The sequence below is a fragment of the Lissotriton helveticus genome, chromosome 7 (genome assembly GCF_964261635.1).
Source record: "Lissotriton helveticus chromosome 7, aLisHel1.1, whole genome shotgun sequence".
NCBI classification, from domain to species: Eukaryota; Metazoa; Chordata; class Amphibia; order Caudata; family Salamandridae; genus Lissotriton; species Lissotriton helveticus.
The window spans coordinates 1,670,112,454-1,670,256,632 of NC_136068.1; the positions used below are offsets into that span (position 1 = coordinate 1,670,112,454).

The 144,179-nt window shown below is 43.3% G+C and overlaps 1 protein-coding gene across 2 annotated transcripts; it reads left to right on the plus strand.

The window, feature by feature from the left end:
- Positions 1 to 12,614: 12,614 nt before the first annotated feature.
- LOC144767608 (uncharacterized) lies at positions 12,615 to 117,345 on the plus strand. Of its 2 annotated transcripts, none has more exons than XM_078651011.1 (7): positions 12,615 to 12,830; positions 71,372 to 71,488; positions 72,167 to 72,327; positions 82,265 to 82,478; positions 98,939 to 99,042; positions 111,727 to 111,864; positions 116,909 to 117,345. In XM_078651011.1, the coding sequence occupies exons 2-7, from the start codon at positions 71,378 to 71,380 to the stop codon at positions 116,997 to 116,999; spliced, it is 819 nt and encodes a 272-aa protein (XP_078507137.1). In that variant the 5' UTR covers positions 12,615 to 12,830; positions 71,372 to 71,377; the 3' UTR covers positions 117,000 to 117,345. The 2 variants fall into 2 exon arrangements, with proteins under 2 accessions (XP_078507137.1, XP_078507138.1); XM_078651012.1 differs by having other exon boundaries at positions 12,615 to 12,826.
- The last annotated feature ends 26,834 nt before the right edge of the window (positions 117,346 to 144,179 follow it).

Below are 144,179 nucleotides of genomic sequence, written 5' to 3' on the forward strand. Positions count from 1 at the left end.
GCATCATGGGAACAGGGCAGACCAAACTACCAAGCCAATTCTTCACCAGAAAGGAGACAAGCTACCGGGGACCGGTTTCTGGCATTTCAGCCTCTTCGGCCCGGCTTGCTTGAATCCTGATGGAGCAGTGAGAAAGGGACTCATGTCTGAGTATACCCTGCCACACCTATAGTGGCCAAAAACGATTCAGAAAAGGGGGTGGTGATGAACAGAGTGTCTGAATTAAGCAGACCACTCTTACCCAGTCCAAAGATCAGGGCTTGATCCATCACCGTTATTTATCTCACTGCCCCATCCCAGCTCAGAACCTGGCTATATGCAAATTAGTCTGTCCCTGGCCCAGTGCATCATGGGAACAGGGCAGACCAAACTACCAAGCCAATTCTTCACCAGAAAGGAGACAAGCTACCGGGGACCGGTTTCTGGCATTTCAGCCTCTTCGGCCCGGCTTGCTTGAATCCTGATGGAGCAGTGAGAAAGGGACTCATGTCTGAGTATACCCTGCCACACCTATAGTGGCCAAAAACGATTCAGAAAAGGGGGTGGTGATGAACAGAGTGTCTGAATTAAGCAGACCACTCTTACCCAGTCCAAAGATCAGGGCTTGATCCATCACCGTTATTTATCTCACTGCCCCATCCCAGCTCAGAACCTGGCTATATGCAAATTAGTCTGTCCCTGGCCCAGTGCATCATGGGAACAGGGCAGACCAAACTACCAAGCCAATTCTTCACCAGAAAGGAGACAAGCTACCGGGGACCGGTTTCTGGCATTTCAGCCTCTTCGGCCCGGCTTGCTTGAATCCTGATGGAGCAGTGAGAAAGGGACTCATGTCTGAGTATACCCTGCCACACCTATAGTGGCCAAAAACGATTCAGAAAAGGGGGTGGTGATGAACAGAGTGTCTGAATTAAGCAGACCACTCTTACCCAGTCCAAAGATCAGGGCTTGATCCATCACCGTTATTTATCTCACTGCCCCATCCCAGCTCAGAACCTGGCTATATGCAAATTAGTCTGTCCCTGGCCCAGTGCATCATGGGAACAGGGCAGACCAAACTACCAAGCCAATTCTTCACCAGAAAGGAGACAAGCTACCGGGGACCGGTTTCTGGCATTTCAGCCTCTTCGGCCCGGCTTGCTTGAATCCTGATGGAGCAGTGAGAAAGGGACTCATGTCTGAGTATACCCTGCCACACCTATAGTGGCCAAAAACGATTCAGAAAAGGGGGTGGTGATGAACAGAGTGTCTGAATTAAGCAGACCACTCTTACCCAGTCCAAAGATCAGGGCTTGATCCATCACCGTTATTTATCTCACTGCCCCATCCCAGCTCAGAACCTGGCTATATGCAAATTAGTCTGTCCCTGGCCCAGTGCATCATGGGAACAGGGCAGACCAAACTACCAAGCCAATTCTTCACCAGAAAGGAGACAAGCTACCGGGGACCGGTTTCTGGCATTTCAGCCTCTTCGGCCCGGCTTGCTTGAATCCTGATGGAGCAGTGAGAAAGGGACTCATGTCTGAGTATACCCTGCCACACCTATAGTGGCCAAAAACGATTCAGAAAAGGGGGTGGTGATGAACAGAGTGTCTGAATTAAGCAGACCACTCTTACCCAGTCCAAAGATCAGGGCTTGATCCATCACCGTTATTTATCTCACTGCCCCATCCCAGCTCAGAACCTGGCTATATGCAAATTAGTCTGTCCCTGGCCCAGTGCATCATGGGAACAGGGCAGACCAAACTACCAAGCCAATTCTTCACCAGAAAGGAGACAAGCTACCGGGGACCGGTTTCTGGCATTTCAGCCTCTTCGGCCCGGCTTGCTTGAATCCTGATGGAGCAGTGAGAAAGGGACTCATGTCTGAGTATACCCTGCCACACCTATAGTGGCCAAAAACGATTCAGAAAAGGGGGTGGTGATGAACAGAGTGTCTGAATTAAGCAGACCACTCTTACCCAGTCCAAAGATCAGGGCTTGATCCATCACCGTTATTTATCTCACTGCCCCATCCCAGCTCAGAACCTGGCTATATGCAAATTAGTCTGTCCCTGGCCCAGTGCATCATGGGAACAGGGCAGACCAAACTACCAAGCCAATTCTTCACCAGAAAGGAGACAAGCTACCGGGGACCGGTTTCTGGCATTTCAGCCTCTTCGGCCCGGCTTGCTTGAATCCTGATGGAGCAGTGAGAAAGGGACTCATGTCTGAGTATACCCTGCCACACCTATAGTGGCCAAAAACGATTCAGAAAAGGGGGTGGTGATGAACAGAGTGTCTGAATTAAGCAGACCACTCTTACCCAGTCCAAAGATCAGGGCTTGATCCATCACCGTTATTTATCTCACTGCCCCATCCCAGCTCAGAACCTGGCTATATGCAAATTAGTCTGTCCCTGGCCCAGTGCATCATGGGAACAGGGCAGACCAAACTACCAAGCCAATTCTTCACCAGAAAGGAGACAAGCTACCGGGGACCGGTTTCTGGCATTTCAGCCTCTTCGGCCCGGCTTGCTTGAATCCTGATGGAGCAGTGAGAAAGGGACTCATGTCTGAGTATACCCTGCCACACCTATAGTGGCCAAAAACGATTCAGAAAAGGGGGTGGTGATGAACAGAGTGTCTGAATTAAGCAGACCACTCTTACCCAGTCCAAAGATCAGGGCTTGATCCATCACCGTTATTTATCTCACTGCCCCATCCCAGCTCAGAACCTGGCTATATGCAAATTAGTCTGTCCCTGGCCCAGTGCATCATGGGAACAGGGCAGACCAAACTACCAAGCCAATTCTTCACCAGAAAGGAGACAAGCTACCGGGGACCGGTTTCTGGCATTTCAGCCTCTTCGGCCCGGCTTGCTTGAATCCTGATGGAGCAGTGAGAAAGGGACTCATGTCTGAGTATACCCTGCCACACCTATAGTGGCCAAAAACGATTCAGAAAAGGGGGTGGTGATGAACAGAGTGTCTGAATTAAGCAGACCACTCTTACCCAGTCCAAAGATCAGGGCTTGATCCATCACCGTTATTTATCTCACTGCCCCATCCCAGCTCAGAACCTGGCTATATGCAAATTAGTCTGTCCCTGGCCCAGTGCATCATGGGAACAGGGCAGACCAAACTACCAAGCCAATTCTTCACCAGAAAGGAGACAAGCTACCGGGGACCGGTTTCTGGCATTTCAGCCTCTTCGGCCCGGCTTGCTTGAATCCTGATGGAGCAGTGAGAAAGGGACTCATGTCTGAGTATACCCTGCCACACCTATAGTGGCCAAAAACGATTCAGAAAAGGGGGTGGTGATGAACAGAGTGTCTGAATTAAGCAGACCACTCTTACCCAGTCCAAATATCAGGGCTTGATCCATCACCGTTATTTATCTCACTGCCCCATCCCAGCTCAGAACCTGGCTATATGCAAATTAGTCTGTCCCTGGCCCAGTGCATCATGGGAACAGGGCAGACCAAACTACCAAGCCAATTCTTCACCAGAAAGGAGACAAGCTACCGGGGACCGGTTTCTGGCATTTCAGCCTCTTCGGCCCGGCTTGCTTGAATCCTGATGGAGCAGTGAGAAAGGGACTCATGTCTGAGTATACCCTGCCACACCTATAGTGGCCAAAAACGATTCAGAAAAGGGGGTGGTGATGAACAGAGTGTCTGAATTAAGCAGACCACTCTTACCCAGTCCAAAGATCAGGGCTTGATCCATCACCGTTATTTATCTCACTGCCCCATCCCAGCTCAGAACCTGGCTATATGCAAATTAGTCTGTCCCTGGCCCAGTGCATCATGGGAACAGGGCAGACCAAACTACCAAGCCAATTCTTCACCAGAAAGGAGACAAGCTACCGGGGACCGGTTTCTGGCATTTCAGCCTCTTCGGCCCGGCTTGCTTGAATCCTGATGGAGCAGTGAGAAAGGGACTCATGTCTGAGTATACCCTGCCACACCTATAGTGGCCAAAAACGATTCAGAAAAGGGGGTGGTGATGAACAGAGTGTCTGAATTAAGCAGACCACTCTTACCCAGTCCAAAGATCAGGGCTTGATCCATCACCGTTATTTATCTCACTGCCCCATCCCAGCTCAGAACCTGGCTATATGCAAATTAGTCTGTCCCTGGCCCAGTGCATCATGGGAACAGGGCAGACCAAACTACCAAGCCAATTCTTCACCAGAAAGGAGACAAGCTACCGGGGACCGGTTTCTGGCATTTCAGCCTCTTCGGCCCGGCTTGCTTGAATCCTGATGGAGCAGTGAGAAAGGGACTCATGTCTGAGTATACCCTGCCACACCTATAGTGGCCAAAAACGATTCAGAAAAGGGGGTGGTGATGAACTGATTGAGCTTGCAACTGAGATAGTATCATCACTACGCATTTTTTTCTCTTGCGGCTTACTGAGGTCATCAAAACCCTTGGCAAATGTAAAAATTTGCCCTTGTTTGTAATCACGTTCATCCCTTTTTATTTTGTTCAATTTTTTATCCTTAATTTGCATCTGGTGGCGATTAATCACCTCCTTTAAAATAACATAATTCTTTTCAGTTATTTCTTTCAGATTCATGTCCGCTATTTCCTTTTCAACCTCTGCAATTTGTAGTCTCAGTTTCTCTACTTTACGTTCTGAATTTTTAACTGAAATGTTCATCATGGTGAAGGAAGAGGCATAGAGATTCTCCTCCCAATCTTTTAACAAATCTGGGTCTAAGTCATCAAAAGGTGGGAAGATTAAAATTATTAATCCCCTTGGGATACGTCTTTGATCCAAGTAATTCTTTAATGTCATCCCGTCCCACCATTTTGAGAGTTCTGTCTTTCTCAATTTTTCTAACTTTAAAAATAAATTTTTCAAACCAACTTTTGCCGCTGGCTTATTGGCGGTTGATTGATCCTCACTCTCTTTATTCTGAAATACCTCAGCGGCCCACTTCTCCCTGTCATCTTCCATCATATTTCACAATCTCAAGTGCAATAGGCGCCCTTCAATTTAATATAACAACACAACACCATGCTGTAGAGTCACCTATTTGGAGCACTAAGCGAGATCAAAACTTCTAGTGTGTCTACTTAATCAAACTTATTTAGACACTCAACTTGGAGTAGTCCACCGCCTGGACCACTATAACAATAATACCAACACAAGTCCAAGGAGTATCTCAATTTTTTAGAACAACATATTATCCAACGTCATGTGTCGACAACAGTTCATATTCAAAGAAACTCTTGATAGCAGGTTTAGCTTCTTCTTTTTTTTATTTATTTTTTCTCTTTGCTTCAGTTTTTCCGAAATCAAAATTTTTCACAATTATGATGGCACATGTATTTCCATTCAGTCTTTCACAAACAGCCTACGCGTTTCGTCCTCACTGGGACATCATCAGGGCTGTAAAAAAACAAAAAAAGAAAATCTTTGACTATAAATTACTACAAGTATTATATTCTTGATTTCAAATACAAATAACTAGATTTCATGGGTCATTATAATGAAGTTTTCTTCATGCTGCCTATTTAACAATCTAAACAGATTATTGGGAAAACCTGCCTATATAACACACTAATCGGCAATACCACATTCCTATGAGAATATGTGACAGAACTCCTATTAATAAGCGGTGAAATTATAACTTTTTTAACATATCATACGTCTAAATTGCCTTGGTTTTACCCCAATTTGCTCTCATACTAGATTTGACACACACATGCACTCCTGATTTACTAAAATAAGTAACAATGCTCACCTAAATTATAGAAACAGAGAATCCTCCAAAAGGGCTCAATTTGCCCAGTGGATGCGAAACTGTGAGTCCTTGGCATTAATCGCTAGTGCTTTCTTAAGTTCAATGTTCTAAATAAAGAAAGAGGGAAATATATATGTCTGCCTCATAATTATATTGTGTCCAGAAAAGTAGAAAGTTCATATAGCCCCAATATAGCTATAATGTCTATTAAGAAAAAATACCCAATTGGTTTCAGGGCACAAAAACACGCAACTCCTACCATTTAGACATAAACCACTGTTGTTGATTCAGTCTCCTTTCAGTCACGTGACCGTCCTTATTTCCAAGTGAAGTTTCAATTTAAGTAATTCTAAAAAAAGGGAAAAGTAAAAAACACCTCTAACTATAAAGTGCTCTGGACTATTGTATAAAACCAAAAAGTCTTTTTAATTCCTATATTTCTAATCCCAGACAGTTCTAATATGTGCCTACCTCGATCTGAAAATGGTCAGCTTCACTCGCATCCGTCCGCTCTGCCGACTCTCCTGATAAACAGTCGACAATATGTTGCACCGGGCTAACTGAATTTAAGCCCGTTATTGACCAATAAGAGTCTGTGAAATACGCGCGAAAAAAGGCTCCTCTTAATTGAAAGGAACACGTTTCCTCAAAGGTCCGCATGCTATCACTTCCGTGAAAACTTTGCCTGTACCGGAAACTGCAGAAAAATATCCGGTTACAAAATTGTATTGAGTGATAGGCTCGTGAGTCCGATTATATTTGGCCAATCATGAAAGCCGGGTCGGCGCATTTTTCCCAGCGGAAACCGGCAGAGTATTTCCGGTTGCAACTTGAAGGTGATAGGCTTACTAGTCTTAATGTTGTGAGCCAATCAAAAACGCCTGATCCCCGCGTTCCCGTTACAGAATGATTTTTACAATGCGCTCACTTTCCTTTCTCAAATAATACTATGACGGGAATCAGCCTGGTCTAAACGGGTAGTGAGTGCTGCATAAGCAAAGTCAATTTCCAAACCTGATTCCGTTTGGTTTAAATATTAGAAGTATTGAGTTCATTATAGAACGGTGGCATTAATCGATAAATATCAAGCCAATGTTCCAAATTACAGTGCGCAAATGGCCATAAAAAGAAGACGGCCCCACAAGGCTCATGCCAAATTATGGCAAAACCATCCAAATTCTAGGTTCTCATTATGGTTTAAATATATCTATGTTCCTCTATAGGCAAGGCCAATACCCATGAGGTAATTAGTAACAATCTTCAGCACCCCAAGCATGGTTACAGCTATCTTATTTAAAGAATGGGGATGATATGGTGGCATACAGTCCCCATCATTATTTTCACTTATTCATAATGCATATGAATATATTCAAAAATGATTGCATATGTGTGATGTCTCCATATAAAGAACTCCAAGATAACTTGATGTATAACATCTGCTGCGGGGGAAGTCCTACAAAAAGTGGTGCAGTTCTGAATCACTGTTCAACCCCAGTTTCACCGTTCTGCAGCGACTTATCCACCTTGCTTCCTCTTTCCTGATGCATAGTTCCCAGTCTCCCCCTCTCACACCAGGTTCTATTTTTTGGAGACCATGAAACTTGAAATTTTTCTGTCTCTCATGACACGTTTTTATATGAACAAAAATGGGCGATTTGATATCTTCATTGATAATGGCTCTTCTGTGTTCCTGCATGCGAATCTTGAGGGCTCTTTTCGTGCTCCCTATATATATTTTTTCGCATGCACAGATAATAGCATATACAACTCCCGTTTGTCTGTTGATCTGACTTACTTTTTTGCAAGCGGTATCCAATTGCTCCTTAGAATAACCTCGACTTTTAAGCCTGTTCTTGAGCTTGTCAATTTCTGTTTTAAAATCTCCATCATCACTGCAATTTCTCCTGAGTCTAACCATTTCACCAAATGGTATCCCCTTGATAACTGATGCTGGATGTGAGCTGTCAGCCCTCAGAATGGAGTTCGTTGCTGTTTCTTTCCTATACAATTTACTTTAAATCGAATCTCCCACAACAAAGAGTTCCACGTCTAGGTACTCTATCCTCTCATGTTGGAAATTCATGGTCAGTGTCACATTAAACACATTATTGTTCAAGTAAGCTAAATATTCATTCATCTGGTTCTCAGTCCCCCTCCAAAGGATTAAAATGTTGTCTATAAAACAACCCCAGAAAAGTATATGATCGGTCCAATTAGCGGCTCTTCGGCTCCAGGCATGCTCCCTCTCGTACCACCCCATAAAAAGGTTGGCATAAGAGGGAGCAAACCTGGATCCCATCGCCGTGCCCCTGATCTGATGGAACCATTCATTCTGAAACAGAAAAAATTTATTGTTGAGAATGAGAGAGCTCATGGCCACGAGCATTTCTGAATACTCAATCAGAAATTGACAAGCTCAAGAACAGGCTTAAAAGTCGAGGTTATTCTAAGGAGCAATTGGATACCGCTTGCAAAAAAGTAAGTCAGATCAACAGACAAACTACACTAATACCCAAAATAAGAAAAAAGAAAGAGCTAAGGAGGCCAGTGGCATTTGTAACAACATACAACACTGATAAACATAATATTTTCAGGATTCTTAAAAAGAATTGGCACCTATTGATGGGTGTACCGGGCCTTCTGGGACAAATTGGACCTACACCAAAAATAGTATACAGACGTAGTCCGACCATCAGGAATTTAATCACAAGAAACTATGTTGAACCTACCAAACAAGGCAGACCAAACTGGATGCCTGTCACTCCAAATGGGTTTTTCACATGCGGGGGTTGTAATATGTGTCCTTGGGGTCTCAACAGGACCAAGGAATTTCAATATAGCAGTAACAGAACATATCAGATTAAACAGTTCATCAACTGCAATAGCACGGGAGTTGTATATGCTATTATCTGTGCATGCGAAAAAATATATATAGGGAGCACGAAAAGAGCCCTCAAGATTCGCATGCAGGAACACAGAAGGGCCATTATCAATGAAGATATCAAATCGCCCATTTTTGTTCATATAAAAACGTGTCATGAGAGACAGAAAAATTTCAAGTTTCATGGTCTCCAAAAAATAGAACCTAGTGTGAGAGGGGGAGACTGGGAACTATGCATCAGGAAAGAGGAAGCAAGGTGGATAAGTCGCTGCAGAACGGTGAAACTGGGGTTGAACAGTGATTCAGCACTGCACCACTTTTTGTAGGACTTCCCCCGCAGCAGATGTTATACATCAAGTTATCTTGGAGTTCTTTATATGGAAACATCACACATATGCAATCATTTTTGAATATATTCATATGCATTATGAATAAGTGAAAATAATGATGGGGACTGTATGCCACCATATCATCCCCATTCTTTAAATAAGATAGCAGTAACCATGCTTGGGGTGCTGAAGATTGCTACTAATTACCTCATGGGTATTGGCCTTGCCTGTAGAGGAACATAGATATATTTAAACCATACTGAGAACCTAGAATTTGGATGGTTTTGCCATAATTTGGCATGAGCCTTGTGGGGCCGTCTTCTTTTTATGGCCATTTGCGCACTGTAATTTGGAACATTGGCTTGATATTTATCGATTAATGCCACCGTTCTATAATGAACTCAATACTTCTAATATTTAAACCAAACGGAATCAGGTTTGGAAATTGACTTTGCTTATGCAGCACTCACTACCCGTTTAGACCAGGCTGATTCCCATCATAGTATTATTTGAGAAAGGAAAGTGAGCGCATTGTAAAAATCATTCTGTAACGGGAAAGCGGGGATCAGGCGTTTTTGATTGGCTCACAACATTAAGACTAGTAAGCCTATCACCTTCAAGTTGCAACCGGAAATACTCCGCCGGTTTCCGCTGGGAAAAATGCGCCGACCCGGCTTTCATGATTGGCCAAATATAATCGGACTCACGAGCCTATCACTCAATACAATTTTGTAACCGGATATTTTTCTGCAGTTTCCGGTACAGGCAAAGTTTTCACGGACGTGATAGCATGCGGACCTTTGAGGAAACGTGTTCCTTTCAATTAAGAGAAGCCTTTTTTCGCGCGAATTTCACAGACTCTTATTGGTCAATAACGGGCTTAAATTCAGTTAGCCCGGTGCAACATATTGTGGACTGTTTATCAGGAGAGTCGGCAGAGCGGGCGGATGCGAGTGAAGCTGACCATTTTCAGACCGAGGTAGGCACATATTAGAACTGTCTGGGATTAGAAATATAGGAATTAAAAAGACTTTTTGGTTTTATACAATAGTGCAGAGCACTTTATAGTTAGAGGTGTTTTTTACTTTTCCCTTTTTGTAGAATTACTTAAATTGAAACTTCACTTGGAAATAAGGACGATCACGTGAATGAAAGGAGACTGAATCAACAACAGTGGTTTATGTCTAAATGGTAGGAGTTACGTGTTTTTGTGCCCTGAAACCAATTGGGTATTTTTTCTTAATAGACATTATAGCTATATTGGGGCTATATGAACTTTCTACTTTTCTGGACACAATATAATTATGAGGCAGACATATATATTTCCCTCTTTCTTTATTTAGAACATTGAACTTAAGAAAGCACTAGCGATTAATGCCAAGGACTCACAGTTACGCCTCCACTGGGCAAATTGAGCCCTTTTGGAGGATTCTCCGTTTCTATACTTTAGGTGAGCATTGTTACTTATTTTAGTAAATCAGGAGTGCATGTGTGTGTCAAATCTAGGATGAGTGCAAATTGGGGTAAAACCAAGGCAATTTAGACGTATGATATGTTAAAAAAGTTATAATTTCACCGCTTATTAATAGGAGTTCTGTCACATATTCTCATAGGAATGTGGTATTGCGTATTAGTGTGTTATATAGGCAGGTTTTCCCAATAATCTGTTTAGATTGTTAAATAGGCAGCATGAAGAAAACTTCATTATAATGACCCATGAAATCTAGTTATTTGTATTTGAAATCAAGAATATAATACTTGTAGTAATTTATAGTCATAGATTTTCTTTTTTTGTTTTTTTACAGCCCTGATGATGTCCCAGTGAGGACGAAACGCGTAGGCTGTTTGTGAAACACTGTATGGAAATACATGTGCCATCATAATTGTGAAAATTTTTGATTTCTGAAAAACTGAAGCAAAGAGAAAAAATAAATAAAAAAAGAAGAAGCTAAACCTGCTATCAAGAGTTTCTTTGAATATGAACTGTTGTCGACACATGACGTTGGATAATATGTTGTTCTAAAAATGTGAGATACTCCTTGGACTTGTGTTGGTATTAAAGAAAATTGGACATTAGAGTACTGAATCAGAGGGGTCTGGTCAATACCCTCCTGCCTTTTCTCAGCGCTACCTCTGTCACTAAAGATCCTTGAGAAATGGTTAATCCATTCCTCTTCGCTAATGTTATATCACTGTCTAGACAAATCAGTTAGTTTGATTTACTCCTCTGATTTCTTAGAACAGTGGGACTTTCACTGCGTAGAATTTCTGCATTTGCTGCTTTCTTGGGGGTGCGGTCCTTGGAGATCAATTGCTTTAGCAGGCACTGTCTATGCATTACAAGCTCCATGGAGTCTTTACTGGTGATAAAATAGTGTGGCATGTTCACACCTGCTTTCAGTTTGCACAGTTGTTTCACTACATTTGCACAGATACTCATTCGATATTTTGAGAGCCATCATAGATTGAAATTCACATTGCGAATGCTCACTTTCTATAGCAGTTGCAGCTGCCACCTGGAAGCAGCAGGATTGAGCCGCTGGCCTGACTAGCCGGCTGCAGCCGCCACCGCCACTCCAGCATACTCTCCCTGGCTTCTTGGGAAAATCAGGAAGCACCAGGGCTCCAATGCCCTCCCAGCCAGTCACAATGCTGTAATGCAGCGTTGTGATTGGTATGACACAGCACTCAGCTTGGGGCTGGAGGAGTGGGCATGTTCTCCATTCAGGCTGTAATGCAGCCCATGGAGAACAGGGAAAGTGCACATGACTGCCCGAGAGGGCCGACCACAGTCATTACGCATTTAGGAGGGCTGTAAAACATCTCTCCTGCTTTGTAGCCCCGCCCCTTCACGCAACATGTCGCAGCAGGGGGACAAAATAAAATGAAAATAGCATTAGTCATTATCATTTTATTTCTTCCTTTCTTTTGCTGCTTCAAGTCAGCGGGGCGATGCTCCTCGCCTTAGCAGAGGAGCCGCGAATGCTATAGAATGGATCTTCGTGCATCATGCCACAATGTTGGTGCAGTGGGAGGACCAAATTTCAGAGCCGTATTTACTGCCTGAAAATCTCTACCATTGAGGTGAGAAAGACTGATATGTATTGCATGAGCACTAGTTCTAAACATTAATACACCTGTGCCACGTATCGATACAACTGTCAGATCTACATCGAATAAATGAAGCTGTTTAATTAGGAACCAATAGTGACTGAAAAACTTCTGCGATAATGCATGAAGGCAACATTCACTGAGAGAACAGGGCTTACTATCTGAGCACCTCAACATTCACACACCCTGACCGGTAAGAAGAGCAGAGCTCTCCTGCAAACGACAGAAACGTGTTCCCTCAATCACAACGTGGACTCGCACTTGAGAAACTCCACACCTGGATGACAGGAAGCCAGCATGATTTACAAGCCTTTCTTGCAGTATGGCTTTAGCACTTGGAAGGAAGCAGGCTCTTTGAGAATTGCTAGTGCTGTGACACAGTATTGCATCAGGATGTGCTCATTTGTCAATACCATCCAGGACCACTGATCAGAACACACATGCCGATTAATGATTCCACGGGGCTCAATCATTTGCACTTATTACATCAGCTAAAACTCAAGGCTCGAAACAGGGCGACCTCTCACAGCATGAATAAAAGGTGTGAGCTTTGCAATGGCGGAACAACAATATTTCCTGTTGCTCCTAGAATCCTTCAACTTTGTCAACGATTTGCAGTTCTTTCATCCCAGAAACTCCAACAAACTTTTTGGGCGCAAGTTAAATTACTTAGAATTGTTGCAAATTATATGAATCAACGTTTGCGCCTGAGCATCCTGTAGGAGTTCACAACAGAAGTGTTGGACACGCTTTCCCAAAAGCCAAAAGTAGGTATGTACAGTAACATGTGCTAATCTGAAATTAACTCTTTGCTTTCTTAAGCAGTATTTAGTAGAGGCTTCATCAATGTTTATCTAATTTACTTGAAAGGATATATGTTCCCATTGTGATATTTAACTCAATGCATGCCTAATTGGCATTGTGACACTACAAGGGAATGCACACCTCCCTGGGGCATTGTTATACTGCGCGCATGCTTAACTTGGCCTTTGTGGTCCAGGAATGGAAACTGGCACCAATTTTTGTAATATGGCATAACAGCGTTTGCATTGTGAGCTTCGGAGCCATGTAAGTGTGTGCGTAAATTGGACAGTGTGATTCTTTATGGGAATAGGTGCCCAACAGGAAAGGTAAGTTGAATCTAAAAACCTGGTACATTAACCAAGACCCGATAAATACGAACCACTCCTCTAGCTGGGAGCACAGGTACATTGAGCATCTTTCTAGTAGGGGGACCAATCCGCACGACCTCAATATTTTTGGAAATGCCCACGAATAGTTATGCATTCCTCCAGTACATATGTGAGTGTAGACACGGAGGAGGTCGGTATTTCACAGGTAACTATAACGACTGTTAGTGGGGCCAATCTGCAAACAACGCGGAACTCAGTTGGTTCATCCAGTTAGGAATTAGTCATTAATTAGCAGTGTGTCTCTCACATGAATTTCTGCCTTTTCATATAGTAAAAAACGTGTACTAAGGTTGGCATGAGAATAGAACTTTACTCAGAAAATATGCTTTTTGTGATTTCGGTGTAAATCTTTGAGAGACATCAGTGTTATGAAAACGTGTCGGATGGGTTTCAGAGTGTTAATTCTTTCATATATCTTGACAGTTGACTTTGAATGAAACATCCGAATTCAATGAGATGTGAGAGCTTTAGGAAGAGCTTGTTTTAATTTTTTTCTATCATTTTGAATTCATCAGTTTGGCGAAACTCCCGTATTCAGCATGGTGGAAACATTTTTGTTGGGTAATAGTGGGGGCAGAATGAGCATTGTTAGAGGAGGAAAGACAGTCGCCTTTTGTTGTGTGAAGAAAATGCTTTTCAGCACCTGAAAATCACATTTACAGAGATTTCGACTTCAGTGAATCGTTTCAAATATGTACATTTTATAATTAAGCTACAGCTCCTATTTAAAATACATTTTTTGATTTGCTTAAAACTTTAACAATGTTTGACAACTATGCAGGAAATCTGACAAGTACGTAGCATGTTGAAATTAGTGTTTTCTTGTCACATTCTGTGTACACACATTGAAAGGGTGACCAGGTTAAAGGAGAATCGAAACAATTTGATGTGCTAGTAGCTTTGCTGCTGTTTGACAGATCTGTATGAAGGTTAAGATTACAGAATTGAGCGTAACATACGAACAGGTCACCAATTGACAATGGATTTATTAAATGCCAACCTGTGAGTAAATCAGGCCATCTGGCCAGAGATGCCTCTGCAGGCTCACAGCCCAAGCACAAGTAGTTTGATGGGATGGGGCTAGGGTTATGCCTGGTCAGAGATGAGGAATCGTGACCAGAGCTTGCTGTGATCTCAGTAGAGCATAGGCTGATGTAGTTCCTTGCAATAGGTGAAGCTGTGAATCCATAGCCCACCATGCATGGTTGAAGGCTGTACGTATCTGCCCTTGTGGCACATGGTCTTGAGATGAGCATTGCCCTAAACCATTCTGCTAGATCCGGCTATAAATGGCCTGGTTGCATGGAGGCTGCTGAAGACCCTGAACCAGCCGCGGCCGGTGCAGGTAAGAGCGCTGAACTACCCTAAAGATGCACCACAAGCTGAAGAATGTATACGATGATATTACTGGCAGCGGGATGGCCTGCTGCACACGATGGCTGTATACAGGAGGCTTTAGGGCATATGGGTGGTGCAGGGCCTGCGTGCAGGCTAGACGCTGCACCTAGATCCTACCCACACAGCCACATTTCAAATGCTGTGGGTTTGGTGGAACAAGAGCTGGTGCAGGGCTGACCCTCTGGCCTAACCGCGGGCTGGGTATAGCCTAGCCTAGCCTAGCTGCCGGCCTTGGCACAGGAGCTGCAGCACGCGTCCCAACAGCCTGCACTGTGGGCTCCGTAATATCATCAGTTATGTCATTTGAAATCTCTTGAGTGATGTTATTGATGATGTTGTTTGGGATGTCAGGAGTGATTGCATATATTACGTCACAAGCAGTAAATGGCGTGACTGTGATTTATGTTTTCCATACATGGACAAAATGGGTGTGTATGTGACTTCCCTTGCACTTTGTATTTTAAGTACACGCAGACTTAATGGGCTAGGCTTAAAAAGTAATAGTGTGGTTACAAATGTATTCTATGAAGGTTATAACAAGGTTGTAAATATGAAGTAAAATAAAATGTAAAAAACATAAGGCTCAGATGTACTAAAGCCTATTGTAGGCGTGATTTGCAAAATCACAAAGTTGGCACCGGTAAATATTTTTTTCACTCTGGATGAACCCCTTCTGCTGTTCAAAAAAGCCTTTTCAGGTTTATTGCTTCTGATAGTGCATTAGTAATCCATCTAATCAATTCACTCCAGCGTACTGTTGACCCTTATTGCAATGTAGTTTGAAACACTGTGAACTAATCGTGCTGTTTTGCGCTCACATGCTTTTTGCACTCAATAAAGTACATGCCCTTACTTTTAAAAGGCCCCTGTAGTGTAGAGAAATACAGTTTTCCTAGCAATCAGGAACAATAAGCATATTAGAACATCCCCTTGTTTGATTAAGCCTAATGTGACAATAATTGACCAGACACTGTTCATATGTTGTCTGTTTCATTGCCAGTATCTTGTAGAAAAGATTTAATCGAAGATATTTTTTCTCAACTTCTTGGTCGTACTATATATATATATATATATATATATATATATATATATATATATTACCTACTGGCGGTCGCCAGTAGGTATATATAGTTAGGATTTTTTTGAATAGGGATTTCTGAAAATTCTATGTTGAATAACTTTGGCCTTGATGGACGGAATTGGCTGAAATTTTCAGGAAAATTGCACATTTTGTTTCTGAGCGTCCCCTGAAAGTTTGGGGGGGGGGGGGGGGTTTCGTCAAGCGGGGGCCGAGAAAAAAGGGGGGTCCCAAAACGTGTTTTTAACATTGAGTTTTCCATAGGGCGGTTGGACTCACCCGATGTGCCTTTGCTATGTCTCAAGATATATGCTCCAGTGGTTTTTACGAAAATTAACTTTGAAAAATATATATTGGGCTACATTGGGCTATATATATGTTAGAGCCCAAATGTAGCCCAATGTAGCCCAATGTAGCCCAAAGTAGCACAAAGATGGCCACCAGAGACAAAAAAAACAAATGTAGCCCAAATATCAGCCAGATGTAGCCCAACTATTGCCCAGTGACAGAATGTCCCAGAGTGTTCTAAAGAACAACTAGAGCGCTAACAGTCTTACTTATGACAAAAGTATGGCACACCTGAAGTCATCTTGATTGGAATAAAGTGGTAACACTTAAAACATTTAATTTGCAAAGGAACAAAATGAGGGGTTTCATTTTGCCATAGAAATGTTATATATATATATATATATATTCACTGAAAAAACCATAGGTTATAGACCATATATAGTTAGGAATTAGCATTTACTAAACCTTATTTTACTCACACAAAACCATTGAAATTCCATATATAGTTAGTTGCACTAACTATATATCGCGCACCCGCAATCCACTGCTGATGATGTCACATATTACATCATTCATGACATGGTCAGTGACATCACTGATGACATCACTGATGACATCTCAAATGACATCACTGATGACATCACTGATAACAACATCCAGTGATTTTTTGTTTCTATAAAGTTTAAATATGTCTTACATATTGAAGAATGAGTGGATGTGTAAGTGTCTGGACGAAGGATTTAGTAGGTGCATGACTGACTGTATGAGTGAGTGATTAAATGTGTCTCACTGACTGCATGGGTTAGTGACTAAACTGTCTTAATTTGTGCATCATTATGTCTGTTGTTCTGTAAACTGCTGCATGTGTTGATCAGTAGCTATATGAGTAACTATATGGGTTATTGATTGATTGCCCAAGTATTTGTATGGGAGACTGAGTGTGTGTGTGGCTAGCTGGGAGGTGTGTGACTCTGTGCAGATCAATCTGTACTTGTATCAATGATTGTATAAGAAGGTAAGTATGTGTTAGTATATGTTTGAAAATGTAAGGTGCTCTATGTTTAACTGTATAGACAAGAAAATGGAAGTGTCATTGATTCTTTACAGGACTGACTAGGTGTGTGAGTAACTCCATGGATGCGTGGCAGACTGTGAGTGTCTGTATAGGTGTATGAGTGCATATGATAGTGTTGTAAAGATGAGTGATTGTATGTATGAATGATTGTATGGGTGAATGAGTGAAGGTGTGTGTAGACGTAGCAATCAGTGAGTGCGTATGTAGTAACTAGTATTGGTGTGTCAATGGTTTCAAAAATTATACTCTCTTTTTAACACTGGGTGAAACAGAGGTTATATTAAAATGTGAGGAGATGCATTGTATTGTCACATGAATGATATCATCAGTGATGTGGTCATTGATGTCAAATGAGATGTCATCAGTGATGTCATCAGTGATGTCATTTGAGATGTCATCAGTGATGTCATCAGTGATGTCACTGACCATGTCATGAATGATGTAATATGTGACATCATCAGCAGTGGATTGCGGGTGCGCGATATATAGTTAGTGCAACTAACTATATATGGAATTTCAATGGTTTTGTGTGAGTAAAATAAGGTTTAGTAAATGCTAATTCCTAACTATATATGGTCTATAACCTATGGTTTTTTCAGTGAATTTTCAAGGTTTTGTAAATGCTAATTCCTAACTATATATGGTCTATAACCTATGGTTTTTTCAGTGAATTTCATTGGTTTTTTAACAGCTAATATCTGTAGCTGTAAAATTTATTCTTCTTTAAATCCAAAAATATATTTTATATGTTTATGAATAATTATTTTTTTAAATATTTTTTTTTCTTCGTTCCCGCTTCGCGAATCGGGAACCTTACAGTAAAAAAATGTTCAGAAAAATAAAAAAAAAAGTTATTTTCAGAACTACCTCCCCGTTATTAAAAAATTGGTACAATATTTGGAACTGTGCCAACCTCTATTTCTCTTAGTTCGCTTCCTAGTTCGCTCGCTGGTACGCGAACTGGAAGCGAACCAAAAACAGTAAGTATAAGGGAAGGAAACACACACTTATGTTAAAAGAAAGACAGCTATAGGGGAGTAAACTAGAGATACTATTACCCATAATCCACTACTGATGATGTCACATATTACATCATTCATGACATGCTCAGTGACATCATCAGCAGAGGATTGCGGGTTTTTTGGCAACATGCCTTATCGACGGTTTAATAACGCTGCCTTTTGCTTTATATAAGTTTTCAAATTGTATGAAATATATACCAATAGGTCTTTATGAACCTTTAGGTAGTGCTTTTGTTCATGAGGTCTGGTCGCTTCCATACACATACAGATGTTTCAAAGATGATCAAGAAGTTTATCTGAATGGAGAGGAATGCACTGAGACGCCAGATCATTCACTAATGTGTAGGCACATACAGTTACACGATTCATGCAACAAACACCGACCAAATATGGCTTGCGTGATGCAAGGCACGCCAGTTCCTGCTATCATCCCCACGTTCAAGTTGTTGGAAAATGGTAGTTATTTGATGCTCAATAATGAAGATTGTTCTGAGTTAATTAAAAGTATTCCTTTTATCGTAACAGTAAGTGAACGGGTTATTTGCTGCAGAAATGTTCTATTTCCTCCCACACATGAACATAGGGAGTTTTCAATCTGGCCACAAATACCAACCTTGGGACACGTTTCAACGGCATGACAAGAATAAGAGCTCTTTTGTCTCAGAGAGAGGTGGCCTTGAGTTCGGCCCGTGAAACTTTCGTACTTCACATAGCGAACACCCGTACACAGGTTTGCCTTTCAATTTCAGCAACATGTTTCCGACTATCTTTAACGCATCCTCCACAAAATCCCTGGCACACTTTTTTAAAGTTGTTACCAGTGGTCTCGTGACTTCATTTGAGAAAATCTTTGGAGTCATCCCTGCTCCCTTTCATTCCATTTTCTCCACTCTGGTTCGTGGATTGCATTTTTACTTGCATTACCAGCGGACGCTCTTGTGCTTTTTTACATTTTTAAATATGGATGTCCCTCCTATGCAACCTCCGACCCTGCAGCTGCTGACACTGTTCCGCAATCGCATGCTAGAATATTATGGCACAATGCCGTTGGCGATATTAAGCACGGCATATGGATTATCTTTTCGGTTCTCCTACTTCACCTGTGTCCAGCCTGTATTTCACTGCCTGACCTGTGATTTCGATTGGGCCATTGATTTGTGTCTCTGCAGACCGGTTTCTCCTGACGTCGACTTTAATCAGCTGATGACTCCTATCATTACTCACGAGTTGATTTGTCCTGGCGAAAGGATTATGGCTGTGGCATTGATGCATGGACTACTTGGTCCCTGGAATTTACTGGCGGCAGCACAGTCTTTCTTGGAACACAGCTTTCTTGAAAACCCACCGAGCTGTCCTCTGATGGTGATAGAGGATCCGGTGCTGGGAGAGCACGTATGTTCTTTTCCGCTTTTAAATTGGATGGCTGAACTGTTTTCGGATGAAGACGGTGACTTCCTGTTGGAGGCTGTTGCAGCTTATTTTGCATACACAGTTATGTCATAGACCTTTTTCATGTTTCATATGCTGAGTACTAGCATTTCATTGACAATTCATTGACTTAATTGTCAAGTTTTTATTATTTACCTTGCCTATTGGCTTAAGACTCGATAAAGTACTTGGCTGTTTTATTTTTCTTTAGCATTGAATTTTCCTAGTTTTTAATGCTTTACCTTGCGGACCGTCCACATATAAACTTGCAATCTGCTCTCATGAGATGGCACTTCTATTATCTTATTCAGTTCGTTTCCGGATCATGAGGAGGTGTCATCTAGGTCCTGGATATCTTTACACCGTGTTAAGTTAGCATGGGCTCATTACCGGTTTAAACGCCATTTTTCCTTTTTTGCAACTTCTGCACACGACATTTAGTTGTTGCTTTAGCTTTCCACCTAGTAGTTCATCGTGGTTTACATGAGAATAATATGTTATTGGTCTACTATCTGCTTTACTTGTTAAACTATATCTGTACAGCGAGTGCTAAAGTTTCAAGAACAACACGGTACAGAATTGTTATGAGGTCTGATCTCCACGACTTCATACTCATAACATAAGTGCAACTTCTGCCAATTCTGGGCATGAGGCGGGTTTTATATTGCTTTGCCGAACACACATACACAACAGTTGATGCGGTTCACATGAAGAGAGAGCTGGTGTATGCTGATGTGATTCCTTCAAATCTAAGACACTAAAGTATGGGCACGCCCTAAACCAACACAAAGAGACCTTCTTAGCAAATAATATAATATGTGTATTAGGGAGGGTGAGATATAAGCAGCCGCGGGCCGTGGAGGGAGTTACGGTGAGGCAGGGAGGCGGGGAGGGGGAGAAGCAGGGTGGAGCCCTCTCTACCTTGCCCCTCCCCCTCCCCGCCTCCCTGCCCCACCGTAACTCCCTCCACGGCCCGCGGCTGCTTATAAGTGTTGCTAACTCTTATTCATTTACAGCATGTTAACATACTGTCACCATTCGCTTTTTATGTACTAGTAACTATGCTGGTAATTTTGCTACTGATAATATGTGTACTTGTATTCTCCACCCTGCTTCTCCCCCTCCCCGCCTCCCTGCCTCACCGTAACTCCCTCCACGGCCCGCGGCTGCTTATAAGTGTTGCTAACTCTTATTCATTTACAGCATGTTAACATACTATCACCATTCACTTTTTATGTACTAGTAACTATGCTGGTAATTTTGCTACTGATAATATGTGTACTTTTATTATCTAAGGTACTACGCCTGAGAAGACGGCATTAGTAAATAAACATTTCAAATACACATGTGTTCTTCTTAACTCCATGTTCTGGTTTCTAAGAAATATATAACGACCGACTGTTCATGAGTTCCACGTATCCTGAGGTACTATAAGTTCATATTCTGGATTGTCTAAACATTGAGAGTTTGTTATATCCAATGTGACACTGTACCTAGCTTGCTAAATAGTTTTTGATTACTAACGTGAGTTTTGGGACACCCTAATTCGCCGAGGTTCCAATCCTCTGTCCACAGTTCTGTGTGAGAACAGAAACCCTGCGACAGGGGCACCCCCGACCCTTGCTGGACCTTCATCACACTTGCGATACAACTCCAGCAATGCGCCACCTTTACGGCACAGATACATCACGCATCTGTGCTGTTTTTGCCCCGTGATGCGCCGCATTGTAAATGCAGCACACCATAGGTGACGGAACAGCGGCACAGAATGACTAACACATCCCTGCTGATGCGCCAGTCATCATAAATCTATCCCTATGCTTCTTATCTTGTTAGAGATGAACCGCCATATGTATCATCAAAGTTATTTGCATTTCCTAAATAGCGAACTTTAAGGAATAAATAGCGATTCTTTACCATTCCTAGTTTGCGATGAGCTATTTGCTAATTAGCCGAATGTAGCCCAATGAAGCCCAATGTAGCCCAATGTAGCCCAAAGATGGCCGCCAGACACACAAAAAAACAAATGTAGCCCAAATATCAGCCAGATGTAGCCCAACTATAGCCCAGTGACAGAATGACCAATCAGCTTCGCAAACCTCCGTTACGCGAAGCGGAGCGCTGTTACAGATATATATCTTTTTTTGAACGTTAATTTCTCAAAATCCACTGGAGCACATATATTGAGACCTAGCAAAGGCACATCGGGCTACCAGTCCCTAATATTTTGCCAAGTTTCGTGCAAATCCATTCAGCCGTTCAATTATTATTTTTATTATTTTTTTTTTCCCCGCGGGGCCCTTTTAAAACCTCCACATCAAACCTAGGGGGTCAGCGAGGATCTACTATGCCCCCTTATAGTTATTTCCCCCTTTGTTTTGACCTCCTCTTGTCTCTCGATCCTACCGAGAGACAAGATGGCGGCCGCTACGGACTGTTTGGAATGTTGACAGACGCCGGAGAACCAATCAGCTTCGCTTCACAAAGCTCCGTTGCGCGAAAAGTCCGCGAACCAGAGCGCTAACCGGTCCGCTGTTACAGATATATATCTTTTTTTAAACGTTAATTTCTCAAAATCCACTGGAGCACATATATTGAGACCTACAAAAGGCACATCGGGCTACCAGTCCCTACAATTTTGCCAAGTTTCGTGCAAATCCATTCAGCCGTTCGGGCTAAAAGTGAGGCCAACCGCCCTATGGAAAACTCAATGTTAAAAACACGTTTTGGGACCCCCCTTTTTTCTCGGCCCCCACTGGACGAACCCCCCCCAAATTTTCAAGGGCTGCTCAGAAACAAAATGTGCCATTTTCCTGAAAATTTCAGCCAATTCCGTCCACAAACGCCAAAGTTATTAGACATAGAATTTTCAAAAAACCCATAGAGAAAAAATCCTAACTATATATACCTACTGGCGACCGCCAGTAGGTAATATATATATATATATATATATATATATATATATATATATATATATATATATTCACTGAAAACACGTTATAGTTAGGAAGTAGCATTTACAAAACCTATGAAATTCACTGAAAAAACCGTAGGTTTGACACCAGTTATAGTTAGCTGGAAATTTTACTGATATAAAACCAATGAAATTCCACGTTATAGTTAGTTGGACTCACTATAACTTGCGCGTGTAATGCACTGCTGATGACGTCACATATTACATCACTCATGACATCACTGATGACACCATCCAGTGAATGTGTATCTTTCTGAAAAATAAATATGTGTTATATATGTATATATTATTGAATATCTTAGTGAATACATATATTAGTGAGTAATGCTTAAATATTTAAATACATGCATTATTGTTTCACTTTGTGTATAAGTGGCTGCATGGGTTGATGAGTAGGTACATGTGTATGTATATAGGTGATTAGATGTTTTTCGTAGTATCAGTATGAGTGTTTGCATGCTTTGGTGGGAGTATTACTTAGTACATAGATGCAAGAATGACTGAGTCTCTGTTTGTATGTGTTTTGAAGACAGCATATGTGCAGGACTGTATGGGTGGATTCGTGTGCATATGTCTGTGTTAGTGAGTGAATGACTGTCTTATTAGTGTCTTTATCAGTAACTACATATGTTTTAATGTAGTATATGTGAATATTGATGTATATAAGTGACTATATGTGAGAGTGAGGGATTGTAAAAGTTCCTGTTTAAATTAGTATGTGTTTCTAGAAGTGATTTTTTAAGAGAGTAAGTATGTGTAAGTTTCCTTAGAAGTAAAGTGGTAGTGTGTGTATATTTGTTTATGCAAATAAATGTATGTTCAATAGTTTATTTGCATGTGTGAGTATGTGTGTGAATAACTTTTGGATGACTGTCGGTGTGTAACAGGATGTGTAGGTGTATCACTACATATGATTAGTGAATATATGTATGAGTGACTATATAGAACTGTTGGTGAATTAGTGCATGTGTATATACATGGTGGAATTATTGAATTGGTTGTTGTAACTGGTATGGGTATCTCCATTTTTTTGAACATTTTAGTTTCTATTTTTGAATATGCGTTTCAAGGGTTAGATTACAGTGAAAGGAGGTCTGTCACTGAGTCACAAGGATGGTGTCATCAGTGATGTCATGAGTGATGTAATATGTGACGTCATCAGCAGTGCATTACACGCGCAAGTTGTAGTGAGTCCAACTAACTATAACGTGGAATTTCATTGGTTTTATATCAGTAAAATTTCCAGCTAACTATAACTGGTGTCAAACCTATGGTTTTTTCAGTGAATTTCATAGGTTTTGTAAATGCTACTTCCTAACTATAACGTGTGTAAAACCTATGGTTTTTTCAGTGAATTTCATAGGTTTTTAAAATGCTAATTCAGAAATATCTCGTGTATACAACCTATACTTTTGTCAATAAAGTTCTGGCAATATTTTTTTCAGAAACAAGCCGTTTTCTTCACTGTTCAAGTTGCATAGAGACTCCTTGTAAAGCGATACAGAATTAGAAAGTCTGTACCTTGCCTTTTTTTCAACGCATTAAAATTTGCCTGTAAATAAAAATAGCCTTTCTAAACTTTCGTGCACGACCCGGTGTGCGCACTCTCGGCAACAGTTCTCAATAAAATGGATAGCGCATTTCCAGGCTTTCGTGCGCGACCGACTGCGCGCACCCGCCTATATATTTCGTGAAAACTTTGCAATCTGAACTTATTGAATTTCTTCATAGACCCATCAAAGAACTTATAATACGTCAAAGAGACTAAACCTAGGCTTCTTTTTTAATATTATGAAAATTTTCATTAAATGGAGCCGAATGTCTTTTTAAACTTTCGTGTGTGACCGAATGTACACACCTTGGTATTTTAAAAAAATATATAAAAGGTTTTATACTTTAACAATTGTATGCTTGAATCGAGCTCAGAAGATATATTAAATCCGGATATGTTTGGATTTACTCCTTTTCACGTTTTGAAACTTCGCTGAATTAGACCGCTACTTCCAAATGGCGTACGTGACCAGATACTATCACCGCGTACACGTCCTGAGACGCGCATGTGAAGTCATGTGACTTGAAAACAACACTTCCAATTGGTTCTTAGTAGTTTCTATTCTGCAATTTACACGGAGGACTCCACCCACTCCTCTCACTATCTTTTCTACTCTCAAAAGAGAACAACGTTCAACACCCTTCGGAAGACTTTGCTGAAATGGCTGCCGCCCCGCATTCATCTTCCGAATCTGAAGGAAATGAGCGACTACCTTTAAAAAGAAAAAAGGAATCTTTTATTTGGCAATTTTTCACTTATCCTGAAGAACAAAAGAAAGTGAATGCGTCAAAAGTTACCTGCACGATATGCAATTCGGTTCTCTCAAGAGGAAATCCAAGAAAAAAATATTCCTTTTCCATACATACCATGGTGCGGCATGTCAAACAAGTGCACCCTGTGGAATTTGCACAGGCATCGACAAGCGCCCTGGCCACGCTATTACCATCAGAGGTGGCCAGCACATCTTCTGGTGGACGACCTGTATCTCCATCGAGTGCTGTGATGGACTTGAGACCATATCTTGCAAAGGTGCACATGAAATGCAACGAGTGTGGAGAAATTCTTCTGTAAGGAGAGCAGAGCCTCATTCTTACTAAACTAAAAATTGAGAGTCATAAATGCCCCGAGAAAAGATACATTTCTTCATTTCATTTTGATCCTGTGTCACACATGAAAATGTTGTTGCAAGTTAAAAAAATCAAAAACTGCATGACACTGTTCCTGTCAAGGTAGCATAGCTGTCGGCCTAGGGGTGGAGGACCGTTGTGCAAATACCCCGGGGAGGACTCTGGATATGCTTGGTCCCTGAGATTCTTAGATGTCACTGCCTTCCACAAATGGCATAAGTCCTTGATGTTCGGTGCCATACTTGAGGATTTGACCTAAAGACACGTCCTGCGGTGCCCTGGTCCAAAATCAAACAACATAACACTTGTTTTAAAAAAAAAAAAAAAGTTATTTTCAGAACTAACTCATTGTACCAAAAACAGCTCCAGGAGCATATTATAAAGGGGGTTTATCTCCCCTTTTTTGGCTTTCGTTCGTGCGCGACCGTGTGCGCGCACCCGCCTATATATTTCGGGAAAACTTCGCGATTGCATCTTATTAAATTTCTTCATAGACCCATCAAAGAACTTATACTACGTCAAAGACAGTAAACCTAGGCTTCTTTTTTATTATTATGAAAATTTTCATTAAATAGAGCCGAATGTCTTTTTAAACTTTCGTGTGTGACCGAATGTACACACCTTAATATTTTAAAAAAATATATCAAAGGTTTTATACTTTAACAATTGTATGCTTGATTCCAGCTCAGAAGATATATTAAATCCGGATATATTTGGATTTACTCCTTTTCACGTTTTGAAACTTCGCTGAATTAGACCGCTACTTCCAAATGGCGTACGTGACCAGATACTATCACCGCGTACACGTCCTGAGACGCGCATGTGAAGTCATGTGACTTCACAACAACACTTCCAATTGGTTCTTAGTAGTTTCTATTCGGCAATTTACACGAAGCACTCCACCCACTTCTCTCACATCTCTACCCTGTTATCTGCAATTGTGAACATCAAAAGGAGCTGCGCTACGCCCCTGTAAGAGGCCTCACTCCCACTGCTGCAACGGCTTGGCAGTCCTCCAGATGCACAGGAACAGCCCCTCCGATCCATTGAAGTTCTCTGTCGTGAGAGGCCTCACTCCCACTGCTGCAATGGCTTGGCAGTCCTCCAGATGCACAGGAACAGCCCCTCCGATCCATTGAAGTTCTGTGTCGGTCTCAATACCACTTACGAAATGAAAATAAGCACTGAAGAATATTTATGCTGTAGCAGGAGGAGTACTACATGCTTGCAGAATGCATTCTATTACCTATAAAAAAGTGAAACACCCACGCTACAATCATATAGAATACTTCCTCTAAAGAAGCCTGAGAATAACTTTCGAACATCAGGTTAACCTTTTTTACTCTGTCATCATTGTTAAAGATAAGTATTTACAATACTATATTAAACAATGCCATGATTTTTCCTTTTTAATTTTAAAAATCTTGCAATCTTTCACAAACCCAATACTCATGGCTTCTTTTTCGTGACAAAAATCTTGCAATATTACATACCTACATAGAATAACAGAAAAAACATAAAACTACAAAGGCCAAACAGTCTACTAAACGCGGATTTGTAACCTATGGGGCAGATTCATGTTATCTACTTCATACCCAGATATGCACCAGTTAATGTGCACCACAGTATGGTAGTGCTCCGTTACCCATGGTGTGCCACATTTGAAATGTGGCGCACCATGGTACAAAAACACCATACATGCGTAACACATCTGTGCTCAAAAACTAATACATTGCTAGAGTTGCATCGCAACTGTGATGCAGCACCAGCAATGCTCACCAATGCACTATATTCACAATGCTACGTCAATACCTACGCCTGCTTCAAGCACATGCACAGTTTTGAAACAGCATGGGCCTGAAAGTCACTGAGTGAAATATCATACATTACAGTCAGCCACTTTCAAGACGCATTCCTTCAGAGGAACACTTACCGGTTATTAGAGGTAGATCGTCCGACTCCACCGGAGGAGACCCCTAATAAAAAAGACATATATAAAATGCGGACTAGCCACTGTATCGTGCTAGCAAACTTTAACTTAAAAATCGTTAGAAAAAACAAAAGGAATCGAGCAAAATTAGTAGGCCACTGATAGGATCTCTTTTTCACCTCGCTAAAATAGAAACATTAGGAACAACCCCTCATGAGAAATATGAAACTAGTGAGAGAAACCGAGCTCGACGCCATGATGGCTGCAAGATAGCTCGGCTCTGCCGCCCACCCCGCCCAAAATAACGACAAACCCTATACAAATATTATAAATAAATACAACACACCAGCAAAGTAACAGGGTAAAACGTTTTATTAAATAACTATTTACATGGCAGCCTGCTGCAACATGAAAACAACACTTCCAATTGGTTCTTACTAGTTTCTATTTTGGAATTTACACGCAGCACTCCACCCACTTCTCTCACTATCTTTTCTACTCTCAAGAGAGAACAACGTCCTACATTTTTCGGAAGACTTTGGTGAAATGGCTAATGTATCTCATTCATCTTCCGAATCTGAACAAAATGATCGACTACCTTTAAGAAGAAAAAAAGAATCTTTCATCTGGCAATTTTTCACTTATCCTGAAGATCAAAAGAAAGTAAATGCACCAAAAGTAACCTGCACGATATGTGACTCGTTTCTCTCAAGAGGAAATCCAACAAAAAAATATTCCTTTTCCATACATATCATGGTGCGGCATGTCAAACAAGAGCACCCTGTGCAATTTGCAGAGGGATTGACAAAAGCCCTGGCCACGCTATTACCATTAGAGGTGGCCAGCACATTTTTTGATCGACGACCTGTATCTCCATCGAGTGCAGAGATGGACTTGAGATATTTAACTTTATATGGTCTATAACCTATAGTTTTTTCAATGAATTTGCTCCGCCGCCCACCCCGCCCAAAAAAACGAGAAACCCTATGCAAATATTATAAAAATATACAACACACCAACAAAGTAACAGGGTAAAACGTTTAATTAAATAACTATTTACATGGCAGCCTGCTGCAACATCGATCCAAATGCATGTTTTTTTCAGTGAAATTCCTCCGCCGCCCACCCCTGCCAAAATAACGAGAAACCCTATGCAAATATTATAAATATATACAACACACCAACAAAGTAACAGGGTAAAACGTTTAATTAATTAACTATTTACATGGCAGCCTGCTGCAACATCGATCCAAATGCATGACACTGTTCCTGTCAAGGTAGCATAGCTGGCGGCCTAGGGGTGGAGGACCGTTGTGCAAATACCCCGGGAAAGACTCTGCATATGCTTGGTCCCTGAGATTCTTCGATGTCACTGCCTTCCATAAATGTCATAAGTCCTGGATGTTGGGTGCCATATTTCAGGGTTTCACCTAAAGACACGTCCTGCGGTGCCCTGGTCCAACCATCACATATACCTGCGCCAGGAGACGGCGTGGGGTGCACTGGAAGGGAGAGGCGGCGCGAACGAGCCTCCCCCACCTCCCCAGGTGGAGGTTTCTCAGCTACACCCCTAAAAACACGTCCTGCGGTGCCCTGGTCCAACCATCACATATACCTGCGCCAGGAGACGGCGTGGGGTGCACTGGAAGGGAGAGGCGGCGCGAACGAGCCTCCCCCACCTCCCCAGGTGGAGGTTTCTCAGCTACAGCCCTAAAGACACGTCCTGCGGTGCCCTGGTCCAACCATCACATATACCTGCGCCAGGAGACGGCGTGGGGTGCACTGGAAGGGAGAGGCGGCGCGAAGGAGCCTCCCCCACCTCCCCAGGTGGAGGTTTCTCAGCTGCACCCCAGCACTTCACTCGACATAGGCGGCCGGCTCCCAGGGTCCGGCGGAACTTTTAGCCTTTTGGTGACTCTTCCATTCTGGACCTTGTCCCACAATCCGTTTGACCTGAAGACACGTCCTGCGGTGCCCTTGTCCAACCATCACATATACCTGCGCCAGGAGACGGCGTGGGGTGCACTGGAAGGGAGAGGCGGCGCGAACGAGCCTCCCCCACCTCCCCAAGTGGAGGTTTCTCAGCTGCACCCCAGCGCTTCACTCGACAAGATGAGTTGCGCCCGCTCCTGCGGCACAGTGCCTCGCTCGGCCAGCTGAATTACACCTGCTCTTGCTATTACAGCGTCTCACCCGCCATCCGGCTGAATTGCATCCACTCTTCCGGTACAGCGACAGGCGGCTGCCACGGAGCTCAGGAAATAGCGGTCGGCTCCACAGACTTGGGCCTGGCCTGCAAGGATGGCTCTGGACAACCCTGGAACTCGGACGCTTGACTGCTACGGCATGGGCCCCATTCCCAAAAGCGTCCCCTCAGCCTTGAAGATACTACAAGAGTCACCGGGGCCCCCGACTCCCGCAGACTTCCGGTGGGCAGCTTATGCCATGATTGCTCGCAGAATGGCCACGACGTAGCCATGGGGTGCTCTCATGCTGATGCCAGCTTCAGTCTGAAACATCCAGAAACACTGTAGTATCGCGTTGTCGCGTAATGCGTCATATGACGCGCCGCGTTAGCGCATCCGGTGCGCGAAGCGCAGCTTCCCGGAACCGATCCGGGGCGCGGCGCGAAGCGCGTAACGTAAGCATTACAGGTCATGTGACTTGTTAATAAAACTTTTCATTGGTTCATTTAACTTTTGGTTTCCTAATGATGTAAGGCTAGGTCATGTGACCTAAAAGTAACACTTTTCATTGGTTTAGAACTAAACCACACCTCCTCAGGTGGTGGTTGAGCAAGAGGTGCCCCCCCTCCCCACCTTCATGTTGCCTGATTCGGCCAGCTCAATCGATCGAGCATGAGACTCTGTTGTGATCTGAAGAACAGCTGCCTGCGGTGCCTCACAGAACCGCTTAATGAAGGCCCCCGAGGGGCGGTGTGGTGGCGCGGACTGGGAGGGGCCGCTTATCTCCTACCCCGTCCCCAAGTCTCGCTTGGCCAGCTGAGTTCCGATCACTCTTGCGGCCTACGACATGGAGAGGCCGAGGCGTTGACTAGGCGGGACCTCCGGCCGCAACCACAGCGCCAACGATCGCTGCTGACGGAGGGGAGCCTTGCCGGTGAGAGCCACTGATCTGAAGAACCGCTGCCTGCGGTGCCCCCATGAGCCGCTAGACGGAGGCCCACGAGGGGTGGTGTGGTGTTGTGGCGCGGACTGACAAAGGTCGCTTGGCTCCTGCACCCTCCCCAAGTCTCGCTCGGCCAGCTGAGTTTCGCCCACTCTTGCGACCTACGACATGGAGAGGCCGGGGCGTTGACTAGGCGGAGCCTCCGGCCACAACCACAGCGCCAACGATCGCTGCTGATGGAGGGGAGCCTTGCCGGTGAGAGCCACTGATCTAAAGAACCGCTGCCTGCGATGCCTCCCTGAACAGCTTAACGGAGGCCCCCGAGGGACGGTGTGGTAGCGCGGACTGGGATGGGGCGCTTGGCTCCTGTGCCCTCCCCAAGTCTCGCTCGGCCAGCTGAGTTTCGCCCACTCTTGCGGCCTACGACATGGAGAGGCCGGGGCGTTATGGATCAGTATGAGCAAATTGATCTCAGTCTTGTTGCCCTGGTGTGGCCTGAGATCGCCCCCGACATAAGCGGCCAGCTCCCGGGGTCCGGCAGAACTTTTAGCCTTTTGATGACTCTTGTCTTCTGGACCTTGTCCCACAATCCGTTTGACCTGAACACACGTCCTGCGGTGCCCTCGCAATGCGGCCTGGTCCCTGAATGTGTGCAGGGGGACGGTATTGATTGGATCAAGATGGCGGCTTCACACAAAGCTGACTCAAGTGTTGCTGCTGATGCTATGCAGACAAAAACTGGTTTTCAGTTTGTACATTCTTCAGGCTTTTTCTTCATAAATGTAACAATATGAGACTCACTAGGAGAACGGCCGTTTATCTTTCTTTTCAAAATGCTGCCAACAATATTTTCTGAATGGAAGACACCATCTGAGATCGCCCCCGACATAGGTGGCCGGCCCCCGGGGTCCGGCGGGACTTTTAGCCTTTTGGTGACTCTTGTCTTCTGGACCTTGTCCCACAATCCGTTTGACCTGAAGACACGTCCTGCGGTGCCCTCGCAATGCGGCCTGGTCCCTGAATGTGTGCAGGGGGACGGTATTGATTGGATCAAGATGGCGGCTTCACACAAAGCTGACTCAAGTGTTGCTGCTGATGCTATGCAGACAAAAACTGGTTTTCAGTTTGTACATTCTTCAGGCTTTTTCTTCATAAATGTAACAATGTGAGACTCACTAGGAGAACGGCCGTTTATCTTTCCTTTCAAAATGCTGCCAACAATATTTTCTGAATGGAAGACACCATCTTGTAGCATAAAGGGCTGCGTCAAGAGTGGTATTGCCCAGAATGTCTTGTTTTCTAGTGCTCGTAATGACGAAGCCAGAACTGCCGAAAGGGATTCTGGTCCTGCCGCTACTTATTGGACACATTGAACTATACTCTGGTCCTGCCTGACCTCGACCAAAATGGCGCCAGTATGGGAGCGAATTGCAACTCCTTATGACGTTCTAGTTACTTAGCCTTGACGTTATGGGGGATGTATGCGGTCTTTATGCACATTGCGGGCGGGGAAGGGTACTGACTAGGAATACGGACAACCCTATTGATGTCGATTTTTCATTATTGTATTAATAAAGCTTCGAAATAATGTTACCCATGATACTCGCCCATGGTATGCGTATTGACGATTTTATTGTAACTGATCCTGTTATACTTTCAATTAAAAAATCAACCTTCACTGATCCTGCAACCGTTTGTCCCGTTTAGTTTTTTCAATTAAATGGCTCGCTTGTTACATACTCCTATACCCCTGGCTTTTGAAAGACACCATCTTGTAGAATAAAAGGCTGCGTCAAGGATGGTATTGCCCAGAATGTCTTGTTTTCTAGTGCTCGTAATAACGAAGCCAGAACTGCCTTGGTATATTCGAATATATGCCAAAGACAGAAATGGAATTAGTCCAATCAACATTGTGCACAAATTGAGAAAGCAAGGAGACATGTTAATAAATCTGTTTCTGCTTTCCTCAGAGATTATAGCATGGGTTCTATTTACCACAACAACTTGCGTTACCACATGCAAGACATCTATAGGACAGATGGTGTTCATTTCACGGATGAGGGAAACAGAATCTTCCTCTGCAACATCAGACTCTGCATCGGTACTTACTTATAAATGCAGAAAAAACTCAATTAACACAAGGGCTCTTTTCAGAGCCACCTTATATCAAAGCACTCAAACTTCTGATTTATCTCCATTTTCACACTCTTGTAAATAGGTGTGCGCGCCCGGGTGCGTGCACCCCGCAACTTTAAAAAAAATATATATATTTATATTTTCGCGTTTAAGGGCCTTACTGCACACCCTGAGAGAACCTATGCAGCAAAACAATCTCTACCTTCTCCCCTTTCCATGTTCCAACGCTTTGAAATGACAATATATTTACTCGCAGTGACAAAATGGTGGTCAACACTTCCTGATTTCCTTCGAATCGAACGTTAACAGACGTCACGCAGCAAAAAAAAATTCCGCTCGCGCGCAGCCGCTTGAGTACGCGCACCCGTCCGCGCTTACAGATATATAATTGACTTTAACTTTAATTTTCTCATCAACTACTGAACGGATTTACACCATTCCAAAAAAAGCGTAATCTGCGAGCCGGACTCTACAGTTTTGCCAAATTTCTTATAAATCCATTCAGCCGTTCGACCTGTAGCCGTGTCTAAACGTCCAATGGAAAATAACATGGAGAAAACACGTTTTGGGACCCCCTTTTATCTCAGCCCCCACTTCACCAATCCCCCCCAAACTTTCAGGGAAGGAGCGCAGCGGACCGAGCCATCTTCTTTGAGAAATTCGCAAAGATTCATCCACCAGGGCCAAAGTTAATCCAAATAGAATGTTTAGGATTTCCTATGGAAACTAGGTCCTAACTATAACTACCTACTGGCGACCGCCAGTAGGTAATATATATATATATATATTACCTACTGGCGGTCGCCAGTAGGTATATATAGTTAGGATTTTTTTGAATAGGGATTTCTGAAAATTCTATGTTGAATAACTTTGGCGTTGATGGACGGAATTGGCTGACATTTTCAGGAAAATGGCACATTTTGTTCCTGAGCGTCCCCTGAAAGTTTGGGGGGGTTTCGTCAAGCGGGGGCCGAGAAAAAAGGGTGGTCCCAAAATGTGTTTTTAACATTGAGTTTTCCATAGGGCGGTTGGACTTACTTTTAGCTCGAACGGCTGAATGGATTTCTATGAAACTTGGCAAAATTGTAGAGACAGTTTGCCCGATGTGCCTTTGCTAGGACTCAAGATATGTGCTCCAGTGGATTTTGAGAAATTAACGTTCAAAAAAATATATATATCTGTGACAGCGTCCCGGTTAGCGCCCCGGTTCGCGTACCAGACGCGTAACGGAACTTCGCGAGGAGAAGCGGATTGGCTCTCCGGTGACTCTCAACATTCTAAACAGTCCGGAGCGGCCGCCATCTTGTCTCTCGGTAGGATCGAGAGACAAGAGGTGGAAATAAACGAAGGGGGAAATGAATGAAAGGGGCAAGATAGACCCCTCCTGACCCCCTAGGATTAATGTGGGGGCTATTAAAGGGCCCCGCGGGGCAAAAAAATAAAATACATTTTTTTTTGATTTTTCGCGGTGGAAGCGCTACCCGGTACGCAAACTGGGTAGCTCACCGGTAGCGTAACGGGAGTCCGCCATCTTGTGTTTCGGACTCATTTAGTCACAAGATGGAGGATAAACAATGTAATGTAATGTAATGTAAATTGGAAATTTATTGAGCGCTCGTACGCCCGGAGGCTTCATGGCGCTATAGAAAATGAACCAAGCAGGCAGACAATAGAAGGAACTGTGCTATCAGTAGTGAGCTTGAGTGAAGAGCCAGGTTTTCAGAAAGTGTCTGAAACTGAGGATGTTATCGTTGAGTTTTATATGGAGGGGGAGAGAGTTCCAAAGACCTGCAGCAAGGTGGTCGAAACAACTGCCTCCAAGGCGTTTCCTTTTAAATGGGGGTACGATCAGAAGTGATTTATAGGTCGAACGGAGATGACGGGAAGGGCAGTATTTTTTGAATAGATCTCTGATGAATAAAGGGCCAGAGTCATTCAGAGACCTGAACAGTATGCACCCGGCCTTGAAGGCCACACGCTGCTCAACTGGCAACCAGTGAAGCTGTTTAAGGCCAGGTCTAATAGATTGCCTCCTAGGTATATTCAAAAGAAGCCTGGCGGCTTGGTTCTGAACAAGCTGGAGACGTTTGAGCTCTCCAATTTGTAGGCCAAGATAGAGACTGTTAGAAAAGTCAAGCCTGGACAGAACCAAGGAGATGACGATCTGTGCGAGGGCTGCTGAGAAAAAAAAACGAGCGATTTTTTTTATTTTCTTCAGTTGGAAGATACTGGAGGATACCACCGCTCCAACCTGTCTTTTTAGCGAGAGATCCTCGCTAATAAGGATACCTAGGCTCTTGACCACAGTTGATTTAGATGGGGGGACTCCCATGCTAATGGGCCAGAAGCTGGAGTTCCAACTAAGCGAGCTCTGTCCGGGCAAGACCAGCTCGGTCTTGCCCGGATTGAGCTTCAGATGACTGCAGCTCATCCAACTCAGTATGTGGGACATAGTTCTTTGGAATTCAACCACTGAGTCCTGGGTGTTAAGAGGAAAGATGAGCTGCAAGTCATCCGCATAGTTGAAGATGGTTACGTTTGCATTCCGGAGCGAGTGCAAGAGAGGGCGTAGGTAAACATTAAAGAGCAGGGGGGACAATGAGGAACCTTGTGGTACCCCGCAGGTGGTAGATAAGGTGGGAGCAGAGAAAGTTGGGAATGGGTATAAGGGGGCACGGGAGACATATCCTGACCCCCTAGGTTTTCTGAGGGTGGCTGAGGAGGCCCATATATGTAAAAAAAACACCTTTTTTTTTCAAATTTTCGCACGGTTAGCGCCCGGTCCGCGCACCGGGTAGCGTTCCGGAAAGCGTAACAAGGGGAAAACCAAGGGAAATAGTAAAATAATATTTTAGAGTGCTTTGAGGTAGGGTAGCTCTGAATAGAGCTGTTGTGTTGTGTGGGTGATGTAAGTACCAACATGTAGGTACCAATGAAGAGTCTAAAATTCAATGTACACCGTCTCCTCTGTAGATATTTTGTATGTTCTAATATGGGTTATATAAATGTAAATGTGTGGAAAAGCACTACATATATAGTTAGGAATTAGCATGTCATTTGAGATGCCATCAGTGATGTCATCAGTGATGTCACTGACCATGTCATGAATGATGTAATATGTGACATGATCAGCAGTGGATTGCGGGTGCGCGATATATAGTTAGTGCAACTAACTATATATGCGAATTTCAATGGTTTTGTGTGAGTAAAATAAGGTTTTGTAAATGCTAATTCCTAACTATATATGGTCTATAACCTATGGTTTTTTCAGTGAATTTTCAAGGTTTTGTAAATGCTAATTGCTAACTATATATGGTCTATAACCTATGGTTTTTTCAGTGATATATATATATATACGTCTGAAGGGGTTTCTCACTCAATCACACCAGAGAAAACACAAAAGACTCGCACTCCAGGGTCCCTGTGAAAATTGGTTTATTGGCGACCCGTTTCGACCAGGCGGTTTTGTTCGTTAGCCAGCCACATAAACCCACAATGAGCATTTTAAAGTGCACAAGTGAAAAAGTGAAAATAAACATAGGACCACATTTTGAAAAAACTACAAATGAGGTAGAGAAAAGACTCTGTTGTGCAACTGCTTCATAAACTTAGCTTGTTAATGCAGATACATTTCTTAATTATATAGGTAAATGCTAAATTCATGGCACAATGCAAATTAATTTAAGATCCGTCAAACTGTGTCGGTCAAAATTAAATAAAATAAACTAAATTTCGGCCAAGTGGCCTCGTTTAAAGACAAGGGAAGCAATAATTGTCAAGTTCACATGACAATGCACAATACATTTACAAAAATCATACATAGATATAGGCCGAGTGGCCTTGTTTCACCTCTCGAAGAGGACTGCCATGATATAAATTTGATTCTGAATATAGGTTCTCCTGGAGAAATTATACGCGTCCTGGCCAAGTGGCCAATTGTCCTCTAGTAGTGAAATTTCCATTGTTACAGCGATTTGGTATGACAATTCAAGTGTACAAGTTTCCAACTAATCAAGAATCATTTAAGTAAGCTTCATGAGTCATGGCAAGTGGTGCTATGTAATAAGGGGGTGAACCTGGTGAGTAGGGGATAAAGCTGATCTGCAAATATAGCTAGATAAAATCCACAGTGCTAAAATAAATCTTTTAGCGCCGTGATTAGTGCAAAAAAGTGAACCCTATGCTATCTATTGACAGTCTGTTCAGACCTACATCAAAGAATACAATTGTGGGTGTGATTGTGCAGTGAAAAAGTGGAGTAAGGGTTTATGAGCAAAAAAAGGGGAGGGAAAATATAACCGAAAGTGAGATGATGGCAGGTTCTGAGCGGAGCGCATACTGCCAAACGTGCAGAACTAGGCCGGATGTCCCGAGGTCGTTGAGTCAAAGCTTTACTGTGAAGTTCTTCGTTCCACAGCTATCACTTGAGAGAGCCCTCTCCAGTATGATAGTGTGGTATAGGAAGTAGACATCAGAAAAGCGGGGAGTAGAGGCAGGTAGAGGGTCGGGTGCAAAGGCTGGGCAGAATAGTTCCATGGCCATACATAAGGTTTTTAGCCGATATGCACATGTAACTCCTCATCCTCATTCATGCCAAAGGGGTTTCTTGAATCCAGACGGATGATGTACTGGGATTCCAGGACTCGTAGCTGCTTTAGTCTGTTATCCCCTCTTGGATTTGCAGGAACTCTGTCAATACCAAAGAACGAGAAATGATTAACATCACTGTCATGGAAACACATCCAGTGGCGTGCAGTAGCATAGATCATATCAGCATTCTTGATAGCCCTCATGTGTTCCAATATTCGTTTTTTGATTGGGAAGATGGTGCTCCCCACATAGAACTTGGCACACAGACACACAATCACATACACACAAAAATCAGTGTTGCAATTCATAAATTTCCCTATCTGTTCACTTTTGCCAGTAGGAAGGGGATATGATTTGACATTCTTGCTTGTACCACAGGCTTTGCACTTGCCACATTTGTAAAAGCCTTTCTGTTCTTTGAGCCAAGTCTTTTTCTTCTTAGGTGCCTCAAAATAGCTTTTTACTAGCATGTCTCTCAAGGATCGTGCTTTCCTGTAAGTGATCTGGGTTTGCCTGTTTACTGTTTTCCCTATGATAGGATCACTCTTGACAATGTGCCAGTGTCTCTTTAGTATCTCACGTACTCTGCCTGCTTCTACATTGAAGGTGGTTATTAACCCGACATTATTGGATTTAAGGTTCTCTGTGGTTCTTACTATCCTCTTTGTCAAGAGTGTATCTCTATTCCTGGCTTTGGCTTTCTCTCTCGCCACCAGCAGTACCTGGTCGGAATAGCCCCTACTCTTGAATCTTTTGGTCATATAGGTCTGTTCTTTCTCAAATGCTGTCTCTGAGCTACAATTGCGTTTTGCCCTCAGGAACTCCCCATATGGGATGCTATTCTTGAGACTGGTTGGATGGTGGTTTCTCGCATGTAGGACGCTGTTGCCTGAGGTGGGTTTCCTGTATAGGCTGGTTTGCACGACTCCCTCCTCCTCGTAGATATTTTTTCTCAACTTCCTGTGAGGCTTCACTCAAAGTGGTGGTTCCTGTTAGTTTTGGATATATATATATATATATATATATATATATATATATATTTATATATATATATATATATATATATATATATATTCACTGAAAAAACCATAGGTTATAGACCATATATAGTTAGGAATTAGCATTTACAAAACCTTGAAAATTCACTGAAAAAACCATAGGTTATAGACCATATATAGTTAGGAATTAGCATTTACAAAACCTTGAAAATTCACTGCAAAAACCATAGGTTAGAGACCATATATAGTTAGCTGGACATTTTATTGACATAAAACCAATGAAATTCCATATATAGTTAGTTGCACTAACTATATATCGCGCACCCGCAATCCACTGCTGATGATGTCACATATTACATCATTCATGACATGGTCAGTGACATCACTGATGACATCACTGATGACATCTCAAATGACATCACTGATGACTACATCCAGTGACTGTATAATTCTGTAAAGTTAAAATATGTCTTACATATTGAAGAATGAGTGGATGTATAAGTGTCTGGACGAAGGATTTAGTAGGTGCATGACTGAATGTATGAGTGAGTGATTAAATGTGTCTCACTGAGTGCATGGGTTAGTGACTAAACTGTCTTAATTTGTGCATCATTATGTCTGTTGTTCTGTAAACTGCTGCATGTGTTGATCAGTAGCTATATGAGTAACTATATGGGTTATTGATTGATTGCCCAAGTATTTGTATGGGAGACTGAGTGTGTGTGTGGCTAGCTGGGAGGTGTGTGACTCTGTGCAGATCAATCTGTACTTGTATCAATGATTGTATAAGAAAGTAAGTATGTGTTAGTACATGTTTGAAAATGTAAGGTGCTCTATGTTTAACTGTATAGACAAGAAAATGGAAGTCTCATTGATTCTTTACAGGACTGACTAGGTGTGTAAGTAACTCCATGGATGAGTGGCAGACTGTGAGTGTCTGTATAGGTGTATGAGTGCATATGATAGTGTTGTAAAGATGAGTGATTGTATGTATGAATGATTGTATGGGTGAATGAGTGAAGGTGTGTGTAGACGTAGCAATCAGTGAGTGCGTATGTAGTAACTAGTATTGGTGTGTCAATGGTTTCAAAAATTATACTCTTTTTAACACTGGGTGAAACAGAGGTTATATTAAAATGTGAGGAGATGCATTGTATTGTCACATGAATGATATCATCAGTGATGTGGTCATTGATGTCAAATGAGATGTCATCAGTGATGTCATCAGTGATGTCATTTGAGATGTCATCAGTGATGTCATCAGTGATGTAACTGACCATGTCATGAATGATGTAATATGTGACATCATCAGCAGTGGATTGCGGGTGCGCGATATATAGTTAGTGCAACTAACTATATATGGAATTTCATTGGTTTTATGTCAATAAAATGTCCAGCTAACTATATATGGTCTCTAACCTATGGTTTTTGCAGTGAATTTTCAAGGTTTTGTAAATGCTAATTCCTAACTATATATGGTCTATAACCTATGGTTTTTTCAGTGAATTTTCAAGGTTTTGTAAATGCTAATTCCTAACTATATATGGTCTATAACCTATGGTTTTTTCAGTGAATTTCAATGGTTTTTTAATAGCAAATATCATAAGCTGTCGAATGTCAAGTACGTGGTAAGTAAAAACATTTTCATGTTTATGCACACTGATCTGCTTTGAATGCTGCCCCCCACCCCTCATTTCTATTAGGAGTACTCTCTCTTTGCAGATAGTGAAGGGTAGTTAACGCAGCCCTTTGCCCCCTTTGTAATCCGTCGTGCCTGCTTCTCTCTCCATTTGATTGATTGTTCTCTTTCGTTCATTCTCTATTTACAAACAAGCACAGAGTCAAAATACTCTGTTTAGTCTTTGCAGATAGCGAAAAACCGTGTAAAAAAACAAAAGGAATCGAGCAAAATCAGTAGGCCACTAATGGGATCTCTTTTTGACCTCGCTAAAATAGAAACATTAGGAACAACCTGTTGAAAATAGCAATGCGTATGTACATAAGCGGCGTTCATTTGTGTTCACAGTACCCCTTGTTGATTGTTTGAATCGAGCATTGAATTGTTCGAAGTTGGTTCTCTTAAGGATCTTCTCTGCCTGCAAACGAGGAAGAATAGGATAATTCTCTCTCCCTTTGCAGATAGTGAAGGGTAGGTAACGCAAGCCTTTAACACGTCGTACCTATTTCATTCCTCATTGATTGATTGATTGTCCGAACATTGACTGTTTGGGAATTAGTTCTTTTTGGAGGTATTCCCTGTTTGCAAATAAACGTAGGAAAATCTTTGCAAGTAGTGAAAGGGTACGTAATGCGGACCTTTCTCCCCCGTTGTAATCTGTCATGCCTATCTACTCCCCACTGATTGATGCACCTGTTTCACCCGGACCATTTACTAGACATACGTCATCTGGCCCGACCAGAGAGCACCCCTAGTGAAAAGGACATATGCAATAATAACGAAGTGATCACTGTATCCTGTTAACAGAAACTTTAGCATGAAACAACCTGGAAAGAAAAGAATAGGAAATCGAAAATCAGTAGGCCACTGATGAACATGAACTTTTATTAAACAACGAACAAAGAAACGATAACATAACGTAATGATAAAACCTATTAATGTCCTAGAAACAAAAAACGTTAAAATATGCCAGTGGTGAGAGACCAGAAAAACAGTAAGAGAAACCAAATCACCCCTCGCTGTCCCACCGCCTGCCACGCCAAAAAAATCGATAGACTAGGGAAAATGCAAGTCAGTAGAACATCCGCCCCCACTCTGGAAACTTCCAAGGTGGGGCAGGGTTCCGGCTACGCCCAGCCGGGAGCAGCCCATATAAGGCAGGTCCTGCTGCCACGCCTCGGCCAGGAGATCCTAACGTAGGGTGTAGCCGGAGGAGAGGCCGAGACCAGCGGGACCCGGCCAGGGGATTGCCTTTACAACGCTGAACAGTTGCAGGGGGGGGGAATGTCTCCTCGACCCTCCCCTCTCTCTCCCAGTCCGGCCGCGGTGGCCCTTGAGAGTTGCAGGTAGTCCCGCCACATGCTCTTCTGGTCCGGCCACCAAGGGTCGGGGGGCAGAGGCCGACGGGATCCGGCTGCAGCCGATAAACCAAGAAACCCGTTCATGGGGCCAGAGCCAGGGGCGTCCGGCCGACATCTACCGGAAGCCCGGCCCGAAGACGGACGGGACACTTCTTCTTTCTTGTATAATTGCTGCAACAACCCTGGGGGGGGATGTCTTGCACATGCCTCCGACCCCCCCCCCCTCGTCCTCATCGCCTGGTCCGGCCATAACAAATCTCAAGCGAGACGCCGTGGGGTGCACTGGGAGGGAGAGACGGTGCGAACAGGCCTCTCCCGCCTCCCCAGTGGAGGCTTCCCAGCTGCACCCTCAGCGCTCCAGGCGCCCGGAAAAGAGTTCTTCCACTGTGGCCATGCTGCAACGTCTCGCCCGGCAGGGTGGAGCCCGTCTGCTCATTTGACCCCGCGATCGCCAGTAGCTACCGAACTCTCAAAATGGCGGTCGACCTGGCAAGAGCGGGCCCAGCATAAAGAAATGGCCCGGTCACTGGTTGACTCCACCACCGTAGTCCTCCACGACCTTGAAGATTCTAGAGGAGCCGCGGGAGTCTCCGACCCCCGATGGGGAATGACTGCCATGATCACCCGTGGAGTGACGAAACTGTATCCGCGGGACGTCGGCGCCAGCCTCACTTTGAATTACTAGAATCCTGCAGACCTCACTTCCGGTGAAAGCACAGTGTGACCCGGTAGGAAAAATTGTTGCACCCCCTCCCCTTTTTGACTGATAGTTCAAACCACCGATCCTTTCCTTTGCCCTTTTAACGGAACTTTGGACTGCCTCCCCCTCTTTTACATTTTCTAGAGAAAACAAAACATTAACCACTACATTAGCATAGCAGTTGACACCAGAACTGTTTTCAAATTGAAAACCAACAACATCTTCAACAGAATCCTTTTTGTTTCTGCTGTGACCCTGCTACAGCACAGGCATTGTCCCCAGCAGTAATTCTGCAATGCCGGTAAGAATAGCTGTGGTGCCTACTGGACTCACTCACCCCCGCGGCGCCCCACGCCGTTATTTGCTGGGCGGCAACTTGCTAGACATCACTTTCGTGCCATCTAGATTTCAGCGCGTTCTGCTGCCTTGGAACTATTCGCACAACAGACCGCTACTGACAAGAATATTTCATTATTGGTGCTGTCAATTTCAATAAATCTATTGGATAATTCAAAAGAAATTGCCACGGTCTCTTCGTTGTTTAAATGTTTTTACTGTTTTTGTTTTGTTGTATATATTTATATGTTATTAAAGTTTTATATTCCTACTACTTTGTTGGAGTGCTATATATTTTTAATGTGACACATAATTGTAAAAACTTTGATGTACAAAGAGTCATTCCTGGAATCTTCCGCTTCAGGCTCGGTCCCCTCCCCAATCACAATACAGGATAGTTTTCAGATAGTAGGAACACGTGTGGTGTGACGGATCTCATCGGGTGTGGGCCTTGATCTACTATAACTCCTTTGAAGAGGGGTGATTCTTTACAGCTGGGGCCATAAACTACATCTGCAGGGCTAGCTGATAGCCTGGACAATCGGACACAGAGGAAGAGGAGTGTCAGAGGGTGCGGTAGTGAATAGGGCGAAAGGGAGGTGTCGGGCGGGCACAGTGTGATTCTCAGGGAAGAGCAGCGCAGATGGGGGGAGGTTTATTGCCCATGCATAAGACAGAGAGCGGGGGTGACCAGTGCCTGGGGAAGATGTTTGCGAGGGTGAGGAGCCATGCTACGAATCAACAGCGTGCAGAGAGTGGGTCTGGTCAAGGCATCTAAAATGGCTGCCGTGCACGACAAAAGTGTGGCATTTCAAAAAAGGCAAGATGGCGCAGACAATGTTTTTCAACACTTCCTCATTTCCTTCGAATCGAACGTTAACAGACGTTGGGGCATATTACCAAAGTTAAGCGATATTTATCGCTAACGATGCTTACCAACGAATTTTTTACCGCTAAGCATCGTCAGAAATTATCGAAGATAAACCTTGCTATTATCAAGGTTTATCACAAATGCGATAATAAACGGCCGCAATGCATGAATATCGCTAAAAACTCAGCGATATTCATACATTACCGAGCTAATGCTCTTAGCCATGTTATCCACCTCCCATTGGATAACATGGCTAAGAACTGCTCAGGGCAGGTGTCAGTTTTTGGAGATATTCGCGCTTAGCGCGAATATCTCCAAAAGTTGGTAATAGGAGATAGATATCTTGCATGTTGTAATGCAAGTTATTGTGGTATATGGAACTCATACCATAATCTCTCAGGAAAGCAGAAACTGATCCTTTTGGGACCGCCTAAAAAGGCCTAGGGGGTGAGGAGTACTCTACTTTGCCCCCTTTTCACGTTCCGAACTATTTTATTTTACTCTCTTCTGTAATTACACAAAATAGCAGCGATAAGATGCATCGGAGACACACAGTGAGAGAAAGGAGGCCGGAGATGAAGAAGAGATGTCAAATACACATTGGAGATAATATAGTGGCAGAAGGGAAGTAAATATGAGTAAACTTACCATGTAACATAAAAATGTTGCACTCTATACTATAAGTGTCATTTTATACTACAATCACTTCACTACAACCTCATAAATTAAAAATAAAAATGAATAATGTCTCAAACAATTTTTGATTTCTAAATATAAATTTATTCTTCAGAATTTTCTAAATTTGAAAGAACTAGTAACATGTCCTCATCAGCAATGTCCTCATGAAAAGTCTGCAATAATGATTCTTGTAACTCTATGGTCTCCAAACACTCGATAAATTCGCCATCAAGAGATTGATCAAAAAAATCATTCAAGTCATCTCCTCCTTCTGACAATATTTCATTATTGGTGCTGTCAATTTCAATCAATGTAGTGGAATCATTCAAGTCATCTCCTCGTGACAATATTTCATTATTGGTGCTCTCAATTTCAATCAATGTAGTGGAATCATTCAAGTCATCTCCTCCTTGTGACAATATTTCATTATTGGTGCTGTCCATTTCAATCAATCTAATGGAATCATACAAGTCATCTCCTCCTTGTGACAATATTTCATTATTGCTGCTCTCAATTTCAATCAACGTAGTGGAATCATTCAAGTCATCTCCTTGTGACAATATTTCATTCTTGGTGCTGTCCATTTCAATCAATCTAATGGAATCATACAAGTCATGTCCTCCTTGTGACAATATTTCATTATTGGTGCTCTCAATTTCAATCAATGTAGTGGACAATTCAAAAGAAATTGCCACGGTCTCTTCATTGTGAGCCATTTTATTTTGAAATTGCTTGCTGTAAATTGCAGAAAAAAATAATCACTTTCATTTATCGTTTTTAGTAATACATAATATAAAACTAACTTTATCAAGTATTTAGTATAACAGAAGGACTGCAAATAAATAACAGAAAACATTTTTCAAATTATCTTCAAGTGTACAACATAGTTCCCCTTACAAATTAACAACTCACCTTTTTAAAAGTAGGAAAAGTGTTAGTACTGTGTAAATCAAACACCAGAAATTCACCACCAAAAATTCCTCACAAATGTACCTCAGACAGTAGTATCACAAAATGGCTGTGGTTTCCTCTCATTTGACATATATACATAACCAATTAACTTTCATCACACACAAATACAAAACCAAAGTAACATTTTAATTGGTTCTAAATTTCAACACTTTCAAATGTGTTTTCCCCATGCAATTTTCCATAGGACATTTACATACGTCTACAGCCTGAATGGCTGAACGGAATTACACCAAACTTGGCAAAATGGTACATCAAACCTAAGAGGTCAGGAAGGATCTACTATGCCCCCTTATGGTCATTTCCCCCTTCGCTTTGGCCTCCTCTTGTCTCTCAATCCTACCGAGAGACAAGATGGCGGCCGCTACGGACTGTTTGGAATGTTGACAGACGCCGGAGAACCAATCAGCTTCGCAAAGCTCCGTAACGCGAAAAGTACGCGAAGCGGAGCGCTGTTACAGATATATATCTTTTTTTGAACGTTAATTTCTCAAAATCCACTGGAGCACATATATTGAGACCTAGCAAAGGCACATCGGGCTACCAGTCCCTAATATTTTACCAAGTTTCGTGCAAATCCATTCAGCCGTTCGATTATTATTATTATTTTTTTTTTTTGCCCCGCGGGGCCCTTTTAAAACCTCCACATCAAACCTAGGGGGTCAGCGAGGATCTACTATTCCCCCTTATGGTCATTTGCCCCTTCGCTTTCGCCTCCTCTTGTCTCTCGATCCTACCGAGAGACAAGATGGCGGCCGCTACGGACTGTTTGGAATGTTGACAGACGCCGGAGAACCAATCAGCTTCGCTTCACAAAGCTCCGTTGCGCGAAAAGTACGCGTCCTGGGACACTGCCCGGTCCTCTGTTACAGATATATATCTTTTTTTAAACGTTAATTTCTCAAAATCCACTGGAGCACATATATTGAGACCTACAAAAGGCACATCGGGCTACCAGTCCCTACAATTTTGCCAAGTTTCGTGCAAATCCATTCAGCCGTTCGGGCTAAAAGTGAGGCCAACCGCCCTATGGAAAACTCAATGTTAAAAACACGTTTTGGGACCCCCCTTTTTTCTCGACCCCCCCTGGACGAAACCCCCCCCAATTTTTAGGGGCTGCTCAGAAACAAAATGTGCCATTTTCCTGAAAATTTCAGCCAATTCCGTCCACAAACGCCAAAGTTATTAGACATAGAATTTTCAAAAATCCCATAGAGAAAAAATCCTAACTATATATACCTACTGGCGACCGCCAGTAGGTAATGAACATATACATATATATATATATATGGTTCTCTATCTCCCAAACGTTGATGCAAAGCCAAATCTATGAACTTAAGGGTGGTCCCAGCAAAATGTCATGCAGTACAACGCAGTACCTCAAGACAACTTGCTGCACTGTATTGCGTGACAGGGAGAGAGCAGGAATGTGCCATTAATTTATTTATATATTTATATGGCACAACTAATACCCGAAGGCTTGTAGGCACTTGTAGACCAACATCCTGCTGCCAAAGATGAAAAGTGCTAAACGATTGAGAGAAAATAGAGATGTATTAAGGTTATGTCGTAAAGAGCCAGGTCTTAAGACTCTTCCTGAAAGAGAGCAAGCCAGTTGAATTTTTAAGTGTGAATGGTAGCTGATTCCACAATCTGGTAGTGATGTTTAAAAAGCTTTTACCTGCCCAGTTAAACAGTCTTACTTTGGGGACCTCCATCGACATGCGTAAAGAGGACGGCGGAATGCTGGTTGGTGTACACCAACGAAAGTGGTCAATCAGATACGCAGGGCCCTGGTTGTGCAATCCCCTAAAGACAATGCACAGTGCCTTAAAGTTGCTCATTTTTTCAACTGAAAGCCAGTGTAGGCAATTAAGGGCCAACTTTGCAGAAGAGTATTTTGGCAGTCTGAAAAGCAGACAGGTGGCCAAATTCTGTACAACTTGCAGTTTAATCAGGAGGACTTTATTAATTCCAATCGAAAGGCTGTTACAATAGTCCAGCCTTGATACGACTAAGGCTGAAACCACTGTTTTCTGCAGGGCCAGTGGTATGAAAGGGAAGATTTTCCTCAGGACCTTCAGAGACTAGTAGGCAGCTGAGGTAATTGCATTCACTTAGTGGGAAAAGGACAGGTTGGTGTCAAAGATGACACCCAGGTTTTTTGCCTTGACGACTGGTGAGGGGAGAGGTCCTAGGTCCATAGGCCACCAGTCGGATGACCAGAGAGAGACATCTCTGCCAAAAAGGAGTACCTGAGTTCAGCTTAAAGACAGTTCTCTGACATCCATCTACTCATATGACCCATACAGGCATGAAAGTTATGAATTGTTTTTCGAGAATCATCAGATATGGATACTATAATCTGGGTGTTGTCAGCGTAAGACACCATAGCAAATCCATAGGATTTGATAAGCCTGGCCAGGGGAACTACGTAGAGATTAAAAAGAGTCGGGCTTAAAGACCAACCCTGTGGGATCCCGCACGGAAGATTGAAGCTCAAAGAGCTAAAACCGTCCATTTCCACAAATTGTTACCGGTCCGAGACAAAAGAGTTGAACAATGACAAGGCGGCACCAGCAATGCCTATTTCTTGAAGGCGATGTAGTAGGAGGCCATGGTCCACCATATCGAACGCTGCCAATAGATCCAACAGAATCAATGCCGCCATGCCTCCCTTATCTACAGAGCTCCTGATTTCTTCAGACGCTGTTATCAGAGCGAGCTCTGTGCTATGTCCACTTCGGAATCCAAATTGTGATGGATCCAGAATATTATTGTTAAGGATAAAAGAAGTTAATTCTTGGTTAACGTATTTTTCAAGAATTTTTGCCGGTAGTGGCAGGCAGGCAATAGGACAATAGTTTCCTTGGTCTGCTTTGTCCACATTGTCTTTTTTTAATAGTTGAAAAATTCTGGTTTTTTCCATTTTTTAGGAAAAATGCCAGTTCTAAGAACAAGGTTAAACAACTCTGTAAGACGGCTGGCTATTGGCTCAATTGCAGAGAGAATGATCATAGGAGGACAGGGATCCAGTGGTGAGCCAGATTTGGTGACAGAAAGACATTTAATGACTTGCTCATGCGTTTTAGGTGGAAACTCAGAGAGATAAGCAGAGTCAGGGGTGCTGGAGTTCTAAGAAACATAGAAATCCAGACTTTCTGCATCATGAGTTGGAACCAGCATACATCTATTGTAGATACAGTGAACCTTAAGGCAGAAGGTGAAAGCCAAGGTGTCACAGAAGGCGGGATCCGGTGGTTTATTCTTTTGGACTTGCACTTGGCTGAGTTTTTGAACTGTGGCAAACAGTTCTTTAGAGTTATTCTTGGCATTTTCAATCTTTTCTGAAAAGTACTTAATTTTTGCGCTATTGATCGTTTGTTTGTACTGGGTTAATAACTCCCTATAGTGCTCTTTTTCTTTTCGATTATAATTAGGTCTCCAATGCCTTTCTTGCCTGTGGCACTGTCTTTTAAGAAGTCCTAGCTCTTCTGAGAACCAGGGTTTGGTAGGTGCTGTCCTGGTAATTTCCCATTTTGTTGAGGAACTGTGTCTAGAACTACCGAACTAATCCAATCATGGTTACCTAAAGCTGCTCTCTCTGGATCTAAGGATAGCAAAGGTCTGCTCAGCCTAAGTTGAGAATTAAACTAATTTTTGTCCATGTGGTGCCATTTGAAGTGCCTATGGCTTTTAGCCTCTATAATGCGGCTCAAATTCCTCCACAGTGCTGGGACATTCCATTCACGGGTGTGGCTCGGACGGACCCGGCCATCGTGGGCACAAGCCTACCGTGACGCATGACGTCCGGTGCCGCCATGAGAACGGAAGAGGTAAATGACGGTCTATTATCAGCCGTGGAAGGCATTGTGAGAGTTAGCACAACTGCTGCGTGGTCTGACCACAGTAGTTGGAGGGTACCTTTAAGTTTCAGAAGCAGAAAGTCAGAGAAAACAGCGTCACACAGATGTCTAACTCTATGACTAGTACCTTCAATCAGCTGTGCCAAGCCTACACTGGCTAGAATGTTCGTAAGGACAGTTGAATCCTTATCATATAATTTATCTAAGTGAAAGTTAATACGTGGTCCAGGGGGGTGGTAGATCAACTTTCCATTAAAATAATAAGTATGATTAATACCTAATTAAAATGAAAGCACTTCGCAACTCGTGCCAGTGGCAATCTCGTTAAAGGAGGCTTTCATGCGGTTCCTATAGACAATGGCAAACCCACCTCCTTTTTTGCCTTTGGGATATTTCCTGATTATGGAGAATCCTGGTGGAGTAGCTACCACCATGTCTGGGCCTGAAGACTCATATACCCAAGTTTCTACTACAAACACCATGTCTAGCTTCTGTTCTATGACAAAATCTGCAAATTCAAATTTATGTTTGACAAGCAAGCGTTCGTTAATAAGAGCGCACTGAAGCCTTGCCTGTGCCTTATGAGGGGTACTGATATGTGCAATTTTGAAGTTCATAAGCTGTAAATTACATTTGTGACAAATCTGTGTATCTGAATGATTCACACTTTTAAGGACAGGACCTGAGCAGGGCGGTATAGTGTTAGAAAGAGCCAGCAGCCTCTCTCAAGAGCACCTGTGCATGCTTCCTCAGAGAGTCTTTAACAAATCGAACAGCGTGGCTGGCTCTTAGCGCGGGCTGAGCGTGGACGGGCACAGACGGGTTGCCTTTGAAAACTTGCAAACCAATTTAGAGTACATTTAATAAATTATATGATTACAAAATGACAAAAATCCAATCAGTAAAACGGGAGGAATTAATTAAAAAAGTTTTTGTGAAAACTACCAAACAAATGTTCAATGTCCTAACTGTGGATATCTAGTTGTGCGAGATCTGGTCAAAGTAGAAAAATATGGCCAACCGCAAAGGGGAGCAGTTTGGATGCAAGAGGTGGATTGGGCCAGTAAGTGCTTATCTTCAGAGATAAAGTGTCTTCTAAGGTAAGGTTCATTAGGACAAGGCTGCAGGAGGTGTCCAAGGAGGGAGCGTCTTCATTGGATGGCCTTGGGTTGAACCCACTGTGAAGATTTTGACTTTTGGACTTTGCCACCGAAATGGAGGTCGAAAATGTCCAGAAGGATGAGGAACAGGGCTGTAGTCAAAGACAGTTCATTGAGGTTGGATAATTCTTTGGTGAAGGATTGCTAAAATGGATTTGCTGCACCATAGAAGAACTTAGTCAGGGAAGCTGCAAAGTCAATCCAGCCGGCGATGTACTTCGGGCCAATAGGAGAGCAGGTTAGTCCAAGTATCCTTCAGTTTCTCAGAGAAATTTTGGGCCAAAATTAGTCCTCAGTTTTGGCCACCTGGGCACATTTAGCACCACAACCAATGGTCCAGGAATGGTCGGACACCGCTTGGGAGTTCAGTACTCAGGCTGGGTCTAGGTGCGGGTTCAAGATTGTGGGATGTGGCTCAGAATAGGAGGCCAGAAAACTAGGCCACGGAGTTACTCTGGTAGTCATGGGTGCAGGGGAAGATACAGGGCACAACAGCAGTGCTGGTCTCTGGGGACTCAAGTCAGGCTCCAGGTAGCAAAGCATTTACACAGTCTGGCTGAGTGCACAGCAGGTCACAGCAGTAGGCAGTACTCCGATAATCCTTGCACAGTTCCAGTATTGAACTGAAGAGTGCATCTGAAGATCTTACTTTTATACCCTGGTACCCTTCTTCTTGAATTTGAGAGAAGCTTCTTTGAAGTGCATAGAATCTTCTGACTACCCTGCCCTGGCTCCAAGCTGGCTGTAGTGACAATGCAGGGTCATTAGGTCTTGTGTGAAGGCAGAGAAAAGGCTATTCATATGCAAGTGGGGCTGTGCTCAGATCTGCCCCATCCTTCTAGCAGATGGCCCGTTGTGGCACACCTAATCCCTCTACTGTATATATTCACTGGTTTCAGGGATATATAGTTAGAAATTAGCATTCAAAAAACCTTAGAAAGTCATTGAAAAAAACCATAGGTTTCAGGGACGTTATAGTTAGTTGGACATTTCACTCGTACAAAATATGTGAGAGTGATTGATTGTGCGAGTAGCTGTATGGATGAGTGTGTGCTTGTGTCAGTGATTGTAGAAGAGAGTAAGTATCTGTTAGTGTCTGTATGAACATGTGAGATGGTGTGTGTATAACTGTGTAGGGGAGTAAATGTGAGTGTGATTGATGCTAAGCATTACTGACTAGCTGTGTGAATAACTCTACGGGTGAGGGATGGTGTGTGAGTGTCTGTATGAGTACATATAACAGTAGCTGTATTGATGTGTGACTGCATTTATGAGTGACTGTATGGATGAGGGTGTAGATGTGTGTGTACAGCTATGAATCAGTGAGTGGGTATGTAGTAACTGGTATTGGTGTGTCTACGATTTAGAGAATTGGAATTATGCATGAATTAAAAAAATAGAAACAATCTATTATCATTGAATTAGAAGTACAAATTATACAAAAAAGGTTAGTTAGCAGACCGTGACGAGGTAAAAGGAAATCAGCCGATTTCCTTACCGCAGGCAAGTGACGTAAAAAGTGACTTTTGAGTGTGTGGAACTGTTAATAACAAAGTCACAATCAATTAACATCTCATACTCAACAATAAGATACAGATTGTAGTATAGAGTTAGAGACATGTGTCGACGACGTTTCGATCCCTATGAGATAGTGGCATCTCATCAGGGCAAGGCGATGAAACGAGTGCCTGGGAAATCTTCAATGAGCACGGTGAAGATGTAAAACTACAGATGAAGAAAACAAACCTCCCACATGATCCGCATAGACCGGTGTTGCTGTGACTAAGTGAAGTTCGTTTGACCGGCTACTAGGCATTGCGCCCCTCGCGGGTGCCGATCTCAACCCACGTGGGCACTAATCCACATCAACCCCGGCTGGGTTCCGACCAGCCCCATCGCTTCCCCTACCCTCACGCAGGCGTCATTTTCTGCCCTACTGAGTTCCCGGTTAGATATCCCGGACATAATATCCGCACCTCATACCTCCTAGGAACTGGACTCTGACAGATCGCGTTACTTAGCGCCACGAGGTCCCAGCTGCCTGCCCCCCGCTGGCCGTCTTCTTCATCCATGGTTGTACATCTTGTGTTTTTTTCAGTGAGTTTCGAAGGTTTTTTTAAATTATAATTTCTAACTATAACGTCCCTGAAACCTATAGGTTTTTCAGTGAATTTCTAAGGATTTTAAATGCTAATATCTAACTATGCCTACATAGGTAGGACATGTGCAGTAAGAGGAAGAAAGGTGCAGAAAGAAGCAAGAGATATGTAGAAAGAACCATCAGAGGTGCAGAAAGAGGCCTTGTTGCAAAGTCATCCTGTGCCCTAGGCATCCCACAGCTTTTTGCTGACTGGTACTGGATGAGTGTGTGGGTATTGCCTGGTTCATTGCATGAAAGCATTGGTAGTGCCTGAGTGATTGCATGAGTGCATGGGTAATGCTCGGGTACTTTTATAACTGCATGAGTAGTGCCTGGGTGATTGCATGAGTACAAAGGTTGTATGTGGTGATTTTTTAAATGCTCGGATATTGGTGGATTGTTTGCATGAAAGCGTGGGTATTGCCTGGTGATTTGAGGAATGCATGGGTAATGCCTGGGTGATTGCATGAGTGTGTGGGTATTGCCTGAGAGGTTGGAGAAGTGCATGAGTAGTGCCAGGGTGATTGAATGAGTGCATGGGTAGTGCCTGGATGATTGGAGGAGTAAAAGCATAGTGCATGGTGATTTATTAAGAGCATGCTAGTGACTGAGTGATTGCAGGAGTGCATGGGTTGTACATTGGTGATTGGAGCAGTGAATGGATAGTGTCTGGGTTATTCCATGAGTCAATGAGTACTGACTGCATGATTGGAAGAGTGCATGGGTAGTGCCTGGGTGATTTTGAAAATGCTTAGTTACTGCTTGGGTGATTGCATAAGTGCAGAGGTAATGTATGCGTGATTGGAAGACTGCATGGGTAATGCTTGATTGATTGTATTAGTTTATGAGTATAATGCCTGGATGATTGTATGAGTAGATGGTAGCACCTGGATGATTGTAAGAGTGCAAGATCGTGTATGGTGATTTTATAAGTCCGTCAATATTGGTGGAGTGTTTGGATAACTGTATGGCTAGTAGCTTGGTGATTAGAGGAGTGCATGGGTTGTGCACAGGTGAATAGAGCACTGTGTGGGTAGTCTCTGAGATATTATATCAGTGCATGAATAGTGCCTGGCTGATTGGAAGAGTGCTTTTGTAATGCCTGGGTGTTTTTGTAAGTGCATGGGTGATTGCATGAGTTCATGGGTAATAACTGGAAGATTGCATGAGTGCATAGGTAATGCATGGGTGATTGCATAAGTACATGACTAGTGCCCGGGTGATTGGAGGAGTGCATGTCTACTGGCTGGCTAATTCAAGGAGTGAATGAGTAGTGGCTGGGTGATTAGAAGAATACATGGGTAGTGCCTGGTTGATTGGAGCATTGCATGAGTAGTGCCTGAGTTATTGCATGAGTGGTAGATAGTGCTTGGGTGATTTTGTAACTGCATGGTTAATGTTTCAGTGAATACATGAGTATGGAGGTAATGTATAGAAGATTGGAAGAGTACATACGTAATGCTTGACTCATTGCATTAGTTCATGGGTAATGTCTGAATGATTGTATGAGTGCATGGATTGTGTCAAGGTGATTGCAAGAGTGGAAGGGTAGTCTGTGGTGATTTTAAAAGTGCTTGGATATTGGTGGAATGCTTGGATAAGTCTATGGTTACTAGCTGGTTGATTGCAGGAGTGCATGGGTAGTGCATTGGTTTTTGCACCAGTGCATAGGTAGTGCCTGCATGGTTGGATCAGTGGATGATTGGAAGAGTGCTTTTGCAATGCCTCATTAATTTTGCAAGTGCATGTGTAATTCTTGCGTGATTGCATGAGTTTGTAGGTAATACCTGGATGATTGCATGAGTGTATAAGTAGTGCCTGGGTGATTGCATGAATACTTCGGTGATTGTAGGAGAGCATGGGTACTGCCTAGGTGATATTATAAGTGCTTGGGTAGTGGCAGAGTGATTGCATGAGTGATTGGATAGTAACTGGGTGATTGGAGGATTGCATGGGTACTGCATGGGTGATTGCATGAGTGCATGGGTAATGTCTGGGTGATTGGAAGACTACATTGCTAATGATTGACTGATTGCATTCGTTTTTGGGTAATTCCTGGATTATTGTGCATGGTTAGTATCTGGGTGATTGCAGGAGTGCATGAGTACTGCCTGGGTCATTGGAGGAGTGCAAGGATAGTTCATGGTGATTTTATAACTGCATGAGTATTCACAGAGTGATTGGATAAGAGCATAGCTATTGATTAGTAGCTGAGCGCTAGTGCACGTGGTCTCTGCAACAGGTTCTCTTCACACTGAGCTGTCCTTCCATGTGGGCTTGTGTCTTAGCATCATTACACTTGCCGGTTTGTGTGTTGTGTGTTATAAAACAGAAACAGCATATTCCCTAACAAGTCTGTTACACAGCACATCTAAAGAACAAGTGCTAATGATTAAGTGCCCATGTGCTCACTGGAAGACCCCAGCGCAAATTAAGCAGTAGTTTACAGACTAAAATTGCCAAACTGATGAAGCAGCATGGTTACCTGCTCCTAAAAAATGAACGGCTGAGCGCTGAAACATGTGGTCTCTGCAGCAGGCTCTCTTCACACTGAGCTGTCCTTCCATGTGGGCTTGTACCTTAGCATCATTACACTTGCCGGTTTGTGTGTTGTGTGTTATAAAACAGAAACAGCATATTCCCTAACATGTCTGTTACACAGCACCCAAAAGAGCAGGTGCTAATGATCAAGTGCACATGTACGCACTGGTAGACCCCCGGCACAAATTAAGCAGTAATTTAAAATCAAAAATTGCCAAACTTCCCGCCCTGTCATAGCAAACGGGAATGTCTGGGAGTGGGCATCCTGGAACATTTCAGAAGCCGGCCCTGAGGGGTGGCAGTCCCCAGTGCCATCAAGGGCTCCTGGAAGCCCCCCTCCCAACGTTTCTAAAGCCCTGGGGAGGTGGTGATCCCCAGGGCCGGGGTACGTAACGGACTCCTGTCATTAAAGATAGAATACCCCAGGAGTTGGCAGTCCCCGGGGCTTGGGGGGCCTGCAAGGCCCACCCACCCTGAAGGATTTTAAGCCCCGGGGAGGTGGCAGTCCCCGGAGCTGAGGGGGGACCGCATTCTCTCCACGAATAAATTGGAACGCCGCGGGGACGTCCTCCTTTTTTAAATAAATGAAGGCCTGCCCCAGGGGGATGGGTGCTCCAGGCTGAAATAGGCTTGGGGAGGGGTCTGAATTAACCCCCTCGCTTTTAAATAAAAAAAATAGATAAAGGGCAGGTCCTGGGGAATGTGGTCCCAGAGCCAAAAATGGCTTAGGGAAGGGGGGTTACTTTATTTTATTTTTTAAAAGGAAAAGGCATTTGAGAAGTCATCAGTGATGTCACTGGGCATATCATCAGTGATTTAATATCTGAGGTCATAAGCAGTGCATTTCGGGAGCATGAGTTATAGTTACCTCAGGTAACTATAAAAGCTGAATATCTCTGGTTTTGCATGAGTAAAATCTGACCCTGACTATATTGTTCCTGTAACTTTTGTTTTTTTAGTGAATTTTTAAGGATTTTAATAAATTGTATTTGCTAACTATAACATCCCTGTAACGTTTGTTTTTTTCAGTGAACAAAAATAAATATTAATATATATATATTCCAACCACTTCAGACTTCACCATCAAAATCGGACACCGACACAGGAGTTGCTTTGCCATTCAGTCTTTTGGTTTATTTATATATATCGCATATATCGCAAAAGAATTATCTGACCTTGTGGCACTGTCCTGTATTCGACTAATCTTTGCTTGTGGCACTGTCTTGTTGTTGACTACACCCCTCTGCCTTATCCTTCTGGAGACTTTAGACCTCCATTTTGATTGCTAAGTCCAAACGTACAATTCTTCACCGTACAGTTGGTAGTTATAGTTAGGACCATGTTTCCATAGTAAAAGCATTTTTCTCTTGCCTACATTTTTGTCACAGCTTGACAAATCACCACAGAATTTTACAAAAATGGTGAGCCAGTGAATCTTGTTATGTATGGAACGTTTTGTTGTGATCCGTTAAACTGGGGCCAAGTAAAAGAGTGGTCAATAAAAGTGCATTTCTCATTTTAATTCCCATAAGAGCTTAAGCCATGCCTGCAGCCTGAAATACAGGACAGAATTCCACCAAATTTGGCGGGAAGGTGGATTTTGGTTTGCAGATTATGCTTTCAGTTATCTGGTTTAAAACCATTCAGTAGTTGTTGCAAACTGTAAGGAAATCCAAATTTGTATATCTGCGATCGTGGCCAAATTGCAAAGATTTCGTGTTCAATCGTGAATGCACACACAAACCAGAATGCCATGATTGACTGGCTGCAACTTGAGCAGACCCACCTGAGACTGATGCTCTCACTGAGACATGCACTCAGATTCTTATGAACCCACACACAGACCTACTCAGACACTTATACACCCAGTTATAGATCTACTCAGACAATCAAACACTTATTCAAAGAGCCACTCTGAGACTCATGTACTGACTCACAGACCCAGTCAGAGAGTCAGATACCCACTCACAGACCCAATAAGACACTGACACACCCACTCAAACCCCTTCTCAGATGCTCATACACCCATTCAAAGACCCACTCAGACGTTCACGCACAGCCACATTGGGCCAGTTAGAAACTCATGTACCCACTCAGTGAACTACTTGGAGACTCATACCCACTCACAGACCCACTCATTGACTCACACATCCACGCTTGATCAGAAAGGGCGCGCTGCTTACACTGCTGCGCTTAGAGAGATCGCGCTAAGTAGAAAATATCGTTTTGGCAAAAGGAAGCTTTTAAAATACCCGTTTTATATTTTATTTAAATTGTGTTAACTTTCCCCTGGTTTTAAATCAGACAACTCCACTCACTTGCACAATAAAAATTGTTGAAAGCACCGCATTTTGCGGGTCCTTTCCCACCCCTCTTTTCACCGGCGGCCATCTAAGGGGAACTACGGGGCGCTCTGCGGCGCCATCTTTGTTGCCGCGCTCGTGTCTGACTAACAGGTATTTAGGGCGGGCAAACCAAGGGCTCTGCCTTGATCAGAAAGGGCGCGCTACTTACACTGCTGCGCTTAGAGAGATCGCGCTAAGTAGAAAATATCGTTTTGGCAGGAGGAAGCTTTTAAAATACCCGTTTTATATTTTATTTAAATTGTGTTAACTTTCCCCTGGTTTTAAATCAGACAACTCCACTCACTTGCACAATAGAAATTGTTGAAAGCACCGCATTTTGCGGGTCCTTTCCCACCCCTCTTTTCACCGGCGGCCATCTAAGGGGAACTACGGGACGCTCGGCGGCGCCATCTTTGTTGCCGCGCTAGTGTCTGACTAACAGATACTTAAGACGACCATGCTGACGCGCAGCGTGAGCGCGCAGCGTGAGCACGCCGGAGTCACGCCAGAGTCCAGCCAGTCTGCGCCCGTCCATGCACGGACGGGCGCGGGGGCTCGGACATCTGGTCGGCGATGTGTCTATACCCCGGAAGAATTACATCAGTTAGACAGGGTGGGACAGTCCTTGGACCCAGCCATTATGGCTATGTTGGGCGATATGTCCATTTTAAGATCACCCACAGGCAGACCTGTATCTCATCCACGCTCTTTGAAGCTGGCCTGTCTAAATACACGGTCCTTGCACAGACACAATCTTGAGATTTTTACTTTGCTCCAAGATGAGGACATTGATGTTTTAACCCTCACCGAGACTTGGCTCGGGGACAACTCACTGCCTGATATAATAGCCGCCGCTCCAAGTGAGTATGATATACTATGGCATAATCGTGCGGACAACGCCAGAGGGGGGGAGTAGCGATTCTATTTAAGAAAACCTTGGTAGTAACCAAAATACTGGCAGAAACTGTTGATTTAGCCGATATGCTTGCAGTAAAGATTACGTTTGATAATCTATGTCTGGTGATCTGTACAGTTTATCGCCCGCCAAACTCCACCCCAGCTTTCAATGAATCATTTATGCCTATCATATCTGACACCTGTTCACGATATAAAAATGTAGTAGTCACTGGAGATTTTAATTTACATTGGGATAAGGAAATAAAGGAACCAGCAGCCCGCCTTTTGGAGACCACTATGTTCTCACTGGGCTTTAAACAGTTGGAAGAAACCCCTACACATATCAAAGGCCATATCCTTGATCTCATCTGGACTTTAGATCCCAAGGTAACCCATCTGAGGGTTTTACCTTGTATATGGTCAGACCACCACTTAATCTATTGTGATGTCCCTATTAATGCGATGCTGAGGCAACTACCATCTAAAATGAAGAAGTTCCGTCAATGGAAGAAAGTCGATTCACAAACTTTGACAACAACTCTTTCGGAACTTGTTCAATTAATTACCCCCAATACTGATGTAGATCAGAAGTACAGGGACATAGTGTGCAGTCTGACCAGAGCGATTGATCTGATTGCACCAGAGAAGCAACATAGAGTTAAAGCAACCGGAAAGGGAGCCCCGTGGTTCACACCAGCCTTGAGGGAGCACAAAAAGAAACTCCGCAATGCAGAAAGAAACTGGAGGAAGAAAAAAGATGAAGAAGCTCGAGATCAATATAAAAATGTGCTTAACATTTACAAGAAGCTCATTCTGGACACTAAAGCAAAATACTAGGAAAACCATATAAATCAGGCTGAAAATGTCCAGAAGGAAACCTTCAAAATATTAGCTGAATTGAGCAAAAAAAATGAAAATATAGAAACAACAATCAGTTGCGATACCTTCCAAAATTATTTTTGGGAGAAGGTTGATACCATCCTACGGGATATTAGGAATGGGACTGTGACTGGATTTACTATGCCACAGGCAGCTCAGACCCCTGTAGAAGTTCGTATCTCAAATTTTCCACAGATGGATGTGATGACGCTTGAGCAACTTATGAACAACATCAAATCCGGATCTCCAGCAGACCCCTGCCCCCCTAGTGTTCTTCGTTTAGCACGTCCTGTTCTAGAAGACCATATTCTTTCTCTTTTGAACAAGTCACTAGAAATAGGACAGCTACCAGCTAGCTTTAAGGAAGCCAGAGTGAAGCCTCTAATAAAGAAATCAGGAGCCGATCCCAAGACATTGAAGAATTATAGACCTATCTCCCAGATCCCATTTTTGGCAAAAGTCCTTGAACAACATGTGCTGAGATCCCTGGCCTCGTTCCTGGAGTCACACCATCTTCTCCATGAGCTTCAGGCGGGTTTCCGTGCACATCACAGCACCGAGTTGGTGATGCTCTCGGTGCTGGACGAGCTTAGAGGTATGGCTGACAGTAAGAAGCCGAGCGCCCTGATACTTTTAGATCTGTCAGCGGCGTTCGATACTGTCAGCCATGCCCTGCTCTTGGATAGGCTGGCCAATTTCGGGATTCGGGACATGGCATATCAGTGGTTGGAATCCTTCCTGTTAGGGAGAACACAGAGGATTCAGGTGGGGGACAAGGTATCGGTGGTGGGTAATCTGACGTCCCTCAGGGCTCTGCACTGTCCCCACTCCTATTCAACTTGTACCTACAACCATTGATCAATTCCCTGGCAAAGATGGGTTGTCGGGTATTCAACTATGCTGACGACACCCAGCTGTTGCTGAGTATAGATAATACAGTGCCGGCTCAGACCCATGCGCAAGATGTACTGAGATATACAGTCAGTTGGATGACCTCGAAACTTCTAAAGATTAATCCAGAAAAAACAGAGGTTTTAGTGGTCTCGTCCATATGCTCACCATGGAGTGACCTGTATTGGCCTCAAGAACTAGGTCCCACTCCTATACCAGCGGACAAAGTGAAAAGTTTGGGTATTAGGATTGACTGCGAACTGTCAATGGTCAGTCAGATTTCCTCTGTAGTAGGGACCTGTATTGGCCTAATCAGACAGCTACGCAAACTGGTGCCCCTTCTTTCTTGGTCCATGCTTCGCACAGTAGTTTCTGATACAATAATCTCGAGGCTGGACTACGGGAATGCGCTCTATCTGGGTCTGCCAAAAATCTTGACCAATAGACTGCAGGTGGTCCTAAATGACGCTGCACGGCTTATTTTCAGGCTCCCAAGAAGATCTCATACTTCCCCGCTGCTACAGAGCCTTCATTGGCTGCCTATTAGGCAAAGGTCTGATTTTAAAAACTTATGTATAGCCCATAAGGCAATCTATGGGCAAGCACCTGCCAAATTAAGCAACAGTTGGAGGTGTACAAACCTGAACGAAGACTTAGGTCCTCAGATGCACAGTTCCTCGCCTGTCTCCAGGTTCAGACTGGCTACAACTGGCGGGAGATCTTTCTCTGTTCTGATACCAAAAATTTGGAACAAACTTCCGGAGGCCCTCCGTAAAGAAGGCAATCTTCTCCGTTTTAGGAAAATCCTAAAATTAACTCTTTTCAGAGAGGCATGGAGCTCAGTCTAGCCTACTTTGGTATTGCCTCCATTCTGATAAACTAGTAGTTGTGCTTTCTCGGTCATAAGCGCCTTGAGACCTGCCGGTGAGTTGGCGCTATATAAGCTGGAAATAACAATAACAACAATAACTCACAGACCTACTCAGACACTGGTGCACCCACTTACAGATCCACTTAGACACTTATCCCCCTGGTCTCAGTGCCCCCACACACAGACTCAGTCAGACACCCATGAAATAAATAGCAATAGAAAACACCAACGTGTAATAAGAAAAGTAGAACCAAGCTCTTCAGAAAAATCCAAATATGATTGGTATATGCAAGTACAGAGAAATGGCTGGCGCCTTCCTATGAAGATAAATAAAACTGTCTTGTCCAATCAAATCTCTTTCTTACATAGTCACATGATCTTTGCAAATTCCGATGTCATTACACCTAACGGCGTCATCGCAAAAACATCAAAAATAATTTACAAGTGTCTTTCTTTGAAAATGATTACAGATAGAGAAGTTTAAACAGTTATTTGTAAAATACCTACTGTCAAACATTGTTTAAAATATGTGTATATATGTGGTTTACATTTTTTGAAAAACAAGCGTTCTTCACTAATTTTCAGCAAAAACAGAACATATGCATTGTAATAAAGCACAACACAGACACAGAGAAATACAAAAAGGTATGGTCTATTATGTGTAGTATATAATATGCAGTAGACCTGTGCACAATGACAGAATAGTAAGTTAACAGTACAAAAGAACATAGATGACTATACATACTCCACAAAACTGTAGACTGTTTTAAAAAAAACTGGTCTTTCAAACAGAATGTCATGCTCATTTTAGAAAAAATAAACCGCAACTAGAAACATTTAGAGGGATGCTATACTCATATAATAACATTACAAAACCTGTTCAAAATAAAGTTTACAGGGATATTACAGTTAAGAAAAAAAAATGCAAAAACCTTCGAAATTCACTGAAAAAAAACCAAAGGTTTTAGGGATGTTATAGTTAGGAAATAGAATTTAAAAAACTTAGAAATTCACTGAAAAAATACCCACTCACAGACACATTCATGCGCTCACTCACAGACCCACTCAATGACTCTTGCAAGCTCTCACAGACCCACTCATACACTTATCCACCCACTCACAGACCCAATCAGACACTCATGCACTCATTCACTGACCGACTCACACACCCATCTATCTATCTATACAGCAAGTCACACTCCCCCTCTCAAAGGTTACAGGTTACAGTTAGGATATAAAATAAAAACATTGTTGAAATCCCCTGAAAAAAACAAAGGTTATGGGTATGTTATAGCTAGGTATTGAACATTTTAAATATTTAGATATTCACTGAAAAAACAAGCTTTACAGCGAAAATATAGTTCGGAAATAAAAATTAAAAAACATAGAAATTTACTGGAAAAACAAAGGTTACATGTACTTTATAGTTAGGCTCAGATCCCCTGACACACCCACGAATCCACTGACACACCCACTCACAGACCAATACAGCCACTCACACACCCATTCAACCACTCACATACCCATTCATACATCCACACAGCTACTGATACAACCACTCACTCACCTATACAGCTAGTAACTGAGTTACTCACTCACCCATACAGCCACTCACACAGCAATTCACTCTTCCACAAAACCACTTACATACCCATTCACACATCAGTACAATCGCTTACATGACCACTCACTCATCTGTACAGTCACTGACATAAATCTCTTACTGTGCAAAACAGCCAATCGCACACCCAATCACTTACCCATACATCCATTTAAACAGCCACTCTCCTAACCATACAAGCACTTATATACCCAGTCACCCACCCATTGAACCATTCACACAGCCACTCAGTCACCTATACAGCCACCCATAACGCCACTCATCCACCAGTAGAACCACTTGCACAGCCACCACAGTTACTGATACAGCCACTCACACATGCACTCACCCACCTATGCAGCCACTCATAGTCACTCACTTATCCACACAGCTAGTCACACACACACACTCATCTACCAATACAGCCCCATACACCCACACTCACACACACAAATAGCCCCTCAGACACACACTCCCACACTGATACAGTCACAGTGCCACTCAGATGACATATATTAGAAACAGTAATACTCATTAGTAGAATAGAAAGAATAGTAACTTAACTTATGAAGACGCATAGTATATATATCTTTAAATCTGAGAAACGTTTACAAAACACATTCACTGGTGATGTCATCAGTGATTTAATTTGAGCTGTCATCAATTATGTCCTGAGTGATGTCACTGACCATGTCATGATAGATGTAATATATGAAGTCATAAGCAGTGCATTGCTGGGTTGTGAGTTATAGTTAAGGGTGAGCAGAGCTTGCAGAATTGCACTACACAGAATGCCACAGAGCTGCATAAAAACTGTGGAATTTAACAGAGTTCTGCAAGCGGGTGGAGTTGCTGCACTTGCACACCATAGCAAAAAAAGGCAAAACCATTGCGGCATGATGTGCATTGGAAACGCTTTGGCCAGCAAAGTTTGGGGCCCCAGGTAAGGCATGCCTGTCCTCCAAGAGTCCAGACTGCTCCCCGGACCCCCAACTGCCATTTATTCAAAGGGTCCAGCAGGTTCAACGCCCAGAGTGACCTGCCACAGAGCAGACCGAGTGGATAAACATCCCCATTGTGGCCCCTGCCGGCCATTACTGTCCTTGAACATGCCAGGCCAAGTGAGGCTTCTCCTCAGGGCTAGCTTCCCTTACTGTCCAGTGCCTGTGCCTATAGGCTGGGGCAGATAAAAAACAGCATATCCCTTAGCTGGTACCCATTGTGTGTTTCAAGCCTCATTTTCAGTCTGTTTCCCTTGCAAACTGAGAACGGGGTTTGAACCTCACAATGCATTCCAGCTATGAAAGCTACTGGCCCGAGTCGTCATGTCACTCGTGACACGCTGAAGGCTCCTGCAGATGGGGAAAACTCACACTTAGTTATGGTTAGCTCAGGTAATTAAACTGCTGAATTTCAATGGTTTTGTATGATTGAAATCTGAGCCTAACTATTATGTTACCTGTTTCTTCAGTGAATGTCTAAGCTTTTTTAAATTCTACTTCATAACTATAGCGTCAATGTAACCTTTAGTTTTTTCAGTGAATATATTTAGGTTTGCTTTTCCATAGAATTTTTTGATTTGCCATTGGCCCCATTTTTTGAATCTTAATGAAACAATGCAAAAACACTATTCATCCACCTCAGTTCCTTCCTGGAACGTTTTGGGTTGATACGTCGAGCAAGGGCTGAGACAAAATGGGGGTCCCAAATATAAATCCCTACACATTTTCCATGAACTTCTCTAGAAAGGGGTATAGAAAAAACTCCTGAACAAAATTACACCACATTCAGCAGAAAGCTTAATCTTGGTCCACAGATTGTTGAGATTTGGTGTAAATCAATTTTGAGATAATAATGGTGAAATATAATTGCATATTTTGGCAGTTGGGCTTGCAAGAGTCCCACAGACATCCCACGAGAGCGCAAAATAAAAAATGGACCTCTGTGATTGGTCAAGAAGATATTTTTTGTAGTGAGCCTTCATGATCTTGCGAATCCCACAAGCACTCTGATTGGCTGGCTGTTGGAATGTTAGAAATTAATGGCCGCCATTACTGTTTACTCTGGAAAATTGGAGATGCTATGAAAATAAAATAGAAAAATTATATAAGAGAGAAGCAGAAAGGTTTGCTGTCCCCCTATGTTTAGAGAAGAGGTTTCTGAGGGATAACTACTGAGATGAAGATAATTTTTATTTTTAATACATTTTCATGATCTTTCAGGATTCTTATGGTATCCCAAATAGTAAAAAGAAGTAGATGAGTTCTCAATACACTTGATTAGTCATAATGCATATTGTAGTACTTGTTTTTGAGCGAAAGTGTGTAGAGAGATACGTGCTGTGATGAGTAGATGGTATCCTGTACCTGTCTCAATATATCCTCCAATCTCAGACTCATCCCAAACATCATTCTCCTACTATGATCTCTGTAAGATCCTTTCTTGACTCTTCCCTCCTCTATCCCTGATTGGCTCACCCCAAACCTCGTTCTACAACTACCATGATCCCCATACCCCTTTCTAGACTCTTCACTCCTCTATCTCGCCTTGACTCATCCCAAACCTCATTTTACCACTATGATCTCTAAATTAACACTTTCTAGACACTTTCCTCCTCTATCCCTCCTTTGAATCATCTCAAATCTCATATAACTAATATGATCTCCCAAATTACACTAACTAGTCTCTGCCTTCCTTTATCCCTCTTTTATCCTATTCAATCAAACTAACAGTATCACATGTCCCTCACTCAAATTAACAACTTATTTTCCCCTCTACTAATCCTTTCGGTTCCGGAGTAGAGTGGTAAATGCCAAAAAGTGTTCCTACTCCTTATCATGTGTAATAAGTGCTATATGAATATAAATACAGTTACAATTAAAACTTTCAATGTCTCTTCTTGGGATTTATTCTATAGTCCCCGGGAAACATAGGATTGTTTTTGAGTGTTTGTGGGGACTGCTGCACTTCTTGCAGCCCCATAACACTTAAATACATACTGGTGGAGTCAGAGAGCAGATTGAGGCACCACCATGCTGCCAAATGCATGTAAATTAGCCCATGCAGTGCATTATGGGGCAATTCTTGCCAGGAACAGTGAATAATAAACAAGCAGCTCTGGTGGCTCATTTTTTATGCTTCTCATTTATTTATTTATTGTGGGTGTTCTGGTCACAGTGTCCATTTTTGTTCTGGGCTGTGTGGGGTGCCCCAGGGTCCCCATGGCCCCCAGCTCTCTGCAAGTGACCACATTTTGTGGGGCTGCACAGAGGCTGGGAATACTTTATTCCTTTTTTCATCCCTGGGGTGCCCTAGTGCCCACCTGAACCACCCCACGGCATTGTTAATATTGAGAGCTGTGAGCTTAACCCAGGGCCCTCCTAGCCCCGCTGGTTCCTTAAATGTGGCTCCAATTCGTGGGCCATGGAGGAGCTAGTCACTTTTGTTAAAATTTTCTTTTATCTCTGGGGTGGCGTGGTGCCCACCCTGGACAATCATCAACATTATTTTGTCCCGGTTACAGAGTGAACCAACTTTGCTACAACCAGAAGGGAGCAGATTTTTTTAACACTTCCTGCTGGGGGGGAGGGCAATTCTGTTTCCCTACCTACCAGAGAATGAGCAGGGTAAAATAGTTGTGCTCCCACCCTGAGGGAGCCTTTCTGCTTTGACAGGATGGGAGCTCAGAACTCTTCCCTGCCTGCACCCTAACAAAAACAATGATGTCCTGGGGATTGGACTCTCTGTGGGACAGGGATGGGGCGCTGCCCCTGGCACTGGACCCAGTAGGGGACCCCCTATCTATGGGGTCCTCGCTATCTACTGCCGTCCCTGTCCTGTCATTTTTTCCCTCCTCCTCAGACCCACCACCCTCTTGGCGTGCAGCAGGGCCCTCTTCTCCTCATCGCGCTCACGTTCCCATTCATCCTTTTGTCATTGGATCAGGTTTTCCCAAAGTTTTGACTGGGTGTCTAACCCACTCACTGCTGTCTCTCTCTTCACAGAACTCCACCAACTACAGTACAGTACAGTATCTAAACAGACCATAAAAATTAAAAGCAGACTCCATTTTGGCAGGACGCTCAGAGACAGGTGCAACACAGGAGACCTAGGTGCAAGAGCTGCAACAGGGGTACACAATTCAGAAATAACAAAATAGAACTCAGAAAAAATAATCCCCAAACACGTGATTATCTAAATGCAGAGTTTATAGTGCAACCAGTTGTCACTGTGGTACTGCGCAAATGCAAGTCCTATCCTCACCGCTGACAACCAATGTTAGAAATGGGATCTCTAGTTGGCTAGGGCATGTGCCCAAGCCAAGCAGAGACTACTACTCTAGTCAGGGCAAGGGAGTTACACGCCAAAGATAATTCCTGCTAACCCCCTTGGTAGCTTGGCACAAGCAGTCAGGCGTATCCGGGTGGCAATGTGTAAAGCGTTTGCGCAACACCCACGCAGCAGCAAAACACTAGGCGTACCACAAAAGCAACTCCACACAAGGTTATATCATAAATAGCCTTTGTATTGTCAAAAACACATTGAGATCATAATCACACAATGCACACTGTGCCAACTTGGCAGTATTTACAGGGGACTATTTACATACGACAGGGCCAATGGGGCCACTGTCAAAACCATCACAAATCACCAATTGTAAAATTAGCACGAATAGAAAATGTAGAGCACAACCAGTAACTACTGTCGAAATACTGAACTGAGAACTAGCTCCTTTAACATAAAATATAGGATGCCTAAATCATGTCAGGCATGAATCACATTAGCATAGACCACATGAATCACCCTAGGCAATAATTAGCATGAACACAATGTGCCCCAATCGGGGGCTCAATACACTGAAGCTGGCCCTAGGCAACTTTGCTCCCACAGGGGCTCAAATGCCCTATGTCTTGCAGAGTCAGTGCTGGCTGCACATGCAGCGAAGTAAACGTGTGCAATGAACTTGCTTAAACATAGCAGCTGGCCACTAATTGCCGAGCCCATCTCTGGGACTCTGAATCAAACTGCCCCCATGGTTGCAGCTGCCTGTGCTCTCACAGGGCAGCTGGAAAAACCACCAAACAAGCACTGGCACTACACGTGCTGAAAGAGCCCCATGGGGACTCCTATAACACTGGTGCAAAACATTGCAGCTGCCCACTGGTGACGGGGCTGTTGAGAGAGAAGCCAGCACCAACAAGGTGCACATTGGAGTCCCGCTCTGGGACTCAGAAATGAACCCAAAACTGCCAAAGAAGTTGCTGCTCTCTGCCTCGGCGGTATAGCTCGAGAAATAAACAGGTACTGGCACTACTGTGCCTTCTTAGCTCCCTTCGCCAGAGCACCAATGTGGGGCTTAGATTCAGCCCCCGAAAGAAATAAGCGCGGGCACCACTGTGCCTGGGGGAGACCCACTCGGTGGACTCTTAGAAACAAATACCCCCAAAGTTGGAGCCGCCCGCTCTCCTGTGGGGCTGCTCGGTCAATGGGCACTCTCAGGCTGGAACCCGGTGCTCTCCTCGGGCCACGGGAGCCCTGGCCACGTTGCGACTGCAGGGGGGAAGGCACCGGCAAGGTGCCTTCACACACCACCCTTCACCGGACTCCCAACTGTGCCCCACTCACCGGGCTAGTCTGCGGAGGCTCTCCAGACTTCACTCGGACCCCTTCCTGGGACCGAGGACTTCACTATCAGGCTCGCAAGCAGGATCATGAAGGCGGAGTGGGCTCTGGCTGGACCCACTCTCTCCTGCTGGAGGTCACACATAGGGCTCTCCTCATTCATCCGGGAACCCCGCTGACAACAGCCGCACCTCTCTGCTTCCTGCCGCTGGTCGGCCCGCCCACAATCCGGCCTTCAGAATGCCTGTCTTCCGGTTTCGCCGCCGCTCAAGCCAGCTGGCGTAGATTGTCTTCTTGGGGAAAATTCGGTGTAGGCTCCCGCAACGTAGAACAGCAAGAAGGAGGGGTGGGCTCCCGCCTAAGAAAAGGTACAACTGTGGGGTGGGCACCCGCTGGTTAAAAACGAGCACCAGATGCGTCAAAAACGTGGGGTGTGCTCCTGAAAAATAAAGGGAAGTGTGGGGGGATCCCACACGATGCAGCTTCATCCTTGCTAGCCACCAGCGCTCATTTAAATAAAAGTCAACAGCACTCAGAAATACAAAATATATAGTGCTGTCCAGACGCCTTGACACCTTCGGGTTTTAGTCTGCGCTATACAAGTTGCTAAATAAATAAATAGTCCAAGGTCCAGGGGGTCAAAAGCTGGGCCCAGGCAGTCCAGCACACAGGGCCCTCCAGCAGGGAGGCAGTCCCCAGTGGCGGTTCCTCCTGGGGCCCAGCACCAGCAGCAGTCCCCCCTCAAGTCAAGAACAGCACAACATCATGGGGTCACAGCCTCTATATTTATACACCCTTTTCTTTTGTGTCACAACACAGGGCTTGGGGACACCAGTCAGAACTGGTTTGGGGGGGATTTGGAGCACTTTGTTTTGCCCAGCTCCTCTCTCCTATGTCAGATGGGGTCTCAGTGATCAGAAAAACCACAGGGGGTAGAGCCAGCATTGTAGAGGGAAGGCACAGCCCTATTCCGGTCCCAAGTGCAACTTCTCCCTCCCATCTACATGCAGATCTCTCTAGTCATCACTGGGCTGACTCACCCTGTCTCTGGAGTCACCCACACTATCCATCCCCTGTTACTCACAAGCCAGACATGCAATTCACAAAAGGCAGACACATAACATACAGAAATGCCAACTTCTAAAAGTGGCATTTCTCCACCAGTCAACATAAATCTGCGTACACCATTGCGCAGCATTTCTTCTCACAAGTTCATACATACGAAACTCGCCCCTGCACTCCTTAAATACCAGGAATTACCATGGACACACATATCCCCCATGCATTCCTATAGGAGGGCAAGCCACTCACCACACGCACTCAGAGCGTGCACACACTTTACACTGGGCCACAGTGCTAAAGTGAGCAGAGGCCAAAAACTAACAATATCAGGTCACAGAAAAGGCAAAAAGTTTAAGGGTGAACCTGCCAAAAGGGCCAAGTCCAACAGTGCCGGAGATAAGGGATAGGATCCCTGGAGCCATTCCATGGCTTGCGGGAGGGAGTCACATGCCCCCTTCTCTTATGAGTCCTCAGAAAAGTATAAACGGCAACAAGATATACATAGCTATATTTTTATATAAATAATTGCAGATCATGTGAAGTCTTTAAGAGGGTTATCCCATTAAAGTGAATGAAAATGTATCCACAGGGTAAGTGTGTTAAATCAATTCAAGTCCACAAACCCTATAAGATAATTTCACAGTGTTACAATGATTGTATGATGTCATCAATTATGTCATCAATGATGTTATCATTAATGTCATTTAAAATGTTATCACTGATGTAATGTGTGAGGTCATAAGTAGTTTAGAAATGGAATGAAAGTTATACTAAACTTTTGTTTTGAATTTCTAAGTTTTATTTTTTAAAACAAATTCACCTTACTTCTACACTATCTATATCCATCCTGATGCTGTGTGCAACCTCTGTGGGTGACAAACCGCTCAAAGGAGTCCCATTTCTCCTGCTGTGCACAGCCTTCAGTGATGCGCAGTGGTGGGTTGCCTCTGTGCCCAACCTACTGCCAGCAGCCATCCTTCACAACTCATAGTCTATGGCCTGCATAACTGTGGTTAGGCTTTTCTAATTTCTGAAACTTTTGTGGGACTCTCACAGGACCCTAGGGGGAGGAGGGGGCGGGGTCATGGTGTGCCCACCTTACCTACTGTGTTGCTCTTGATATTTTTTTAATTTTGGGGGCTCAGGTTCCTCAGTCCTCTAATGACTGCCACAGGATATTCTCCTTTGCGCCTTTGTATCATGGTACAATTTGCTCTCCCCTTAGTGTTGACTGTAGTGTTGACACCGCAGTCAACTCTGAGAGGAGCGCAAATTGTGCACTGCATGTACCATGAAGCAAAGTAGCAAAGTTTTCTGGGTTATGATGTAGTGTCTGGCCATACCCTTTTCCCTGCACACAATATGTTTATGACCTAATCTACCATTTATCACACAATCCTAATGCTCCTTTTTGTAAAAATTGCATTCCAGCCCATTGATTACACTTTATCCGGCCCGAGCCGGAGGTTACTGCTCAAGCCAGAGAGTACAGCCCTAGCCGGAGAGTGCGGTCTGGGTGCATAGAGTACGGTCCAGGTGCGGAGATTCCAGCCTGACTGCGGACGTAAAGTTAGAAGTCATAAGTGATTTTTGTGAATACCAAAAATCGTAATTGCCTTCTGTGAATACCAGAAGTAGTATGTTTAGGATTTTGTCTCAGATTAGTTCTTTGAATCAGCTCCAAGGTCCCCGGTCATGAGTAAAAACATGTTTGTAAATAAAGGGGAAGGATAGGATACCCTGCCCCACTGAGGCGTGTGTGGAGAGGTCTCAGATGGACCACCCTGGCAAAAATAAAAAAATAAAAAATCAGAAATCTCATGGGTGTCTTGTGGGACTGTCCCAGGACTGTAACTTTAAAAAAAAATGAAACAGCGGACTAGGGGTGCTGTCAGAAACAAATGGGAGGAAGGCATGCAGACCATCAAGGCCCAACGGACCCCAATTCCCTTGGGCTGAAATTTAAAAATAAGGAAAGGGGGAATCCAGCCCCACCTCCCTGTTCTTGTATAGGCCTCAGGGACACCACCCACTGGTACTGAATACATTTGTATTGGAAAGGGGGCATGCATTCCTCACTCCTCACTCCCAAACCTTTAAAAGGCCCTGCAGACCTCATGCCCTGGGGCTCCCTCACATACTGTGCCTCAGAGAGTCCACCACCAAGATACAGAAGATTCCCTGCTCGCTTCATTGAAGGTAATGTGTGTCATCGGGCCAGAATCCCACAATTTGGCCAAGGGGAAATGTAATAGTTATGTACATCTTCATATAAGCACACATGTAACTACTAGGCCCCTTGAAGGCCCATCATCCAGAAACCCCCCCCCCACAATATTTCAAGAGTTACCCCGTCCACCTTATATATTAGCCTTTTAAAAACAGCAATCAATATAACCTATTTGTTCATTATTATGTGGGCATAGATTAGGGTCCTGGTCACATGGTAATTTGAGACCAAAAGTCTAAATTTAGACCTGAAGTCTACATTTAGACTTAAAGTCTGACTTTACTCATAGTAAAGTTAGACTTTTGGTCTAAACTTGGACCAAAAGTCTAAGTTTACTACTAATAAAGATAGACTTTTGGTCTAAGTTCAGACCAAAGTCTAACTTTACTACTAGTAAAGTTAGACTTATGGTCGAAGTTAGACTTTTGTTCTAAACTTAGACCAAAAGACTAACTTTACTAATAGCAAAGTCAGACTTCAGGTCTAACCTTAGACTTTTGGTCTAAGTTTACCTCTGTGAATTGGGCCAATAAACGTTCGAGCAGAAAATGATGTTGGGCTAAAGCTTTGGGTGTAAATATTATGGATTGTTTGGGCACACATGCCTCTGTGTTTACAGCCTCATTTAGATTTCCAGTCCAGATGCTCATTCTACAAGTTGTACAAATTGCTGTAGTTTTGTGCTAATTCTTTACAGCTCCAGATGGCTCTTCAATTCTGTGACCGGAAGGTGTGCCCATCAGTCTGCCAAAAGTGCATACTTTGGGAGCCCAATGAGGTGCAAAGGCTGATTTTCTCCTACTTGGAAAAAAAGGTACGCAGGAAGCTTAGACCATCCGATGATGAGCACGGGTGAGAACATTAATTCACCAAAATGCCAGGGCTGGCTGAAGGGACATCACACACCCTTTGATTTTTAATTTTACTCACAGGCATGTTTACACATACACAATTCACTCCTAGAGACACTTTCACATAAACACACACTCACAACGAAGCAAGCACACAACATAAAAAGCATTTTTTTACTTACCTCAACTGAGAGGAAAGGTCATAATCAAGGTAATTCTACTCCATTCTTTTATTACACAAATAGTGAATAATACTGGATATCAAATAGAGCCAATTGGCATTTATTATGAAATGTGAAGGTTCTTTTTTAAATGTTTACATGAACCACGTAATCCAACAGCTTGTGTGCCACCATATTGCCGAAGACGAGTTACAAAGAGGGTGTCTCTGGTGGCGGGGGGGCGGGGAGGGAGGTAACAGTGCTGCAACAGCTTGTGTTTTGTTCTACGTGCACATTATGTTTGAGAGGGTGGAATTTTTGTATTTACTGGAGGTGTTTATCTGGAGTGCATTAGAACTAAAATGTACATTCTACGTGAAATGAACCCATCTGCATTAGCTGAGGTGCAATGGAACTGTAACATACACATTCTGCATGAAATGAGTCCATCTATCTCACCCAGGCTCTTCGTTTGTTTAGAAGGGGAAGCCCTTTGGGCTGGCAGTCGACGTCGGCTGCAGCACTGGAGTAAGCACACTTGCCTTGGCCGCACATTTCCAGAATGTTGTTGGCATCGATATCAATGAGGCTCAAATCCATAAGGCCAAGAGTGCATGCTTTTTACCCAACGTGTCCTACCGGTAAGTTATCATCATGCTTATGAACAGGTTGCATGGAATGTTCAGAGTGCCTTTCACCCTGGCTGCCGCTCTGCACGTCAGATAACCCTCCAACACACAAGAGCCACATCACTGGCTGGTAGTAGTAGGTACCCGGTGCAACTATTTCGGACAGTGCCAAAACCGAACAGAACTGCACAGAGACCATTTCCATGTAGCCTATCATTCAACATAGAATGGTTTTTCAAAATCTAAGTTGCTTGAAAAATATGTTTGAAATAAAAAATACGGACATCGAAATCCTTCCTTTAAAGGATAGGTATTATTTAAGACTTTGCAGTCAGGGAGACAGCAAGGGTGTGAGCTTGTTTACCTAAGAATGGGTTATTTAGGAATATCTGGAAATCCCACTCTCTGGGTAGGAAGTAGTGTTTTTTTAATTTCGCATACCTATGTAGTGAGCAGATAAAACCACTGAGGCTTCCCCTGCGGCATCTACCATTATTTCATTTGTGGCCCTGTGTTCATATGCCACAGTTGCCCTTCCTCATGATAAGCATTATCTCCAATATGCTAGTACCACTATGTTGTCATGGGTGCTTCTCATGTTTAGAATTTCCTCAGGTATGTTAGCATTTTTCCACTTGTGCAATATATGACAAGAATTACCAGTAGTATGCCAGTTCCAGTATTTACCATGGATGCATGTTATACCAATAATTGCTTCCAGTGTGTCGGCATCATTATTTTGCCATGGGCAACATTATAAGCCAAGAATTGCCTTAGATATGCTGGGACCACTATCAGACTCACAAGCATAACAACACATCCTCACTCTCTCTCACTTATATTCACTCACCCATACTCCTTTTTACTCACACATTCACTTAATCATTTTCACTCACGTTCATTCATTGTCATACACTCTTACCCACTTACACTGATGCACACATATTGTTACTATGACTCAATCATTCTCTTTCTTACTGACATTTACTCTTATTCTCACTCAGTCACTCACACTTCTCACTGTAAGAAAAATGGCATTAGTTATTTTGCCTCACAAGAAATGGGTCTACATTTGTCCTCCATTGGGAACCAAACACCCCATTGTAGTGCTTGACTCTCTCAGGGTAGCAAAGTAGAGCATTCCCAGGCTTAAATAAGGGAGGTGGTGTGGGATGTAATCACCATTCATGGGCACACAGTAAAAACACTCAATAAATGATTGTCTAATCTGTGCTTTTTATTTTGAAAAAGGATAACTTCATTTATTGCATACACACTACACAATACTATGCGGGAATTTACAAATCTACATAGACTAATGGAAATACCTTTAGATGATAATGCGTAATCATGAATAAGAGCACTTAATACTGGCAATAAAGCTTGTATACTTTGGTCATTAGTGGCTGTCAATCTCATTATTCAAATAAAACATTTATAGGAAAACTATATATGCATGTCTTTATGGTTTGTATTCTCTTGATAAGCTTGCAACATGGAAAATGCAATTGTAAACATTAGCCCCTAGAGGTGATCGCATTATGATCACAAACTCCTTTAACCATACATGTCACCCCTAGAGAGTGTTGCACCACATGTACATTGCTTTTAACCATCTCCAGGCCATAATAATTAGTCATAGACTGAGCCCTTTGAGGGTGAAATACTCCCAGTTGTATAGCACATGGTCAACCCTAGGCAGTGCTTACAACTGCTCAAGCCTGGGATATTCACCTTTTTGGAGTCCCATCCAAATTAGGGTGAGTACATGGTTACACTCCTCTTTGAGCTTCCTCTGGTAAGGTGTTGCCCAACTGTAGCTTCCTGGAGATGTTTTTAACATCATTGGGGGGACCCTGCTGTCCTGGGGCAGCCACAAAGGGGAAAACATACTGATTGAGAACACTCCACAGGACATTTTGGGGCGCTTCTCCCAAACTTTGTGAATATTTAATTAGCGACTCTCCCACTGTGTGGGGGTGACCAGATTCCTTTAATATGTGTTCCATGGCATCTTGCTGCACTGCTTCACTCCAGGGGTGCCCAGTCCCACCCTGGCACCCGCACTATGTGGCTGTTGTGGGACAGTCCAGGGATTCCACCCCTGGCTGCCCCAGCCAGCTCCTGCATGGGTAGCACTCCTCTGTGATGCTGCAGGAGTCTGCAGGTCTCTTCTGCCTCGTCCACTCCTGCAGGTGGGGCACGGCATTAATGGCAGCTTCCCACTATCTCCTGTCATGGGCAAGCCACATCAGAGTGAGAGGCACAGCGGCACTCCCCCAGCATCCTCCTCAGTCAGGCCCAGGGATGGGGTCCTTGGCTTCTTCTGGCAATTTTAAAGTGCAGGGAAAGTGCAACAGCACTTCCCCATGTTGCCGGCCATCAGGGACCCAGTGATGGGGGCTCCAAGTATATAACCGGCCTTTGCATTGGAAACCCTCTGGAGCATCACAGGGGGGGACACATGCATGCCCTCTCTTGGCTCTATTTCATCACAGGATTCTTCCTTGCACCGATTTCTGTGCCCTGGCCCAGCTCACGAGATGAAAGCATCCAGCAGTGGATCTCCACACAGTCAAGTATCGCACTTGGGGACGAAGGTCGCCCAAACTTGAAAATGCCATAGCTCAGTCCGATTGGGCAGATTTTTGAGGATCTTGCTCTTGTTTTGCTCCTGGTTGCGAGCCAGAGCCACCTGGAGCACTTTAGGGCCTCCTGGCCTCAAAGGTGACAAACATTGCAGGGATGAGGCCTTTCTCCTAATTTTTCCTCTGGGCTTTTCTCCTGCTTGTTCAGAAGCCCAGTCTTTCCCCCAACTAGTTCCCAGAGATGTAAGGGGACCAGCTTCCCTGGGTCTGGGAAGAATCCCACTGCTTTTGCTGCTTTGGGGTCCATTAAAACAGAATCCTTAGTCCAGAGGGCCATCAGGGTGATCTTCCTTCCAATTGTACATGGTGTCTACCTCTAGCTCAAGTGTACAGTCAGAAAAGCATAACCAAGACAGAGTACTCCCCTGCTGCACCAGACCTTTTAAGTGGGGGTACTGGGTTCCAGCAGAGATGCACCACTGGCCTAGCCTGGGGTGCTACATCACTTCTCTGCCCCTGTCCCCACATTCCTGCACAGCCTGCTGGGACATTTAAACATGGCTTCACCCAAGAGCTTCTTGCCACATCAGCTCGGTGGGCCTCTGCTCCACCCCTCATGGACACCACTGCCATGGCCTTCCCGGAAAATCTTCAAAGGCAGCCCCTATTAGGTTGGCTCCAGAGGTTTAGGCTCCCTTCTTTGTTTAGTAGACCTGGACAAGCCCATCCCTGGCACAGTATGAGAGTGATTGATGCAGCTACTGCTTGGTTACTATGCAGCATATTCTTCTTGAGTATAGTGGATCTTCACATCCTGGTAATGTAACCTCCAGGCGTTTTCTTTTTCTTGCTTTCACCAATAGCAGAATTTCTTCCGTTAACTTTCTGACGGACACCCTGATGAAAACTATTTCCGATGTTCCTCCATGTTGGAGAATCAGAAATAGTTTACGTTAACATTGATAAGACGAAGGGACACGAGACACGAAGCACATGTACCACAGAGAGTCCAATAGAATCACTATCTTCAGATAGACCGCAATACAACTACAATGAGTCATGTGACCCGACAGAAGATATAGAACATTCATAGGACCCACTTGTGCTCGTATTACTACATTTGGAGTATTTTTTAAGAATCTCAGAGATTCCCCAAAATTAAAAATAAATGTAAAACAAAAGGTCCTGATTAATATGGAGACCATTGATATTGTTCACTGAAACGTCCGTCGACCAGAGAGAGTGACACCCCAGACATTAGCTCAGTAATTGAGGGTGGATGTTGTCACCCCGTTTTATAACCATCTGTGCATGCAATGTTGGTCTGGGGCGTGGTATGGTAGTGTATAGTATGCTAGTGATATTGTTGTGGGTCATATGAATGAGATGTGAGTGTAGGGGACTGTTTCTTTTTTCTACTCTAATTTAGTTTCTATATACTGAACACAGGTGCAAAACTGAATCATGATTGTTGAAAGAAATGAAATGTTGTTAATGTCAATTTTCAAATTTTGATAAATATATAAGAAAAATATAATGAAATATGAAATAATAGTAACTTAAGTTGTTGTGTGGAGAGTAGTATCTCTGTAGGCCCCAGTTTTGAGCTTTAGAAAGCCACCATTAAAGAAATATAAAGCGTGTGGGAGCTTGCTTTTGCAAATATCATTCTTTTCTTCAACATTCTCCCAGAACTATCAAGTATGGGGGTGTCTTCTTATATCCCTCTGGTGTCTGTAGGTCAAGGGGAAGCAAAACTTCACTCTAAGGCAGCCCTTCCCACATTTGTACAATGAAGTGTCATTGCAGATAAAACAGTAAACCACACTGACTTTCCCTTTAAGTGTAAACTAGCATTATGAGTCCTAGCCCAGGCCAACACCAAATCCTGCAGAATCCCATTTGCGCCCACTCACTTGTTTGCAGTTGGACTGCGCACAACAGGAATCATACATGTGATGGCCTCACACATGTTCACATGTAACCAGCTAAGTGCCCCTTATCTTGTTGCGGCACAGCACCCTTATCTTAATATGTGTGCTGGCAGTAAACACGTGTTGTCCATTTACCAAGGGTGATTCACAGGATATGAGAGTCCCCCTCAGTAAAGGTTAAAAACCAAGTGATCAAAAAGCATAAAATCCGGGCCCCGGTCCTGGCGGGAGAAAAAACACCTACACTCCTCTTTGCAGATGACACGCTTTTGCTGTCCAAAACGCCCACCGGTCTCCAGAAACTGCTGAATAGTTTCACCTTATTCTGTCATAACCGTGGTCTTACCATCAATACATCTAAAACTAAACTCATGGTCCTGCCACCCCCAAAAAAGCCAAAGAAAATTTGTATCACCCTTGATGGAACACCCCTGGAAGTGGTGGAGAATTTTGATTATTTGGGAATTAGACTTAAAAGTAAAATGAAATGGGATTCCCATATTGCTAAGATGCTGATAAATTTAAACAGAGTGTCTGGTGCTATTTTGAGGAGTCAGCGCATGTCTGCTAGTAGGCCAATAGCTCCAGCGCTAGCAGTATACGAAGGGAAGGCGCTGGCTTCCGCAGTTTACGTATCTGAATTATGGGGTCGCGAAAATGTGTCAGATCTGGTAAGAGCTGAGAACAAGTTTGTAAGGGACCTAGTTACCCTCCCTGTCTCAACCCCATTGAAGCCTCTCTTCCACGATATGGGCAAGCGCTCGATATCAGATATAGTGCGTCTCCGCCCCTTGCTGTTCTGAGTGCGCCTGAGGAGGACCCCAGAACTGACAAATTCTGCATTGGTGCTGGACGAACTTATCACATTAAATGGTGCAAATAAGATCCAGTGGTTAACCAAATTGAGCCAGATGGTCACAAAGCTGGGACTGGCCGAATCCTGGACCACCCAGTCCCCTCCGCCAAAGCAAATTATCAAGAAAATTTATTGTGGGTGGGTCCAGGCTGAGGAACTTAGGAGCACAACATGGGGTGCCTTAACCGCTCAATTTTTAGAACATAAGCCATTAGGGAGGTTTGAACCTCTTTTAGACTTCATCCAAAAAACAACAGATAGAACTCTTTTTCTAAAAATGAGGTATGGGATACTTCCACTGAACAAATTTGTGGAGGGATGGAAAGGAAGGCGGGCTCAAAATGGTACCTGCCCAAGCTGTCCATGTATGACTGAATCCCTATCGCATTTTTTGTTTGGATGTAAGGCTTACAAGAAGGCGAGAGCAAGATGGTTGAAACCAGTATGCAAGGTTTTAGGAGTTAGAGATTTCAGGGTCGCGCTGCGCATTCTTTCAACTGACACAACATCTCTGGTTGTTGTATGCGGAGTCGCTAAATATTTATCAAGCGCCTGGCTTACCAGCTCCAAGTTGTTAAATAGTAACAAGGTTTAGAGCCTGTGGGAGCAGAATCGCTGTTTTTTATATTGCTGCTATTGAATGAGGGGATGTCAAAACATCTGTTTTAACCTGAACATATATATCCTTTTATTGTTTTTAATCTCATTTTATTAAGAACTGGTTATTAATTGCCCTTCTAAACTTTCTACTTGTTATTAAAATGTATGTATGTTACTTTATGATATTTATATCGAATAAAGTATTACCAAATAAAATCCGGGCACATTAAATGGTCAGAACCACCTTCTCACATTCACTCACTCACTTACACTGTATTGCACTCTCTCTTACTCTCACTCTCTTCTTTGTCATTCACTCCAACCTACTTTTCCCCACTCTTTGTTACTATTACTCATTCTCACTCACCTTGATTGTCACTCACACTCTCTAATACTCTCTCACACTCAGTAATTTCCACTCCTTATCTTGTAGTCACTGTTACTCTTATTCAGCCTCACTCATATTCACTTACTGACAAATACTCACTTACTACCAGTCACAGACTCTCACTAACATTAAATCATATACACATATTTACGCACACAAGAAACACTCACTCAGACATGCACACACTTTCTCACATAAACATACTCTCACCCAAAAGCACACACAGAACTCATTAAAAAAATTATTTTTTACTTACAGACCTCAGCTGGCAGTCAATGTCTCATTCTAGTTAATTGTTTTCCATTTTTTATCACAGTAATACTGAATAGTAATTATTCACTATTAGTACGATAAATAAATGGCAGAAAATGGGAAATTGTGTGAGAACAAACAAGACACTGATGGGAGTACTTGTCAAGCAGTGTAGTCCCCGTTTCCCTGAGAAGCACCTCATTTACATTTTTTATGGATACCTGCAATTTGTTACGGACTAAGGCCTAATATTTCTAGAGTAAATCTTATGAAAATAGAATTGGTGGTAAAATGATGGCCACTAATGTTGACAAAAGCCAATTAATATGCCATTTATGTAGTGACAAGGTCTGTACGTGCATTACTATCCACAGATAAAAGTTTGGATATATCCAGCATAAGGGCAAGTCTACAAATTCACACAGAACATTTACAGTATGGTCAGCAACAGTGCATGTTCCACTAACACACAAGGCATTTAAAGAGCAGATATCACTGATGTCTACATCATCAGGCAAAACAGGTACAGCGCAGAAGCAACTGCGGTTTATTTTCTTAGAAGAGATTAAGGGGAGGCAGATCGGAGGAGTATATATGTGAAATGGGTGCACACAGGAGGAGGGACATGGAGAACCCATTGCAGGCAGGATATGCATACAGTGGATGCAGTGCAAACTAAGAAACATAATTAATTTTATATATGTATTTGTCAATGATAAAACATTCATCATTTATTGGAAACGTTTTGAATCAAGAGGCTGGGAACTAGGCTGTGGCTGTGGCCATCCCCTACTCTCATGTCATTATAACAGCAGTATTGCAGTAAACCAGCAAGATTTTGAAGCATCCAAGTGCAGTTTCTTAAAGGATCGCACTTCAGAAAGTTTAGAAATCCAAGAGAAGGCCAGTTATTCCATGTAGCTTGAAAGTTGATCTCTAATCAATGAAACAAGTCTGCAACATTTTGTAAAATTTTGCACTAAGAGAGGGAGGGGGTGGGGCCTCATCAACATAATTATTCATGTCTAACTTGAAAGGATATATTTTACAAACACAAAAGGATAATCAGAGGAAGGCTGACAAAAACCAGGGTAATGTGCCTAGAGGTACCAGGTCTAAAGGTGCTCCAAGTTCCAAAGTCCAATAGGTTCTTACTGCCTCAGAGACAGACATTCTTTGTATGTCCTCTCTAAGAAATATGTGCAAAGGGTTCCAGGCCAGACAGAGATTATTGTTTCCTAATTAAGATGTCAATAGTGATATCATCCTTGATGTCATTAAACATGCAAAGAGCGATGTGATTTGTTAAGCCTTAAGCAGTGCGTTAAAGGGGACATTTTATAGTTAGTTCGCTAAGCTATAACTGGTGAATTTCAGTGATTTTCCAGTTTTTAAAAATTAGTTCTTATCTCATTTCAACACCTAATAACAACGTCACTTTTTGGAGCTTCTTAATCATATTAAAATGTTAGCATATGCCCACCTACCTTGGGCAGCCTGCGGCAATTCTCCTGCTGTGCATAGCCTACAGCTTTGTGCATCAGGGGGTGGTGGCCTCTGGCCATTCCCGTACTCAACCTTTTGCATCCGTCATGCCAAGTTCACTGCAGGGGCCAAAAAAAAGGGGATGGGGCTCAAAATTGTGATTTCCGATTATAATTTCCAAATGGGTCTCTGTTCTTTAACAAGAAAAAAAACAGATGAACAGAATTACACTAAACTTGCTACACAGTTAGAACTAAGCTCAAGGGCTATATTTTTGTGCTATTGGTACAAATGCATACAACAGTTTTCAAGAAATATGCATTTTAAGAGGTACTTGTATTGATCATAACTTTTAGGTATATCTGCACTGTAATTTGTGGATATCCATGGTTCCTGATCTGCGGATATACACAAATCCAAAAGTATAACAAAAAACCTTATTGAACAAGGGAGTTTTTTCTCCCATTTGCAATTTGCATCAACAGATCTGAATGGCAGTCCCCAGCACTGATAGAAAGTGTTGCACCCATCAGTACAGGAGTCACTGACTGGGTCCCGGAGTCCTGAAAAAAGTTAGGAAGGGCATATAAGGAGGCTGGGTGAGGACATCATGGCCCCCAAGACTAAGTGAGGGGCCTCTAAAGGGCCCACATTTTGATGCAAATAAAAAATAATAATCTTAATTTAGTTGTAGGATCTATGGATCCAAAATGAATCCCAAAAACCACTGAAATACACCAGTTATTTTTTTTGACTAACTATAACTGGTGTATTTCAGAGTTTTCTTGTTTAACATTAGTTCATGTTTCATTCCAACACCTACCTATAACGTCACTTTAACCTTTGGGTTTGTCAGTGAATTTATTTTTTTGTTTATCATATTCTAATTTGGACTAGCAGCCATGTTTGCATGTAGCATACCATTGATGCCCCCTTCCATTAGTTGTGCGTTGTGGTGGATAGCCACGGGGCCTGACCATTTGAAAGGCCCTGTGTAAAACCCACTGTGTGTGCCCTCTCCAGCATGTGTCCACAGCCTCTGGCCATGCACAGTGGTGGTTTGCCATGAAGCCTGGCCTATAGTTAGCACAAAATGTTCCATGAAGGTTCGAAGTGCCTGAGCATTTTTTGGAACGTTTCATGCAGATTCGTTGAACGGTGCCAGAGTTATTAAAGAACCAAGAATTTTCTTGCCTATGGAAGTCAGACCTCACTATACACAGGTGCTAGTCCACCAGTGTAACATATATACACTTTTGTGAATGAACGAAAAACATAAAAACATAACCAGCTCATCTTTCCATGATTCCATAAGATGTGTTTTTACTAATGTATCACAGACTGGGTTATTTTCTCTAGATCAGCAATGGTTTATTTAAGTAATCCTAATAGATGGTATTTTAGCAATGTACTAAGATTACTATCGCAGACAGTGGCACTTCACTATTCTCTGCTGACCATTATCGAGAATGTGTAGTTTTGGGAAGACATAGTTTCGAGGTCAACTCAAAGGTTAGTTCCTGTTTGTGTACTGAAATAGATTGTCTACATTTTGATATATATGTTTTTTTCATTATTTTTTTTAAAGCACGCCACAATAAATGAGTCTTTGCACCAACTTTAGACAATCGTGGAGTGTTTATGTTAAGGATTTGCATAAGCCTGGCATTTGAAAAGCTTTAACAGACTAATAACCCGTGTCCACAGGTCATAGTATATAAGAAAGCAGAGACGGAAATGTTAAGTTTGTTGGAAATTAAAGAGTCAGGTTTCTGCAAGATGAAGCATCCTACAAATGTTCATTCGTTCGTTCAATAGCTAAACCAATGTCTTGGCTACTTTTTAGGGTTGCACTCGCAGAGAAGATGCCATTTGAAGATGGCTCAGTGGACTTGATCACTGCTTCAGTCGCTGCTCATTGGTTTAACATAGAAGACTTCCTACAGGAAGCGGATCGTGTCCTGAAAACTAATGGCTGCGTGGCATTGTACTGCCTACACCCGCGCTTTGACCTGCACTATAAAGATTGTTCTCAAAGCATAACTGATGTCTTCATGGAGGTGAGTTCTATTCGCTTAGTACCTAACTAATGTTCATGTCTCCACCAGACACAACAAGCACCCTAGAGGGAGAAGCCAAAGCATCCTTGATAGTGAGACTCAAAACCTAGACCCATCCATTTACAGCCAATCATGAGACTAAAAGTGGTTTGCGGGCCTGAAATTGTATAAAGTGTGCATTTCTGTAAGCTATAGTTTTCCAGATTTTGAAGTGACAACAGTGGGTTGTGTTTTCACCCATGTGTGCATGATCCCCACCAGTATTTTTTCTGCTCGGTCCCCATTAGTATGTTGGAGTATCTTTGATATATTCGTCTCTACCTATATTACATAGATGCTTACAGGGCCAGACAAAGTTTTAATATCAGGATATTTATGACATGATCGTATTCACGTAGATGGTACTTAGAGTTTCTCACAATGAATGCCACCATGCTCATACTAAGACATGGGTACTTGCAAACATTTCCCGGGGGGGCGCAAAGCACTGTCTGTGGCATGCTTGAGGGCCTTACCGATGTCATCAATACGAGGGTCGGGATGATGAAAGGTGAGCATAGGGGACACGAAGCAGATGCATGGTATGGACAATAAACTTAGCCTTCATGTGACTTTCGTCTGCCACCAACGCTCTATTCTCATGCACCAAGAATTAAAGTCAAAGCATTAACTTTTAATGTAGAACGTGAGAGGGAAAGAGATACTCATCTGGTTGCTGAATTGCAAAATGTAAAGAAAAAAAAAACTGTTATCTGCCCTGTCTTCCCCACTTGACGAAATTGTGTGATCCTAGACAATTGTTTTTTTAAACTTGCCTCCTATTTCATTATTATCACATATGAGAGACCCTTAAAACTATGAGTACAGCATGCATGCTGTACAAATCATTTCCTTGTGTTTTATTTAATAAACTATAATGTTCTTTTAAGTATATAACAACCAAGGCAACACACAAGGTGCTCCTTAAAAATGGCTTGCCTCTTAGTCCACTAATGGCATTGTTTTCAGAAAGGGGGCAGATGAATGTTGCTAATCACTGCTAACAAATGCCTCTCAATTCAGTGATATAATCTTATCTACTAAAGTAAAACGCTCATTCATGTTAACAAATACACTTTTTTTGAAGCTTGGAGAAAATGTATCATATTTTTACATGTTTAGTGCAAGAGGTCTTTAAAATTAAAGGTGTGCCTAAAGATAAGTCGCATCGGACACCTTCTTTTCTTCTTTACCAGTACTTCAGTTGAGGTGTAAATAAAGTATGCACAACTTTCTGAATGTTACTGTTCCATCAAGTGAACAGCAGCCCAGTGGCATCCCATGGCCCTACTTTGAGTATCCTTGTACTAAGACAATAACAGAATCAACGCCAGCCAACACATGACTGATGGACACAATTAAATGACTTCCTAACTATACTAATTTAGTCCTTTGATCTTGTTTAAAAAAACACACATTTTACAAATAGAATCTTACAATTTTAAAATCCAGGTAGTAATTGCTAATTATATTAATAAGAATGCAAACAATATAGCATTCATAAATTATTAGGCTGTTGAACTTAAGTGCAATGTACATAAGGCAGCTACTTTGGGACCAGAGCGTGTCACATTTTCTTGGGCCTGCTCTTTCCTCAGTAGGCTCCCAGCATCCTACTCTAGTTTTACCCATTTTTCTCTCTCAACAGTATATTTAGGTCTCCCTACCGGTAACTTTAAGTGCCTAGCAAGACCTCGTGTTGACACACACACGCAGCATATGCAGCAGGGACAAGAGTATAAGCTTTGGTTAACCGCACTGGCCATGACCACGGAAATGTGAATTGGTACTCGGGATGCCACTTAAGTTAAAATGTAATTCCCTTGTTGCCGGAATGTATCTCACAAAACTACAATGGATGACTTTAAATGCAGCTGTAGCTGCTCACAGCAGTGAACAGAGCGCTATTTATACTAGAAAATAATTCATGGGTGCCTCCGACAGCAAAACCTAGCAAGAACTGTAAGATATTCATAGAGGATATATGTCAGAACAATTTAGATTCGCTAAATGTCAAAGGCGATTATTTAGCCACGGCAGGGTCACAACTAGGATGTTCAAGGATCCTTGCATCCAAATAAATATAAGAACATTTCGATAAAGAAACTTATATATATCACTTCAAATGAAAAACGGCTTCCGGATGCTCGACTGTGTTAAATTTATTGCATTTTCAGAAATGCAGCCCACCCATATTCCTTAAATCAGCTACGCAAAAGAAAAGCTCTCCAGTTTGTTTGACTTTACCGTGTTAAACATGTTAGCACAGCCACCATTCCCTCACTATAAACACGCATTTGCAATGCAATAGGTCTCGCATTTGCGAGAGTTTGAGCTATTGGCATTGTAAATGACATCGCCTTTTATTTATGTGTTTAGAAAAGCTGCAAGTAGGGCATGAACACAATTTTTTTTACTTATAGTCCTTTCTTTCAAGAAGCAAGGCTGGCAGTAAAAGAGGTGCAGTTACTGCCAGCGGTGCTTCACGTAAGCAACGACTGTAAGTACAAAGTGTGTCTTATTGCACTGCTTGCAGGTTTTTAAAATACATACATAAAAGGCATTGGTATTTACAATGCCAATTGTTCAAACGCTCGCCAATGCAAGACTTGTTGCATTGTAAATGGTTGTTTTCATGTTGCACAACAGCGCGAATGTTTCAATAGTCTTTAAAGGAAAACAATTGCTATGACACAGTCAAGACTGGCTGCTTCATAGCCCTTTTTTCAAAAAACCTTTAAGCCATGTTGCACCACAGCCTGCACTGCTCTGCGAAATGTAAAAAAGAATGACAACGCCAATAGATTTTGCATATGCGACACCTATTGGTTTTGCCATTGCTTGTTTTCTTGTGTGACAGAAGCTTGAACTGCAGCTGCTACTGAGTGTATTTGTTCTGTGATTATCACTGAATGTTGGAAAAGCAAATCGTCACTATCCAAAAGTCAACACTGTTGCCTTTAGAATAGACAGTCATTTAGTATTCTATTTCCTGTATGACAGACCTTCCTCTCCCTTTATGATTCTCAGCCCTCAGAACTCCTTACATCTGCACCTTGCACTGCAGTTCAGACAGTTAATTAAACACGTAATGTCTCCAACTATTGGCATGGGAAATATACATGAAAAAGTCGAAGCAGAAAGTAGTGGATGAATAGTAAATGTCTTGCAAAAGCCAAACCATTCTTCTCCCCAGAAGTAAGGTTTCATGGTGTAATAATTGGCAGCACTCAGGAGTTTGATCCGAGTTCAGATATCAGTGGGACCAGATGCTTTTACCCTAAAGAAAAACACATCTCTTTATGTACAAGTTTGAAACCTGAAAAAGTGTTGTACCTAATAAACAACATTTTTAACTGAGTTTTTAATGGTTTCGGTTCTATATATGTGTTTATTAACTGAAACCTAATACTTCCTGAGGTACATTAAATAGAATTATATGTGTACTCTGTTTTTTGGTATTTTGTCTTTTTATCCGCGAATTATTGCCATATTCTTTCTCATTTCGAAATCTCAGTCTTATGTCACATTTTTTCAAAATTCTTGTTCACTCTTCGTGAAAAAGTGCACCTACCAAGGATAACGGGGCTACTGCATTTATGTTTATTCTGACCACATTTTACTTTAAAAACGTGTTTCCAGAACCTGATATTTGTTACCTATTATTACTTTTATCACCATCACTTTTGTACAAACAGTACATATTCTAACCCATCTTTGTTAGCACACAGAGTGCAAAAAAGTACTGCCTTGACGTCACTGCTTCGCTGACTTTAGAAGAAGTCGGAGCTCCGCAGTCTTTGCAATCATACATTACTTAGATTAAAACTGGAGAGAGGAGACACTGGAGCACCTTTGCCATAAGCAGGAGCCAGACTCCCGAAGCTCGATGGTAACTGTAGTTATTCCTGGAGGGCATCTCCACAAATTTACAAAGTATATACAAGAGGTCTTGAAAGCTCGACCTAAAAATGAGCAATACCTGGAATGACAAACACTGAAGCATTCTATAATGTACAAAATCCTGTGCACACGTTTTCAAGAGTAATGACGGTTGATAAAACTCCACATTTTTTCTTCACTGTTCGTATTTAGAAAAGAAAGAGGTCGACATCCAATGTTTCATTTGAAAAGTAATGTATTTCAACTTGATCAGTACAACAAAACATAAAAACAGCCGACACGTGTTTCATCACACCATGTCTAGATGTGACTCTTCAGGGCTCAATTCCACTTTTGACTTAGGCTTTAGATTAACCTCACTAGGCTCATTTATATTAAGAATTTTTCCTGCATTGAAAGCCCCTGTGCATTTTCTTTACATGTCCGAACGATTTCTTTTGTCATTTGGCCAGACCCGCGCAGTGAACACTCACCTTCACAACCTCCTGCACATTTCTTTAGCCTTGCACTATCTTAGCCCTTACGGTAACCTATGTGTCCCTTCACATTACTTTTCCAGACCTGATCATGCTGGTCATTGACAGTATATGAGTTACTATCATTTACCTATTAGGATATATTTGTACTTTTCTCTCGCTCATGTTGTATTATTGTATCTTTACTGAATCACTGTTTCGCTATCTATCCCAGTTGTATTTACGCTGTCATCCATGGCAGTTGTTTGCTCTCATTGTGACTGTACAGATATACACACTTAAGATCCATTACTTTTTACCGACTGCATATATTCATTTAGATTCACAATTTTGGATTGTCACTTTCCACACACACTTGTCACTCTTTGTACCTTTGTCACTAAGGGTTTCCACAATAAGAGTGGTGTTTCTTATTTCTGTTCACTTCAGTCACCATATGTTTTTATGTTTATTATCATTTATACTTCTTTTATCATTTTTTTTCCGTTTTGCATTTAGTTTTGTTCCTTTTTGTTGTCCTTCACAGCCCTGAAGAGTCACATCTAGACATGGTGTGATGAAACACGTGTCGGCTGTTTATATGTTTTGTTGTACTGATCAAGTTGAAATACATCAATTTTCAAATGAAACATTGGATGTCGACCTCTTTTTTTTTTCTAAATACGAAAAGTGAAGAAAAAATTTGGGGTTTTATCAACCGTCATTACTCTTGAAAACGTGTGCACGGGATTTTGTACATTATCTGTTGTATGGGTTTTCCCACACTCTGGCAGGGGTTGTTTTTTCTCCTCTGGGTTTGTTTCCCCTGACCTGTTTGCACCGTGGCTCTTTAACCCCTTCCACGCTAATGACAAAGACAGCTCGTCATGGGCGTTACCTGCGCTGCGCGCATGACGAGCTGGCTTTGTCATGTAAAGTGTGATTTATGAGCATTCAGCGCACAGCGGGAAAACCCGCTAGCGCTGTAGTGGTTAAATACTGTGATCTTTGACCTACATATGTACACGCTAGAGCGCCAATTCTTCCTGCACCTAACTCAAACCCATCATACTGACTCAACTGAAGCATTCTATGAATATAGTTTGAAGACAACTAGCATTTTCCTGGAAAGAAAAAAAACTGAGTATTTCTATGTTTTTAGGCATAAACAATGAGCAGTTCCTGAAATGTCAAAAAATTGAGTCTTTCTATCCATATTGGACAGAAGCATTAGCAACTCCTGGAAAGTCAAAAATTGCGATTCTCCTATTAACATGACCAGAGAATCTGGATTTCATTAAAGACACGAAGGCTAACATTATGCATTATCCTTTTAATTCAGTCACAAGCAGCCACACTACATCATAAATAAAACAATTCTAAAATGGAATGAACATAAGGTATTAAAGGCATGTGCCACAAACTGACTGCCTCTTTTAAAAGCTGACGAATAAATAAAGTTACAAAGGACCTCAAAGTCTTGGATAAAGGAGAACATGAGAATAAATCCATAATGAAAGTTGAAGTGAAGTTGTTCTTGAATGAAGAATCCAAAAGGGGAACAATGAGCCCAAGGAGAGGAGAAATTCATTAAGACGAATTATCTGAAAGGAATGGAGAACATGTGAAAGAATGAAAAAGTGTCAAATAAAATAACAGAGCATAGTAGAATACAAAACAATCAGAATGATAAAATCACAATCAAAGATATATTCAAAAATATACTATGCAAGAATACACCGTCCTAGGGAGGGACGGGAGGGATAATGTTAGCCTCCCTGTCTTTAATAAAATCCAGATTCTCTGGTCATGTTATTAGGAGAATCGCAATTTCAATACAAGACCGGAGGCTACATTATGCATGTTGGTAGGCGTGAAGAACAACATCAGACATGTGCTCGATAGGTTTGCAGTAATGTCGAGCAAATGTGGATGCGTTGGACCAATCCGCAGCTTTGAGGATATCGTCCAATTTAGCACCAGAGTAGAAAGACTTACTGGCCATAGCACCTCTAATAGAGTGAGCTTGTAATTTAGATAAATCAATACCAGCCAGGTTCATAGCACACTTAACCCATCTTGCAATAGGAGAAGAAGAGATGGGTTTGAATCAATCAATCAATCATGGACATTTGTATAGGGCGCTACTCACCCGGAAGGGTCTCAAGGCGCATGGGGGGAGGGGTCCGCTACTGCTCGGAGTGCCAGGTTTTGAGGAGCTTCCTGAAGGAGAGATGATCCTGGGTCAGCCGGAGGTGGATCAGGAGGGAGTTCCATGTCTTGGCTGCCAGGTAGGAGAAGGATCTTCCTCCGGCGGCGGCTCTGCGGATGCGTGGTACGGCAGCGAGGGCAAGGCAGGTTGATCGTAGCTGGTGGGTGGGCGTGTAGAAGGTCAGGCGGTTGATGAGGTACTTGGGGCCCCGGTCATGGAGGGCCTTGTGTGCGTAGGTGAGTTTAACAAAAGAGATAAGCAGTTGATTAGCGCTAGGAGGGCGAAGGTCTTTCATTCTATTCTCATATTCCAAGATACAATTCAAAACACAGAGCTTTTTACACATATCAAAGCAAGGATAGAAAATAAAATCTGACATAGTTTTGGTTTTTCTAACAATTTAAAATTTAACACCCTGCATATCAAAAGACATATAAGAAATATCAAGACATTTGATATCAGAGACTCTACAGCAAGAAATAAGGCATAACAGAGTTGCTAGTTTGATAGAAAGACATTTCCTATTAAGAAAGGAGTTATCAGGCCAAGAAACAAAAAGGTCAAAATAGCCTTAACATCCCACATGGACTGGTATTTAGGTCTAGGTGGTCTCTTTAGTCTGATGCTTTTCATGACTCTACAAATGATAACGTTTTTACATACCGTCTTACAGTTGACAAGGGAGTGACTGGCAGAAATTGCTGATCTACAGCAGTTAATAGATCTATAGGAAAGCCCATTATCAAATTGTTCAACAAGAAAATTAACTATATGTACGACAGAAGCCTCCACGGGATCCAAGTTCCTCTCCAAACACCAACAAAGCCATTTTCTCCAAATGTTGTTGTACCTATAGTGCGTTCCAGGAGCCCATCATTCTCGGAGGAGAGTTGCAGCTGATGACGAAAGTCCAGATAATTCATTGGATCTCCTGACACTTTCCAAGCAAGAAGGTTCAAACTTCCGGAAAGAATTAGGTGGTGATCTTCCCCGTCTGCGTTTTTGACCAGGCCTTGGACCGCAGGAATTAAGAAAGGGATTTGGCAGGCCAGTTCCAGAGTCATTGGGGACCAGGCCTGGGAAGGCCAAAATGGAATTATGAGAACCAGAGAGCATTGGTCTTGTCTGACCTTCTTAAGAACTCTCTGGATCATTGCGAAGGGGGGAAAGGCATAGCCCCGAAGGTCTGACCAGGACTGGAGGAAGGCATTCACTGCAAATACACCCGGATCCGGCATCCAGCTGAAGTATTTCTCTAACTGGTAGGTTAACCTGCTCGCAAATAGGTCCACATCTAGAGGACCCCAAAGGAGATTTAGGGAGTTGAAAACAGAAGGATTGAGTTTCCAATCACTGAAGTCTAAAAGGAACCTCGAGTTCCAATCTGCAGAAATATTTGACCTTCCCGGAAGGTACTCCGCTTTCAGAGCAATCTTGTGTTCTAGGCAAAAAATCCAGAGTTTCTTGGCTAAGTTGGAGAGGTCTGCAGATTTGGTACCACCAAGGTGATTGATATGAGATGGCAGAGATGTTATCCATCTTCAGGATAACAGATCTCCCTTGAAGAGAGTGTCTGAAGCTCATTAGAGCGTAAAGGCCTGCTGTGAGTTTTAAATAGTTTATATGATAGGAGGACTCCGAGAGAGACCAAACGCCATCAGTGTTTTGGTTGAGAAAGCGAGTGCCCCAACTATGAAGGCTCGCATCTGATTCTAGAACAAACTCCGGCGAAGAGCCGAAGATTGCTTTCCCATTCCAGGCGTCCAAATTCTCCAGCCACCAAGAGAGTTCCGATCTTGCTTCGTTATCCAGTGTTACAAGATCTCCATACCAAAGACCGGATCTGAGAGCTTTGCCATTTATCCTCTGAAGAGCTCGGTAATTGAGAGGACCAGAGGAGATGGCTTGAATGGAGGAAGAGAGGAGGCCTAAGAGTCTGGCTAACTCTCTCTAGGACAGAGAATCTTGTTTTAAGACAAATCTTATTTCCTTCAGAATTTTTTTAATTTTCTCCGGAGGAAGTAAGAGAAGGCATTTTGAGGTATCTATGGTAAATCCGAGGAACTCCAGGGATCAGAAGGGGGTAAGGATAGACTTTTCCCAATTTATAATAAACCCTAGCCTCTCTATGAGGTCCATTGAGGTCCTCAGATCTGACAAGATCTGCAAATGGTCTTTGGACATAATGAGAATGTCATCGAGGTATATGATTAAGCGAATACCTCTTTCCCTCAGAAGAGAGGCAATAGTTCTCATAATCTTGGTTAAGCACCAAGGGGCAAAGGAAAGTCCGAACGGAAGGGCCTGAAATTGAAAAAGGTGATTATTCCAAGTGAACTGAAGAAGAGGTTGATCTTCCTTGGCCATCGGAAGGTTTCAGATCCAGTTTCACCAACCAGTCTCCTTCTAGAAGAAGGTCTCTCAGGAGGTGGATTCCCTCCACTTTGAAATGTCTGTAGATCAGGTATTTGGTTAATTCTTGTGGATTTATGACTGGTCTCCATCCTTTTTTCTTTTTTTGAACAAAGGACTTCTAAGATTGCACCTTTCTGGAGCATGGAGGTCATTTCCTCTTTTACAATTTTTTGTTGATCTTCTGAAAGAGATAGAACTCTCGGAAGGGAAGTTTGTGTTGGAATATTGGTAAAATCTATTTTGAAACCACAAACGGTCTCCAAAACCCAAGGATCTTGTGTTAGAGTTTCCCATATGTGGTAAAAGAACTGTAGTCTGCCCCCTACCTTTGGTGGGGAAGAGAAAAAGGGTAGAGGAATACTTACTTGGAGTTGGTGTTTTAAAATCCACACGATCTGGATCCTCTATAGCGTGAGCCTATCCCTCTTTGTAGTTAAATTGGTTGGATGTGTAGATACCTCTTCCTGAGCCTTTAAATCTTGAATAGGGCCTTTGATTGCCCGGCCGGAAGAAAAGCCCCTTCTTCCAGCGCATCCAAAAAGGTTTTGATTTAAAACACGCTTTAAATTAGATTGGGCCTTATCGAGGGCAGTGAGGTAAAGACATATTTACTGATACATTTCACCAAAAAGTAGGCCTTTTGGGTTTAGGGAAAGGTTCTCTTTCGGCATTTTCTCCCAATTTTGGATTAACCTTAGTAAGAAGGGCTCTTCGTCTTTCAATGTTAAGGCTCAAATTAGCATTGCCCTCTGATAAGGTCAACATCGAGGGGAGTGTCATTGATATGACATTCTTCTGATAAGTCTAAAATTCTGCTCAAGGGTCCCAGGATGTCCAGAAGGCGATCTTGGCAGCCCTTAAAAGACCTTTCTAAACCTTTTCTCGGGTCTCTCCCCAACTTGAATAAAAACTTGATCAAATCAGGATCTAGGTTGGGGGGTTGACAAACTTTATCTTGAAATGTCGGTCTAGGGCACTCGGACCTAAGGGTACTGCTAGTTTCTTTTTCCAGAGAGTTTCTGAGCCATCTCTGAATAAACTTGGCCACATGTTCCTGTGGGAACTATTGGGAGCTTCTGGGGTGGGAGATATTAAGGGGGAGAACATCTCCTCACCCATGGGGTTGAGAATAACGTCCTTGGAAGAGCAGGCAGATTGCACATCAGGTTGGCTAATAAAATCTAGCTCCTCATCGTCCAGGTCGAGGACGAACTCATCATGAGCGTTAAGCAAGTTGCCTTCTTCCTCAGAATTGCTCTCTGGAATGTTATGAGCACTTTCAAAAATTGTGTCGCTAGGGACACCCATATTATTTGCGCCGCGAAGGGCAGACGTATTATTTGTGCTGCGTGGGACACCAGAATAAATTGTGCCGCTAGGGACACCAGTAGTAATTGAGGTGTGAGGACCTCCTTGAAAACTTGAGGTGCTAGGACCTCTCAAGGCATTAGAGGTGCTAGGACCTCCCATAGTGCTCCTCAAAGGCTCAGAATTATTTGATTTCTTGGCTCTCTTCCCCAGAGAAAAATTATGCGTAGTGAGTTTTTCACAGAGGTCGGCCTGATCAAGGGGATGGTGCCTTTTAGAGGACATAACCCCTTTGAGTGCATCCATCATAACGGACTTTATTACTTTTTGAATAAACTCCTTATTGATACCAGGGGAGCTTTGTGCAGCATCATCAGTGTCAAAATCTTACATTATTGCTATGAGAATGTAATAACAACAGATTGAAGAAAATGTGGCTGATTAAACTAGGTTAGCAAGGTACTGGCCGATAAATTGTAAGTATGCTAATAATGTCCGTTTTTTTTTTTAGGTTGTATCGTTAAATATAAATAAATATTGTAGAGGTCAGTAAAAGGAGAGTTAATAAATTGTCCTTCAGCTTTCGATCGGTAAAACAAACAGAGCGGAGCAACTGACACGAGTGCTCAAGCTTGTATTGTGTCAGATTAGAGGAATGACTCTTGGAAACAGAAGCGCATAGCGTCGTCCTTGCCAAGGGGCATTCCTCTGCCCTGCGGCAAGACAGAAAAGGCTATGGAGGTCCGAAGCTCGAGACAGAGCAATCCGGACATGAGGGGAAGTCAAGGGCTTGCCAAAACATGGGACAAGAGGCAGAGCGATTACGGAGAAATAAGCTCTGGTGAGAACAGTTGGGGGGGGAGCGGGCAGACTGATGACCAAAATCAGAGGGAGGAGGGAGGGGGGGAAGGGAGGTGAAACAGCCCTTAAAAAAGATAAAGTCAGCAAGGCTAAGGAGAATAATCAGTAATAAGTTAAGCAACAAGCTAACAGGGCATTTTTAGAAAGATATAAAACATCACATTTTGGTGAGAATAACAGTTAAAAAAGGAGAAATACAGTTAATACAGGAGAAGTAAAGGGGACTTATCTGCTTGTGAGACGCATTTAAAAGAGGCAGTCTGTTTGTGGCTCATGCCTTTAATACCTTATGTTCATTCCATTTTAGAATTGTTTTATTTATGATGTAGTGCGGCTGCTTGTGACTGCATTAAAAGGATAATGCATAATGTAGCCTCTGGTCTTGTAATGAAATCTGTGGGTCTTTACAGATCTGGGCTGCACTAAGGTGCAATGCCTCTTAACCCGCCAACTGATGGCTGCGTTGCTTGTTGAGTTCATTGTCATCTTTCGTATTTTGGGGATCTGAGCAAGGCATAGTTTTGGACCGCTGCCCTGTTCTGAACTATTTTGAATTTGATTACTTATATTCTAATAATTTTTGTCTGCATGATGCCAACCAATATGAGATTATACTTTAAAAATCACTGAAAACAGCTGAAATATGACTTTTCTGGGCCCCAAGGGAGAGGAAGGAGGAGACAGGCAAAATGGATCTGACAGAGGACTCAATAAAAGGGAGACAGAATAAGAGACAGTGAGAGAGAACACTTTACTATGCGGTCACTTAGGAGATAGGATCCCTGGACAATTGGCCACTTTGCCTATGCGTTAAGACATCTTTGGGTGAATTAAAATATCCTCGGAAATGAACTTCCTCAGGCATGGGCTGAACCAAACAGAAACAGAATTAAACACTAGCTAACCCACAGTATAGTGCACACTCGCCCACAGAACAAGTCACAAACACTGAAGAACACATTCGAAGAAACAGACACGCATATACACGTGTAACCCAGTGGTACAGCAAGGATGCCATGTGCACTAATTAAAGGATGAAAATCGGTCCACGTGCCCCTTTTGGGAAGTACAAGTTGATCCTAATTTGTGTACGGTGGGCACCTCAGAGCCATTACTTCGGTGCCGCTGCTACTAATGACAGTGACAGAACTGATAGCTGCATCTTATGAGCACCCGGGGTTGTATGTGTAAGCGACACAAACAGGCCCCAAAAATGTGTATGGATGTATAAACACAAGGCAAAAAGAAACCACCCAGACTCACCAATAAACCGTAGCAAAGTTCATATGCTTTTCCTCTGAAACCTGTTTTAAACATTCAAAACCCCTATTTGGCCTAGATAACCTCCCTGTAGGACCATTGTAAATGGTGCCTAAAGTGCACCTGTGACAGGTAATGTTAAATATCAAATGTGGATTGTAGTGTGTATTTACACTACCTACATATATGACAAAAATACGTCATCAGGAGCATCTTTGTGGTACCCCTAGGTTGCAGCTTTAATGCATTATTTTAGAAAGTTACCTTTTTGCCTGTTCAACCCCAGTTGTTTTGGACTGAATGAGACTGGTGTTAACTGACTCTGACTGTGCCCTGGCTCTGCTAGCCAGGCATAGGGCAAGCGCTAAGTTAAATACAAACACATGCATTGAGGTACACTTATAATTGGCATAACTTACCAAATACTTCCCTAGAAGATAATAGGTCAAGAAGATATAAACTACCTCTAAGTACCAAATATTTGATAGGGCATGGTAGTTTAGAGGCCAGCAGCCTTTGTGCACTTGCATGTTTTCACTGCTGAGAGCCTTACATAATTTTAAAATCAGCCTTGTGTTGCAGCACTGCTTTTAAAAGTACATTCACTGAAAACTCGACTTTAGTGGTAGGAGCACCTTAAACGTGATAATATACCTTATTTATTTTATTTTTGGTAAACCTCCCCCTAGGTCTCCCCTAGGTGTCCCAGGGGTGGAGGGGGTCATGTAACTATAAGCAGGGTCCCAATAAAAGTTGTTTTATATACCCTGAAATGTCAAACATTGCCCATTTTGTTTTTTACATGTGTTGGGAATTCATTACAAAGTTAGTCAAGGTTGGTGCTGTGGACACTGTGAAGAGTTAATCAACATCATTTTTAAATATTAGGCATCCCCGGGTCTTCCCTTGGTGACCCAGGGATGGAGGCTCCTGTAATTATGAGCAGTCTCTTTATAAAATCGGTTCTATAAACCCTGGTGAGGAACAAACTGCACATTTCATGTTCCACATTGTAAATAGCCAGCCTCATAGTCTAAACTGGCAATATGTTATGGACACATAACTACTGCTAGGAAAGTATGGAAAATAACATTCAAGGACTGAATAGAATCATATTGATAAATTCAGCAATGTGCCATTGCTGAATTCATCCTAACTTTTGCAGAAAATAAGTTATGTCTTTCTTTTCTGTAAGTCAAAGTCCAGCCTCCAGCAGTCTTCCCTAACTGGTCACCCTGGAGAGGATTAGCTAGGCCACCTTGATTAGGTGATATGTAGCTTGGCCAGGCAGAGGCTATCTGATGGAGAAAGCTCTTTGGGGAACAGAAATGGCAGAGCAGGGGATGGGCCATAAAGCATGAGCTTCAAAGGAGAGCAGGGAAGATCAGCTTGTCTGCCAGGCCCGCCCCCTCTTCCTTCCAGAAGGGAAATCTTAATGAAGGAATTTGCTGATGGTTAGGGGAGGAGAGCTATAGAAATAAACCACACATTGCAGATGGTTTATATAGCTCTTGCTGCTCTGCTGTATTTTGAGCCATTACTGTTTTTAGAAGAATAATGCTTCCAGTGGCAAGACTATGCGACATGACATGGATCATGCAGTGTTCATGGTTTGGGGATTTACCCTGCTCCGCATTGGACAGGGATGCTCCACATCTTGTTGCCAGAGACCACTGAATAATATGTGAGAGCTGCATAGCCTCTCACTTCTGCTGCCTGAAACTACAAGAAGAAGGAGGTTTGTCTGGCTGGAATCCTGATCTGCACCCAAGGGCCAGCCTGGTGAAAACTGCGCCAGCTGCACTATCTGGGACTACTTCTCTGAGGACTTTGTCTCACATTAAGAAGGAGTAAGGAGTGGACTCACTGCAGCTACTGGTTAACATAGCTTAACTGACCCTTCACCAGTCAGTGTACCCCTCCTGGAGTGCATCCAGTAGAGTTTTATGGGATTGACCAAGTACATTGTGGGAATTGAAGTCAAGTCCTGACAAGGACCATCTAGGAGATTCCAGGCCTTTGGTAGTGTAACTTTGGGACAACTGGAACCTACCACGGGACCTTCTGGAAGGGCATCCAGAAGTTTGGGAAAGTTTGGGAAGCTTTTTCAAAAACCTCCATAAGGTGGCAAACTCATCTGTGAGAGCCAAGCCAGCCAACTTCAATCGCGACCCAGACAGTTTCCAGGTTCATCCTGCTGAAACGCTCCAGATGTCTGACTTCCAGAGTTTTACCTGAGAGTCAAGCCAGCAAACCTTTATTGAATCTCGACTGGTGGACAGCAGCAAGGGCCCTCCGAGAAAAGCTCCAGAAAAGTTTTGAAGTGTGAAGGCAAAACTTTGACTGAGGCCTCCCACGTGGCGTATCTGAGTAAGGTTCGATCGCGGTCAACCTCAAATTTGACTGTGTCCTAGTCAATTGCGAACAGATGTTCAGAAGTGCCACTTGTGGTTTCTAAGCACTAGAAAGTGTTTATTCTTAAAAAATTCATGTCTCTAAATATCTACATTGGATAATTGGCATTTTGGTGTAGTTTTAAAGATAAACATATTTCCTATGTTGATCAATGGCGTGGGATTTCTATTGTGTGGTTTGTCCTACTTATTTACTGTGTGGATGATTTTAAATGCTTTACATACCTGTCTCTTAAGTTAAGCCTTATTGCTCGGTGTCAGCTATCAAGCGTTGAGCAAGAGACTAATATATAGAGACCCTTTTTTAGGACCCAGTACTGTGTCGGTGGACTTATTGCCATGACAGTCACCCTTAAAGTGTGTCTTAATATATGGAAACAGGGCCCACTATATATTGGTGTTGGTGTACCCTCATAGTAAAATAAAATGACAAATTATTTCACTGTGTATGTATATTACATGCCACAGTTCAAGAATGACTTATTCTTTGAAGATGATGACTGTTTTATGCACAGGGAATACACCAGCACTGTTTGGGATAAAAGAGCCAAATCCACATGTATGTGTTATTTATGGAGCTAATCCTGCATATGCATGCAACAGCATGCTACCCTGGTGGATGAAATGGATATCTCAAATAAAATAAAAGCAATACATACTACTTTATTCAAAATAAACTATATGGTGGAATATGGTGAAAAAAATGTTCACAAAGGCATGTGCAACTTCAGGGGAGAAGGCTGCATCTTAAAAACACGGAATGCAATACATTTTTAGTCAGAGTTGTGGGACTTCCGGTGCAAAATGAGTATACATGCATAACAATATGCAAAATTGACCCAAATGATAAACTTGCACACAGGTCCAGGATGAATGTATAGAGATGCTTGTAACTAACTCTACATACCATTTGTCATATTGGGTAAATAACTAACATATGACCTCTCAAAAGGCTTCTAAGCTAGTGTCTTAAAAAAACTAAAAACATGTATGACACCCCACAGTACTCCCAATTTGACACACTTCTAAAAGTGAAAGCAGCCTTCAGATCCCAGAATAGGGTGTGTTATGTTGGTAACCTGATTTAATATCATCCAGCAGCATAAATATAAGTGTTGGTTAGTTAAATAAGCTACTGGCCTTAGATCAAGCCCTCTTGGACAGGAGTCCACCATTAATGTTGGCAAAAAAAGTACTAATATTCCTCAACTTACTTGAACCATACAAGGTAGATAAGTCACATCAGGTATTCCTTTTGCATCACTCAACTCATTCACACATTAATGCATCTGTTTAGCAAGATTTCTCTAGTAGGTATTCAAGCTAGAATTTCAAGTCTAAAAAAGTGATCATGATTCTTCATAAAAGTATAGTTTATTTGGGCCCAGCAGGGACAAATGCAGTTTGTTGGAACATACTATTAAGACCGTACACAGGCTAAAGATTCAATAGACCCTGGGGAGGTCTTGTCCTGTTGGTGAAATGGGATTAATAATGCTATAATTTTTGGCTGTCATGCACAACACAGTTGTTGTTTGTGGAGTGGTAAACTTGGCATTCAGTTTTCTCACTATTCTTTATGTATTCATGCAGGCACTTGACATTTTAATAAGCGAACAAGGAAGTGATAAAATTCAACAATTTCAATATGAATATAAGGATATATTTGATGCTGTGCATTATGCAGATAAAACAAGGTAAGAAAAGTTTAAATGCATTGGAAAAACCCCTATTTTAAAGACGATCTTTCCATAATTGTCAAAAGCATAGAAAGATTCTAAGTAGGAAAATCATCTTAGAGGTTACTCAAACATACATTAGGAATTCAAACCCTTTAAACTTTCGTTGCTGGGTCACGTGGTGGTGGCACCAGTCGCATTCAAATAAGCTTGAACTGGAAATTCAGCACTTCTGCTCCGCAAATACACTGTCTGCGGGAAATGACCATTTGGGTATGGTGCACGCCTCTATTTTGTTTCTCTCTGTACAACTATGTGCACTTTACCCCTGCTGCCCAGTGATAAGATGCAAGTGCCTCTCCGTTCATCGTGATGAAATTGATTTACACCTCATTGGAATATAAGTTAGTTACTTTATTCGATAAAAAATGTATCATAAAAGCATGTACATACATAAGTCATGTTAAAGAATCCATTATTACATATAAGCAGAAAGTACATTTACAGATAATATTTATATATCCGTTGTTCCCTACATCCAATAAATACACTCCTCTAAAATAATGTGGTTAAAAAATGCTACAATAAAAGTGCTAAAAATGCTTTATATACAAACGGTAAAAGCAACGGTACATCTAGAGTGGCCCCACACATCACCTACATCTTCCTTTCCTTTAGCAGCTTGTTACATCTTAGCCAAGCACAACCCAAGTATTTGGCTACCCCGCAAACCATAGTGAGAGAGGTGGTATCAGATCTTAAAATGCAGAGTGACACCCAATAATTCTTAGAGCCCATCTTTTTACAAATAGGTTTAAGCCACTTCCTTCTTGCTTACCTGCATGCTGGGCAAGCAAAAAGGAAGTGGGCAGTGGACTCTAAAGGGGCTGCACAACCAGGACAAGAGGGAGATGTTGCATTACCCTGTTTCCACCCTGCCTTGAGTTCATTAAGCGGGAGAGTTCTGAACCTCAGCTTCATGTAGAGCGTCGTGTCTCTTGGGATTTGAATAAAATCAAGAAAGGGTCCCAATTTCCGGACCGGCTTGTGTTCAAGAAATTGTTCAGTGAGGATCCCCCAGTTGGTTGTACTCGCCTCCCCCGCCTGTACCCAATCCCAGTATGCTTTCTTAATGGTTTGTTTGGGTGGCGGGGTCTGGCTAACCCATGTGTCCCCTAACCCAATGCCTATCACCAGCTGTATAAGCTTGCAGATCCATTTGATGTTGTTGCCTGTGTCTAATTTGATAAGTTCACTAAGGGCAGCAACATAATTAGACAATTTGGGGGTCCTTGTTAGGCGAGCCCAGAATAGTAAAGGGCGGAGCCGTACAATATCTTTGATGGAGCGTTTGCCCATATCCTGGCGAAGTGGTATCAGAGGAGTGGAAGGTGGGAGAGAAACCAAACCTCTATAGAATTTATTTTCAGATCTGACTAGATCAGAGGTGTTCTTGAATCCCCAAAGTTCCGACCCATAGTGAGCCGACGGTAATACTTTGCCCTCATTTGCCACAAGGGCCGGGGCTACCGGTTTACTAACGGAAAGTTGCTGATCTGTTAGAATTGCCCCTGACACCCGCTTGTGGTTGAGGAGCATTTTGGCCAGATGGGAATTCCACTTCATCAAGTTGTTAACCCAAATTCCCAGGTAGTCAAAGGACTTGACTATATCGAGTGGAATACCATTGAGGGTGATCTTGTTTCTAAAACGTTTGGTCGGGGATAAAGTCATCAACTTAGTTTTGGACGTGTTGATAGATAAACCCCGTAGGTCACAGAACAAGCTGAACTGATCCAGCAGTTTTTGTAGACCACCAGGGCTTTTTGATAGAAGGAGGGTGTCATTGGCGAAGAGGAGGGTAGGGGATTTCTCACCAGCCAGGGTTGGGGCATCGGCTGGTTCCTCTCTCAAATGGTCCACCAACCCAATAATAAAGAGAGAGAACAAGCTCGGTGCCAACACACAACCCTGGCGTAACCCCCTATTCACCGCCACCCTACCTGTCAACTGGCCCTGGTTGCCCCACCTAATTCTGGCATAATTTCCGTCGTGCAGGCGTTTGATAAAATCAAGAATGAGCGGAGAAACACCCAGATCAAACAGCACCTGTCAAAGCTTGGGACGTGGTACGAGGTCGAAGGAGGTCTTCAAATCGATAAATGCTAGGTATAGACTGCCTTTCCCGATAACCACCGTTTTCCAATATAACATAAAAAATCTAAAAACCTGGTCCATCGTGCCCACCTTCTGTCTAAATCCTGCCTGAAAATGTGAGAGGATGTTCCCATCGTCCATCCAGGACCTAATCCTCATGAGGAGAACCCTGCCAAGCACCTTCTGTATTACATCAATTAAACTGATCGGCCTGTAGTTGGCAGGGTCCTCCCAGTCCCCCTTTTTATATATAGTTACCACCTTGGCACCCTTCCAGGAATCGGGGACGACTTGGCCTCTAGCAATAAGGTTCATTAAATGCAAGATAAAATGGGCCCAAGGTTTAGGGTCATGCAGAAGTAAATCCCCTGGAAGGCCATCTGCACCCGCCACCTTTCCTGGTGCTATACGGGCAACAGCTGAGGTTACCTCATTGATCTCAAAAGGTTCTGCTGGTATTGAGCCCTCAGACAAGGATAACAGCCTCCCACTCGATGAAAGCTGATAGCCTGCGGTATCACAGTACAGATTATTGAAGTGGTCATACCACTGCTGCTCAGTGATATGGTTTGGGATTGGATCGATTCCCCTTCGCATGCCTTTATTAATTAGCTCCCAAAAGACAGTTGAGTCTTTAAGTTGCGAGGCAATTTTGAGCTCCTGCCAATGAGATTCCTCCCAGTTACGTTTTGCAAGCTTTTTTCCCTAGTGTACTCCTTCCTTGCTACTCTTATTGCTTGGGGGTCTTTTTTCCGTAAAGCTAAAGATAAGGCCTGTCTTTTTTCCCTGCAAGTGGCAGAATACCAGGGATTAGAGGGTTTGGGTGGACATCCTTTCAGCTCACTATGCTCCTTGATGATAAAGAACATCCCCAACCTTTCTATTATGTCATGATAAAATTTAGAGAATGGGAAGTCATATGTTTTCTCGTGGGTGCCATTAATTGGTTCGAGCTCTGCAATCTTCTGGTCAATGAGATCCTTTATGCTGCTTAACTTATCTTCCTGATGTAGGACCTTATGCCATTTAAGGCATCGGTTGCAATTTGAGGGCATAACCTCTTTTGTTGACATCCTCAGAACATTAGATGGATTAGTAGAAGTAGTTGCCCAATTATTATTAATTTGCATGCATAAAGGATTATGATCACTGTACAGAGTGGGTTTGACTTCCATATCCACAAGATCGCCCAATAGTCGTCTATCCAACAAAATATAATCTATTCCTGATGGACAACTTGGCCTGTTGTACGTATTAGCCCCACTGAAATCAGAGCGTGTCCTGCCATTGACTGCTCTTAAATTATATTCTAAGGTTAGGGCATTGATTTGAATAGCCCGATGTGTCCACTTCTTATTGGCGCTATATTCAGAGTTGGTATGGCCCATTTGCTATCCTCCTCACCAATACCCAACATGTCCTCCCCACCCAATGGTTCGTATGTGCAGTTGAAATCCCCTGCTACAATGATACCAGAGTAGGGGGAATACAGGATAACTCGCTCTCCAATGATGTTAGTATTGCTGAAGTTTGGGCCCCAGGAGACCCTCTCACATAGACATTGAATATCTCCACATTAGTACCCTTAGCAGGCCTTTTAATTGTCAGTGTAGAAAATCCTTAGAAAGTGAGCTATGCATGATGATGGACCAGTTTAAAGAGATGTTAATCCATATATGGAGGCCCCCAGAGGGACGGCCTTTTCCTGAGCTTATAGCTGGGATGAAAAAAGTGGTATACCCTGATTTATACAAGGGGACCATACTCCACATCTCCTGGAACAGGCAGATGTCGTACTTGCCAATGACCTCATTCCACTCCGAGAGAGGCAGTTTCTTCTGGAGTCCCGCAATGTTCCAGCAGAGGAAGTGGATCACCCCTGTATTTGTGCATATATCATATGACTTACCTATAAATCCCTAGAATATGTTATACAATGTATCCATTGTGCCACCCACCACATTGACAGTGTAAAACAAGGGTTCAGGCCTACTTTTGTAGCTTGACTGAAGCAGCTTTTAAGTAACACGTTCACATCATTATTTTAAATATTATTGTCATTTCTTACTAGGCCTTACTGCCCATAAGGCAGAAACATGTAGAAATGTAATGTTACACATGTCCTTACAGTGAAAAAGAACCCACAAGCTATTTTTACTGTAGCAATGCTGGCTATTCAATAGACAAACTATGAGATGCAGTATTAAATCTAATAGGAGACAGCTAGACTGTTCATTCTTGCAAACATTCTAACATTTAATTAACTGGTGAGGTGTGATTTTTAACAAATAATAACAAAAATATTAAATATAGACCCTCTTCCATAGGAATGTAAGACACTGTCTTCAAAATATCATGTCTCATGTTCCATTCTTCTATTCTAACATTTTTATTAATTTATACATTCTAATAATTGATTCTAGAGTGTAGGCCATATTAAACCTATGTCTGCATTTTTAGTTATTAGAAGTGGCACTGTTTATAAATACAGGAGACAGTTTGAGTGGAATGTCCTGCGGCACTGGTGGGGACATAGAGCTCAACTACCATGGCTTTTATGTCAGGAGGTTATTTCTGGTGGTAATTCTGGTATTACCTTCAATCCAAACTTCTGCACATTATAATTGGAGATAAACCATAAGTATTAAACATTTACTAAGGTTATGAGTTCCCATTATTTGCCTTTTCCAGCACACAAATGTTTCTAGATTTTAACTGATTACATTTGTGCTTAGTAAACCAGCAATATTACCACACCAGTTGCAATTACAATTTGAGAGCAAATACAATTTTGCAATTTAATTGAGATTACCAACTTCAATGAAAGCAAATTTCAGTTGGTGCTCTTGCTTATCATGGGTATGTTGTTTTTTATTACACATGAGCAGCATTTCCAGTTGACATAATAATATCTGGGGTCATTTAGAGAGAGACATACAATGGAAATCTGGCAATAATGAGCACCTCCCATCCTCCTCACTATTGACTCCCCACCTCCATTAGAGTTAGGGGAATCATGTGGTAATAAATGGCGAGCCTCAATTAGCACAGTTCACAGAATGCCGTTTATCAGGCCTATTTAGTGTCCTATTTAAACTTTTAATGCAGGCTTTCTTATGCTTAGTTCTTTGTTCTTTGTTCTTGACTGTCACTAAAGGTATTGCAATGGAGAAAGAGTCAAACAAAAATTCCCAATTGCCAAACTCCACATGTGTCAAGGCCATTGCTTTTTTCCTTTGCAGAAAGAACTAGGAATTTTGTTTCTGCAAAACAAAATAATGCTGAGTGGTTCATCATATTTTAGCCTGCTGCGCATTACAATTTCACCAGCTGGAGCACTTTATTTGAACATTCTCCACCTGAATCACAGGAAACTTTTAGTCATAGATTCATTTGGGGTTGCACAGTTGTTGGATGTGGCCATTTCTGGATGGTCATCCTCAAACGCTTTTCTATCCCTCTCCTGTTTTTTAATCTATGTTTTTTGGCTTTTGCGACTCTGCACACTTTACCACTGCTAACCAGTGCCAAAGTGCTTGTGCTCCCTCCGCAAAACATGGTAGAATTGGCTTAAACTCATTTGGCCTGTTTCATTTTGCTTCATGTACTTACTACATCAGACGCTCCCCTAACATGCACATCTTCAAGAAGGACCTCAAGACCTTTCTCGAGCCCGATCTGTCTACCCCCACTTACCCCCCCCCCAGTTCCTTGAGACCCTCACGGGTGAATAGCATGCTTTGTAAACCCCTGATTGATTGATTGACTTGTAAGCCCCTGGTAAAGTAGTACTGCATGTGCCCAGGACCGGTAAATTATTCGCTACAAGTGGGCCTGCAGCACTCATTGCGTCACCTACTTAAGTAGCCCTTTAAACATGTTTCAGGCCTGACATTGCAGTCTGTGTGTGGACTTTTATGATTGGCATATCGACCTGGAAAAATAAACCTTTTGCCAGGCCCAAACCTTCCTTTTTAATACACATTTGTCACCCCTAGAATTGGCCCTAAACAGCCCAGAAAGCAGCGCGCAGTGTACTTAAAAAGTAGGGCATGTACTGTTAAGTATTACATGTCCTTGTAGTAAAAAACTCCTTTCACTACTGCAAGGCTTATCTCTCCCATAGGATAACTTTGAGTTACCTTATTACATTTAATACGTGATAATTTTCAATTGTGAGCAGACAAACAATTCTGAGTTCGATATCTAAAGAATTGTAATTACAAACCCTCTTTAATGATAATGTCAGAATTCGAATCAAAATTCTGGAAATCATAATTTCAGAAAGTTGTAATTTTCCTTTCCTGGCCATTTAGTGCCTACAGCCTTATCTATGGAGACATGACTAGGTGTAGTTGTCAGTTGGTATTCCTCCCAGACAGTGAGACAAAGGGAAGATAGATGTTGGAAGTATAGGCAACTCTAGGTTAACAAGGAAAATAAGTTGTCACCTACCACACATGTACATCACAAAGGTCCTGCCTGAGCACTCTCACAAAGGTTTGACACTGGTCCGTTTTATCGCCCCAGACAAGCTGAAAGCAGAGCAGAGAGCAAGAGGAATTCTGACTCCACGGGGGGGTGGTGAAAACCTTTTAGTACACATCTAGACCTGTGGACCATGCCAGGAAGAAGTAATGCAAGGCTACTCAAAGGATAGTCACTCTGCTGAACTGTTGCCCTGCTGACCTACTGCTCTACTGCCTATGTTAGAGGGAAATCAACGAATCACAGAAGAGCAAACAGAGGAGAATAATTAGGACAAGCACTAGATGAACTAGGAGTCCGACATGCCTGTGCCATCAGCATGGATAAAGCAGCTTTTTTCTGAGTAACTAATTTAGAGTTTGCTTGTAACTTCACTCTGACAACGATTGTGGTTGCTGCTTGTTAGAACTGGGGGTCTCTAATTGGCAGAGGTAAGTACCTTTGACCAAGTAGGGACCCCTACTTCTAGTCAGGGTGAAGGAATACACACTGTAGATAACCCCTGCTCACCCCCTAGGTAGCTTGGCACGAGCAGACAGGCTTATCCCCAAGGCAATGTGTTAAAGTATTTGCACTCAATCACCACAATGACCCCCAGTACACCACAAATGTAGACCACACAAGTAAGTATATCAAAAATATGACTTTATCTAGTTTCAGCAGTAAAAAGGCAGTTACAGTATTATTGCACGATATCTTCAACTTCTCTTGGTATTTGTATATCTTCTAGGAAGGTTTCACACGTTTAAAAAGCAGTCTCAAGTCTCTTAAAAACTATCACAGGAATAATGCAGCTGTGCTGTAGGTCAAAGTCAGTTCTACGCTAACTCTAGCGGTGTTTAATTAGGTTCCCCTCACCGTTGCGCTCCTTCTGAAGCCTCAGCGTAGGAAAAAGCTCGAGAACAGCCCGGCCGGTCCCATCAGCTCTCCCGCCCGCTCTCGACAATCCAACGAGCGGCGGGGAGCTAGCGCGGCACTTCTTTACTGGGACGACAGGCCGGGGGCGTTGAATACTCGCGTTGCTCCCTCGGCGAGGACGGGTCTCTCTTCGGCTCCGAGCGCGGCTTCCAGCAATACTCGGATGACGCTGGCCAATCCGGTCACGGCCCTTTCGACAAGCCTCCACAGACACCCGGGAGTCAGCCAATGACAGTGCAGCTCCCGGGACGAACCCCTAGTGACGCGCTAGCCTCAGACCAATGGCTGCGCGGCTCGGGCGATGATGCGGCGGCACTAGGGCCAATCCCAGCATGGCGTTGGTGAGGGGGCTCGATTCTCTCGTCCAATGAGAGAGCAGCGGGCTCGATCTTTGCTTCCGCAGCACCGGCAAAGTACGGCAAACTTCTCAGGGTGTTTCTGGCCCCGGGCAGCGGCGGTGAAAAGGCGGCAAGTGATTTTCGAGGGCGCGGGTTACAGCTAGACCGCCCTCATGGCCACAAGATCTTGTTGGGGCAGAGCTCACGAAGGGAGGCACCACGGGCCTCCGACCCTCACAGAATATGTGCCGATGAGCACACCTATCTCTGCCCACGATCAGCAGTTGGAAATAAATCACGCACCAGGCCAAAACAGCACGATCTTCACAGCGTAGTTCAGTTTCTGTGGAACCTTTTGACCCTGGGTTCCAGGACAGGAGGCCAGCTCTTCTCAGGCCCTTGGAGATTCAGTCTAAGACACAGCACACAGCAAAGTCTTGGTAGTCACAAGCAGGCAGGGGCACAGCAAGCCCTTCTTCTCTCCTTCAGTTGAACAGCAGAACAGGTCAGCCCTTAGAGCACACAGCAAGGCAGTCTTCCTTCAGTTCCTTCAGCGGTCCTTCTTCTGGCAGATGTTCCTCTTGATTGTAGAATCTAAAAATCTGTTGTCAGGGGTCCTTCTCTTATACCCCAAAAAGTCTTTGAAGTCTTTGTGCAAGTGGGCCCTGAGCCCGGTCTAAACCAGTTCTGGGTGTTGCTGGAGCACATGGGCTTCCTGGCTTCTTCCTTCCTTTTAGTGTGAGGGGCAGAGGTGACAGCCACCCAGCAGGAGGTGGAGCCAGCATTGTGGCAGGCAGGCACAGCCCTAATCACTCCCAGGTGCAATCTCCTCCCACCACTCTAGTTGCAGATGCAGTCATTCAACCACGGGCTGACTCAGACAACCACCTGGGGGCTCCCCAGCCCCTGTCAGCCTCAAACAAACCAGACAGTCAATCCACAAGCAGGCCCAGGCACACAGAAAGGTTAGACAAGAGAACAGCCACTTTCTAAAAGTACTGTTCTCAAACACAGAATTTAAAAACAACCTTTCCTAAAAGATGTGTTATTAAATTCTAAGTTCAGGGATATCAATCACTTATGTCCCATCTTGTTCCTATGAGAAGATAGGCTGGTATCCATTGGGACCAGCCTCCCCCATGTTAGTCTATGGAGCAAGATAACCTTGCAGCAGTGAGCACACAAAATGGCTGCTGTTCACTACCAGAGCATGTTACCTGTACTAGTACATGCTCTACCTTTCCTATACACTGCACCCTGCTCAGGGGGGTACCCTGAGCCTTCCATAAGGGTGACCAATGTGTACATAACGGGAAGGGTTAGGCCCAGCCAGTGGGGACACTGGCCAGGAGGACATGGCAGTTCACTGACTGCACACAGGCACTGCGGTGGCAGACCTGAGACACCATTTTAGGGCTACGTATGTGGGTGGCGCAATCAGCGCTGCAGGCCCACTAGTAGCATCTGTCTTCACCAGCCCTGGCACACACAGTACACTTTACTAGGGACTTCATGGTGGTACAAATATACCAATCAGGTATACCCAATCAATATGATAATTTACATAGGGAGCACTTACACTCTGGCACTGATCAGCAGTGGCAGAGTGTCCAAAGCATCTAAACCAGCAAAAACAAAATCCAGCACAGCATCAAAAATACAGGAGGCAGAGGCAAAAAGATAGGGGAAAACCACGCCAAGGATGTCAGGTCTAACACTGCTTGAGTAGAGTTTAAACCCCCTCAGCTAGTAACCCAATTTCTCTCACTGGTCAGTCACTTGGACTTTGATAATGGAAGGTAAATTGGCTCATTTATTTGTGTTACATTGTCTCATGTGAGTGCTCATGCAAAAGCTTAGGAAATTAGCCCTTTAGTTTGTTGGCTGGGGCACAAATAGTATTGTTGTCAGTGGGAGCCAAACTCAACATGAAGTGACGAATCTGCTAAGACACTTTATCGCTACATTAACATGGGTGCTATTTCTAAGGGGACAAAAAAAATATTTAGCAATCTTACTGTTTCAGTTGTGACATAGTGGGCCTGATTCACAAAGGTAAACTGAGAAGAAAGTCTAACTTTACAACTTTTAGTATTCATAAATGGTACTTACGAGTAGCAAAGTAAGAGTTTTGGTCTCGGTTAGACCAAAACTTAAGTTAAACTGAGACAAAAGTCCAACTTTAATACTCGTAAATGCGTTTGTGAATACCAAAACCAAAACATAAAGTTAGACTTCCTTCTCAGTTTACATTTGTGAATCAGGCCCAATGTTGAACAAGGACAGCTTTATGTGTTCTCATGTCACATTTCTCAGAAAGAATTTCTTTTTTTTGGGAAATATATTATCTTTTGGAACAAATCTTGGTGGCCCTAGTCTCTTGATCTCCCTTCCCTGCCAGTTTTGAAAGTTAAAGACCGAGGCGTTATGTTCCCTGCTGAGCTATCATTTGTGGAAGAAATTAACAAATTAGCATCATCTTGTTTTTTAAATATAAGAATGTTTAGGAAGGTGTTCCCGTTTATCCCACCCAATTTACAACAAACAGTGGTAATCTCCCTAGTTATAGCTAGGCTGCATTATTGTAATGCCTTTTATTTAGCCATTAAACAGACAACACTAAACAAGCCTCAAATGCTGCAGAACACAGTCTGTCGATTGCTGAATAAAATTTCCAAGTGTAAGTCTGTAACAGCTGCATTGGCGGGCTCAACTGGCTCCCCTTCAGGAAAAGGATTGCCTTTAAGATGATATGCCTGGCATATAAAGCACTGCATGGATCTGAACCAGAGTGTCTTAAAAGTACATTTCAATGGTACTTTCCAAAAGATCACTGCGGTCAGCCACTTCATGATCTGTGATAACTCCCAGAAGGGAAACATCCTTTACACTGCAACTTTTACCACGCAGTGCTTTTACATCGCAACTTTTACAACGCAAACCATTACAACGCATTGCGCTGGGGGGCGCTCTAGGATAGGGAATAGATTTAATTTACTATCCAACACCTTCCCTACTATCCATGGGGACTGGAGTTGGAATAGTAAATTAAACTATTCACTATCCAGCACCCCAAAGCGCTATGGGTTGTAATGGTATGCGTTGTAAAAACTGCGATGTAAAAGCATGCGATGTAAAAGCATGCGTTGTAATGTCATACATCCCTCCCAGAACTAAGAAAGTGGCATGGGTTGTCCATAGTTTTGTTCAATCCACTTATAATCCTTGGAATGACCTGGCCTCCTCTCAAAAGTCAGGTTAATCTTTCTCCCAAGCAGCTAAATAAGTAGTAATAGGGCAAATATTTACCAAGGAGGCGTTTATTGTAGAAATATGTACCTGATGAATATCTAAACATGTTGCTCGGAATGGTGTAATTAATATATAGCAGTTATCTGCTGCTATTAAAATGTATGGAAATGTATAAATTATAGAGTCTTAAATGTCCTTTCGGACCAATATGCAGGGCACTCTCATATCCAGAAATGATGGTTCAACGGCACAGAGGAAAAACGGCTAAGGATTGAATAAATCAATGAACTATGACTTTAAACTGCTAATAAAATATATCTTGTTTGATAAGTTTACTTTGACAGTTAACTAGAATGAATATTATTATCACTCTAATGTGCAACAATAGAACATGTGTATTTGATTTGCAATTTATTGCCTTGGAGGTATTGTTGAATAGCTGTAGCAGTACAAAAAATGCCATACATACCATGAGTACCCTATTTGTTGCTTCAGTAATTAAGGAACAAACACGTTTTGTTCCAAACTAAGTAACATCTATTAAGTTGAACCTGCTTTTGTTACACAAGTTGCTTAATAAGAGGCAGGTAACCGAGCAATCAAAAAACTGCTTCACTGTACATTTTAGTTGCAAAAGATGGGACTAAGGGCCTGTTTATGAGTTTGGCTGTCCAGACTGGTGGTCCAGTAGCCATATTATAAGTACGGGGGTTGGACCACTGCTACCACCAGGATCCTTGATGTCACTGCAGTGGCTAAGTAGGCAACGATATGCTGGTGTTGCCGCAGTGGCACCACCAAGCATATTACCAGTTTCCTCACTGACCTCCTTTTCATTGTGATGAGCCTGCCATGAAAAGGGTGGCAGTGAAGAAACTAAGAGGGCCCTACAGGGCCCCCCGTTGACTCTGTACACGGGGGTGCATGCAGGGGGCACATTTTGTGCCCCTTATGTATTTACAACATTGTGCATTTCTGTCTGTGCAGGAATGGGGTGCCTCACTCCTACGTTGGTGTATTTTCAAGGCTCTCCCATGAGCCTTAGGAAGGCAACGCCATGAGACCACCACCACAGGACTGCCCACCAGGATTACAACTCGTAATCTGGTGGGCAGACTGGCTACGGGTTTGGCAGTCTTAGGGGTGGGCGCTGGTAAGGCCGCCTGCTCAAAGACCGCCAAACTCGTAATCAGTCCCTAAGTCTGCAGAAAAATGGATTTGTTCCACTCTATATCAGACCAGCAAATAGAGAGCAAACTATTATGCAAAATCAAGATGTTTTTTTTTTCATAGCTGCAAAGTATTTGTTTAATAATATTAGTCTGTCAGTCAAACATTTTTCTCCCATTCCATTCAACTCAGGCAGCAGCAATGAAGCAATTTACATTCTCTCCATTTTTGCACTGATCAAGTCTTTACCTAGTATGCCTGTTAGATTTTTATGTTAAGCTCTAAAATGATAACAACAAGTTTTCCAATGAATGGCGAGAGTGTGAGTCTCTGAAGAAAGGCAGAGTTTCACAGCCTGCTATGCCTCCATTTTCTGCAGAGTTACTAACATTGCGTCGGAGTGCTCGATGTCAGTTGCAGCACTGATGAGGTTCCTGGAGTCACTTTTCATGTTCCAAAGCCTATTTGTGGACGAGCCAGAGTATGCAAAGGAATTTCTGCAAAAGCTGCAACAAAGGTAAAGATCATTGCATGGTACACAACGAAAAGGTTTTTTGGCATGCACCACAGGACATTGTATAAAGAGAGAAGATGCATCTATGCAATCATAGGTGTTCTAATTATCATGACACTAAAAAGAGAGTAAGTTTTTACTTATGGATCTCATGGGTTACAGGGTGTGGCTATTCTGTTTCTTTCTGTATTTTGCCCCAACATAAACCCAACACTAGATTGCATATGTCCTTTATACAGAGTTGCAGGTATTAATCTGAGGTCACGGTTTATAAACAGTTTCAGTTATTACTAGGAGGCAGAGGGTGGCAGGTTGCCCCATCTGTAAGGGTTCTGGCCTCCTCTTTTGCTGTACCCTGGGAAAAACATACATTCAGTGGAGGCTGCTCCCCACTGAACAAAAGGGATGGTAACAGGGTAATAACTATTGATAGTTATTATCCTGTTATTTTTCCTATACCCGTCAGTGGCTCTCAGGTGGGGAAGGGTGGGGCTGGCCAGAGCAGGGGAGGAGTGATGTGCACTCCCTAAGTTCACATGAACTGTTTGACCGGCCCTCTTGGGCCGACCAAACAGTTTATGCACACTTTGCATGTTTGTACGAGCTGCATTACACAGCCTGGTCAGGAAAATGCACAGACTTCTTGTTCCAGTCTGAGTAAAGATCCACGGTGCTCAGACCAATCAGAACGCTGCATCATAGCGTGTGATTGGCTCACGGGAGTCTCTTTGCCGGTTGCTTCTTACTGCTGGCCAGGAGTCTGCAGGAAGATGACAGAGGAGGCAGGAGAGAAGTTCCAGGTAAGTGGTTTTTATTTTTGTTCCCTCCTTCGGCCCCTACCTCCTCCCTGCCTCACCAGCCGGGTCCGGTAGCAACCGCTACTGCATACAATTGTCTTTCAAATTTACTTATACTTGCATTCCCCATGAGTATTTGCTTTTTCTATGCTGTTGTATTTCACAATTTTTTCATGCAATATATTTTTCGTGTATAGGGCGTACTTTGAAAATAGTTGCTTTTGTATATCTGGGTGGATTCATATTTTGGGTGGGTTTTTATAATGGACCGCAAATTAGATCCAAGAAGCTCCAGGGCAATTATTAGGTGTTCTAGTTGTAACTGAGATTCTATTCAAACCTGCATGAAGGAGCTACACAGCTGTTGAAACATTGATGGTGAAAGTTAAAGAAAATGCAGTGCATACATGTCAGTAGGTTTGCTGTGAGTGGGGAGTGGTAAGAAGAAGGAGAGAGTGAAAAGAGGGTGCTAAATAAAAACAAGAAGAGGTATGTGATACGAAAATTGAAGGTTTCAGAAGATATCTGGAGAGAAAAGACTTGCGTCTAACCAAGAGACTGTAGAAAAAAGTGGTGAGAAAAACAGTAGTGGCTGTCACACTTTGAAGACCACTAGCCCTTCATCAGATATTGTTGTGTAGTTCCTATATATCCCATACAGGATCTGTGCATTTGGATAACATAAACAGTGTGATTGGTGGCAGACTGGTTCTGAGCACCCCCACTGTATTTGTTAGCCTGTTTGTATCATCTAGCTCACAGTGCCACTAGAATCTCCTCTTATCGGGGGGGAAATAGTTTTTGGCAACCTCAGAACATGACACCCCTGATCCCTCAGAATCGTGGAAACAATATACTACCTATCGCTTAGTCACTCGTGCTCACTTAGTTTGTCTCAGAGATACACCGAACAAACAGTCTGGGCATTGCAATAAGAATTATTGAACAGTTGTTATTCTAGTGTAGAATAGATGAGCTGTAACAACCATTAGACAGTAGCAGAGATATATGGTTAGCAGTACTATGAAATTAAAGGGATGGTACAGTTCTACCATGTTGCAGTACTCATGAGTGTATACAAGTACATAGAATACATGATAATAAGTATGTACTCCTACAATGCTTCCCTAACTAGATGTACCTAAATGTACCTAGCATCTGTATAGGTGTTATGCCAAGAATCCCTCTAGGAGCTAGTCAACCCCATTACCTGAAAATAAAAGAATATGGAACCCCAGTCCAGGTCTCAAGTTAGACACCCTGCAAGGGATGTTATACTACTGCGAGCTGGAGCGCCTGCATGCAGGAACCTCAGCATCTCTGGTCAGTGTGTCAGCCGGGAAGTCACGGTCTCCTGTGTCTTTCTAAGCAAGACATCATGTATATATACCCATAGGTCTCCCCAGAGGTCCTACCTTGCTGTTTTACTGTGTCAGCCTAAAGGATGACATTGGGCCTGAACTTTATACAGAGATATTATACAGGAGATGGTAGTCCTGCTGTGCTTCCAAGAAATCTCATTGATAATGTATGAGAATAGAACTAGGGAAAACCCGTGTTCTCAGTGCAGTGTCGTATCTAGGTAAAGGGTCAGTGCCTAAGAACTGTTATGTATGCAATGTTGGGAAGAATATAGGTGAAAGGTTGCGATGTTACCTGCGCCTATGTAAGGTACCTATACGGAATATAAAAATATACAGTACTGTTTGCTTCACTACCTATTTAAAACATTTAAATGCCTTTGTATATGAGTGTATGTTTGTCTGTGCGTGTCTAAGTAAAAATGAGTATACATAGGAATTTGAATATCTATATGCACATATATTTTATTTTGGTATAGGCATTTCGCTAGTATGGAATTGCGGGCATAGGGAAAAAGTTGAGCCGTTATGAAAGTGCATATTTTTTTTATTTTAATTTCCATACACAGTCTCAACGGTCAATAACACATAGGCAAACAGTGAGCCCAATAATAGCAACTGGAGGAATAAGCTATTTATAATTGCAGACCATATTTATTACAACGAATGTTAATTGAAATGAAGTAAATTTGAAAGAGGTATCATAAGGAGATATCAGCCTAATGCAAAATGCTATTCTTATGATAAATCTTGTAAATAATTTATTGCAGTGGGAAAACTAAGCAAAAAACCACTTTCAATTAATTCATTCAGACATCTATCGAACCTTCTCGACGGGCTCTCCAATTCCAGAGCAGGTCAGCTGCATTTTGGGAGGCAGTGAGTGTCTTACTATCCTGCCCTCCCTATCTATGGAGGCCTTCGACTCTCTTAGCCTTAAAATCAAGTCAGGATCTCCTGCAGATCTGTTGAAACCGGCCCAGCTTAAGAATATGTCGCCGTTATGTCGCACTCCGGTGCTTTCTTTGATCAATCTGTCACTTTCTTCTGGGGTAGTTCCCATCAGATGGAAGCAGGCTGTAGTCACACCTATTTTGAAGAAGGCTACCCTTGACCCCCTTAAACCTGAGAACTACCGACCTATCTCCTTACTTCCTTGGGCTACGAAAGTCGCTGAGGCCCATGTGAATGCCATTCTTGCAGACCATCTAACTAGGGCTAACATTCTTGACCCTACTCAGAATGGGTTCCGTGCGGGCCATAGTACGGAGACGGCCCTACTTTCCATGGTCGAACATCTGCGTTCTGTGCTTGATGCGGGTCGGGCGGCGGCACTACTGCTATTAGATCTTAGTGCCGCGTTCGACACGGTCTCGCACAGGATCTTGCTTCAGCGACTTGAGGAAGTGGGTGTCACGGGCTATGCTGGTTTCGATCTTTTCTTGCTGATAGGTCATTCCAGGTTGCGATTCCGCCCGGTAAGTCTAAATCTTATCCGTTAGATCTGGGGGTCCCACAGGGTTCATCGTTGAGTCCCACTCTATTTAATCTTTACGTGAGGCCGCTGGCTGCGGTCGTCAAGCAATGGGGCTTGACGATGGTTTCATATGCAGATGACACGCAGCTGGTGGTCACGTTGAGTGGGGACTCAGACATGGAGATTCCGTGACGGTTTACGGGCAGTGGCTAACTGGATGAATTCCAACTGTCTCCAGTTAAATACCAAGAAGACTGAGATTATGGTAGTCGGCAAGCAGCCGGCACTGTGGGGTGACAAGTGGTGGCCTTCTGAACTAGGTGTGACCCCCTCTCCAGCATCGGAGATAAAAAATCTAGGGGTTTGGCTTGACCCGACCCTCGGCTTCATCTGTCATACCAAGAAGGTGGCGGCTTCTTGCTATGGCATTATTAGAGGACTTAGACCTATCCTTAAATTCTTTGATGCATCCACCAGGCAACTGGTGGTTCAAGCATCAGTGCTGTCTCGGCTGGATTATGCCAGCTCGCTGTTGGCTGGGATTAATCAGTCAGAACTCACCCGGCTGCAGCGAGTTCAAAATGCTGCAGCCAGAATGGTGATAGGTCTGCCAAGGCGATGCTCGGTTTCCAAATCTTTGCACTCTCTCCATTGGCTTCCCGTACACCAGAGGATCAAATTCAAGGTTCTCTGCCTTGCGTTTAAAATCCTCAAGGGTACGTCTCCCCAAATTTTGGAGATACAGTATGTTCCTCCGCGAACCCTCAGATCCCAGGGTCAGAATCTGGCAGTGGTTCCGCGTTTCAGACTAAGTAGAGCTGGTGGCCGCTCTTTTCGAGTGCTAGCGGCAAATTGGTGGAATTCTCTTCCTCCGCATATCCGGGCTATTGATGACCTTCTTCAGTTTAGACGGGCCATCAAGACCATTTTATTTGTTTAGCTCTCATGCTGTGTCCTATGGCCTTCCTGATTTTCTTTGGTGTTGTGTTGTGTTTGCCTTGTCAAAGCGCCAGGACGCCCCTTCGCTGGGGCAGCTGTGCGCGGTATAAGTAAAAATAACATAACATAACATAACATAACATGCGCCAGTGTACCAACATTGTCAAGAAAAGCGGTGAATGACTGACTGAATTAAATAATTAAAGAACGATGGAGTTGTGAAAGAGTAACCGACTGTGTCAGTGAGTGAAAGTGTCAGTACAATCACCATTCTATTTAGCATGAGTTATTGCTGTTACTGAGGAATGTAAGTAATTTCCTCCTGTGTTGCAAAATTCAAATTTAGCGGGGCACCAAGTTTCACTGGGCCTATTGTAATAGTCCACCCTTTAACTGAGGAGTGAAATAGGCAATGAGACGTTGTTAACAGTAACACAGAAGTTAAACTTTACCCTCTTAATTTCTGACTGCAGGCTTTTGAAGATCATGGGTGTTTGTTCTTCGGACACAGAGTTAGAGGTCTGCAACAACTACTTCTGTGTCTTGGCCTGCAAGTCAGTCTGAGCAATGAATGGACAGGAGGACATGCTCTTCCATGAAGCTGATTTTGATATGCCTTGTAAATATATGTTGTAATGTAGTCCATTATTGTATTTCATAATTGTCACAGTGTGTAAAATCTTGGCATAGTGGCTCGGATGTGAATTCTTGGCTTCCACACTTTGCTTCATTTTGCATAGCCGAGGACCTGTCTAATTTGCAAAATCACTTTGATGAGCATGTGGACGTTAACATGGCATTACTGACATTTTCTCAATTGAATTGACATATTTTGCTTTGATTTAGCTTCAGACACAATTGCATTTTTAAGTTCTGTTTTCAAAATAAAATATTGTTTTGCCTTTTCTAAGCTCTTGGAGTTATGTGTCTTTTTAAGTTGAATTTCTGAGACTTCTTCTATATATACTTATATGTGTATGTACTTTGTGGGCTCTAGAGATCATCCCTGTGACTTGTCTGCTTCAGCTTAGGGACTTTATTTTCTGTTGAACTGCTTCTATTTAACACTCTTGATAGAAAAAGACCAGCAGACGTCAGTAAAATACCAGAATTGCTCTCTGCTTGTTCAACTGCCTTTATTTACATGTCTTGATAGAAAATAACCAGTAGAGGTCAGTAAAATACCAGAAGTGCTTTCTGCTGACGGACTTTCTTTTTTAAAAATGTTCTGGCAACTGCCTCTATTTAACTTTCTTCATAGAAAACTACCAGGAGAGGTCAGTAAAATACCAGAATAACTTTAGCTTCTCTAGATTCCAGTCCATAGAAATTGTCTTCCGCAAACACCCGTAGACAATAATATTTTTTTCAAATTTTTTATTTTCAGTGATATGACAACCCATGGCCCTGATTTTGTATTAACAACAGAGCTTTGGACTTTACCATTTCCCACTGAAAGGCAATATTGCTCTCCATGTGTTCCCATATCTCGCGTGTCACACAGTTTGGTGCTTACTTTCCCTGTTAAAGAACAGTAGATGTTTCAGCGCGCAGGCTAATGTGCTTCATAGCTAAATACATATACAATCCCACAGACGAGACCGATTGCATTGCAAATGATTGTTTGGTGAAGTGCTGATTCATGAAGTGTGGACATGATCTCAATATACTTTGTCCTGTACTGTAAAAAAAACAAAAAACAAATGTTCTCATGTGGAGAGGTTTCCTTTACACATATGGTGTAAGGCTTCAATGGTGAAGTTACCGATGGCAGTCTCATGTACTTTAAGATATTTGGATGTGCATGGAAGATAATGAACCAATTACTTACCTGTAACCTTCATTATCCTTAGGACAGTCCTCCTCTTTATGCATGTTGTGCTGCTTTTAAAATAAATAGTAAGAAGTTAGTTTGGCGGTCTCTGTCTGGAGGGGATGAACTCCCGAGTTAGAGCTATGACCAGGAAGACAGACGTGGTGAGGTAAATTCCCTCAGGTCCAATTCCATCTTATGTAGCCTCCACTCCATCTTGGTCCATGGAGGTAACCATCTTCCTCAACTTAGACAATGGACACCCCCATATTCCCTGATTAATGCATAATCATTGCCATAGCTGCCTTTCAACGCAGATGTCGCCAGACCTTATCTTTCTAAGAACTTTCATATAGTCAAGTTCTTCTATTAATGTCATAGGTATATTATATAAGGCAACATTCATCTGGGTCAAATGTCTCATCCTCATCATCTTAAGATGTAGTAAAATCACAGATAGAATGTTTGAAAGTGATTTATTAGTAGTCATATGTAGGGACCAACCACTAGTAATAAGTCCACAAACACAAAAAATGTTTCAGTCAAGGTCCTAGTAAAGTATTCTCTTGTTTAACCCTTGGCAGCTGGCTGCGAGCAGGTAGGCTTAAGTTAGGTATGTAAAGAGTTCAACCTCACCGATTTATTAAGTAGGACACAATACACAATAAAAAAGAAACACCAATTTATACAAATAGGTTATATTTTTATGAACAAATGAACACCAAAACGACAAGCATCCAATATAGGGAACCAGAGATATGAATTCTAAAAGAATAATGCCATACATGCTTAAAGACCCAAAGCACCAATTTGGGAGATCTGGTCATGCTTGACTGAGAAAAATTCAAAGTTTGAGGCTGACCATGGTAGAGCACAGGGTGGGTACACTAGTTGGGAGGCCTTGGTCAACATTTTATCTTCACACTTAGAAACTTTTTCGATGCATTTTTCCTCGACATCGCAAGAGGCTCATTTTTGAGTCAACAACGGCGGCTTCATCCAGCGTGAGCCCTCAGTCAACTCCTGGAAGCCTTGTCGCTGAGGAAGCACTCTGGACCTTCAGTGGGGCAGACCTGGAATTCAGATCTGGTCGCACTTTAATGTCGACAGCTTGACTCTCGTCGACAGGTCAGTCACCTTACGGAGCTTTTTACCAAGGTTGCTCCAAACTTCTGGAACTTATTCAGAAGTCCCTGTTGTGGGTTCAAAGTGTCCAAAACACCAATCCAAGGGTCTAGAAGCTCTGAGATGGTCCTTGGGATGTTGGGACTATGTTTCCCACAATGAACCTAGCCAAATCCTTAAAAGGCCAGTGGACACCCTCTAGATGGGTTCTTCTTGGTGAAGATGATGAAGGTGGAGTTCTTTTAACCTGTTGCTTTCAGGGAGTCAAGTCCTTTACTTTGTGGATCAAGGAATCCGGCAAGGATCTTTTGTAGCTCTTTTGTACCTGTTGCTTTCACGGAGTCCCTCCTTAGTCGTTTTGAAGCAAGGCAAAGTCCATAGGGTCATAGTTCAAATCAAATAAAATTAACTTTACTTGGTTTTACTTCGGAAAACTATTAAAGTTACACGAATACAGGTGCATAAAAACAATAATACATAAAAACATGATTTAAAAAGTCAGAACCTCTTTTACGGTTTATAAAAAAGGACCCCAAACCCACAAACTAAAATGTATTCGGGCCTTAAAGTACAATGTATCAGAAAAGCATGACTTCCAATTGTGTTGAGATAAGCTAACTAATAAAATGTACCTAGATCATCCAATGTCTACACATCCATACAAGTCCTTGATTTCACAGACTCTTTTAAAACCCTACTATAAAAATAATACAGTCCTCTTTTAGCAGTTGAAGATACATAAGGGCAGGACGGCCTGTCTAAAATTCATTCTTTTTAAGATGGGAACCAGAAAGTGCCTTCGGGGGGTTTCATACAATTTGCATAAAAACATAAAATACAGCAGATCCTGCGGAGACTGTCCATCGCAGCCACAGGGCGCTAGCACTTGACCTCTGCAGTATCCCTTAAGCCTGGCTAACACAAGGTGGAAGAGGTTCATTCGAAACCTAGTTAACAAAAACTTCTCATGTGATGATAGAAACCCCATAAGATAAGGTTCCACTGTCAGAGTTGTTTTGAGCATTAATAACATATGAACACTGGGTTTCAGCATCTCCTGCGCATCCCTGTCCACTTTCCTTGAGGTTAAGAAGGCTACCCTAATTAATTCCACATCCTTCTTTACAGCGGATTCAGGCTTACAAAATAAATCGCAGCGCCCTACCCCTTCCAAAATACTTTAATGTACTTAAGCCAAGGGACTCAGGATCCATTGTCGAGAGACATACACTCTCTTAAAATTAAATGGTTGAGAGTTAAATCTTTGTTCAGCCAGCACTTCAACCAAAAAACCAGGGGGCGCAGTGCAAGGACATCGCTTGAATAGGGAACCCCCATTTCCTCATGGACCACTAGGTTAGAGGTTCTGCGTGGAATACACAATAGGAGCTTCAGAAAATCATTCTCTGCCACCTGTAGGGAATCCGCAGCAGTATATCCCCAGATTACACTACCATAGGTAGCTATGGTCATGCTTTTGGTTTGATAGACTTTCAACATAGCTCCTGTTGGTTTCTTCCCTATTTTGCAGGAAAAATAAAAAATTGCAGCGTTTACCCAGGCCAGGTCCCCCTTTTTCCTCGAAATTAAAGCACCCCATTTTAATTGGTCATCAAAGAAAATACATTAGTACGGGGAATCTTGGCAGGGCCAACACTTAGTGGCCTATTAGGATGGCGGACTGACCTGCGTCCGTCGGCCACCCCCGAGGTGGAGGGAACGTCCGCAGGGGCTGCGGCATTCCCTCCAGTGCAATGAGGATGTGACCGCCACCCTGGCGGTCACATCCTGTATATTTAACATTGCGGCGGGTGCTGCATCAAGCAGCACCCGCCGCAATGTTAAATATGCATGCTTTGCATTTGCATGCACAAAGCGGCAGGCACCGCGCGTGCCTGCCGCTTTGTGCATGCAAATGCAGGGGCGTACCAGAGGTACCCCCCATGTGCACCCCCAACCCCCCTTCACCCTGGGGGCCCGCAACGGGCCCCCAAAGAAAAGACCGTATGCCGTTCCACAGCAGAAAAGCCGCCGCGGAAAGGCATGTGTTCTGCCCCATCCTAATATGGCTGGCGGTGTCTGATAGACACCGCCCCCATATTAGAGCTTTTCCGCCGCGGCCATCCTAATCTGGCGGGGGGTCTTTAGAGGCACCGCAGCGGTGAATGCGCATCCTCCGGGCTGGCGGTGGCTTCTGCGGCCCGGAGGATGCGGATTCACCGCGATCCTAATCGGCTCCTAAATTGGAGACTCTTTTTGGGTTGCTGCCCCACTTTCATTAAATAGGATTTGGAGTTATTTATTGCCAAGTCCTGATCAGTCATGGACCTAGAAAATACTGGTAAAAGAGATTGCACAGTGCACACCCTTTGCAGTCCTGGATATAAGAACAGCTTTGTCTGCATATATCAGATTGGGAATACCACGCTGCCCTACACAAGGGTCATCAACTCCAGTTGCTCTTATTACAGTATGCAAAACATTGATGTAGAAATTAAACAAAAATGGAGCCAAAATGCATCCTTGCCTTACTCCCCTCTTAATCTCAAGGTCCCTAGTGACCCGCAGATCCTGAGAGAACCTGATATTAGCCTTGGTTGATTTACGCATGTCCTCTAGGAAATTAACAATACTGTTATCCACCCCCATTGCCCTCATGGACTGCCACAATTTAACCCTATTACCGCAATCATGTGTGGAGGACAAGTCCATGAAGGCAAGGTGGATAGTGCCAGGGCTTGCAACAGTATATTTGCTCAGTATCATAGATAGATTAGGACACTGAGCAACAGTAGAACATCCCGACCGGAATCCATACTGGACATCCGACCGGATCTCATGCTCCTCCGCCCAAGTTGATAATCTCTGCAAAAGAATACGACCTACAACCTTAACCACTGAGACAATGAGGGAGATTGGCCTGTAACAATGAGTACTGTTCCTGTCACCCTTCTTGAAAACAGGGACTATGGTGGAAGAGGCCCAAGACTGAGGACAGCCATTCTTTGCCACTGTGTTAAACACTGCCTCCACGGCCCATAACGGAGGGTTGGACTTAAATAAATCCAGAGGAATGCCATCTGGACCTGGTGTTTTATTAGTGGACAGCCCTGTGTTACCAGCCTTGACCTCAAAACATCAGTCAAATATAGATTTAAAGTGAAGCACCCACTCCTCCTCAGTGAAGTGTGAGTCTAAGGCCCCCCCACTTCCAGACCAAGGAGTGGTTGATTCACAACGTTCCAAAACCTGGAGCTGTTCCTAAGAATGCTTGAATCAATCAGCTCCCTCCACGCCTCCTCCTTCAGTGCACCCTTCCATCCGACCAGAGCTGACTTATATTCTTTACTACAAACACATACCTCGGTTTGAATTCTTGGTTTTGCTGACAGAGCTTCCCTCAGCTTCTTTGCTGCCTTAGAGCAATGAGAGTCAAACGCTCTGGGGCCGTGGACAGCAGTTCTACTCGCCGGGACACTTACGATTTCACCAACTGTACACGCTATTGATTCGTATGCGCCAATAATCGCATTAGGGGAGGAATCTGCAGCTATGCATAGTGCTAACTCAGGAGCACAGGATACATTTACTTCACTGTAAAATGTATCTGGGGAAATCTGAGACTATTTAAGTCTCTGTTTGCCCTAAGTCAGTCCCAGTGCACCTCGCCAATTTGTGCAGATAATGTCACAACATGTAAACACATAGTGGGTTGTGGTCACTAAACTCACTCTCCATAATATTAAAACATGAAATAAGGGTTGCAGAGAAGAAGAAATTAAAATGAAATCTATAAACAAACCCCTGCCACGTCCTTTAAAAGTTGGCACAGGGAATTTGGTTTACAGGGCAGTTAAGGACATCAAAGCCACCATGTCCAATTCGTTTATCATATTATTCAACATGAATGATGTTCAAAGTGATATATGCTTTGATACAAGAGGAAACATCGCAAGCATCAACTAACAGATCCAAAGAGCAAAACATCAAACAACTAATATACTTATCAAAACGGGAGATAAATCAACACCTACACGCGAGTACGCTAATTAAATATCATAGGGCACAGAGAATACCCCGTGGATTACGCATCGCATTAAAGCCATCACTTTGTAAGAATGCCAAAAGGTTCCAGGAAAAGTGGTATGCAATACTTAATAAATGCTCTCTAGACATGATACTACTTATTGTTGAAGAATTGTCCAATATATTAGAGGAATTATCAAAAGAAATTGTGTAGGTCACAAATGAATTAACCAACATGGTAGAAGAATAGTCAAAGATTCTAGAGAATATTAACACTCAAATGTCAAAACACTCCCAGGAGATTAACAAGCGTAAAATACGAAAATATAAAAGAGACACACTGGATTACAAACTTGGGGAAGTGTACACATGGGCTGAGATATACGCCCAAAAGAGAAGGAATCGCCACAACACACAAAGTACTCATACGTCATCATCAGGCAGTGAAAATACAGAGAGACCACCATGGAGATTTCCCCAAGTAAGAACAATGGGCCCAACAGAGACAACACCACAAGCTCGAGATGAAACACCACACCAGTCTACATCGGGACAGCCATTTTTAGAATTAGGCCAAGGAACAACAGACGACCCAGGAGGGGAAAAGGAAAAAGAAAAAGAACATCCGAACACTCGAAGTAGCATACAGTCAAAAAAGGACAAGAAGAAAACACTGAAGGAAACCTAGTGATCAACATATCAGACTATCAATTAACAACAGAAGAATTAAAACTATTACAAAAAGGAACCTCATCTGTTCCAACCACCGACAGTAACATTTTGAATGTGAAATCAGCCTTTTCAAACTAATGAGAAAGCTCCGGCTTCGCAACTTCTTTGATAATGTATTACAAGACCAAAGGCCTAACATAGACCAAGATGAACTATTAGGATTGAGGAGCAAAAGTACCTACATGGCCCCCACCAGCCACAAAACCTTAGATCTATATGAAACTTTGGTGAAACAAGATCTTCCAAAAATAAATTTCAACAAAAAGAAGTTTGGAAACATCACACAAAAAGATAGGCGCACACTCAAAAAATTGGCAAAGAATCCAAATATAGTATTTCAAAAAGCTGACAAAGGTGGCGTCCTAATACTAACGAACACAGAACATTATGAAAACCGAGTTAGGGAACATATAATGGATAAGAACTTGTATATGAAATTGGACAATAACCCCACCAATTAATTTTCACAACAACTAAAGACCATTGTAGACAGAGCAGTTGAGATGGGTACCATAAAAGACAAAACAAGAGCTTTCCTTTTGAAGCTTAATCCGAAAAGCCCGGTACTCTACATGGTACCCAAAATCCACAAGACTGTCACAGATCCACCAGTTAGACCCATAGTCTCAACATGTGGAAGCATTCACGAACCGGTTGGTCAGTTTGTCTGCAGATATCTCCAACCTAGTGACAAGAAAATGACATCGTATTTAAAAGACACCACTGATTTCTTAATTAGACTTCAAAACATAAGTTAGCAAGAAGAGGAAAACCTCATACTTTGTACAGCTGATGTAAAAGCTCTTTATACATCGATCCCTCATAATATGGGACTGGAAGCAGTGGAACACACCTTACTACATTCAGATTTAGAAACAACTATGCAAAAATGTATCATGGAATTGGTTTATTTTTCATTGTACCATAGTTATTTTCAATGGAAGGAGGAGTGGTTCCTCCAATTACATAGTACATCCATGGGAAAGTGTATGGCGCCCTCATATGCTAATCTCGTTATGGAACGATTTGAAGAGGAGCACATTTTGTCCAATCAAGACTGGCAAGATCACATCATTCTGTATCTAAGATACATCGATGATATCTTGCTGCTATGGAACGGCACAAAGGAAGAGGTCGCAACTGTTTTTGAAACATGGAACACATTCAATACATATCTTCAGTTTACCACTAAAATATCACTGACACAAATCACATTTTTAGATGTACTGGTTCGCAAAACAGCAAAAGGCTTGAAGACAGATATTTACCTCTAAGAAACGGACAGAAACAACATTCTACATTACTCAAGTCATCACCAAACATCTCTCAAATCTCACTTACCAACATCCCAAATGATGAGAATCAAAAGAATAGTATCAGACACCAACAAGGTGAACTCGAGGATCAATGAAATGGCTGAAAGATTTACAAACAGACGATATCCCCTATCAATTTTGGAAAAAGCCATCAAGAAATGTCAATCAATGCCACAGGAGAAAGCCTTAAACCCGACTAGAAAACAAGAAAACACCAGGACAGTGGTGGTATCAAGATTTTATATATCAAGCAATCAATGTTAAAAAATCATCACGAAACATTGGCCAATGTTAGCAATGGAGCCAGATTTCAACCAAGCATTTGCACAAGCTCCAATTTTCGCATACACAAGAGATCGGAACTTAGGAGAAATAATAAAACAAAAAAAACATGAAATCCAATCCTACTGTGGTACCAGACCGTGTTCAAATTGTCAAAATTGTAATAACATCATTCGTGGAACAACCATCACCCATCCAATGAATGGCTACAACATCAAGCTTCGGGTAACTGCGACTTGTGAAACCACAAACGTTGTTTATCCACTCAAATGTCCTTGTGGCAAAATATATGTGGGGAAAACAGAGAGGAAGATACGTCTAAGAATTAATGAACACAAATCCAACAGCAGGACTGGCAAGATGAAATCGTCAGTTGCCATACACTTTCTGGAAGAAAAACACAATGTTGCTCAACTGAGAATTTTGATCTTAGAAACAATTGTGAAAAAGGAAGGTAGAGATAACAATAAACACCTATTGAGATGTGAGAACTTTTGGATCATGAAACTACAGTCACACAGACCACATGGTCTGAATGAGAGAATTGAATATTCCTGCTACCTTTAAGTACCAGGACTCATGGTTTTGCCCCTAGGATCAGCATGTTGTTGCTATTTTTAACTATGCATGATAATGTATTTGTCTTCAACACATTCCATAATACATTTAAACACTCATAAACACAGGTTTATTTTGAGATATTTTTCAAATTTAATTTTTTTTAACTTTATATTCACTCAGCACTAACATTCATACAGCAATTTTCATATTCCGTGACCTAAACATATAAAATATTGAGCCATATTCACTATCATTGAACATGGCAGAACATAGATAAAGACTCCTTAAGATTTATGAAAAAATACCAGTGCACATCCCTTCTAGTTACTTTTATCCAATCGGCATCCTGCCACGACAATCCAATAATTCCAATCTCCTTGCAGTCCACAAATATACATGCAAAGTGTTCATTCGTATTCAATATTCTTTATTATTGATTCCTTTCTTGCCACACCGTCACAGCCGACGCGCGTTTTGCCCTCCGCGGGCTTTTTCAAGGCAAAATATTGTATGGTGAGCAGTATATATTCGCAAGAGTCAATAATTATCGCAGAACCTGTTGAGCATTAGTCCTTTAAGCCTTTAGTTTTGTACACCAAGGATTTGTCAGTATGATTTCTATGTAGATGATCCATTCATGTGTCGATAATCAAGTTACTGTACGCTATCTGGAGCCTTGATAAGTTCCATCGCCATAGCGAGTTTGTTTGGCGTTCGCAAGGCGTCCTTCTTCCGCGTTCGCCTTCCCAGAAACCCTGGCATGGATTCGCGGGTAACCGTCTAGGAAGGCTGTCAATCTTTAATACAAGTAAGTCTCAACTCTCGTCATAGAAGCGCACTTAAGGAACCCGACTGTAACTCTTGTTTACAATCCTGATGACCAACACATTCTGAAAATGATGGGTTCATTTTTCCACAGTCATTCCTATGAACTACAAACCCCGAACTTCGGAATGTGAGTAATGCGATAGGCATTAGAACCGCTCTGTTCACAATACTAAAATCGTCTTTTCACAATCGTTTTTCTCACGAGCACAGCACATGATTAAACTCCCTCACCATCTATAAACACGGCACTTAAAATTCGTTTCAAAATTTGGTTTGGACTTAAAATTTCATTTCGCACAACACTCTTGCTCTCACAGTTTTTATTCACATATGTTTTTCAGAGGCATGGGTATATATGTACACAAACCATTTCAATCATGCATGATATGTTGAAGGAAAATACTATTATACATATGGTCTACACAGCAGGCCTTGTATCATTTATGAATTATGATTTAATTTAAATTCTAGATTGATCTCCCTGATGAAGAGCATTCCATGCTCGAAATGCATTGGAGGGTTTCAGACATAAGAAAGCGTTGTTGATGTAAAACTGATGCTTGGAAAATGGATTATGATTGAAATTAATGAAAAATAAAAAGAATAAAAAAGCAAATTTTAAATGAAAAACAAGAATTGGATTCATCAATCTTTTTGAAAACACATTGGATACAATTCGGAGTAACCCAGCTCGCTTGGAAGCACAGACCACTGATCACCAAAGTGAAACCCCCCATGTGGGGGCATCCCACCTCGGAAATACAGGATAGTATTGGGTTACCACAGGGATGTATGTTAAAATCACCAGAAACTAGGAGGTTATGTATGATAGGGCCAAAAGATTATCTTATAAATGCTCCCACGGTGGTAATATTACAAGCGCCATAAGGACAGGCCACCGAATTATAGAAGTTAATAAGGCCCCATCTGATGTCCCCCCTTTTGGCTGACAATGCCAAGATTCCTGGGTTTGTGGTTGTCACAACCTGAATCTGTCAATTGACAGCCACTGATATGTATACAACTAGACCATCCTTGGGTCTTCCACAGACCGAAGGAGTGGCTGGGACAAAATAAGCCTTATAACCTTCCAAAAATAGATCGCAATCTACTGACCATGTTGCTTGAAGGCTAATTACTGAAAATTGCTTCACAAATCGCACCCTCAATGGGTCTTGGAGCTTATTTACCAGCCCTGCGATATTCCAGGATAATGTTTTTTAGATCTCTCACCTGTGGGCCTCTCAACTACCTCTACTATTGACTGGGTATAGACAACAGGCTCAATCTCTGGGGGCATTGAGATCCTTAGTCAGTGACACTCCTCCAGCCCGGTTAAGACAGAAAATATATTATTTAGCTCCAGTGAGGGGTCAGCACCAGTCTGCCCATCTGTTTCAATGGATGAGTGGGCCCTAGAAATAGGCTTTTGTCTAGGTGCTATTCTATTAGACCACCCACCTCGGGGAAGTGCCCTAGGGGTATTATCAAACATGTCCCTAAGAGGGACTGGTTTGTAAAAATAGTCCAGAGGAAAAACCCTGATGATAGATCCAGAAAGGGGAGCTATGCAGATGTCCCTAGATAGTATCCTGCCCGCAGTGTGGTGGTTATCGAAGTTTACTATAACACAATCATCCAAACCCATTTTTTGCGACCTCCCAATCCAACGCACCCTGCAGGCCATAGAATGTTTTTAGCCACACGGGCACCCAATGTGGTGTTATATGTGAACCAATGAGTTAGTTTGTTTATCAGCTGCCCATAGTTCTCGCTAGCCCATTGGGGGAGAGGGGGAGCGCTCCCCAAAACCACTACATAGGGAGTGGATTCCGGTGGGAGGTCGATAACTGCTAGACTTGTTGGCTGTACCTCCCTTCTTTCTAGCCTCCCAGCCCTTGAAGGCATAGGGGACCCTGCTCTTGTAGGGGACTGACGGGTGCGAGCTTGAATATCAACACTACTGGACATAATGATGTTGGATCTAGTCTTATCTGACACCTCTCTATTTGCAACAGAGCTCACAGGTAAACCTACCCTGTGCCTGTTTTCCTAGTGGCTAAATGATCTCTACTAATATTTGAACTAACTGTCGGTATAACCAACGGTTTGCAGCCAACCGTCCCCTCTAGTTTTAATAATCTAGCTTCTACTGAGTTTATTTTCTGCAGAAGAGGATCCAACAAGGTGGACGTCATAGTTTCAAGCCTGCCCCAGAAATCCCCCTCCTGTGTGCTATCTGCGAAGTGCTCTATTGTTGTCTGGATCGCAGGGGTGGGGGGGGCCCTCTTTGGAATCGTTTACAGAGATGACAGGTAGTGTTTCTTTCCAATTATTCTCTGAGCAGGTTTGCTTGGTTTGCTTGGTTTCAATAGTCCTAGGCTCTTCCTTTTTTTGGAGGGGTATTCATTAGTACAGGTTGGCCTCAATTTAGTTTTCTGCCCTCTGGTCGAAACTTTAGGTTTAACAGGGCTAGATTCTTGGTCAGTAGATGAACAGAAGACAAGGTTTGTCATTGAATCAGGATCAACATATGGGGACTGACTAAGCCGGGATGGAGATACATTAGGGTTGGGTACCATCAAAGATTCCGAGATTGCAGGAGTTAAAGAAAGTCTACCTTGCGACGGTTGGGGCTCAAGAGATAACCTTCTATCAGTGAGCTTTATCTTATTAATGAGGGCTGATTCTGCCCTCAATATAAAGGCATCTAAGGTTCCAACCACACTTTTAGCCATACTCAGCTTACCTTTACTCATGTTAGCCATATAAATACACGCTGTTATAATATCAAATCTCTGTTAAACTGCTTCACAACTTACAAGACGAGGTGCAATAAGCAATGTGCAAAATACAATACAGTACTGGATCACAAACTAAAAAATACAAGGTATTATAACTATCAAAAAGGCGTATATTACCAGGAAAAGTGCAACATGCTTATAGGTTTTTAGCAGCAATAATAATAAAGGTGTTTGGACAAAGTAATGTCACTAAAGTGCAGCATGCGGGACAGTGCCGGGTTCAAAAAAGGCTTGGCCCTGAAATCCATTTGAATCGAGTTCAATATAAAAAGTTTAGTCACACTGTCCCAGGGGGGCGTCAGCTATGCTGGGCTCGGTGGTTTCTGCTTGTTCCCAGGGGGAGGTGGACAAAGAAGATACAGAGTCCTTGATGAGGGAACGTAAAGAAGGCTTTATTTTAATGTAGGAACGTCTCTGGCGGCTCGTTAACCTTTCACGAGCAAAGGCGGCAGAGTCATATGGGGGCTTCTTCGGGATATCCAGGATGCCTTAGAGTGCAGCTGGAACGGTCTTCGTCTCGTCTTCTCTCCTCTCGGGACATGCAAACAAGGGAAAAGAGAGAACTCGTCAGGCCGTCGGTTGTACACTCGTGATAGGGGCCGGGGGTGAGGGACACCAGTGAGGGAGACTTAGTACACTCCGGGCAGACTGTGCTCGTGTGGGAGGGTAGGTGTGCAGGGAAGCATACATCCACTGATACTCGCTCTCACTCTCGGTCCGTAGGTTGGACCCTTTGAGACACCCAACCCGCTACACGCCCCCGTACCTGTTGGAGCCACGCCCCTCCCGTGGGTGCGTGGCAGGGCGAATCGTGGTACCGGTGGCCTCCTGGCTGCGTCTCAGGTCCGGACTTCTCGTCGCTCCGTCGGTCTTCTCCCTCTCGCTTTCGGCTCTCTTCCTGCTCCGTCAGTTCTCCGGCGTCTTCCTCTTCCGGGGAGTTGTCCGTCGCCTCTTTTGCTACGCTCGCTTTTGACCGTCCATCCGGGTCGTCGAGGGGCGGGGCCACGTCCACCCACTGTGGAGTCTTAAAGGTATCGCTGTCTTCGTCCGTAGGCGGCCAGTTGTATAATGGCTCGTTGTTCCACCAGGGATCCGGTCGCTGTGGAGAGGGAAACGTAGCAGGTAACATGGGAGCAGGCTCCCACCAAGCACAATGTTCGTAGTCCTTCCAGCCATCCCCGTTACACAAACCTAATCCACTTGGCCATCGCACATGTGAGTTATGCTGATAGAGGTAGGGTACAGTTGCTGCAGGCAGGTGCAAGGATAGAGATGACAAAAGATGAAGCACACAGTACCTGTTAGCCAATTCCATATGCTAAACAGAAGCCCAAAGTCTTGCGTGAAAGGGTGATGGCCCTGCCCTACCTCTTCCTGGCAATGACAGGCAAGGACGGGCCCGCCCCTGGCCCGGGTTTCTCTTAGTTGTGGCCCGCGGGGAGTGAGGCAGCACTCTAAGCATGGTGGTGGCACCTCCCCCTCGTGAAAGACGGCGGGAGGAAGTGGCAGATGCACCCTGGGACTTGTGGTCACACCAGGGTGAGGTGTGGGGTAACAGTGATGCTGGCAGCAGTAGATAGAACTTCCCGGGAATACGGTCCCACCAGGATGCTGGCAGAGATGCCCCCAAAGTCAGCCTCGAAGCACAGAATCCAAAACAGCAGCAACATAGTTCCAAAGTACGCTGAATGTGCAGACCTTATGAGTGCAGTCTTCTTTTGGTGCAGATCAGGGGTTCCAGCAGGATAGTCCTTCTTCTCTTAATATTTCCAGACAGGGATTTGAGTTATCTTGCTGCTCTCCCATACTTATTCAGAGTTCCTTGGTGTTGAGGAGGGCGGCACCCCATATCAATTGAGTGCAGGGTGTGGGTTAGTTTTTACCCAGAAAGAACTGTTGTTTCAAAATCCAAAATGGAGAAACTTTCTCCTGGCAGGCTAGATCTTGGAAAGCCATCCCACTGGTGTGAATGAGATTCTCTAACACTCTTTTACAGCCCCATCGCTAATCTAAATACTTGGGCTTTTGCCTTCTGGGGGTGCTGAATGTGAGGGTGAGCCTGTGCTGCCCTAAACTGTTATTCTCTCTTTGAGTGCCAGTTTGGCTACCCCACAACCATCATGACTTTTTGCCTGAAGTTTGCAGTCTCCTCAGATGAAATCCTTTGTCTCATAGCTAGGCTACTTCACACCTCATTAAGACAGCTTGGCTCAGCCACCTGTAAGAGGCTGTCCAATTAGCAGATGACTGCGGGAAGGCTGGATTTTGGCTCACAAAAAACATTTGATAACTTATTTTCTGTAATAGTTATAAAATATCTAACAATGGTAAGTTGTTGGATTTTCCTGACTATTATTTTAAGTTTTTGAAATATAATTTTAGCTCACTCCTTTAAATAGTTGTACTTTAATAAAATATTAACATGTTAGCCTATGGAGCCAATGCATTACAATGGAGAAAAATGAAATAGCAATTTTTCCTTTACCAGCAGGTGCAGCCAGTCCATTGGAGCTGAGGGGCCACAGGCCTCCAACTTTTTCCCCTCCCAAACTGTGTCTGTCAGGCCGAACAAAGGTCAGCCTGACAGACACTGTTGACTTTCAGGTCAGGCAGCCAAGAGCCAGACATGAGCTAATTGCGAAGGCTCCTGGCTGCCTGAGCAGAACTTTGCTGGGCTGAGGAAGCCACAGCTCCTGTAGGAGTGACGTCCTCAGCTCAGCAAAGGGCCCTGATGCCCTCCGCTCAGTGACGAAGGGTAGTGTCACTGATTGCCTCGCACATGGGTGCTTCAGTTTTAAGCCCTTAAGTGCCCATGGTCGAGTGTCAATCAGTGACAATTCATCACAGAGTGGGTGGGGTCAGCAGTCAAACTGATCCCATCCCACTCTGTGATAATGTTTGGACAGCTGCCGTCCCTAAGGTCAGCCAATGAGGGAAGGGATCAGTCTCAAGCCTTCTGGAACCTCCGAGGCAGAGCTGACTGCAGGTAAGTGTGTGTTTTGTTTTCTTTTCAATTAATGTTTGGTGCGTACATGCATGCATGTATGTATGAATGTTTGGTAAAGAGTGTTGTGAATGTATGTGTTTGTGGGGATTTGGTTGTGCATGTCTGTGAGTGTTATGTGTATGTGTGCGTGTGAGTGTGCGTGTCCCGTCTGCCCCTTCTTTAAAAACTTAGCAGCCTCCACTGCCCACCAGGGCATATAAAACATGTTTTATAATGTCCATACTTATAGATACAAAGTGCCCTGAACTGGGGGCACCTAGGTGAGATCTTAGGGGTGACGTATCTGAAAGAATAAAATAATTTAAGATCTTGAAAACAAAGTTGAATTTGCATATAATTTCAATTCAAAAGCAGACTGAAAAGCTGGGCTGAGTTTTAAACTGACATCGGGCAAGACAGCGGTTCACACTTAAGTGCATTACATCTACTGGGCCTCTAAACATACACGCACTGCCAAATACTAGGGACCTACAGGTAGGTTGTCAGTGACAGTTGAATTTTTACCTAATTACTGTGTACATTAACTCAGAGCACAAGCCTTGGATCTGGTTAGCAGAGTCCAGGGCACCTACAGAGTCTGAAAATCAGCATCGAGTAGAGGACATGGGGGCAAACAATGGAGGGACACAGCTAAAAGCCCTGGTTTCTCACATAGAAATATATACACCATGGCGCAGTTACTCAGCACCACAAAGCTCAAGGTGCCCCGGATGAGAGGGGCGATTTCATTTTGTAATAGCTGCATATTCAGCGTATGCCTTGAGACCTTATACCCCTGGATGGAGTTTGATCCTATTGATGCTGTCTAAGGTCATTTGTATGAATATATGGTAGGAGATCTGCTTGCTCACTATAGGTCTTACCAAGAACTAGATATCCCTTTAACATACTAAGAACACCAGAACTGGTTTGGTGTCCACTTGCTACACACTCACACAGGCATGTTCATTTGGGGCCTCTCTGCACTAAGGGGGATATGCAGCCAGTCTTGGCTGGATATACTTCCTTTCTTTGCCCTGAAACTCCATCTCATGCAGAGGTAGTAGGGGTATTACATAACACAGTGACCTTATACAGGACACTTGTGCAGCTCGTGCAATGTGCTTTGAGCTCCAGACCTGCTGTTGCAGCAGGACCTGCACAAATATGGTGTATTAGTCCACAGACTAATAAGACTGTCCTGGCAAATTGCCCTTGAAGCATGATGAAATGGCTTTCTGGATTACTTCCAAGACCACCTACTTAGAAGCAGTGTATCGGTACACTACACCTCAAATCAAAAACACAGAATATTGACTTTATTTTGGTGACAAGTTAAATGAATTGATCAATACACTAGATTTATCCTTTTGTAATGAATTGTAAGTACCATATGCGCCCTTTAAATGTACTTTTAATGGTTGTAGCAATCCTAGTACTATTGATTATGTTTTAAGTTCGAATAATTTGATTCATGAAGTCTACCATTTCAAAACCCACTCCATTGCATAAGAGACTACTATCCTGAATCTGCCCAAATAACAAAGTCACTATTAATCAAAGATAATACAGTTTCTGCATTGGTCCCTGTGGCAACTTAGAGCTAGCCACTATTAACGTTATTTCACTGCAATGGCGTAAGATCATTCCAGTGGACTTCATCTGAAAATGAATTAAAGAAGCAAGGAAAGACTTCGAGAAATGCCTGGCCGATAGTGCACAGCCGATAGATATCATTTACTCCTTTCTAGCCATAAGAAAATTGGCGAAACAGAACTTGCAGTAAACAACAAAGATGAGAAAGATTAGAAATAATTGGTTTGACACACACTGCACAAAGTCAAACAAAAATCTTAAAGAGAAACTTAAAGAGAAAAATCTTAAAGAGAAATCCAAGGAATACAAATGAGGTCGAAATGCACTGCGCAGCGGCCGGAGACCTGCAGGGAGAGGTGTGGCCTGGACTGGCGTGCACGAAGCGGAATGGTGCCCGGGGACAGAGACTGCAGGCGAAAGGTGGGAGAGCACTGACCGCAGTGTGGCAGACCATTGCATGCAGCTTGCCCCGAACAGTTGTGTGACTGTGGGAAGCAGCTCTGGGAGTGTGCCGAGACTCGCCCCTGACTGTGTGTATGGCGGAAAGCAGCCTGCACCCGGCCTGGGCCCAGCTGTAAGCGGTAGGCAATTGAAGATTGGTCTGTCCTCCACAGGCTCCTAAGGAACCAGTGAATTGGAAGTAATGAGGATGCCCCCCTTCCCTTGCTATTAAAAGATCCTAGCTGCAAAACCCCTGGTTGGTAAGCAACATTGTACTGGGCAAAAGGAGGGCAGCTGGCACAAGCAGGTGGAAGCTTTTAAAGGGGAGGTCCTGAAATTGCTGATTGGTCCCTAGAAAATATAATTGAAGATCCACCCCCAGCCCTCTCACTGAACGCCAGTTGGGTGTGATACTTGAGCTGTGCCCCTGAGATTGACGCCACTCCCCCACCCTCGGGCCTGCCTGCCTGAGCAACGGCTGCACTTATCTGTAGACGTGCTCTGCCTGAGTGACTCCCTGCCCTCTTTGATGTACTTTTGGCAATAACACCTTCCTGGGGGGTTCAGTTGGAAATTTTGGGAGCAGCAGAGGAGAAGGTAAGGAGACAGCTAATCCCCTAATGTATTTGTATATTGTGCATTTGGCTATACTTTACATCTTATATCGTTATTGATTTGCCTGCTTTGTAGATCAAAGATACGCCACTTTAGCTCAGAGCTTGGCCCTGGACTTGGATATAATACAATATGGGGAAGCATTGGGTGACTACAGCTCCTGGGAGGGCGACAGCAGGTGCCGTAGGCTCAGTGATAACTATGGATGTGTTTTTGCACTGGGCCTCAGCGGTACTGGATAAGGAGATCGAGTCGGTGAACCAGCGCCTCTCTTGGTCTCCAGTTATGGTCCCCTTTCTGAGCCTAATGATACTCAATTACCTTCAGTTAGTAACGATAAATCTCTAAACAACTTGGGGGCCCATAAACTGATACAGGGACTTGTTTGGTTAAATAGCCACGTAACAGCCCAGCAGTTACCTCTTTCTCCCATAATTTTGCTCGCGAATACAATGGCCTATGGCTGATAAAGGACCTTTAGGCCAAGGGGGTGCGGCAGTAACCTCTGCCAAGTGCTCAGACACATTAACAACTGATAGTCTCATCACAAGGGGAAGACCGGGAGGAATTGAGGCTGTTACACAGGGATCAGGTACAGAACGGAAGGTCCAAACCCTAGGGGGTAAGGCTAAAATGCCAAGAGCTGATCAGACAACCCCATAGTCGTCAACTGCTCAAGCACTTACTAAGGCAGATTTTATATGTTTGTTAGAATCTTGCCAGGATTCCTTGAAGGCTCTGATTCTAAATTGGGATTGATAAACCAACGTTTACCTGTTTGAACAGGGCCTCCTGGACCTTAAAGGCAGCTCATCATCAGGTGGAGAAGATGCCAATGTGGTAACAGGACATTCAATGATTTACTCAGTTATGGAATGACCTACCTTGACAATTACACCCCCACACAACAGAGATTGATCACTGCCATCAGGGGGATAGGGAGGTGCCCCCTGTCCAGCGACAAACCGTTGTCTAAATCATGGACATGCAGACATGCCGGTTATACGGGATCCATCTGTCTTGGAGGGTAACCTACCCGCGGAGCAAACGTAGGGGGAAGGGGAGGCCTTTATTAGGAATTTTCCTGTTATTCATTTACCAGAAGAATCACCCACAAACGCTGTGATATTGGGGAATATGCCAAATCTGCCCTGGGGAGCTAAGGAGGATTTTTCCCAACTAAAGAATAAAGTCTTACACTGGTTATCTTGTAACACTACCTTAGGAATGAGAGTGGAGAAAAATATCAACATGGTGCAAAGAGTTAACTGGATAGGTGGCTCCTTTAAGTCCTGCCAGGGCGACTGTGTGATAATCAATGTTAATAGACCCAATATTGCAGAAAGGGTTTTGGCTACAAATGTTAACTCTGGTCGTTTTGGTCCTATGTCAACCATCATAGCCCTACCTCTTGGCTTTTTTTATAAACCTGAGCTAGCGGAACGTAAATATATGGTGAATGCATTTAGGGCCCCATCCTATAGATGTGCATAATTAAACCTATTTTGTAGGAACGTCCCTCCTAATTTGTCCTTTATTCCACCTCACTTGAATCAGATGGCCAAGGCCGACTGGACCCAGATCCGCCTTCGTTGGAACTGACAAACAGCTTTGTATCCTTAGCTGCCATGGATGATTGTGATTGACTTAGCCGATCCTCTCTTATGGATATAGCTAAACTATCTGTCCAGCAGGAAACTACCGATTAAACCATTTGGACCGGGGCTGTATGTGGCATTAATTTTTTATCATGGAATATCGCAGGGCTAACAAACAAGTTTTATGACTCACTGTGAAATGCATTTCTAAAACAATTTTGTGTGATATGTTTAGAGGAAATATGGTTGACTAATAATAGTTTGTTCTTAGAAGGTTACAAGTCCTTCTTTATTTTAGCAATCCCTTTACCTGTAGGAAGACTAAAGGGTGGTCTTACCATTTACATCTCTTTGGCAGTGGAATGTAAGATATCTGTTTTGTCTACAGTTAGTCCATGTATTCAATCACTGGTATTAGGCAAGGGGTTTAACAAAGTGGGGCTCATCCATTTTAATAACTCAACAGCATGTACCAACGAAACATGTATTATCACCAAGTTAGGCTCCTTTGTTAGGCAACACTGTAATGCTGACTTCCTAAACTTTATGATTGTTGGAGATTTCAATATTCATCCATGTGCCGACTCCAGAGTTTCAAATCTGGCTGATCTAGGCTGCCGACTCGTGAGGGGGAATCAGTTTAACCACTCTGTACAGGGGGACTTATTGAATGATCTTTTTCAGGAAATTGAGTTAATGTGCCTTGTTGGACTTGGCCCTTCTGACAGGTCCACCCCTGAAGTTTTTGCTTGTTATATGTGACCTGGGGATGGTGATTCCCACTCTGAGTGCGTGTGGTGAGAGAGGCCTGCCCTCCCATAGGAATGCATGGGGAATGTGTGTGTGTCCCTGGTAGTTCCTGATGCGTGGGGGGGTACAGGCTCGAGTCTGGTATGTGCGGACTCGTGTGATTGAATGCTGCGTGACGATGTATGCGGCGTGTATGTGTCTAGTGTGGAAGTGCCACTTCTAGACATGGGTGCGTGTGTGCAGTAAGTATGCTTGCGCATGATTGGCTGAAGCTGGCTGGGGAGCCTGGCTCCAGAAGTCTGTGTGGGTCTGCCCCGGTGGTTAATGGAGAGATTAGCATGCTGATGTGAGGGAGGGGCTGCGCCTGGGTACTGAATAGGGCTTAGCTTTTCCCACACAATGCTGGCTCCGCCCCCTGTGGTGCGACTGATGACCCTAGCCTGCCTGGTGAATGGAAAGGGTGACTGGGGAAAACAAAGTACTCCCAAAACCAGCTGCGACTGGTTTCTCCCCCATCCTGCACCTTTAGACAAAGGATTTCTCTGTATAAAAGGAGGCTGTGACCTCTTGTCAAATGTTCTTGTTCTCAACTCGAATCTACCAGGGGTATGCTGCTGCTTGGGCCCAGGGGAAGGCTTGCCTCCCTGGGCCCTGCCCAGCCCCGGACTGCTGAGGTCCTGGACCCCTGAAGGACTTTGCTGTTTTCTGCGTGCCCTAGCGCTTTCCTTTGGCCCCTAGCGCTTGTGAGCGCTGTTCCTCCTACCTAGTGCTTGGGAGCTCTGGTTATTGCCTTCTAGCGCTTGGGAGCGCTTCATTTCTGCCGTAGCGCTGAGAGCGCATTGTTTGTCAAGCCGGTGCCCACCAGGCATTTGCCCGTCACGTGAAGATCTCTTGGACCCCCCAGCGAGTGCCTAAATCGCTTTATTTCTAATTTTTTCTTATTATCGAGGGAGCCTACCCCTCATCGTACCCCCGAGTCCACCGTCGCAAGCCCGAGTTTCCCCGGCCCCCGAGAAGCTGGGATTGGTCCCCGCGCCGGCGCCGCGCTCGGATTGGCTGGGGCGAGAGAGGGAGCAGGAAGCAGCCTGCGGTGTCCGGGCCGAGGCTCCCGAGCAATGGAGAGCCCCGGGAAGAGAGAAGAGCCGCCCGCAGCAACGGAGGGTCCCGAGGAGCGGGAGCTCTACTCCGACGGCCGCCGCCAGAGCCGGTGAGTGCAGTGAGGGAGAGGAGGGGCGTCGGGGCACATTGCCGGTGCCCGCCCCTCCCCTCCAGCGCAAGTGCCTGGGTGCTCAGAGGCCCATGGGGCCTCCCCTGATGCCGAGTCCCCCGAGAGGGACTCCTCCTATTTGAATCGGAGCCCGAGAGGCTCCACCATGGGCATTTGTTCATCAGAGCCTGCGAGGCTCAGTCCCAGCATCCCGTTGTCGAGGCCTGAGAGGCTCCACCATTTGTATATTTGTTCAGAGCCTGCGAGGCTCCAAAGTTGGCCCCCCCTCATCATCATCTACAGCTGCCCAGCACTTCATGGGCAGCTGCCACGTGTAGGTTTGTTCATGGCTTCCTGCAGCCGGTCCTGACATTGCGACATTGGGCGTCCTAGCCCCAGAGAGGCCAGTTGGCCTGTTGAAAGTTGTGAGCTCATGCTAATATGATTCCTGAGAGTTATTCTGTGTTGCACCTCTGAAGGTGCTTCTGATGCGTTATGTGCCTTGTCCTTTTTCCCTCCTGAATATCCTGTGCATCATGTATGTTGCTTCTGGTTGTTGTGGGTTCTAATGCTAGTTCTATGAAGCTCCTGGTTGTTATGTGCTCTAATGCCAGTTCCCCCAAGTGCATATTCCGGGCAGTGGTCCCATGGCCCTGTGCTGTACATAGTCCCCTGTAAATTCTGCCCGTGCCTCTGGCACATTGTAAAGTGTGTGTTCCTATCTAATGTGTTTTTCAATACAAAGGCTATTTTTATATATACCTTGTGTGGAGTTCCTTTTGTGGGGGGCCCTGGAGGTTGTTGCTGGTGGGTGCGTGCGCAAATGCTTTACACATCGCCTCCGAGATAGGCCTGACTGCTCGTGCCAAGCTACCAAGGGGGTGAGCAGGGGTTGTCTTGGCGGGTGAATTCCTTACCCTAAATTAGGAATGGTGGTTTCTGCCTGGCTTTGGCACAAGCCTTAGCCGACCAGAAATCCCATTTCTAACATTGTTGGCTAGCGGTGGGATTTGGACTTGTGTTTGCGCAGTACCACAGCGATAACTGGCCTCACTACAAAACTCTGCATTTTAGATGGGCGCAAAGAAGGGGATTATTGTTTTTAAGTTTGCTAAAAATGTCTGGTTCTGTGGAAAATGTGGTTCGTGTACACCGTGAGTTAGGTGTCCCTAGCTCGGGAGGGTAGATCATCCCCCTAAGTGCAATGTGTTTTCTGGATTCACCAGAAGGGTGGGATCCAGTAGTGGCAGTGAGAATGTGTCCAATGTGTGTGGTCCCTGTCCCTTGCCTGGAGTAATGGTACCTTTGTCACGTGTGGTCAGGTTGAGAAATCAGGGGCGGTAGAAACTGTCTTACCAGTCCAGGGGGGGGGGTTGTGGATGAATGTTGAGTTGCACTGGACAAGTGGTGTAAGTTCTCTGAGATGGGGAGCTTGCTGAATAACTGAGTGTAAGTTCTCTGAGATGGGGAGCTTGCTGAATACTGGAGTGTAAGTTCTCTGAGATGGAGAGCTTGCTGAATGCTGGAGTGTAAGTTCTCTGAGATGGGGAGCTTGCTGAAAACTGGAGTGTAAGTTCTCTAAGATGGGGAGCTTGCTGAATACTGGAGTGTAAGTTCTCTGGGATGGGGAGCTTGCTGAATCAACGATAAGTGTGTCCTACCTACAACGCTGAATGTGTTTGATGCATCATGTGTTCCCTACACCGCTGAATGTGTTTTATGCGTCATGTGTCTTCCTTACACCGCTGAATGTGGTTAATGCATCATGTGTCTTCCTTACACCACTGAATGTGTTTATACGTGATGTGTTCTCCTTACACCGCTGAATGTGTTTGATGCATCATGTGTTCCCTACACCGCTGAATGTGTTTTATGCGTCATGTGTCTCCCTTACACCGCTGAATGTGTTTAATGCATCATGTGTCTTCCTTACACCGCTGAATGTGTTTGATGCATCATGTGTTACCTTACACCGCTGAATGTGTTCTATGCGTCATGTGTCTTCCTTGTAGAAGTCCTGGTGCGCCAGGCATCTGACCCAAGGGTACGTCCCGCGGTTGGGGAGCCAGTAGTTGGTGTTTCCGGATCTGGACGGCAGGGCGACTGTAGCCAGTGTCCTGGCCGGTTTGTCTTCTAGGGGTACCCCTGTGAGCACAGGTGGGGTTCATACCGAAGGAAGAGACCCTGTGCTACAGTGAGGAGGTGCGGAACTCTGGAAGGGGGTCAGAGGAATTCTGACCCCTGTGCAACCGGTGAATTTGGATCCCAGGTGGAAGACCAGTGGTGGGAGAGAGTCCCTAGATTGGTGGAAGAATTGTGTTCTGGAAGGTGCTTCGCCTGGGAGAGTGCGGAACCCCGGAAGTAGAGGTAGGGTGGGGCATCCTTGCCCGTGACCTCTGGTCAGCCTGAGGGTGCCGACCCTAGGTTGAAGGTACAGTGGTAAGTTGGAACTACACTGAGGAAGGGAGTGGAGAATGGCTATTGTGTGCCAGGGGTTACCACCCCCCACTCTGGGTTGGCAGGGACCAGTGGTATCTGGATGGCCTAGGGCCTGGTCCTAGCCGTGGACAACTAAGGAGTACCAGTGGGGTAGCCTGGTTGGGCCTGTGTTTTTTCTTTTTTAAAGTCTGTGCGTGTCTTATGGATCAACGTGGCGTAGAACCAGAGGGTGTCTCTGCCGTGCGGGCCCGCGTCCATGTTCTATCGCCCAAAGCAGGGTAGGGTTGTTCACCCTGGTACTGTCAACCTAGCTTTTATGGATTTGTCTTCCGTGTTTGATCGCGTGAATAGGATTAAACTTTGTCAATTCATTTTGGCGAGCAGGGTAGACAGGAACATCGTTGCCTTCTTAGAAGATCTTCACCGAGCAACTAAGGCCCATATTAGATACTTGCGGGATCTTAGGGTCTCCCATAATTTTGATGTAAGGAGAGGTGTAGCCAAGGGTGTATTCTGGCCCCCTTTTTATTTACCTATATATCAACGATTTGGAAAGGGCGCTATTGATGACAGGGGTTGATTATCCGCAGGTAGGACGACGTGGTCTGCCAGTTCTACTATGTGCGGGTGACACAGTCCTCATATCCAGGACCACGAGAGGGTACAAACGCTGCTTGACTCCTCGATTAATGATTTCAAATCTTCTGGTATGCAGGTGGACCCTGGTACCAAAAAGTCCTTTCATTCAGGGTAGGATCCACGAAGGTTCCGCGCACTGACGCCTTCTCGTATCTGGGGGTTGTATTGGATGACAAGATGAAATGGGGGCCCCTCAAACAAAGAAAGAGGGGTGACCAGGTGCGGGTGAATGCTACCATCTTTAACTTTGCCGACAAACTGGGTAGGACACAGATCGCGTCCCTTTTAAAAATATACCAGGCTATGTGTGTTGTGATGGTCTCCTATGGCAGTGAAATATGGGGGCATATTACCACAGACATCCTACAAGTGGCCGAGAACGCATTTCTGAAGCACTTGTTGGGTGTGCTGTGTGGTACATCTAACATGGTGGACCATGAGGAACTGGGAGTGCCCTACTTGAGTGATATGCTGGTCCTCCACCCTTTAACATTTTGGTTGAAAATCTGGCTGACTACCATTGAATCGACTATTACTGACAGATTTTATGAATCTGGACCTTGCTCATCGCATACCTTGGCTCAGATACGTTAAGAGGAGTTTTGAACATCTAGGAAGAGGGGAATTGTACGCCAATCCCAAGTCAATATCCAAAAAGGATTTGGAATGTGTGGTATGTTATTGTTTGTAATGACGCGCGTGACCACACGTGCGTCATCTACAAACAATATCCTTTTATGTTGTGGTTTGAAAGTGTGAGTGTCGCGTGTTGTTATTCGCGTGCTGTATGAATGTAGGCTGAGTGTCCCGCGTGGGTGTTGTGATTTGAATGAAGAGCGGGGGAGTTATGTGTGGTGAATTGACCGTTTCGAGTCATTCAGTTATGGACCGTGTTGGCGAAGACTAGTGAAATAAAGTCCCGTCTTACTTGATCTACTGGATCCTGTTGTCTTTCTTCCTGGAATGAATTACCATCTTTTGTAACACTGACGACGAGGATGGGAACGCACTCCTGCGTGGAATTATTACGGATTTTCTAGCAGTTTTCATGAATTTCTGCCAAAGTGTATTTTCATTGGTTACTGACACAGAAGACCTTCTCTTGGTTCATTTCATTGGATGTTGTTCTTGCTTTGCATTGGATGATAGCAACGATGAATTTCAAACGTCTTTTCATTGGATGTTTTTTGTGATATTCTATTGGTGAGAAATCTGGATCTGTATTGTACTGTTCTTACAGTTAAGACTTCTCATTTTGCTATCGCTGCATTGTGCTCTTCATCAAGAAAATTGTGTCAAATTCAGTTACTTTTATCGTTGGAACAGTGTATATGATGGAAAAATGCAGATAATCTTCACTGTCATGATCTGAGGAACAGTACTTAAGCTTCTGTGATACGCACACATAAATCCTGTGTGACATATTTTATTATATTAAAGAAAGGAAAAGTATTATAAATAAACAATATTTTAGTTGATGTACAACAACACCTTGGGAATAAAACTTGTTTTAATATAAATATTTATATAATTTTGGCTGGAATTCAACCTCCTCCATCTTTTTTAGCCATTAAAGGTGATCCACCAATTGAATGGGATATTTGGCAACCTATGTTTTTAGCATATGTGGAAGTTCTAGAGGAAGAAGATTGTGGAGCAGAAAGGAAATTAGCTTTGTTAAAGCATTGTCTTGGAGGAATTGCACTCAAAGAATTTAAAAGTTTACCTCCTTTAAGTGATACTTCTAATCTCAATGTATATCAAATTGCATCTAAACAACTCTCCATTAGATATGGGAAGAAGAATAATATGGTCATGGAAAGATTTAAATTCTACTCAAGGAAACAACAAAGTGATGAGTCTATTGACAACTATGTGTCTGCTTTGAGAGCATTAGCAGTTACATGTGACTTTGAACATATTAATTATGACCAAGTGCTAAGAGATCAAATCCTTATGCGTACCAACAATAAAAAGATACAACAG

Excerpts from the sequence above, each read along its gene's own strand:
- LOC144767608 (XM_078651011.1), top strand. The coding sequence starts at position 71,378 with ATGGCTCTTCAATTCTGTGACCGGAAGGTGTGCCCATCAGTCTGCCAA. Across the intron at positions 99,043-111,726 it reads CATTATGCAGATAAAACAAG|AGTTACTAACATTGCGTCGG; the intron begins GTAAGAAAAGTT and ends CATTTTCTGCAG. Across the intron at positions 111,865-116,908 it reads CTGCAAAAGCTGCAACAAAG|GCTTTTGAAGATCATGGGTG; the intron begins GTAAAGATCATT and ends TTCTGACTGCAG.